This window comes from Oncorhynchus nerka, linkage group LG2 (assembly GCF_034236695.1).
Source record: "Oncorhynchus nerka isolate Pitt River linkage group LG2, Oner_Uvic_2.0, whole genome shotgun sequence".
NCBI classification, from domain to species: Eukaryota; Metazoa; Chordata; class Actinopteri; order Salmoniformes; family Salmonidae; genus Oncorhynchus; species Oncorhynchus nerka.
Genome location: NC_088397.1, coordinates 61,448,054 through 61,591,590, shown reverse-complemented (window position 1 = coordinate 61,591,590; position 143,537 = coordinate 61,448,054). Strand labels below are relative to the sequence as shown.

The following is a 143,537-nucleotide window of genomic DNA, read 5'->3' as shown; positions in this document are numbered from 1 at the left end:
GTGTGTTGTGTCAGTGTTGCCAGTGTGTTGTGTCTTTGTTGCCAGTGTGTTGTGTCAGTGTTGCCAGTGTGTTGTGTCTTTGTTGCCAGTGTGTTGTGTCTTTGTTGGCAATGTGCCAGTGTTGCCAGTGTGTTGTGTCTTTGTTGCCAGTGTGTTGTGTCAGTGTTGCCAGTGTGTTGTGTCTTTGTTGCCAGTGTGTTGTGTCTTTGTTGGCAATGTGTTGTGTCAGTGTTGCCAGTGTGTTGTGTCATTGTTGGCAGTGTGTTGTGTCAGTGTTGCCAGTGTGTTGTGTCTTTGTTGCCAGTGTGTTGTGTCTTTGTTGGCAGTGTGTTGTATCAGTGTTGCCAGTGTGTTGTGTCTTTGTTGCCAGTGTGTTGTGTCTTTGTTGGCAATGTGTTGTGTCAGTGTTGCCAGTGTGGCTTGTCTTTGTTGCCAGTGTGTTGTCTTTGTTGCCAGTGTGTTGTATTAGTGTTGGCAGTGTGTTGCCAGTGTGTTGTATTAGTGTCAGTGTTGCCAGTGTCTTGTGTCAGTGTTGCCAGTGTTTGTATAAGTGTTGGCAATGTGTCTTCAGTGTTGTCAGTGTGTTGTGTCAGTGTTGGCAATGTGTTGTGTCAGTGTTGCCAGTGTGTTGTGTCAGTTTTGGCAATGTGTTGTGTCAGTGTTGCCAGTGTGTTGTGTCAGTGTTGGCAATGTTTTGTGTCAGTGTTGCCAGTGTGTTATGTCATTGTTGGCAATGTGTTGTCAGTGTTGGCAGTGTCTTGTGTTTTTTGTTGCCAGTGTCTTGTGTCAGTGTTGCCAGTGTGTTTGTGTCTTTGTTGCCAGTGTCTTGTGTCAGTGTTGCCAGTGTGTTGTATTAGTGTTGCCAATGTGTTGTATTAGTGTTGCCAGTGTGTTGTGTCAGTGTTGGCAATGTGTTGTGTCAGTGTTGCCAGTGTGTTGTGTCAGTGTTGGCAATGTGTTGTGTCAGTGTTGCCAGTGTGTTGTGTCATTGTTGGCAGTGTGTTGTGTCAGTGTTGGCAATGTGTTGTGTCAGTGTTGGCAGTGTGTTGTGTTTTTGTTGCCAGTGTCTTGTGTCAGTGTTGCCTGTGTGTTGTGTCTTTGTTGCCAGTGTGTTGTATTAGTGTTGGCAGTGTCTTTGTTGGCAGTATGTTGTATTAGTGTTGCCAGTGTGTTGTCTTTGTTGGCAGTGTGTTGTGTCAGTGTTGCCAGTGTGTTGTGTCAGTGTTGCCAGTGTGTTGTGTCTTTGTTGGCAATGTGTTGGCAGTGTTTTGTGTTGTATTAGTGTTGCCAGTGTGTTGTGTCAGTGTTGGCAATGTGTTATGTCAGTGTTGCCAGTGTGTTGTGTCAGTGTTGCCAGTGTGTTGTGTCAGTGTTGGCAGTGTTTGTGTTTTTGTTGCCAGTGTCTTGTGTCAGTTTTTGGCAATGTGTTGTGTCAGTGTTGCCAGTGTGTTGTGTCTTTGTTGCCAGTGTGTTGTATTAGTGTTGGCAGTGTGTTGTGTCAGTGTGTTGTATTAGTGTTGGCAGTGTCTTTGTTGGCAGTATGTTGTATTAGTGTTGCCAGTGTGTTGTCTTTGTTGGCAGTGTGTTGTGTCAGTGTTGGCAATGTGTTGTGTCTTTTTTGCCCGTGTGTTGTGTCAGTGTTGCCAGTGTGTTGTGTCTTTGTTGCCAGTGTGTTGTGTCTTTGTTGGCAATGTGTTGTGTCAGTGTTGCCAGTGAGTTGTGTCATTGTTGGCAGTGTGTTGTGTCAGTGTTGCCAGTGTGTTGTGTCTTTGTTGGCAGTGTGTTGTATTGTTGCCAGTGTGTTGTGTCTTTGTTGCCAGTGTGTTGTGTCTTTGTTGGAGATGTGTTGTGTCAGTGTTGCCAGTGTGGCTTGTCTTTGTTGCAAGTGTGTTGTCTTTTTTGCCAGTGTGTTGTATTAGTGTTGGCAGTGTGTTGCCAGTGTGTTGTATTAGTGTCAGTGTTGCCAGTGTGTTGTGTTGCCAGTGTTTGTATAAGTGTTGGCAATGTGTTGTGTCAGTGTTGCCAGTGTGTTGTGTCAGTGTTGGCAATGTGTTGTGTCAGTGTTGCCAGTGTGTTGTCAGTGTTGGCAATGTGTTGTGTCAGTGTTGCCAGTGTGGCTTGTCTTTGTTGCCAGTGTGTTGTCTTTGTTGCCAGTGTTTGTATTAGTGTTGGCAGTGTGTTGCCAGTGTGTTGTATTAGTGTCAGTGTTGCCAGTGTCTTGTGTCAGTGTTGGCAATGTGTTGTGTCAGTGTTGCCAGTGTGTTGTATTAGTGTTGCCAGTGTGTTGTATTAGTGTTGGCAATGTGTTGTGTCAGTGTTGCCAGTGTGTTGTGTCAGTGTTGGCAATGTGTTGTGTCAGTGTTGCCAAGTGTTGTGTCAGTGTTGGCAATGTGTTGTGTCAGTGTTGCCAGTGTGTTATGTCATTGTTGGCAATGTGTTGTGTCAGTGTTGGCAGTGTGTTTGTGTTTTTGTTGCCAGTGTCTTGTGTCAGTGTTGCCAGTGTGTTGTATTAGTGTTGCCAGTGTGTTTGTATTAGTGTTGCCAGTGTGTTGTCAGTGTTGGCAATGTGTTGTGTCAGTGTTGCCAGTGTGTTGTGTCAGTGTTGGCAATGTGTTGTGTCAGTGTTGCCAGTGTGTTGTGTCATTGTTGGCAGTGTGTTGTGTCAGTGTTGGCAATGTGTTGTGTCAGTGTTGGCAGTGTGTTGTGTTTTTGTTGCCAGTGTCTTGTGTCAGTGTTGCCTGTGTGTTGTGTCTTTGTTGCCAGTGTGTTGTGTCTTTGTTGGCAATGTGTTGTGTCAGTGTTGCCAGTGTGGCTTGTCTTTTTGTTGCCAGTGTGTTGTCTTTGTTGGCAGTGTGTTGTGTCAGTGTTGGCAATGTGTTTGTGTCTTTTTGCCAGTGTGTTGTGTCAGTGTTGCCAGTGTGTTGTCTTTGTTGCCAGTGTGTTGTGTCAGTGTTGCCAGTGTGTTGTGTCTTTGTTGCCAGTGTGTTGTGTCTTTGTTGGCAATGTGTTGTGTCAGTGTTGCCAGTGTGTTGTGTCTTTGTTGCCAGTGTGTTGTGTCAGTGTTGCCAGTGTGTTGTGTCTTTGTTGCCAGTGTGTTGTGTCTTTGTTGGCAATGTGTTGTGTCAGTGTTGCCAGTGTGTTGTGTCATTGTTGGCAGTGTGTTGTGTCAGTGTTGCCAGTGTGTTGTGTCTTTGTTGCCAGTGTGTTGTATTAGTGTTGCCAGTGTGTTGTCAGTGTTGGCAATGTGTTGTGTCAGTGTTGCCAGTGTGTTGTGTCAGTGTTGCCAGTGTGTTGTGTCAGTGTTGGCAGTGTGTTGTGTTTTTTGTTGCCAGTGTCTTGTGTCAGTGTTGTGTGTTGTGTCAGTGTTGCCAGTGTGTTGTGTCTTTGTTGCCAGTGTCTTGTGTCAGTGTTGCCTGTGTGTTGTGTCTTTGTTGCCAGTGTGTTGTATTAGTGTTGCCAGTGTGTTGTGTCTTTGTTGGCAGTGTGTTGTGTCAGTGTTGGCAATGTGTTGTGTCTTTTTGCCAGTGTGTTGTGTCAGTGTTGCCAGTGTGTTGTGTCTTTGTTGCCAGTGTTGTGTCAGTGTTGCCAGTGTGTTGTGTCTTTGTTGCTGTGTGTTGTGTCTTTGTTGGTTGTGTTGTGTCAGTGTTGCCAGTGTGTTGTGTCTTTGTTGCCAGTGTGTTGTGTCAAGTGTGTTGTGTCTTTGTTGCCAGTGTGTTGTGTTTTGTTGGCAATGTGTTGTGTCAGTGTTGCCAGTGTGTTGTGTCATTGTTTGGCAGTGTGTTGTGTCAGTGTTGCCAGTGTGTTGTGTCTTTGTTGCCAGTGTGTTGTGTCTTTGTTGGCAGTGTGTTGTATCAGTGTTGCCAGTGTGTTGTGTCTTTGTTGCCAGTGTGTTGTGTTTTGTTGGCAGTGTTGTGTCAGTGTTGCCAGTGTGGCTTGTCTTTGTTGCCAGTGTGTTGTCTTTGTTGCCAGTGTGTTGTATTAGTGTTGGCAGTGTGTTGTCAGTGTGTTGTATTAGTGTCAGTGTTGCCAGTGTCTTGTGTCAGTGTTGCCAGTGTGTTGTATAAGTGTTGGCAATGTGTTGTGTCAGTGTTGTCAGTGTGTTGTATCAGTGTTGGCAATGTGTTGTGTCAGTGTTGCCAGTGTGTTGTGTCAGTTTTGGCAATGTGTTTGTGTCAGTGTTGCCAGTGTGTTGTGTCAGTGTTGGCAATGTTTTGTGTCAGTGTTGCCAGTGTGTTTATGTCATTGTTGGCAATGTGTTGTGTCAGTGTTGGCAGTGTCTTGTGTTTTTGTTGCCAGTGTCTTGTGTCAGTGTTGCCAGTGTGTTGTGTCTTTGTTGCCAGTGTCTTGTGTCAGTGTTGCCAGTGTGTTGTATTAGTGTTGCCAATGTGTTGTATTAGTGTTGCCAGTGTGTTGTGTCAGTGTTGGCAATGTGTTGTTCAGTGTTGCCAGTGTGTTGTGTCAGTGTTGGCAATGTGTTGTGTCAGTGTTGCCAGTGTGTTGTGTCATTGTTGGCAGTGTGTTGTGTCAGTGTTGGCAATGTGTTGTGTCAGTGTTGGCAGTGTGTTGTGTTTTTGTTGCCAGTGTCTTGTGTCAGTGTTGCCTGTGTGTTGTGTCTTTGTTGCCAGTGTGTTGTATTAGTGTTGGCAGTGTCTTTGTTGGCAGTATGTTGTATTAGTGTTGCCAGTGTGTTGTCTTTGTTGGCAGTGTGTTGTCAGTGTTGCCAGTGTGTTGTGTCAGTGTTGCCAGTGTGTTGTGTCTTTGTTGGCAATGTGTTGTGTCAGTGTTGCCAGTGTGTTGTATTAGTGTTGCCAGTGTGTTGTGTCAGTGTTGGCAATGTGTTGCGTCAGTGTTGCCAGTGTGTTGTGTCAGTGTTGCCAGTGTGTTGTGTCAGTGTTGGCAGTGTGTTGTGTTTTGTTGCCAGTGTCTTGTGTCAGTGTTGGCAATGTGTTGTGTCAGTGTTGCCAGTGTGTTGTGTCTTTGTTGCCAGTGTCTTGTGTCAGTGTTGCCTGTGTGTTGTGTCTTTGTTGCCAGTGTGTTGTATTAGTGTTGGCAGTGTGTTGCCAGTGTGTTGTATTAGTGTTGGCAGTGTCTTTGTTGGCAGTATGTTGTATTAGTGTTGCCAGTGTGTTGTCTTTGTTGGCAGTGTGTTGTGTCAGTGTTGGCAATGTGTTGTGTCTTTTTTGCCAGTGTGTTGTGTCAGTGTTGCCAGTGTGTTGTGTCTTTGTTGCCAGTGTGTTGTGTCTTTGTTGGCAATGTGTTGTGTCAGTGTTGCCAGTGAGTTGTGTCATTGTTGGCAGTGTGTTGTGTCAGTGTTGCCAGTGTGTTGTGTCTTTGTTGGCAGTGTGTTGTATCAGTGTTGCAGTGTTTGTGTCTTTGTTGCCAGTGTGTTGTGTCTTTGTTGGAGATGTGTTGTGTCAGTGTTGCCAGTGTGGCTTGTCTTTGTTGCCAGTGTGTTGTCTTTTTTGCCAGTGTGTTGTATTAGTGTTGGCAGTGTGTTGCCAGTGTGTTGTATTAGTGTCAGTGTTGCCAGTGTCTTGTGTCAGTGTTGCCAGTGTGTTGTATAAGTGTTGGCAATGTGTTGTGTCAGTGTTGCCAGTGTGTTGTGTCAGTGTTGGCAATGTGTTGTGTCAGTGTTGCCAGTGTGTTGTGTCAGTGTTGGCAATGTGTTGTGTCAGTGTTGCCAGTGTGGCTTGTCTTTGTTGCCAGTGTGTTGTCTTTGTTGCCAGTGTGTTGTATTAGTGTTGGCAGTGTGTTGCCAGTGTGTTGTATTAGTGTCAGTGTTGCCAGTGTCTTGTGTCAGTGTTGGCAATGTGTTGTGTCAGTGTTGCCAGTGTGTTGTATTAGTGTTGCCAGTGTGTTGTATTAGTGTTGGCAATGTGTTGTGTCAGTGTTGCCAGTGTGTTGTGTCAGTGTTGGCAATGTTTGTGTCAGTGTTGCCAGTGTGTTGTGTCAGTGTTGGCAATGTGTTTGTGTCAGTGTTGCCAGTGTGTTATGTCATTGTTGGCAATGTGTTGTGTCAGTGTTGGCAGTGTGTTGTGTTTTTTGTTGCCAATGTCTTGTGTCAGTGTTGCCAGTGTGTTGTATTAGTGTTGCCAGTGTGTTGTATTAGTGTTGCCAGTGTGTTGTGTCAGTGTTGGCAATGTGTTATGTCAGTGTTGCCAGTGTGTTGTGTCAGTGTTGCCAGTGTGTTGTGTCAGTGTTGGCAGTGTGTTGTGTTTTTTTTTGTTGCCAGTGTCTTGTGTCAGTGTTGGCAATGTGTTGTGTCAGTGTTGCCAGTGTGTTGTGTCTTTGTTGCCAGTGTCTTGTGTCAGTGTTGCCTGTGTGTTGTGTCTTTGTTGCCAGTGTGTTGTATTAGTGTTGGCAGTGTGTTGCCAGTGTGTTGTATTAGTGTTGGCAGTGTCTTTTTTTGGCAGTATGTTGTATTAGTGTTGCCAGTGTGTTGTCTTTGTTGGCAGTGTGTTGTGTCAGTGTTGGTAATGTGTTGTGTCTTTTTTGCCAGTGTGTTGTGTCAGTGTTGCCAGTGTGTTGTGTCAGTGTTTGTGTCAGTGTTGCCAGTGTGTTGTGTCAGTGTTGCCAGTGTGTTGTGTCTTTGTTGCCAGTGTGTTGTGTCTTTGTTGGCAATGTGTTTGTCAGTGTTGCCAGTGTGTTGTGTCATTGTTGGCAGTGTGTTGTGTCAGTGTTGCCAGTGTGTTGTGTCTTTGTTGCCAGTGTGTTGTGTCTTTGTTGGCAGTGTGTTGTATCAGTGTTGCCAGTGTGTTGTGTCTTTGTTGCCAGTGTGTTGTGTCTTTGTTGGCAATGTGTTGTGTCAGTGTTGCCAGTGTGGCTTGTCTTTGTTGCCAGTGTGTTGTCTTTGTTGCCAGTGTGTTGTATTAGTGTTGGCAGTGTGTTGCCAGTGTGTTTTATTAGTGTCAGTGTTGCCAGTGTCTTGTGTCAGTGTTGCCAGTGTGTTGTATAAGTGTTGGCAATGTGTTGTGTCAGTGTTGCCAGTGTGTTGTGTCAGTGTTGGCAATGTGTTGTGTCAGTGTTGCCAGTGTGTTGTGTCAGTTTTGGCAATGTGTTGTGTCAGTGTTGCCAGTGAGTTGTGTCAGTGTTGGCAATGTTTTGTGTCAGTGTTGCCAGTGTGTTATGTCATTGTTGGCAATGTGTTGTGTCAGTGTTGCCAGTGTGTTGTGTCTTTGTTGCCAGTGTCTTGTGTCAGTGTTGCCAGTGTGTTGTATTAGTGTTGCCAGTGTGTTGTATTAGTGTTGCCAGTGTGTTGTGTGGAGTGTTGGCAATGTGTTGTGTCAGTGTTGCCAGTGTGTTGTGTCAGTGTTGGCAATGTCAGTGTTGCCAGTGTGTTGTGTCATTGTTGGCAGTGTGTTGTGTCAGTGTTGGCAATGTGTTGTGTCAGTGTTGGCAGTGTTTGTGTTTTGTTGCCAGTGTCTTGTGTCAGTGTTGCCTGTGTGTTGTGTCTTTGTTGCCAGTGTGTTGTATTAGTGTTGGCAGTGTGTTGCCAGTGTGTTGTATAAGTGTTGGCAGTGTCTTTGTTGGCAGTATGTTGTTTAGTGTTGCCAGTGTGTTGTCTTTGTTGGCAGTGTGTTGTGTCAGTGTTGCCAGTGTGTTGTGTCAGTGTTGCCAGTGTGTTGTGTCTTTGTTGGCAATGTGTTGTGTCAGTGTTGCCAGTGTGTTGTATTAGTGTTGCCAGTGTGTTGTGTCAGTGTTGGCAATGTGTTGTGTCAGTGTTGCCAGTGTGTTGTGTCAGTGTTGCCAGTGTGTTGTAAGTGTTGGCAGTGTGTTGTGTTTTGTTGCCAGTGTCTTGTGTCAGTGTTGGCAATGTGTTGTGTCAGTGTTGCCAGTGTGTTGTGTCTTTGTTGCCAGTGTGTTGTGTCAGTGTTGCCTGTGTGTTGTGTCTTTGTTGCCAGTGTGTTGTATTAGTGTTGGCAGTGTGTTGCCAGTGTGTTGTATTAGTGTTGGCAGTGTCTTTGTTGGCAGTATGTTGTATTAGTGTCCAGTGTGTTGTCTTTTGTTGGCAGTGTGTTGTGTCAGTGTTGGCAATGTGTTGTGTCTTTTTGCCAGTGTGTTGTGTCAGTGTTGCCAGTGTGTTGTGTCTTTTTTGTTGCCAGTGTGTTGTTCAGTGTTGCCAATGTGTTGTTGTGTTGCCCAGTCTTTGTTGCCAGTGTGTTTTTGTCTTGTTGGCAACGTGTTGTGTCAGTGTTGCCAGTGTTGTGTCATTGTTGGCAGTGTGTTGTGTCAGTGTTGCCAGTGTGTTGTGTCTTGTTGGCAGTGTGTTGTATCAGTGTTGCCAGTGTGTTGTGTCTTTGTTGCCAGTGTGTTGTGTCTTGTTGGCAATGTGTTGTGTCAGTGTTGCCAGTGTGGCTTGTCTTTGTTGCCAGTGTGTTGTGTCTTTGTTGCCAGTGTCTTGTGTCAGTGTTGCCAGTGTGTTGTATTAGTGTTGCCAGTGTGTTGTATTAGTGTTGCCAGTGTGTTGTGTCAGTGTTGGCAATTAGTCAGTGTTGCCAGTGTGTTGTCAGTGTTGGCAATGTGTTGTGTCAGTGTTGCCAGTGTGTTGTGTCATTGTTGGCAGTGTGTTGTGTCAGTGTTGGCAATGTGTTGTGTCAGTGTTGGCAGTGTGTTGTGTTTTGTTGCCAGTGTCTCTCAGTGTTGTCTGTGTTGTGTCTTGTTGCCAGTGTGTTGTATTAGTGTTGGCAGTGTGTTGCCAGTGTGTGCTAAATTGGCAGTGTCTTTGTTGGTATGTTGTATTAGTGTTGCCAGTGTGTTGTCTTTGTTGGCAGTGTAACCTTCAGTGTTGCCAGTGTGTTGTGTCAGTGTTGCCAGTGTGTTGTGTCTTTGTTGGCAGTGTCTTGTGTCAGTGTTGCCAGTGTGTTGTATTAGTGTTGCCAGTGTGTTGTGTCAGTGTTGGCAATGTGTTATGTCAGTGTTGCCAGTGTGTTGTGTCAGTGTTGGCCAGTATGTTGTGTCAGTGTTGGCAGTGTGTTGTGTTTTGTTGCCAGTGTCTTTGTTCAGGCAGTTAATGTGTTGTGTCAGTGTTGCCAGTGTGTTGTGTCTTTGTTGCCGTGTCTTGTGTCAGTGTTGCCTGTGTGTTGTGTCTTTGTTGCCAGTGTGTTGTATTAGTGTTGGCAGTGTGTTGTCTTTGTTGGCAGTGTGTTGTCTGTTGGCAGTGTTTTCTTTTTGCCAGTGTGTTGTGTCAGTGTTGCCAGTGTGTTGTGTCTTTGTCTTGTTGTGTCAGTGTGTGTGTCAGTGTTTCAGTGTTCCAGTGTGTTGTGTCTTTGTTGGTGTGTCAATGTGTTGTGTGTCAGTCAGTGTTGCCAGTGAGTTGTGTCATTGTTGGCAGTGTGTTGTGTCAGTGTTGCAGTGTGTTGTGTCTTTGTTGGCAGTGTGTTGTATCAGTGTTGCCAGTGTGTTGTCTCTTTGTTGCCAGTGTTTGTTTTGTTGGCAATGTGTTGTGTCAGTGTTGCCAGTGTGTTTTCTCTTTGTTGCCAGTGTGTTGTGTCTTGTTGCCAGTGTCTTGTGTCAGTGTTGCCAGTGTGTTGTATTAGTGTTGCCAGTGTGTTGTATTAGTGTTGCCAGTGTGTTGTGTCAGTGTTGGTGTTGTGTCAATGTGTTGTGTCAGTGTTGCCAGTGTGTTGTGTCAGTGTTGGCAATGTGTTGTGTCAGTGTTGCCAGTGTGTTGTGTCTTTGTTGCCAGTGTTTGTTGCCAGTGTGTTGTCTTTGTTGCCAGTGTGTTGTATTAGTGTTGGCAGTGTGTTGCCAGTGTGTTGTATTAGTGTTGGCAGTGTCTTTGTTGGCAGTATGTTGTATTAGTGTTGCCAGTGTTTTGTTGGCAGTGTGTTGTGTCAGTGTTGGCAATGTGTTGTGTCAGTGTGTTGCAGTGTTGCCCAGTGTGTTGTGTCTTTGTTGCCAGTGTGTTGTGTCAGTGTTGCCAATGTGTTGTGTCAGTGTTGGCAGTGTGTTGTGTCTTTGTTGCCAGTGTGTTGGTCAATGTGTTGTGTCAGTGTTGCCAGTGAGTTGTGTCATTGTTGGCAATGTGTTGTGTCAGTGTTGCCAGTGTGTTGTGTCTTTGTTGGCAGTGTGTTGTATCAGTGTTGCCAGTGTGTTGTGTCTTGTTGCCAGTGTGTTGGTCAATGTGTTGTGTCAGTGTTGCCAGTGTGGCTTGTCTCTTGTTGCCAGTGTGTTGTGTCTTTGTTGCCAGTGTCTTGTGTCAGTGTTGCCAGTGTGTTGTATTAGTGTTGCCAGTGTGTTGTATCTTTGTTGCCAGTGTGTTTGTGTCAGTGTTGGCAATGTGTTGTGTCAGTGTTGCCAGTGTGTTGTGTCAGTGTTGGCAATGTGTTGTGTCAGTGTTGCCAGTTGTTGTCCAGTGTGTTGTGTCAGTGTTGGCAATGTGTTGTGTCAGTGTTGGCAGTGTGTTGTGTCTTTGTTGCCAGTGTCTTGTGTCAGTGTTGCCTGTGTGTTGTGTCTTTGTTGCCAGTGTGTTGTGTCATTGCCAGTGTTTGGCAGTGTCTTTGTTGCCTGTGTTGTGTTGCCAGTGTGTTGTCTTTGTTGGCAGTGTGTTGTGTCAGTGTTGCCAGTGTGTTGTGTCAGTGTTGCTGTGTTGTGTCTTTGTTGGCAATGTTTGCCCAGTGTGTTGTATTAGTGTTGCCAGTGTGTTGTGTCAGTTGGCAGTGTGTTTTCAGTGTTGCCAGTGTGTTGTGTCAGTGTTGCAGTGTGTTGTGTTGTTGGCAGTGTTGTTTTGTTGCCAGTGTGTTGTCTTTGTGTGTTGTGTCAGTGTTGCCAGTTGTTTAGTGTTGGCAGTGTGTTGTGTTGTGTCTTTGTTGCCAGTGTGTTGTATTAGTGTTGGCAGTGTGTTGCTTTGTTGGCAGTGTGTTGTGTGTCAGTGTTGTCAGTGTCAGTGTTGCCAGTGTGTTGTGTCTTTGTTGCCAGTGTGTTGTGTCAGTGTTGCCAGTGTTGTTCAGTGTTGGCAAAGTGTTGTGTCTTGTTGCCAGTGTGTTGTGTCTTTGTTGGCAATGTGTTGTCAGTGTTGCCAGTGAGTTGTGTCATTTTGGCAATGTGTTGTGTCCCAGTGTGTTGTGTCAGTGTTTGTGTCAGTGTTGCAGTGTGTTGTGTCTTTGTTGCCAGTGTGTTGTGTCTTTGTTGGCAATGTGTTGTGTCAGTGTTGCCAGTGTGTTGTATTAGTGTTGCCAGTGTGTTGTGTCAGTTAGTGTTGCCAGTGTGTTGTGTGTTGCCAGTGTTGTCAGTGTTGGCAATGTGTTGTGTCAGTGTTGCCAGTGTGTTGTGTCAGTGTTGGCAATGTGTTGTGTCAGTGTTGCCAGTGTGTTGTGTCATTGTTGGCAGTGTGTTGTGTCAGTGTTGGCAATGTGTTGTGTCAGTGTTGGCAGTGTGTTGTGTTTTTGTTGCCAGTGCCTTGTATCAGTGTTGCCTGTGTGTTGTGTCTTTGTTGCCAGTGTGTTGTATTAGTGTTGGCAGTGTCTTTGTTGGCAGTATGTTGTATTAGTGTTGCCAGTGTGTTGTCTTTGTTGGCAGTGTGTTGTGTCAGTGTTGCCAGTGTGTTGTGTCAGTGTTGCCAGTGTGTTGTGTCTTTGTTGGCAATGTGTTGTGTCAGTGTTGCCAGTGTGTTGTATTAGTGTTGCCAGTGTGTTGTGTCAGTGTTGGCAATGTGTTATGTCAGTGTTGCCAGTGTGTTGTGTCAGTGTTGCCAGTGTGTTGTGTCAGTGTTGGCAGTGTGTTGTGTCTTTGTTGCCAGTGTCTTGTGTCAGTGTTGGCAATGTGTTGTGTCAGTGTTGCCAGTGTGTTGTGTCTTTGTTGCCAGTGTCTTGTGTCAGTGTTGCCTGTGTGTTGTGTCTTTGTTGCCAGTGTGTTGTATTAGTGTTGGCAGTGTGTTTGCCAGTGTGTTGTATTAGTGTTGGCAGTGTCTTTGTTGGCAGTATGTTGTATTAGTGTTGCCAGTGTGTTGTCTTTGTTGGCTTTGTTGTGTTGGCAATGTGTTGTGTCTTTGTTGTGTTGCCAATGTGTTGTGTCTTTGTTGCCAGTCTTTGTTGGCAATGTGTTGTGTCAGTGTTGCCAGTGTGTTGTCTTTGTTGCCAGTGTGTTGTGTCTTTGTTGGCAGTGTGTTGTAGTGTTGCCCAGTGTGTTGTGTCTTTGTTGCCAGTGTGTTGTGTCTTTGTTGGAGTGTGTGTTGTCTTTTTCACAGTGTGTTTGTATTAGTGTTGCCCAGTGTGTTGTAGTTGTTGCAGTCAGTGTTGGCAGTGTTGTGTTGTGTCAGTGTTTAGCCAGTGTGTTGTGTCAGTGTTGCCAGTGTGTTGTGTCTTTGTTGGCAATGTTGTTGTGTCAGTGTTGCCAGTGTGTTGTTCTTTGTTGCCAGTGTGTTGTGTCTTTGTTGGCATGTTGCCGGTGTGTTATTGTCAGTTGCCAGTTGTTGTGTCTTTGTTGTTGTCTTTGTTGCCAGTGTGTGTTGCTTTGTTGTGTTGGCAATGTGTTATCTTTGTGTCAGTGTTGTGTTGTATAAGTGTTGGCAGTGTTGTCAGTGTTGCAGTGTGTTGTGTCAGTGTTGCCAGTGTGTTGTTGCCAGTGTGTTGTGTCAGTTTTGGCAATGTTTTGTGTCAGTGTTGCCAGTGTGTTGTGTCAGTGTTTGTTGTGTTGCCAGTGTGTTGTGTCATTGTTGGCAATGTGTCAGTGTGTGTTGCCTGTGTGTTGTGTCTTTGTGTCTTGTGTCAGTGTTGCCAGTGTTTGTATTAGTGTTGCAGTGTGTTGTATCTAGTGTTGCCAGTGTGTTGTGTCAGTGTTGGCAATGTGTTGTGTCATTAGTGTTGCCAGTGTGTTGTGTCAGTGTTGGCAGTGTGTTGTGTCAGTGTTGCCAGTGTGTTGTGTCATTGTTGGCAGTGTGTTGTGTCAGTGTTGGCAATGTGTTGTGTCAGTGTTGCCAGTGTGTTGTGTCAGTGTTGCCAGTGTTTGTGTCAGTGTTGCCAGTGTGTTGTGTCAGTGTTGCCAGTGTGTTGTGTCAGTGTTGCCAGTGTGTTGTGTCAGTGTTTTGTTGGCAATGTTGTTTAGTGTTGCCAGTGTTTGTCTTTGTTGGCAGTGTGTTGTCAGTGTTGCCAGTGTTGGTCAGTGTTGCCATGTGTTTCTTTGTTGTCAGTGTTGCCAGTGTGTTGCCATGTCAGTGTGTTGGTCAGTGTTGGCAATGTGTTGTCAGTGTTGCCAGTGTGTTGTGTCAGTGTTGCCAGTGTGTTGTGTCAGTGTTGCCAGTGTGTTGTGTTTTGTTGCAGTGTTGTCATGTCAGTGTTGTTAAGTGTGTTGTGTCAGTGTTGCAGTGTGTTGTGTCAGTGTTGCCAGTGTTGCCAGTGTGTTGTGTCTTTGTTGCCAGTGTGTTGTATTAGTGTTGCCAGTGTGTTGTGTGTTGTAGTGTTGCCAGTGTGTTGTCTTTGTTGGCAGTGTTGCCAGTGTGTTGTGTCTTTTTGCCAGTGTCAGTGTTGGCAGTGTGTTGTGTTGTGTCAGTGTTGTTGTGTCAGTGTGTTGTGTCAGTGTTGCCAGTGTGTTGTTGTCAGTGTTGCCAGTGTGTTGTGTCTTTGTTGGCAGTGTGTTGTGTCAGTGTTGCCAGTGTGTTGTGTCTTTGTTGCCAGTGTGTTGTGTCTTTGTTGGCAATGTGTTGTGTCAGTGTTGCCAGTGTGCTTTGTTGCCAGTGTGTTTGTGTCTTTGTTGCCAGTGTTTGTGTCAGTGTTGCCCCAGTGTGTTGTATTAGTGTTGCCAGTGTGTTGTATTAGTGTTGCCAGTGTGTTGTGTCAGTGTTGGCAATGTGTTGTGTCAGTGTTGCCAGTGTGTTGTGTCAGTGTTGGCAATGTGTTGTGTCAGTGTTGCCAGTGTGTTGTGTCATTGTTGGCAGTGTGTTGTGTCAGTGTTGGCAATGTGTTGTGTCAGTGTTGGCAGTGTTGCCAGTGCCTTGTTCAGTGTTGCCTGTGTGTTGTGTCTTTGTTGCCAGTGTGTTGTATTAGTGTTGGCAGTGTCTTTGTTGGCAGTATGTTGTATTAGTGTTGCCAGTGTGTTGTCTTTGTTGGCAGTGTGTTGTGTCAGTGTTGCCAGTGTGTTGTGTCAGTGTTGCCAGTGTGTTGTGTCTTTGTTGGCAATGTGTTGTGTCAGTGTTGCAGTGTGTTGTCTTTTTGTTGCCAGTGTGTTGTGTCAGTGTTGCCATGTGTTGTGTCAGTGTTGCCAGTGTGTTGTGTCAGTGTTGCCAGTGTGTTGTGTCAGTGTTGTTTGTGTCTTTGTTGCCAGTGTCTTGTGTCAGTGTTGGCAATGTGTTGTGTCAGTGTTGCCAGTGTGTTGTGTCTTTGTTGCCAGTGTCTTGTGTCAGTGTTGCCTGTGTGTTGTGTCTTTGTTGCCAGTGTGTTGTATTAGTGTTGGCAGTGTGTTGCCAGTGTGTTGTATTAGTGTTGGCAGTGTCTTTGTTGGCAGTATGTTGTATTAGTGTTGGCAGTGTCTTTGTTGGCAGTATGTTGTGTCAGTGTTGGCAATGTGTTGTGTCTTTTTTGCCAGTGTGTTGTGTCAGTGTTGCCAGTGTGTTGTGTCTTTGTTGCCAGTGTGTTGTGTCTTTGTTGGCAATGTGTTGTGTCAGTGTTGCCAGTGAGTTGTGTCATTGTTGGCAGTGTGTTGTGTCAGTGTTGCCAGTGTGTTGTGTCTTTGTTGGCAGTGTGTTGTATCAGTGTTGCCAGTGTGTTGTGTCTTTGTTGCCAGTGTGTTGTGTCTTTGTTGGAGATGTGTTGTGTCAGTGTTGCCAGTGTGGCTTGTCTTTGTTGCCAGTGTGTTGTCTTTTTTGCCAGTGTGTTGTATTAGTGTTGGCAGTGTGTTGCCAGTGTGTTGTATTAGTGTCAGTGTTGCCAGTGTCTTGTGTCAGTGTTGCCAGTGTGTTGTATAAGTGTTGGCAATGTGTTGTGTCAGTGTTGCCAGTGTGTTGTGTCAGTGTTGGCAATGTGTTGTGTCAGTGTTGCCAGTGTGTTGTGTCAGTGTTGGCAATGTGTTGTGTCAGTGTTGCCAGTGTGGCTTGTCTTTGTTGCCAGTGTGTTGTCTTTGTTGCCAGTGTGTTGTATTAGTGTTGGCAGTGTGTTGCCAGTGTGTTGTATTAGTGTCAGTGTTGCCAGTGTCTTGTGTCAGTGTTGGCAATGTGTTGTGTCAGTGTTGCCAGTGTGTTGTATTAGTGTTGCCAGTGTGTTGTATTAGTGTTGGCAATGTGTTGTGTCAGTGTTGCCAGTGTGTTGTGTCAGTGTTGGCAATGTGTTGTGTCAGTGTTGCCAGTGTGTTGTGTCAGTGTTGGCAATGTGTTGTGTCAGTGTTGCCAGTGTGTTGTGTCATTGTTGGCAATGTGTTGTGTCAGTGTTGGCAGTGTGTTGTGTTTTTGTTGCCAATGTCTTGTGTCAGTGTTGCCAGTGTGTTGTATTAGTGTTGCCAGTGTGTTGTATTAGTGTTGCCAGTGTGTTGTGTCAGTGTTGGCAATGTGTTATGTCAGTGTTGCCAGTGTGTTGTGTCAGTGTTGCCAGTGTGTTGTGTCAGTGTTGGCAGTGTGTTGTGTTTTTGTTGCCAGTGTCTTGTGTCAGTGTTGGCAATGTGTTGTGTCAGTGTTGCCAGTGTGTTGTGTCTTTGTTGCCAGTGTCTTGTGTCAGTGTTGCCTGTGTGTTGTGTCTTTGTTGCCAGTGTGTTGTATTAGTGTTGGCAGTGTGTTGCCAGTGTGTTGTATTAGTGTTGGCAGTGTCTTTGTTGGCAGTATGTTGTATTAGTGTTGCCAGTGTGTTGTCTTTGTTGGCAGTGTGTTGTGTCAGTGTTGCCAGTGTGTTGTGTCTTTGTTGCCAGTGTGTTGTGTCAGTGTTGCCAGTGTGTTGTGTCAGTGTTGCCAGTGTGTTGTGTCTTTGTTGCCAGTGTGTTGTGTCTTTGTTGGCAATGTGTTGTGTCAGTGTTGCCAGTGTGTTGTGTCATTGTTGGCAGTGTGTTGTGTTTGTTGCCAGTGTGTTGTGTCTTTGTTGCCAGTGTGTTGTGTCTTTGTTGGCAGTGTGTTGTATCAGTGTTGCCAGTGTGTTGTGTCTTTGTTGCCAGTGTGTTGTGTCTTTGTTGGCAATGTGTTGTGTCAGTGTTGCCAGTGTGGCTTGTCTTTGTTGCTGTGTTGTCTTTGTTGCCAGTGTGTTGTATTAGTGTTGTGTGTTGCCAGTGTGTTTTATTAGTGTCAGTGTTGCAGTGTCTTGTGTCAGTGTTGCCAGTGTGTTGTATAAGTGTTGGCAATGTGTGTTGTGTTGCCAGTGTGTTGTGTCAGTGTTGGCAGTGTTGTGTCAGTGTTGCCAGTGTGTTGTGTCTGTGTGTTGTGTCAGTGTTGCCAGTGTGTTGTGGTGTTGGCAATGTTTTGTGTCAGTGTTGCCAGTGTGTTTGGCAATGTGTTGTTGTCTGTTGCCAGTGTGTTGTGTCAGTGTTGGCAATGTGTTGTGTCATTGTTGCCTGTGTTGCCAGTGTGTTGTGTCAGTGTTGTTGCATTAGTGTTTTGTCAGTGTTGCCAGTGTGTTGTGTCATGTTGCCAGTGTGTTGTGTCAGTGTGTGCCAGTGTCTTGTTCAGTGTTGGCAGTGTTGTGTGTTGTGTCTTTGTTGCCAGTGTCTTGTGTCAGTGTTGCCAGTGTGTTGTAGTGTGTTGTATTAGTGTTGCAGTGTGTTGCCAGTGTGTTGTATTAGTGTTGGCAGTGTTGCCAGTGTTCTTGTGTCAGTGTTGGCAATGTGTTGTGTCAGTGTTGCCAGTGCCAGTTGTTGTGTTGCCAGTGTGTTGTGTTTTTGTTTGCCAGTGTGTTGTGTCTTTTGTTGGCAATGTGTTGTGTCAGTGTTGCCAGTGTGTTGTGTCTTTGTTGCCAGTGTCTTGTGTCAGTGTTGCCAGTGTGTTGTTGTGTGTTGCCAGTGTGTTGTATCAGTGTTGGCAGTGTGTTGTGTCCCAGTGTGTTGTGTCAGTGTTGGCAATGTGTTGTGTCAGTGTTGCCAGTGTGTTGTATTGCCAGTGTTGCCAGTGTGTTGTCTTTGTTGGCAGTGTGTTTTATTAGTGTCAGTGTTGTTGCCAGTGTTGTGTGTTGTATGTTGGCAATGTTTGTGTGTCAGTTGTTGCCAGTGTTTTTGTTGTTGTGTCAGTGTTGGCATGTGTTGTGTCAGTGTTGACATGTGTTGTGTCTTTGTTGCCAGTGTGTTGTGTTTTTGTTGGCAAGTGTCTTGTGTCAGTGTTGCCAGTGTGTTGTATCAGTGTTGCAGTGTATTTGTATTGCTGGCAGTGTCTTTGTGTTTGGCAGTGTTGCCAGTTGGCAGCAGTGTCAGGTTTCTTGTCTTTGTTGCCAGTGTGTTGTGTCTTTGTTGGCAGTGTGTTGTATCAGTGTTGCCAGTGTGTTGTGTCTTTGTTGCCAGTGTGTTTGTGTCTTTGTTGGCAAGTGTGCTGTGTCAGTGTTGCCAGTGTGTTTGTCAGTGTTGCCAGTGTGTTGTGTCTTTGTTGGCAATGTGTTGTGTCTTGTTGCCAGTGTTGCATTAGTGTTGGCGGTTGCCAGTGTTGCCAGTGTGTTTATTAGTGTCAGTGTTGCCAGTGTGTTGTGTCAGTGTTGGCAGTGTGTTATGTTGTGTCAGTGTTGCCAGTGTGTTGTGTCAGTGTTGGCAATGTGTTGTGTCAGTGTTGCCAGTGTGTTGTGTCAGTGTTGGCAGTGTGTTGTGTTTTTTGTTGCCAGTGTCTTGTGTCAGTGTTGGCATGTGTTGTCATTGTTGGCAGTGTTGCAGTGTTTGCCAGTGTGTTTGTCTTTGTTGCCAGTGTGTTGTCTTTGTGTGTTGTGTCAGTGTTGCCAGTGTGTTGTTCTTGTTGGCAAGTGTGTTGTGTCATGTTGCCAGTGTGTTGTCATTGTTGGCAGTGTGTTGTGTCAGTGTTGGCAATGTGTTGTGTCAGTGTTGGCAGTGTGTTTGTTTTGTTGCCAGTGTCTTGTGTCAGTGTTGCTTTGTTGTGTCTTTGTTGCCAGTGTGTTGTGGCTCAGTGTTGGCAGTGTATTAGTTGCCAGTGTGTTGTATTGTTGCCAGTGTGTTGTCTTTGTTGGCAGTGTGTTGTGTTTTTGTTGCCAGTGTGTTGTCTTTGTTGGCAGTGTGTTGTGTCTTTTTGCCAGTGTGTTGTGTCAGTGTTGCCAGTGTGTTGTGTCTTTGTTGCCAGTGTGTTGTGTCAGTGTTGCCAGTGTGTTGTGTCAGTGTTGCCAGTGTGTTGTGTCTTTGTTGCCAGTGTGTTGTGTCTTTGTTGGCAATGTGTTGTGTCAGTGTTGCCAGTGTGTTGTGTCATTGTTGGCAGTGTGTTGTGTCAGTGTTGCCAGTGTGTTGTGTCTTTGTTGGGTCAGTGTTGGCAATGTGTTGTGTCAGTGTGTTGTGTTTTTGTTGGCCAGTGTTTGTGTGCCTGTTGTTGCCAGTGTGTTGTGTCTTTTGTTGGCAATGTTGCCAGTGTGTTGTCTTTGTCAGTGTTGCAGTGTTGTGTCTTTGTTGCCAGTGTGTGGCTTGTTGGCAATTGTACAGTCAGTGTTGCCAGTGTGTTGCGTCATTGTTGGCAGTGTCTTGTGTCAGTGTTGTCCAGTGTGTTGTTGCCAGTGTGTTGTGTCTTTGTTGGCAATGTGTTGTGTCAGTGTTGCCAGTTGTGTTGTTGGCAGTGTTGTGTCAATTGTGTTGTATTCATTAGTGTTGGCAGTGTGTTGTGTTGCCAGTGTGTTGTGTCTTTGTTGCCATGTGTTGTGTCTTGTTGGCAGTGTTGTATTAGTGTGTTTGTGTCTTGTTGCCAGTGTGTTGGCAGTGTTGTTGTGTCAGTGTTGGCAATGTGTTGTATTAGTGTGTGGCAGTGTGTTGTGTTTTGTTGCCAGTGTGTTGTGTCTTTGTCCAGTCAGTTGCCTTGTTGCCAGTGTGTTGTGTCTTGTTGCCAGTGTGTTGTGTCAGTGCGTTGCTTGACAGTGTGTTGTAGTGTGTTGTGGTCTTGTTGGCAGTGTGTTGCGTAGTGTTGCCAGTGTGTTGTGTCAGTGTTGGCAGTGTCTTTGTCAGTGCTGGTAGTATGTTGTGTTGGCAATTGTTTGCCAGTTGGCAGTGTGTCTTTGTTGCCAGTGTGTTGTGGTCAGTGTTGCCAGTGTGTTATGGGCTTTGTTGCGAGTGTGTTGTGTCAGTGTTGTGTCCCAGTGTGTTGTGTCTTTGTGCTGGCAATGTGTTGTGGGTCAGTGTTGGCAGTGTGTTGTATTAGGTTTTTGCCAGTGTGTTGTGTCTTTGCTGGCAGTGTGTTGTGTCTTGTTGGCAGTGTGTTGTATCCGTGTTGCCAGTGTTTGTGGGTCAGTGTGTGTGTGTCAGTGTTGCCAGTGTGTTGTGTCAGTGTTGGCAGTGTACAGTTTGTCTTTGTTGCCAGTGTCTTGTGTCAGTGTTTTGTTTATGCTTGCCAGGGTGTTAAAATCAGTGTTGCCAATGTGTTGTGTCTTTGTTGCAGTGTCTTGTGTGTTGTGTTGCCTGTGTGTTGTGTCTTTGTTGCAGTGTGTTGTATTAGTGTTGGCAGTGTGTTTGTCAGTGCTGGCTGTTGTTGTGTTGGTCAGTGTGTTGTGTCAGTGTTGGCAATGTGTTGTGTCAGTGTTGGCAATGTGTTGTATTAGTGCTGGCAGTGTGTTGTGTCTTTGTTGCCAGTGTGTTGTCTTTGTTGCCAGTGTGTGTTAAATAAGTGTTGCCAGTGTGTTGTGTCAGTGTTGCCAGTGTGTTGTGTCTTTGTTGCCAGTGTGTTGTGTCTTTGTTGGCAATGTGTTGTTCAGTGTTGCGTGTGTTGTGTCATTATTGGCAGTGTTCAGTCAGTGTTGGCAGGTTTGGGTCAATGTTGGCAATGTGTTGTGCAGTGTGTTTGTGTGTTGGCAGTGTGTTGTGTTTTGTTGCCAGTGTGTTGTGTCTTTGTTGCCAGTGTGTTGTGTCTTTGTTGCGAGTGTGTTGTGTCAGTGTTGCCAGTGTGTTGTGTCAGTGTTGCAGTGTGTTGTGTCTTTGTTGCCAGTGTGTTGTGTCTTTGTTGGCAATGTGTTGTGTCAGTGTTGCCAGTGTGTTGTGTCATTTGTTGCCAGTGTGTTGTGTTTTGTTGCCAGTGTCTTTGTGCCAGTGTTGTGTGTGTTTTTTTGTTGCCAGTGTGTTGCCAGTGTGTTGTATCTTTGTTGCCAGTGTGTTTGTGTCTTTGTTGGCAATGTGTTGTGTCAGTGTTGCCCAGTGTGTTGTGTCAGTGTTGCCAGTGTGTTGTATTCCAGTGTTGTGCAGTGTGTTGTGTTTTGTTGCTAGTGTAGTGTTTTGTTGCAGTGTCTTGTGTTTGGCAATGTAAGTCAGTGTGTTGCCAGTGTGTGTTAATGTGTGTTTGTGTTAGTGTTGCCAGTGTGTTTGTGTCTTTGTTGCCAGTGTCTTGTGTTGCCAGTGTGTTGTGTCTTGTTTGCCAGTGTGTTGTTCTTGTTGCTTTTTGTTGCCTGTGTTGTTGTCTTAGTGTTGGCAGTGTGTTGCCAGTGTGTTGTATTAGTGTTGGCAGTGTCTTTGTTGGCAGTATGTTGTATTAGTGTTGCCAGTGTGTTGTCTTTGTTGGCAGTGTGTTGTGTCAGTGTTGGCAAGTGTGTTGTGTCTTTGTTGGCAAATGTGTTATGTCAGTGTTGCCAGTGTGTTGTGTTGCAGTGTGTTGTGTCAGTGTTGGCAGTGTGTTGTGTCAGTGTTGCCAATGTCAGTGTTGCCAGTGTGTTGTGTCTTTGTTGCCAGTGTGTTGTGTCAGTGTTGCCAGTGTGTTGTGTCTTTGTTGCCAGTGTGTTGTATTAGTGTTGGCAGTGTTTGCCAGTGTGTTGTATTAGTGTTGGCAGTGTGTTGGCAGTATGTCATTAGTGTTGCCAGTGTGTTGTCTTTGTTGGCAGTGTGTTGTAGTCAGTGTTGGCAATGTGTGTTCTTTTGTGTCTTTGTTGCCAGTGTGTTGTGTCTTTGTGCCAGTGTGGCAATGTGTTGTGTCAGTGTTGCCAGTGTGGCTTGTCTTTGTTGCCAGTGTGTTGTGTCTTTGTTGGCAATGTGTTGTGTCAGTGTTGCCAGTGTTGTTCAGTGTTGGCAATGTGTTGTGTCAGTGTTGCCAGTGTGTTGTGTCAGTGTTGGCAGTGTTGTAATGTGTTGTGTCAGTGTTGGCAATGTGTTGTGTCAGTGTTGGCAGTGTTTGTGTTGCCAGTGTCTTGTGTCAGTGTTCCAGTGTGTTGTGTCTTGTTGCCAGTGTCTTGTGTCAGTGTTGCCAGTGTGTTGTGTTGCCAGTGTGTTGTATTAGTGTTGCCAGTGTGTTGTGTCAGTGTTGGCAATGTGTTCAGTGTTGCCAGTGTGTTGTGCAGTGTGGCAATGTGTTTTCAGTGTTGCCAGTGTGTTGTGTCAGTGTTGGCAATGTTTTGCCAGTGTTGCCAGTGTGTTATGTCATTGTTGGCAGTGTGTTGTCAGTGTTGGCAATGTGTTGGTGTTGGCAGTGTGTTGTGTTTTTGTTGCCAGTGTTTGTTGTCAGTGTTGTTGTGTCTTTGTTGCCAGTGTGTTTTGTTGCCAGTGTTGCCAGTGTGTTGTCTTTGTTGCCAGTGTGTTGTATTAGTGTTGGCAGTGTGTTGTGTTGTAGTGTTGGCAGCCAGTGTGTTGTGTCAGTGTTGGCAATGTGTTGTGTCAGTGTTGCCAGTGTGTTGTGTCAGTGTTGCCAGTGTGTTGTGTCAGTGTTGGCAATGTGTTATGTCAGTGTTGCCAGTGTGTTGTGTCAGTGTTGCCAGTGTGTTGTGTCAGTGTTGGCAGTGTGTTGTGTTTTGTTGCCAGTGTCTTGTGTCAGTGTTGGTAGTGTTGTGTCAGTGTTGCCAGTGTGTTGTGTCTTTGTTGCCAGTGTCTTGTGTCAGTGTTGCCTGTGTGTTGTGTCTTTGTTGCCAGTGTGTTGTATTAGTGTTGGCAGTGTTGTTGTGTTGTATTAGTGTTGTGTCTTTGTTGGCAGTATGTTGTATTAGTGTTGCCAGTGTGTTGTCTTTGTTGCCAGTGTGTTGTGTCAGTGTTGGCAATGTGTTGTGTCTTTTGCCAGTGTGTTGTGTCAGTGTTGCCAGTGTGTTGTGTCTTTGTTGCCAGTGTGTTGTGTCAGTGTTGCCAGTGTGTTGTGTCAGTGTTGCCAGTGTGTTGTGTCTTTGTTGCCAGTGTGTTGTGTCTTTGTTGGCAATGTGTTGTGTCAGTGTTGCCAGTGTGTTGTGTCAGTGTTGGCAATGTGTTGTGTCAGTGTTGCCAGTGTGTTGTGTCAGTGTTGGCAGTATGTTGTATTAGTGTTGCCAGTGTGTTATGTCATTGTTGGCAATGTGTTGTGTCAGTGTTGGCAGTGTCTTGTGTTTTTGTTGCCAGTGTCTTGTGTCAGTGTTCCCAGTGTGTTGTGTCTTTGTTGCCAGTGTCTTGTGTCAGTGTTGCCAGTGTGTTGTATTAGTGTTGCCAGTGTGTTGTATTAGTGTTGCCAGTGTGTTGTGTCAGTGTTGGCAATGTGTTGTGTCAGTGTTGCCAGTGTGTTGTGTCAGTGTTGGCAATGTGTTGTGTCAGTGTTGCCAGTGTGTTGTGTCAGTGTTGGCAATGTTTTGTGTCAGTGTTGCCAGTGTGTTGTCATTGTTGGCAGTGTGTTGTGTCAGTGTTGGCAATGTGTTGTGTCAGTGTTGGCAGTGTGTTGTGTTTTTGTTGCCAGTGTCTTGTGTCAGTGTTGCCTGTGTGTTGTGTCTTTGTTGCCATTGTGTTGTATTAGTGTTGGCAGTGTCTTTGCCAGTATGTTGTATTAGTGTTGCCAGTGTGTTGTCTTTGTTGGTAGTGTGTTGTGTCAGTGTTGCCAGTGTGTTGTGTCAGTGTTGCCAGTGTGTTGTGTCTTTGTTGGCAATGTGTTGTGTCAGTGTTGCCAGTGTGTTGTGTCATTGTTGCCAGTGTGTTGTGTCAGTGTTGGCAGTGTGTTGTGTCTTTGTTGCCAGTGTGTTGTGTCTTTGTTGGCAATGTGTTGTGTCAGTGTTGCCAGTGTGTTGTGTCATTGTTGGCAGTGTGTTGTGTCAGTGTTGGCAGTGTGTTGTGTCAGTGTTGGCAATGTGTTGTGTCAGTGTTGGCAATGTGTTGTATTAGTGTTGGCAGTGTGTTGTGTGTTGCAGTGTGTTGTGTCTTTTTGCCAGTGTGTTGTGTCTTTGTTGCGAGTGTGTTGTGTCAGTGTTGCCAGTGTGTTGTGTCAGTGTTGCCAGTGTGTTGTGTCTTTGTTGCCAGTGTGTTGTGTCTTTGTTGGCAATGTGTTGTGTCAGTGTTGCCAGTGTGTTGTGTCATTGTTGGCAGTGTGTTGTGTCAGTGTTGGCCGTGTGTTGTGTTTTTGTTGCCAGTGTGTTGTGTCTTTGTTGCCAGTGTGTTGTGTCAGTGTTGCCAGTGTGTTGTGTCTTTGTTGCCAGTGTGTTGTGTCTTTGTTGGCAGTGTGTTGTATCTCAGGTTGCCAGTGTGTTGTGTCTTTGTTGGCAATGTGTTGTGTCAGTGTTGCCAGTGTGTTGTGTCAGTGTTGCCAGTGTGTTGTGTCTTTGTTGCCAGTGTGTTGTGTCTTTGTTGGCAGTGTGTTGTGTCTTTGTTGGCAGTGTGTTGTATTAGTGTTGCCAGGGTGTTGTGTCAGTGTTGGCAGTGTGTTGTGTCAGTGTTGGCAATGTGTTGTGTCAGTGTTGGCAATGTGTTGTATTAGTGTTGGCAGTGTGTTGTGTTTTGTTGCCAGTGTGTTGTGTCTTTGTTGCCAGTGTGTGTTGTGTCAGTGTTGCCAGTGTGTTGTGTCAGTGTTGCCAGTGTGTTGTGTCAGTGTTGCCAGTGTGTTGTGTCTTGTTGCCAGTGTTTGTGTGTTGGCAGTGTGTTGTGTCTTTGCCAGTGTTTGCCAGTGTGTTGTAGTGTGTTGTGTCAGTGTGGCAATGCCAGTGTGTTGTATTAGTGTTGCCAGTGTTGCTTTGTTGCCAGTGTGTTGTGTCAGTGTTGGCAGTGTGTTGTGTTGTGTCAGTGTTGTTTTTTGTTGCCAGTGTGTTGTGTCTTTGTTGCCAGTGTGTTGTGTCTTTGTTGGCAATGTGTTGTTGTTGCCAGTGTGTTGTGTCAGTGTTGCCAGTGTGTTGTGTCAGTGTTGGCAATGTGTTGTGTCTTTGTTGCCAGTGTGTTGTGTCAGTGTTGGCAGTGTGTTGTGTCAGTGTTGCCAGTGTGTTGTGTCTTTGTTGCCAGTGTGTTGTGTCAGTGTTGCCAGTGTGTTGTGTCAGTGTTGCCAGTGTGTTGTGTCAGTGTTGGCAATGTGCAGTGTGTTGTGTCTTTGTTGCCAGGTGTGTTGTGTCTTTGTTGTGCAGTGTTGCCAGTGTGTTGTGTCAGTGTTGCCAGTGTGTTGTGTCCAGTGTTGTTGCCAGTGTGTTGTGTTGTGTCAGTGTGTTGTGTCTTGTGTCAGTGTTGCCAGTGTGTTGTGTTTGTTGCCAGTGTTGCCAGTGTTGCCAGTGTGTTGTGTCTTTGTGTCAGTGTTGGTCAGTGTAAGTGTGTTGTGTCAGTGTTGCCAGTGTGTTGTTCAGTGTTGGCAGTTTGTTGCCAGTGTGTTGTATTAGTGTTGGCAGTGTGTTGTGTGTTGGCAATGTGTTGTGTCAGTGTTGCCAGTGTGTTGTGTCAGTGTTGGCAGTGTGTTGTGTCAGTGTTGCCAGTGTGTTGTTGTCAGTGTTGCCAGTGTGTTGTGTCAGTGTTGCCAGTGTGTTGTCAGTGTCATTGTTGGCAGTGTGTTGTGTCAGTGTTGGCAATGTGTTGTGTCAGTGTTGCCAGTGTGTTGTGTCAGTGTTGGCAGTGTGTTGTGTCAGTGTTGCCAGTGTGTTGTGTCTTTGTTGCCAGTGTTGTATTAGTGTTGCCAGTGTGTTGTGGCAGTGTGTATTAGTGTTGCTGTGTTGTCTGTTGGTAGTGTGTTGTGTCTTTGTTGCCAGTGTGTTGTCTTTGTTGGCAATGTGTTGTGTCAGTGTTGCCAGTGTGTTGTGTTGGCAGTTTGTTGCCAGTGTGTTGTGTCAGTGTTGGCAGTGTGTTGTGTCTTGTTGCCAGTGTGTTGTGTCAGTGTTGCCAGTGTGTTGTGTCATTGTTGGCAGTGTGTTGTGTCAGTGTTGGCAGTGTGTTGTGTCAGTGTTGGCAATGTGTTGTGTCAGTGTTGGCAATGTGTTGTTTAGTGTTGGCAGTGTGTTGTTTTTGTTGCCAGTGTGTTGTGTCTTGTTGCCAGTGTGTTGTGTCTTTGTTGCGAGTGTGTTGTGTCAGTGTTGCCAGTGTGTTGTGTCAGTGTTGCCAGTGTGTTGTGTCTTTGTTGCCAGTGTGTTGTGTCTTTGTTGGCAATGTGTTGTGTCAGTGTTGCCAGTGTGTTGTGTCATTGTTGGCAGTGTGTTGTGTCAGTGTTGGCCAGTGTGTTGTGTTTTTGTTGCCAGTGTGTTGTGTCTTTGTTGCAAGTGTGTTGTGTCAGTGTTGCCAGTGTGTTGTGTCTTTGTTGCCAGTGTGTTGTGTCTTTGTTGCCAGTGTGTTGTATTAGTGTTGCCAGTGTGTTGTGTCTTTGTTGGCAATGTGTTGTGTCAGTGTTGCCAGTGTGTTGTGTCAGTGTTGCCAGTGTGTTAGTCTTTGTTGCCAGTGTGTTGTGTTGGCAGTGTGTTGTGTCTTTGTTGGCAGTGTGTTGTATTAGTGTTGCCAGGTGTTGTGTCAGTGTTGTTGGTCAGTGTTGGCAATGTGTTGTCAGTGTTGGCAAACGTCAGTGTTGGCAGTGTGTTGTGTTTTGTCCCAGTGTCTTGTGTCTTGTTGCCAGTGTGTTGTTCTTTGTGTTGTCTGTGTCAGTGTTGCCAGTGTGTTGTGTCAGTGTTGCTGTTTGTGTCTTGTTGCCAGTGTGTTGTCTTGGCAATGTCAGTGTTGCCAGTGTGTTGTGTCATTGTTGGCAATGTCTTTGTTGGCAATGTGTTGTGTCACTTTGTTGCCAGTGTTTGTGTCTTGTTGTCCAGTGTGGTTGCAGTGTCTTTGTTGCCAGTGTTGTCTTTGTTGGCAGTGTCTTATGTGTTGCATGTGTTGTGTCAGTGTTGCATGTCATGTTGCAGTGTGTTGTGTCAGTGTTGTTGCCAGTGTTGTGTCTTTGTTGGCAGTGTGTTGTGTCTTTGTTGGCAGTGTGTTGTATCAGTGTTGCTAGCTTGTGTTGGCAGTGTTTTGTATTAGTGTTGGCCAGTGTGTTGTGTCAGTGTTGGCAATGTGTTGTGTCTTTGTTGCCAGTGTGTTGTTGGCAGTGTGTTGTATTAGTGTTGCCAGTTGTGTCAGCATGCCAGTGTGTTGTGTCAGTGTTGCAGTGTGTTGTTGTCATTGTTGCCAGTGTGTTGTGTCAGTGTTGGCAATGTGTTGTCAGTGTTGGCAATGTGTTGTATTAGTGTTGGCAGTGTGTTGGCCTTTGTTGCCAGTGTGTTGTGTCTTTGCTGCACAGTGTGTGTGTTGCCAGTGTGTTGTGTTCTTTGTTGGCTTTGTTGCCAGTGTGTTGTGTCTTTGTTGGCAATGTGTTGCCAACAGTGTTGCCAGTGTGTTGTGTCATTGTTGGCAGTGTGTTGTGTTGTTGTTGGCAGTGTGTTGTGTTGTGTCTTGTTGCCAGTGTTCTTTGTTGCCAGTGTGTTGTGTCAGTGTTGGCAATGTGTTGTGTCAGTGTTGCCAGTGTGTTGTGTCATTGTTGGCAGTGTTTGCCAGTGTTGGCAGTTGTCCAGTGTGTTGGTCAGTGTTGGCAGTGTGTTGTAGTCAGTGTTGCCAGTGTGTTGCTTCAGTGTTGTCTTGTTGTTGTTGTGTCAGTGTTGCCAGTGTGTTGTGTCATTGTTGCCAGTGTGTTGTGTCAGTGTTGCCAGTGTGTTGTGTCAGTGTTGCCAGTGTGTTGTGTTTTTGTTGCCAGTGTGTTGTGTCAGTGTTGCCAGTGTGTGTGTCATGTTGCCAGTGTGTTGTGTCAGTTGTCAGGTCTCTGTGGCCTGTTCCGCAGTGTTGCACTGTGTCAGTGTTGGCCAGTGTTCCGAGTGTTGGCAATGTGTACCAGTGTTGTTGTTCTTGTTGGCAGTGTTGTGTCATTGTTGGCAGTGTGTTGTGTTAGTGTTGGCAGTGTGTTGTGTCTTTTTTGTTGCCAGTGTGTTGTGTCTTTGTTGCCAGTGTGTTGTGTCAGTGTTGCCAGTGTGTTGTGTAGCTTTGTGTCATCAGTGTTGCCAGTGTGTTGTGTCTTTGTTGCCAGTGTGTTGTGTCTTTGTTGGCAATGTGTTGTGTCAGTGTTGCCAGTGTGTTGTGTCAGTGTTGCCAGTGTGTTTTGTGTCAGTGTTGCCAGTGTGTTGTGTCTTTGTTGGCAATGTGTTTTGTTGGCAGTGTTGGCAGTGTGTTGTCAGTGTTGGCAGGGTGTTGTGTCAGTGTTGGCAGTGTTTTGTATTAGTGTTGGCAGTGTGTTGTGTCAGTGTTGTTGCCAGTGTGTCTTTGTCAGTGTGTTGCCAGTGTTGCCAGGGTGTTGTGTCATTTGGCAATGTGTTGTGTCTTTGTTGCCAGTGTGTTGTGTCAGTGTTGCCAGTGTGTTGTGTCAGTGTTGCCAGTGTGTTGTGTCTTGTTGCCAGTGTGTTGTGTCAGTGTTGCCAGTGTGTTGTGTCATTGTTGGCAGTGTGTTGTGTCAGTGTTGGCAGTGTGTTGTGTCAGTGTTGGCAATGTGTTGTTCAGTGTTGGCAATGTGTTGTATTAGTGTTGGCAGTGTGTTGTGTCAGTGTTGCCAGTGTGTTGTGTCTTTGTTGCCAGTGTGTTGTGTCAGTGTTGCCAGTGTGTTGTGTCAGTGTTGTTGCCAGTGTGTTGTGTCTTTGTTGGCAATGTGTTGTCAGTGTTGCCAGTGTGTTGTGTCATTGTTGGCAGTGTGTTGTGTCAGTGTTGGCAGTGTTGTGTTGGCAATGTGTTGTCTCAGTGTTGGCAGTGTTGTTGTGTCAGTGTTGCCAGTGTGTTGTGTCTTTGTTGCCAGTGTGTTGTGTCTTTGTTGGAGTGTGTTGTGTCAGTGTTGCCAGTGTGTTGTGTCAGTGTTGCCAGTGTGTTGTGTCTTTGTTGCCAGTGTGTTGTGTCTTTGTTGGCAATGTGTTGTGTCAGTGTTGCCAGTGTGTTGTGTCATTGTTGGCAGTGTGTTGTGTCAGTGTTGGCCTCTGTGTTTTTTCCAGTGTGTTGTTCTTTGTTGCCAGTGTGTTGTTCAGTGTTGCCAGTGTGTTGTGTCTTTGTTGCCAGTGTGTTGTGTCTTTGTTGGCAGTGTGTTGTATCCTGTTGCCAGTGTGTTGTGTCTTTGTTGGCAGTGTGTTGTGTCAGTGTTGCCAGTGTGTTGTGTCAGTGTTGCCAGTGTGTTGTGTCAGTGTTGCCAGTGTGTTGTGTCTTTTGTTGGCAGTGTGTTGTGTCTTTGTTGGCAGTGTGTTGTGTCAGTGTTGCCAGTGTGTTGTGTCAGTGTTGCCAGTGTGTTGTGTCTTGTTGCCAGTGTGTTGTGTCTTGTCTTTGTGTTGCCAGTGTGTTGTGTCAGTGTTGGCAATGTGTTGTGTCAGTGTTGGCAATGTGTTGTATTAGTCAGTGTTGCCAGTGTGTTGTGTCTTTGTTGCCAGTGTGTTGTGTCTTTGTTGCCAGTGTGTTGTGTCAGTGTTGCCAGTGTGTTGTGTCAGTGTTGGGCAGTGTGTTGTGTCAGTGTTGCCAGTTGTTGTGTCAGTGTTGGCAATGTGTTGGTGTGTTGTGTTTGTGTCTTTGTTGCCAGTGTGTTGTGTCTTTGTTGGCAATGTGTTGTGTCAGTGTTGCCAGTGTGTTGTGTCAGTGTTGCCAGTGTGTTGTGTCAATGTGTTGTGTCAGTGTTGCCAGTGTGTTGTGTCTTTGTTGCCAGTGTTGTGTCAGTGTTGCTGTTTGCCAGTGTGTTGTGTCAGTTCAGTTTGTTGCCAGTGTGTTGTGTCTTTGTTGCCAGTGTGTTGTGTCAGTGTTGCCAGTGTGTTGTGTCTTTGTTGCCAGTGTGTTGTGTCTTTGCTGGCAGTGTGTTGTATTCGTGTTGCCAGTGTGTTGTGTCTTTGTTGGCAATGTGTTGTGTCAGTGTTGCCAGTGTGTTGTGTCAGTGTTGCCAGTGTGTTGTGTCTTTGTTGCCAGTGTGTTGTGTCTTTGTTGGCAATGTGTTGTGTCAGTGTTGCCAGTGTGTTGTGTCATTGTTGGCAATGTGTTGTGTCAGTGTTGCCAGTGTGTTGTGTCATTGTTGGCAGTGTGTTGTGTCAGTGTTGGCAGTGTGTTGTGTCAGTGTTGGCAATGTGTTGTGTCAGTGTTGGCAATGTGTTGTATTAGTGTTGGCAGTGTGTTGTGTTTTTGTTGCCAGTGTGTTGTGTCTTTGTTGCCAGTGTGTTGTGTCTTTGTTGCCAGTGTGTTGTGTCAGTGTTGCCAGTGTGTTGTGTCAGTGTTGCCAGTGTGTTGTGTCTTTGTTGCCAGTGTGTTGTGTCTTTGTTGGCAATGTGTTGTGTCAGTGTTGCCAGTGTGTTGTGTCATTGTTGGCAGTGTGTTGCCAGTGTGTTGTGTCTTTGTTGCCAGTGTGTTGTGTCAGTGTTGCCAGTGTGTTGTGTCTTTGTTGCCAGTGTGTTGTGTCTTTGTTGCCAGTGTGTTGTGTCAGTGTTGCCAGTGTGTTGTGTCTTTGTTGGCAATGTGTTGTGTCAGTGTTGCCAGTGTGTTGTGTCAGTGTTGCCAGTGTGTTGTGTCTTTGTTGCCAGTGTGTTGTGTCTTTGTTGGCAGTGTGTTGTGTTGGCAGTGTTTGTATTAGTGTTGCCAGGGTGTTGTGTCAGTGTTGGCAGTGTGTTGTGTTAGTGTTGCCAGTGTGTTGTGTCAGTGTTGGCAATGTGTTGTATCTTGTTGCCAGTGTGTTGTGTCTTGTTGGCAGTGTGTTGTATTAGTGTTGCCAGGGTGTTGTGTCAGTGTTGGCAATGTGTTGTGTCAGTGTTGCCAGTGTTATGTATATGTTGGCAGTGTGTTGTGTCAGTGTTGGCAATGTGTTGTGTCAGTGTTGCCAGTGTGTTGTGTCTTGTTGCCAGTGTGTTGTGTCAGTGTTGCCAGTGTGTTGTATTAGTGTTGCCAGTGTGTTGTATTAGTGTTGCCAGTGTGTTGTGTCAGTGTTGGCAATGTGTTGTGTCAGTGTTGCCAGTGTGTTGTGTCAGTGTTGGCAATGTGTTGTGTCAGTGTTGCCAGTGTGTTGTGTCATTGTTGGCAGTGTGTTGTGTCAGTGTTGGCAATGTGTTGTGTCAGTGTTGGCAGTGTGTTGTGTTTTTGTTGCCAGTGTCTTGTGTCAGTGTTGCCTGTGTGTTGTGTCTTTGTTGCCAGTGTGTTGTATTAGTGTTGGCAGTGTGTTGCCAGTGTGTTGTATAAGTGTTGGCAGTGTCTTTGTTGGCAGTATGTTGTATTAGTGTTGCCAGTGTGTTGTCTTTGTTGGCAGTGTGTTGTGTCAGTGTTGCCAGTGTGTTGTGTCAGTGTTGCCAGTGTGTTGTGTCTTTGTTGGCAATGTGTTGTGTCAGTGTTGCCAGTGTGTTGTATTAGTGTTGCCAGTGTGTTGTGTCAGTGTTGGCAATGTGTTATGTCAGTGTTGCCAGTGTGTTGTGTCAGTGTTGCCAGTGTGTTGTGTCAGTGTTGGCAGTGTGTTGTGTTTTTGTTGCCAGTGTCTTGTGTCAGTGTTGTTAATGTGTTGTGTCAGTGTTGCCAGTGTGTTGTGTCTTTGTTGCCAGTGTCTTGTGTCAGTGTTGCCTGTGTGTTGTGTCTTTGTTGCCAGTGTGTTGTATTAGTGTTGGCAGTGTGTTGCCAGTGTGTTGTATTAGTGTTGGCAGTGTCTTTGTTGGCAGTATGTTGTATTAGTGTTGCCAGTGTGTTGTCTTTGTTGGCAGTGTGTTGTGTCAGTGTTGGCAATGTGTTGTGTCTTTTTTGCCAGTGTGTTGTGTCAGTGTTGCCAGTGTGTTGTGTCTTTGTTGCCAGTGTGTTGTGTCAGTGTTGCCAATGTGTTGTGTCAGTGTTGCCAGTGTGTTGTGTCTTTGTTGCCAGTGTGTTGTGTCTTTGTTGGCAATGTGTTGTGTCAGTGTTGCCAGTGAGTTGTGTCATTGTTGGCAGTGTGTTGTGTCAGTGTTGCCAGTGTGTTGTGTCTTTGTTGGCAGTGTGTTGTATCAGTGTTGCCAGTGTGTTGTGTCTTTGTTGCCAGTGTGTTGTGTCTTTGTTGGCAATGTGTTGTGTCAGTGTTGCCAGTGTGGCTTGTCTTTGTTGCCAGTGTGTTGTGTCTTTGTTGCCAGTGTCTTGTGTCAGTGTTGCCAGTGTGTTGTATTAGTGTTGCCAGTGTGTTGTATTAGTGTTGCCAGTGTGTTGTGTCAGTGTTGGCAATGTGTTGTGTCAGTGTTGCCAGTGTGTTGTGTCAGTGTTGGCAATGTGTTGTGTCAGTGTTGCCAGTGTGTTGTGTCATTGTTGGCAGTGTGTTGTGTCAGTGTTGGCAATGTGTTGTGTCAGTGTTGGCAGTGTGTTGTGTTTTTGTTGCCAGTGCCTTGTATCAGTGTTGCCTGTGTGTTGTGTCTTTGTTGCCAGTGTGTTGTATTAGTGTTGGCAGTGTCTTTGTTGGCAGTATGTTGTATTAGTGTTGCCAGTGTGTTGTCTTTGTTGGCAGTGTGTTGTGTCAGTGTTGCCAGTGTGTTGTGTCAGTGTTGCCAGTGTGTTGTGTCTTTGTTGCCAGTGTGTTGTGTCTTTGTTGGCAATGTGTTGTGTCAGTGTTGCCAGTGAGTTGTGTCATTGTTGGCATTGTGTTGTGTCAGTGTTGCCAGTGAGTTGTGTCTTTGTTGGCAGTGTGTTGTATCAGTGTTGCCAGTGTGTTTGTGTCTTTGTTGCAGTGTGTTGTGTCTTTGTTGGCAATGTGTTCAGTGTTGCAGTGTGTTTGTCTTTGTTGCCAGTGTGTTGTGTCTTTGTTGCCAGTGTCTTGTGTCAGTGTTGCCAGTGTGTTGTATTAGTGTTGCCAGTGTGTTGTATTAGTGTTGCCAGTGTGTTGTGTCAGTGTTGGCAATGTGTTGTGTCAGTGTTGCCAGTGTGTTGTGTCAGTGTTGGCAATGTGTTGTGTCAGTGTTGCCAGTGTGTTGTGTCATTGTTGGCAGTGTGTTGTGTCAGTGTTGGCAATGTGTTGTGTCAGTGTTGGCAGTGTGTTGTGTTTTGTTGCCAGTGTGTTGTGTCAGTGTTGCCAGTGTGTTGTGTCAGTGTTGCCAGTGTGTTGTGTCTTTGTTGCCAGTGTGTTGTGTTTGTTGGCAATGTGTTGTGTCAGTGTTGCCAGTGTGTTGTGTCATTGTTGGCAGTGTGTTGTGTCAGTTGTTGGCCAGTGTGTTGTGTCTTTGTTGGCAGTGTGTTGTGTCAGTGTTGTTGCCAGTGTGTTGTGTCTTTGTTGCCAGTGTGTTGTGTCTTTGTTGGCAATGTGTTGTGTCAGTGTTGCCAGTGTGTTGTGTCAGTGTTGCCAGTGTGTTGTGTCTTTGTTGCCAGTGTGTTGTGTCAGTGTTGCCAGTGTGTTGTGTCATTGTTGGCAATGTGTGTCAGTGTTGCCAGTGTGTTGTGTCATTGTTGGCAGTGTGTTGTGTCAGTGTTGGCAGTGTGTTGTGTCAGTGTTGGCAATGTTTGTGTCAGTGTTGGCAATGTGTTGTATTAGTGTTGGCAGTGTGTTGTGTTTTGTTGCCAGTGTGTTGTGTCTTTGTTGCCAGTGTGTTGTGTCTTTGTTGCCAGTGTGTTGTGTCAGTGTTGCCAGTGTGTTGTGTCAGTGTGTGTGTTGTGTCTTTGTTGCCAGTGTGTTGTGTCTTTGTTGGCAGTGTGTTGTGTCAGTGTTGCCAGTGTGTTGTGTCATTGTTGCCAGTGTGTTGTGTCAGTGTTGGCAATGTGTTGTGTTTTTGTTGCCAGTGTGTTGGTCTTTGTTGCCAGTGTGTTGTGTCAGTGTTGCCAGTGTGTTGTGTCAGTGTTGCCAGTGTGTTGTGTCTTTGTTGGCAATGTGTGTCTTTGTTGCCAGTGTGTTGTGTCTTTGTTGGCAATGTGTTGTGTCAGTGTTGCCAGTATGTTGTGTCAGTGTTGCCAGTGTGTTGTGTCAGTGTCCAGTGTGTTGTGTCTTTGTTGGCAGTGTGTTGTGTCTTTGTTGGCAGTGTGTTGGCAGGGTGTTGTGTCAGTGTTGGCAGTGTGTTGTATCAGTGTTGCCAGTGTGTTTGTCAGTGTTGCCAATGTGTTGTCTCTTGTTGCCAGTGTGTTGTGTCTAGTGTTGGCAGTGTGTTGCCAGTGTGTTGCCAGTGTGTTGTGTCAGTGTTGGCAATGTCTTGTGTCAGTGTTGCCAGTGTGTTATGTCATTGTTGGCAGTGTGTTGTGTCAGTGTTGGCAATGTGTTGTGTCAGTGTTGCCAGTGTGTTGTGTCTTTGTTGCCAGTGTCTTGTGTCAGTGTTGCCAGTGTGTTGTATTAGTGTTGCCAGTGTGTTGTATTAGTGTTGCCAGTGTGTTGTGTCAGTGTTGGCAATGTGTTGTGTCAGTGTTGCCAGTGTGTTGTGTCAGTGTTGGCAATGTGTTGTGTCAGTGTTGCCAGTGTGTTGTGTCATTGTTGGCAGTGTGTTGTGTCAGTGTTGGCAATGTGTTGTGTCAGTGTTGGCAGTGTGTTGTGTTTTTGTTGCCAGTGTCTTGTGTCAGTGTTGCCTGTGTGTTGTGTCTTTGTTGCCAGTGTGTTGTATTAGTGTTGGCAGTGTGTTGCCAGTGTGTTGTATAAGTGTTGGCAGTGTCTTTGTTGGCAGTATGTTGTATTAGTGTTGCCAGTGTGTTGTCTTTGTTGGCAGTGTGTTGTGTCAGTGTTGCCAGTGTGTTGTGTCAGTGTTGCCAGTGTGTTGTGTCAGTTGGCAATGTGTTGTGTCAGTGTTGCCAGTGTGTTGTATTAGTGTTGCCAGTGTGTTGTGTCAGTGTTGGCAATGTGTTGTGTCAGTGTTGCCAGTGTGTTGTGTCAGTGTTGCCAGTGTGTTGTGTCAGTGTTGGCAGTGTGTTGTGTTTTTGTTGCCAGTGTCTTGTGTCAGTGTTGCCAATGTGTTGTGTCAGTGTTGCCAGTGTGTTGTGTCTTTGTTGCCAGTGTCTTGTGTCAGTGTTGCCTGTGTGTTGTGTCTTTGTTGCCAGTGTGTTGTATTAGTGTTGGCAGTGTGTTGCCAGTGTGTTGTATTAGTGTTGGCAGTGTCTTTGTTGGCAGTATGTTGTATTAGTGTTGCCAGTGTGTTGTCTTTGTTGGCAGTGTGTTGTGTCAGTGTTGGCAATGTGTTGTGTCTTTTTGCCAGTGTGTTGTGTCAGTGTTGCCAGTGTGTTGTGTCTTGTTGCCAGTGTGTTGTGTCAGTGTTGCCAATGTGTTGTGTCAGTGTTGCCAGTGTGTTGTGTCTTTGTTGCCAGTGTGTTGTGTCTTTGTTGGCAATGTGTTGTGTCAGTGTTGCCAGTGAGTTGTGTCATTGTTGGCAGTGTGTTGTGTCAGTGTTGCCAGTGTGTTGTGTCTTTGTTGGCAGTGTGTTGTATCAGTGTTGCCAGTGTGTTGTGTCTTTGTTGCCAGTGTGTTGTGTCTTTGTTGGCAATGTGTTGTGTCAGTGTTGCCAGTGTGGCTTGTCTTTGTCCAGTGTGTTGTCTTTGTTGCCAGTGTCTTGTGTCAGTGTTGCCAGTGTGTTGTAGTAGTGTTGTAGTGTGTTGTATTAGTGTTGCCAGTGTGTTGTGTCAGTGTTGGCAATGTGTTGTGTCAGTGTTGCCAGTGTGTTGTGTCAGTGTTGGCAATGTGTTGTGTCAGTGTTGCCAGTGTGTTGTGTCATTGTTGGCAGTGTGTTGTGTCAGTGTTGGCAATGTGTTGTGTCAGTGTTGTGTGTTGTGTTTTGTTGCCAGTGCCTTGTATCAGTGTTGCCTGTGTGTTGTGTCTTTGTTGCCAGTGTGTTGTGTTAGTGTTGGCAGTGTCTTTGTTGGCAGTGTTGTATTAGTGTTGCCAGTGTGTTGTCTTTGTTGGCAGTGTGTTGTGTCAGTGTTGCCAGTGTGTTGTGTCAGTGTTGCCAGTGTGTTGTGTCTTTGTTGCCAGTGTGTTGTGTCTTTGTTGGCAATGTGTTGTGTCAGTGTTGCCAGTGTGTTGTGTCAGTGTTGGCAGTGTGTTGTGTCAGTGTTGCAGTGTGTTGTGTCTTTGTTGGCCAGTGTGTTGTGTCAGTGTTGCCAGTGTGTTGTGTCTTTGTTGCCAGTGTGTTGTGTCTTTGTTGGCAATGTGTTGTGTCAGTGTTGCCAGTGTGGCTTGTCTTTGTTGCCAGTGTGTTGTGTCTTTGTTGCCAGTGTCTTGTGTCAGTGTTGCCAGTGTGTTGTATTAGTGTTGCCAGTGTGTTGTATTAGTGTTGCCAGTGTGTTGTGTCAGTGTTGGCAATGTGTTGTGTCAGTGTTGCCAGTGTGTTGTGTCAGTGTTGGCAATGTGTTGTGTCAGTGTTGCCAGTGTGTTGTGTCATTGTTGGCAGTGTGTTGTGTCAGTGTTGGCAATGTGTTGTGTCAGTGTTGGCAGTGTGTTGTGTTTTGTTGCCAGTGTTGTATCAGTGTTGCCAGTGTGTTGTGTCTTTGTTGCCAGTGTGTTTATTGCCAGTGTTGGCAGTGTCTTTGTTGGCAGTATGTTGTATTAGTGTTGCCAGTGTGTTGTCTTTGTTGGCAGTGTGTTGTGTCAGTGTTGCCAGTGTGTTGTGTCAGTGTTGCCAGTGTGTTGTGTCTTTGTTGGCAATGTGTTGTGTCAGTGTTGCCAGTGTGTTGTATTAGTGTTGCCAGTGTGTTGTGTCAGTGTTGGCAATGTGTTATGTCAGTGTTGCCAGTGTGTTGTGTCAGTGTTGCCAGTGTGTTGTGTCAGTGTTGGCAGTGAGTTGTGTCTTTGTTGCCAGTGTCTTGTGTCAGTGTTGGCAATGTGTTGTGTCAGTGTTGCCAGTGTGTTGTGTCTTTGTTGCCAGTGTCTTGTGTCAGTGTTGCCTGTGTGTTGTGTCTTTGTTGCCAGTGTGTTGTGTGTTGGCAGTGTGTTGCCAGTGTGTTGTATTAGTGTTGGCAGTGTCTTTGTTGGCAGTGTTGTATTAGTGTTGCCAGTGTGTTGTCTTTGTTGGCAGTGTGTTGTGTCAGTGTTGGCAATGTGTTGTGTCTTTTTTGCCAGTGTGTTGTGTCAGTGTTGCCAGTGTGTTGTGTCTTTGTTGCCAGTGTGTTGTGTCTTTGTTGGCAATGTGTTGTGTCAGTGTTGCCAGTGAGTTGTGTCATTGTTGGCAGTGTGTTGTGTCAGTGTTGCCAGTGTGTTGTGTCTTTGTTGGCAGTGTGTTGTATCAGTGTTGCCAGTGTGTTGTGTCTTTGTTGCCAGTGTGTTGTGTCTTTGTTGGAGATGTGTTGTGTCAGTGTTGCCAGTGTGGCTTGTCTTTGTTGCCAGTGTGTTGTCTTTTTTGCCAGTGTGTTGTATTAGTGTTGGCAGTGTGTTGCCAGTGTGTTGTATTAGTGTCAGTGTTGCCAGTGTCTTGTGTCAGTGTTGCCAGTGTGTTGTATAAGTGTTGGCAATGTGTTGTGTCAGTGTTGCCAGTGTGTTGTGTCAGTGTTGGCAATGTGTTGTGTCAGTGTTGCCAGTGTGTTGTGTCAGTGTTGGCAATGTGTTGTGTCAGTGTTGCCAGTGTGGCTTGTCTTTGTTGCCAGTGTGTTGTCTTTGTTGCCAGTGTGTTGTATTAGTGTTGGCAGTGTGTTGCCAGTGTGTTGTATTAGTGTCAGTGTTGCCAGTGTCTTGTGTCAGTGTTGGCAATGTGTTGTGTCAGTGTTGCCAGTGTGTTGTATTAGTGTTGCCAGTGTGTTGTATTAGTGTTGGCAATGTGTTGTGTCAGTGTTGCCAGTGTGTTGTGTCAGTGTTGGCAATGTGTTGTGTCAGTGTTGCCAGTGTGTTGTGTCAGTGTTGGCAATGTGTTGTGTCAGTGTTGCCAGTGTGTTGTGTCATTGTTGGCAATGTGTTGTGTCAGTGTTGGCAGTGTGTTGTGTTTTGTTGCCAATGTCTTGTGTCAGTGTTGCCAGTGTGTTGTATTAGTGTTGCCAGTGTGTTGTATTAGTGTTGCCAGTGTGTTGTGTCAGTGTTGGCAATGTGTTATGTCAGTGTTGCCAGTGTGTTGTGTCAGTGTTGCCAGTGTGTTGTGTCAGTGTTGGCAGTGTGTTGTGTTTTGTTGCCAGTGTCTTGTGTCAGTGTTGGCAATGTGTTGTGTCAGTGTTGCCAGTGTGTTGTGTCTTTGTTGCCAGTGTCTTGTGTCAGTGTTGCCTGTGTGTTGTGTCTTTGTTGCCAGTGTGTTGTATTAGTGTTGGCAGTGTGTTGCCAGTGTGTTGTATTAGTGTTGGCAGTGTCTTTGTTGGCAGTATGTTGTATTAGTGTTGCCAGTGTGTTGTCTTTGTTGGCAGTGTGTTGTGTCAGTGTTGCCAGTGTGTTGTGTCTTTGTTGCCAGTGTGTTGTGTCAGTGTTGCCAGTGTGTTGTGTCAGTGTTGCCAGTGTGTTGTGTCTTTGTTGCCAGTGTGTTGTGTCTTTGTTGGCAATGTGTTGTGTCAGTGTTGCCAGTGTGTTGTGTCATTGTTGGCAGTGTGTTGTGTCAGTGTTGCCAGTGTGTTGTGTCTTTGTTGCCAGTGTGTTGTGTCTTTGTTGGCAGTGTGTTGTATCAGTGTTGCCAGTGTGTTGTGTCTTTGTTGCCAGTGTGTTGTGTCTTTGTTGGCAATGTGCTGTGTCAGTGTTGCCAGTGTGGCTTGTCTTTGTTGCCAGTGTGTTGTCTTTGTTGCCAGTGTGTTGTATTAGTGTTGGCAGTGTGTTGCCAGTGTGTTTTATTAGTGTCAGTGTTGCCAGTGTCTTGTGTCAGTGTTGCCAGTGTGTTGTATAAGTGTTGGCAATGTGTTGTGTCAGTGTTGCCAGTGTGTTGTGTCAGTGTTGGCAATGTGTTGTGTCAGTGTTGCCAGTGTGTTGTGTCAGTTTTGGCAATGTGTTGTGTCAGTGTTGCCAGTGAGTTGTGTCAGTGTTGGCAATGTTTTGTGTCAGTGTTGCCAGTGTGTTGTATTAGTGTTGCCAGTGTGTTGTATTAGTGTTGCCAGTGTGTTGTGTCAGTGTTGGCAATGTGTTGTGTCAGTGTTGCCAGTGTGTTGTGTCAGTGTTGGCAATGTGTTGTGTCAGTGTTGCCAGTGTGTTGTGTCATTGTTGGCAGTGTGTTGTGTCAGTGTTGGCAATGTGTTGTGTCAGTGTTGGCAGTGTGTTGTGTTTTTGTTGCCAGTGTCTTGTGTCAGTGTTGCCTGTGTGTTGTGTCTTTGTTGCCAGTGTGTTGTATTAGTGTTGGCAGTGTGTTGCCAGTGTGTTGTATTAGTGTTGGCAGTGTCTTTGTTGGCAGTATGTTGTATTAGTGTTGCCAGTGTGTTGTCTTTGTTGGCAGTGTGTTGTGTCAGTGTTGCCAGTGTGTTGTGTCAGTGTTGCCAGTGTGTTGTGTCTTTGTTGGCAATGTGTTGTGTCAGTGTTGCCAGTGTGTTGTTTAGTGTTGCCAGTGTGTTGTGTCAGTGTTGGCAATTGTTGTGTCAGTGTTGCCAGTGTGTTGTGTTTGTTGCCAGTGTGTTGTGTCAGTGTTGGCAGTGTGTTGTGTTTTTGTTGCCAGTGTCTTGTGTCAGTGTTGGCAATGTGTTGTGTCAGTGTTGCCAGTGTGTTGTGTCTTTGTTGCCAGTGTCTTGTGTCAGTGTTGCCTGTGTGTTGTGTCTTTGTTGCCAGTGTGTTGTATTAGTGTTGGCAGTGTGTTGCCAGTGTGTTGTATTAGTGTTGGCAGTGTCTTTGTTGGCAGTATGTTGTATTAGTGTTGCCAGTGTGTTGTCTTTGTTGGCAGTGTGTTGTGTCAGTGTTGGCAATGTGTTGTGTCTTTTTTGCCAGTGTGTTGTGTCAGTGTTGCCAGTGTGTTGTGTCTTTGTTGCCAGTGTGTTGTGTCAGTGTTGCCAGTGTGTTGTGTCAGTGTTGCCAGTGTGTTGTGTCTTTGTTGCCAGTGTGTTGTGTCTTTGTTGGCAATGTGTTGTGTCAGTGTTGCCAGTGTGTTGTGTCAGTGTTGGCAATGTGTTGTGTCAGTGTTGCCAGTGTGTTGTGTCAGTGTTGGCAGTATGTTGTATTAGTGTTGCCAGTGTGTTATGTCATTGTTGGCAATGTGTTGTGTCAGTGTTGGCAGTGTCTTGTGTTTTTGTTGCCAGTGTCTTGTGTCAGTGTTCCCAGTGTGTTGTGTCTTTGTTGCCAGTGTCTTGTGTCAGTGTTGCCAGTGTGTTGTATTAGTGTTGCCAGTGTGTTGTATTAGTGTTGCCAGTGTGTTTGTCAGTGTTGGCAATGTGTTGTGTCAGTGTTGCCAGTGTGTTGTGTCAGTGTTGGCAATGTGTTGTGTCAGTGTTGCCAGTGTGTTGTGTCAGTGTTGGCAAGTGTTTTGTGTCAGTGTTGCCAGTGTGTTGTGTCATTGTTGGCAGTGTGTTGTGTCAGTGTTGGCAATGTGTTGTGTCAGTGTTGGCAGTGTGTTGTGTCCCAGTGTGTGTGTGTTGCCAGTGTGTTGTGTCTTTGTTGCCATTGTGTGTTTAGTGTTGGCAGTGTCTTTGTTGCAGTATGTGTTTAGTGTTGCCAGTGTGTTGTCTTGTTGGCAGTGTGTTGTGTCAGTGTTGCCAGTGTGTTGTGTCTTTGTTGCCAGTGTGTTGTGTCAGTGTTGCCAGTGTGTTGTGTCAGTGTTGCCAGTGTGTTGTGTCTTTGTTGCCAGTGTGTTGTGTCTTTGTTGGCAATGTGTTGTGTCAGTGTTGCCAGTGTGTTGTGTCATTGTTGGCAGTGTGTTGTGTCAGTGTTGCCAGTGTGTTGTGTCTTTTGTTGCAGTGTGTTGTGTCTTTGTTGGCAGTGTGTTGTGTCAGTGTTGCCAGTGTGTTGTGTCTTTGTTGCCAGTGTGTTGTGTCTTGTTGGCAATGTTGTGTCAGTGTTGCCAGTGTGGCTTGTCTTTGTTGCCAGTGTGTTGTCTTTGTTGCCAGTGTGTTGTATTAGTGTTGGCAGTGTGTTGTGTTTTTTTAGTGTCAGTGTTGCCAGTGTCTTGTGTCAGTGTTGCCAGTGTGTTGTATAAGTGTTGGCAATGTGTTGTGTCAGTGTTGCCAGTGTGTTGTGTCAGTGTTGGCAATGTGTTGTGTCAGTGTTGCCAGTGTGTTGTGTCAGTTTTGGCAATGTGTTGTGTCAGTGTTGCCAGTGAGTTGTGTCAGTGTTGGCAATGTGTTGTGTCAGTGTTGCCAGTGTGTTGTATTAGTGTTGCCAGTGTTGTATTAGTGTTGCCAGTGTGTTGTGTCAGTGTTGGCAATGTGTTGTGTGTCAGTGTTGCCAGTGTGTTGTGTCAGTGTTGGCAATGTGTTGTGTCAGTGTTTCCAGTGTGTTGTGTTGTTGGCAGTGTGTTGTGTCAGTGTTGGCAATGTGTTGTGTCAGTGTTGGCAGTGTGTTGTGTTTTGTTGCCAGTGTCTTGTGTCAGTGTTGCCTGTGTGTTGTGTCTTTGTTGCCAGTGTGTTGTATTAGTGTTGGCAGTGTGTTGCCAGTGTGTTGTATTAGTGTTGGCAGTGTCTTTGTTGGCAGTATGTTGTATTAGTGTTGCCAGTGTGTTGTCTTTGTTGGCAGTGTGTTGTGTCAGTGTTGCCAGTGTGTTGTGTCAGTGTTGCCAGTGTGTTGTGTCTTTGTTGGCAATGTGTTGTGTCAGTGTTGCCAGTGTGTTGTATTTGTTGCCAGTGTGTTGTGTCAGTGTTGGCAATGTGTTATGTCAGTGTTGCCAGTGTGTTGTGTCAGTGTTGCCAGTGTGTTGTGTCAGTGTTGCCAGTGTGTTGTGTTTTTGTTGCCAGTGTCTTTGTCAGTGTTGGCAATGTGTTGTGTCAGTGTTGCCAGTGTGTTGTGTCTTTGTTGCCAGTGTGTTGTGTCAGTGTTGCCTGTGTGTTGTGTCTTTGTTGCCAGTGTGTTGTATTAGTGTTGGCAGTGTCTTTGTTGGCAGTATGTTGTATTAGTGTTGCCAGTGTGTTGTCTTGTTGGCAGTGTGTTGTGTCAGTGTTGCCAGTGTGTTGTGTCTTTTTGCCAGTGTGTTGTGTCAGTGTTGCCAGTGTGTTGTGTCTTTGTTGCCAGTGTGTTGTGTCAGTGTTGCCAGTGTGTTGTGTCAGTGTTGCCAGTGTGTTGTGTCTTTGTTGCCAGTGTGTTGTGTCTTGTTGGCAATGTGTTGTGTCAGTGTTGCCAGTGTGTTGTGTCAGTGTTGGCAATGTGTTGTGTCAGTGTTGCCAGTGTGTTGTGTCAGTGTTGGCAGTATGTTGTGTCAGTGTTGCCAGTGTGTTGTGTCATTGTTGGCAATGTGTTGTGTCAGTGTTGGCAGTGTCTTGTGTTTTTGTTGCCAGTGTCTTGTGTCAGTGTTCCAGTGTGTTGTGTCTTTGTTGCCAGTGTGTTGTGTCAGTGTTGCCAGTGTGTTGTTGTCTTTGTTGCCAGTGTGTTGTATTAGTGTTGCCAGTGTGTTGTGTCAGTGTTGGCAATGTGTTGTTCAGTGTTGCCAGTGTGTTGTGTCAGTGTTGGCAATGTTTTGTTCAGTGTTGCCAGTGTGTTATGTCATTGTTGGCAGTGTGTTGTGTCAGTGTTGGCAATGTGTTGTGTCAGTGTTGGCAGTGTGTTGTGTTTTGTTGCCAGTGTCTTGTGTCAGTGTTGCCTGTGTGTTGTGTCTTTGTTGCCATTGTGTTGTATTAGTGTTGGCAGTGTCTTTGTTGGCAGTGTGTTGTATTAGTGTTGCCAGTGTGTTGTCTTTGTTGGCAGTGTGTTGTGTCAGTGTTGCCAGTGTGTTGTGTCAGTGTTGCCAGTGTGTTGTGTCTTTGTTGGCAATGTGTTGTGTCAGTGTTGCCAGTGTGTTGTGTCATTGTTGGCAGTGTGTTGTGTCAGTGTTGGCAGTGTGTTGTGTCAGTGTTGGCAGTGTGTTGTGTCTTTGTTGCCAGTGTGTTGTGTCTTGTTGGCAATGTCAGTGTTGGCAGTGTGTTGTGTCAGTGTTGCCAGTGTGTTGTGTCAGTGTTGGCAGTGTGTTGTGTCAGTGTTGGCAATGTGTTGTGTCAGTGTTGGCAATGTGTTGTATTAGTGTTGGCAGTGTGTTGTGTTTTTGTTGCCAGTGTGTTGTGTCTTTGTTGCCAGTGTGTTGTGTCTTTGTTGCGAGTGTGTTGTGTCAGTGTTGCCAGTGTGTTGTGTCAGTGTTGCCAGTGTGTTGTGTCTTTGTTGCCAGTGTGTTGTGTCTTGTTGGCAATGTGTTGTGTCAGTGTTGCCAGTGTGTTGTGTCATTGTTGGCAGTGTGTTGTGTCAGTGTTGGCCAGTGTGTTGTGTTTTGTTGCCAGTGTGTTGTGTCTTTGTTGCCAGTGTGTTGTGTCAGTGTTGCCAGTGTGTTGTGTCTTTGTTGCCAGTGTGTTGTGTCTTTGTTGGCAGTGTGTTGTATTCGTGTTGCCAGTGTGTTGTGTCTTTGTTGGCAATGTGTTGTGTCAGTGTTGCCAGTGTGTTGTGTCAGTGTTGCCAGTGTGTTGTGTCAGTGTTGGCAATGTTTTGTGTCAGTGTTGCCAGTGTGTTATGTCATTGTTGGCAGTGTGTTGTGTCAGTGTTGGCAATGTGTTGTGTCAGTGTTGGCAGTGTGTTGTGTTTTTGTTGCCAGTGTCTTGTGTCAGTGTTGCCTGTGTGTTGTGTCTTTGTTGCCATTGTGTTGTATTAGTGTTGGCAGTGTCTTTGTTGGCAGTATGTTGTATTAGTGTTGCCAGTGTGTTGTCTTTGTTGGCAGTGTGTTGTGTCAGTGTTGCCAGTGTGTTGTGTCAGTGTTGCCAGTGTGTTGTGTCTTTGTTGGCAATGTGTTGTGTCAGTGTTGCCAGTGTGTTGTGTCATTGTTGGCAGTGTGTTGTGTCAGTGTTGGCAGTGTGTTGTGTCAGTGTTGGCAGTGTGTTGTGTCTTTGTTGCCAGTGTGTTGTGTCTTTGTTGGCAATGTGTTGTGTCAGTGTTGCCAGTGTGTTGTGTCATTGTTGGCAGTGTGTTGTGTCAGTGTTGGCAGTGTGTTGTGTCAGTGTTGGCAATGTGTTGTGTCAGTGTTGCCAATTGTTGTATTTTGTTGGCAGTGTGTTGTGTTTTTGTTGCCAGTGTGTTGTGTCTTTGTTGCCAGTGTGTTGTGTCTTTGTTGCGAGTGTGTTGTGTCAGTGTTGCCAGTGTGTTGTGTCAGTGTTGCCAGTGTGTTGTGTCTTTGTTGCCAGTGTGTTGTGTCTTTGTTGGCAATGTGTTGTGTCAGTGTTGCCAGTGTGTTGTGTCATTGTTGGCAGTGTGTTGTGTCAGTGTTGGCCGTGTGTTGTGTTTTTGTTGCCAGTGTGTTGTGTCTTTGTTGCCAGTGTGTTGTGTCAGTGTTGCCAGTGTGTTGTGTCTTTGTTGCCAGTGTGTTGTGTCTTTGTTGGCAGTGTGTTGTATTCGTGTTGCCAGTGTGTTGTGTCTTTGTTGGCAATGTGTTGTGTCAGTGTTGCCAGTGTGTTGTGTCAGTGTTGCCAGTGTGTTGTGTCTTTGTTGCCAGTGTGTTGTGTCTTTGTTGGCAGTGTGTTGTGTCTTTGTTGGCAGTGTGTTGTATTAGTGTTGCCAGGGTGTTGTGTCAGTGTTGGCAGTGTTTTGTATTAGTGTTGCCAGTGTGTTGTGTCAGTGTTGGCAATGTGTTGTGTCTTTGTTGCCAGTGCGTTGTGTCTTTGTTGGCAGTGTGTTGTATTAGTGTTGCCAGGGTGTTGTGTCAGTGTTGGCAATGTGTTGTGTCTTTGTTGCCAGTGTGTTGTGTCAGTGTTGCCAGTGTGTTGTGTCAGTGTTGCCAGTGTGTTGTGTCTTTGTTGCCAGTGTGTTGTGTCAGTGTTGCCAGTGTGTTGTGTCATTGTTGGCAGTGTGTTGTGTCAGTGTTGGCAGTGTGTTGTGTCAGTGTTGGCAATGTGTTGTGTCAGTGTTGGCAATGTGTTGTATTAGTGTTGGCAGTGTGTTGTGTCTTTGTTGCCAGTGTGTTGTGTCTTTGTTGCCAGTGTGTTGTGTCAGTGTTGCCAGTGTGTTGTGTCAGTGTTGCCAGTGTGTTGTGTCTTTGTTGCCAGTGTGTTGTGTCTTTGTTGGCAATGTGTTGTGTCAGTGTTGCCAGTGTGTTGTGTCATTGTTGGCAGTGTGTTGTGTCAGTGTTGGCAGTGTGTTGTGTCAATGTTGGCAATGTGTTGTGTCAGTGTTGGCAATGTGTTGTATTAGTGTTGGCAGTGTGTTGTGTTTTTGTTGCCAGTGTGTTGTGTCTTTGTTGCCAGTGTGTTGTGTCTTTGTTGCGAGTGTGTTGTGTCAGTGTTGCCAGTGTGTTGTGTCAGTGTTGCCAGTGTGTTGTGTCTTTGTTGCCAGTGTGTTGTGTCTTTGTTGGCAATGTGTTGTGTCAGTGTTGCCAGTGTGTTGTGTCATTGTTGGCAGTGTGTTGTGTCAGTGTTGGCCGTGTGTTGTGTTTTTGTTGCCAGTGTGTTGTGTCTTTGTTGCCAGTGTGTTGTGTCAGTGTTGCCAGTGTGTTGTGTCTTTGTTGCCAGTGTGTTGTGTCTTTGTTGGCAGTGTGTTGTATTCGTGTTGCCAGTGTGTTGTGTCTTTGTTGGCAATGTGTTGTGTCAGTGTTGCCAGTGTGTTGTGTCAGTGTTGCCAGTGTGTTGTGTCTTTGTTGCCAGTGTGTTGTGTCTTTGTTGGCAGTGTGTTGTGTCTTTGTTGGCAGTGTGTTGTGTCAGTGTTGCCAGTGTGTTGTGTCAGTGTTGCCAGTGTGTTGTGTCTTTGTTGCCAGTGTGTTGTGTCTTTGTTGGCAATGTGTTGTGTCAGTGTTGCCAGTGTGTTGTGTCATTGTTGGCAATGTGTTGTGTCAGTGTTGGCAATGTGTTGTATTAGTGTTGGCAGTGTGTTGTGTTTTTGTTGCCAGTGTGTTGTGTCTTTGTTGCCAGTGTGTTGTGTCTTTGTTGCCAGTGTGTTGTGTCAGTGTTGCCAGTGTGTTGTGTCAGTGTTGCAGTGTGTTGTATCTTTGTTGCCAGTGTGTTGTGTCTTGTTGGCAATGTGTTGTGTCAGTGTTGCCAGTGTGTTGTATCATTGTTGGCAGTGTGTTGTGTCAGTGTTGGCCCCCTTTGTTGCCAGTGTGTTGTGTCTTTGTTGCCAGTGTGTTGTGTCAGTGTTGCCAGTGTGTTGTGTCTTTGTTGCCAGTGTGTTGTGTCTTTGCTGGCAGTGTGTTGTTGCACTCCCTACACACAGTGTTGTGTCATTTACCCTTGGCAATGTGTTATGTCAGTGTTGCCAGTGTGTTGTGTCAGTGTTGCCAGTGTGTTGTGTCTTTGTTGCCAGTGTGTTGTGTCTTTGTTGGCAATGTGTTGTGTCAGTGTTGCCAGTGTGTTGTGTCATTGTTGGCAATGTGTTGTGTCAGTGTTGCCAGTGTGTTGTGTCATTGTTGGCAGTGTGTTGTGTCAGTGTTGGCAGTGTGTTGTGTCAGTGTTGGCAATGTGTTGTGTCAGTGTTGGCAATGTGTTGTATTAGTGTTGGCAGTGTGTTGTGTTTTTGTTGCCAGTGTGTTGTGTCTTTGTTGCCAGTGTGTTCTTTGTTGCCAGTGTGTTGTGTCAGTGTTGCCAGTGTGTTGTGTCAGTGTTGCAGTGTGTTGTGTACTTTGTTGCCAGTGTGTTGTGTCTTTGTTGGCAATGTGTTGTGTCAGTGTTGCCAGTGTGTTGTGTCATTGTTGGCAGTGTGTTGTGTCAGTGTTACAAACCCTGTGTTGTGTTTTTGTTGCCAGTGTGTTGTGTCTTTGTTGCACACTGTGTTGTGTCAGTGTTGCCAGTGTGTTGTGTCTTTGGTGCACACTGTGTTGTGTCTTTGTTGGCAGTGTGTTGTATTCGTGTTGCCAGTGTGTTGTGTCTTTGTTGGCAATGTGTTGTGTCAGTGTTGCACAGTATGTTGTGTCAGTGTTGCCAGTGTGTTCCCTCTTTGTTGCCAGTGTTTGTGTCTTTGTTGGCAGTGTGTTGTGTCAGTGTTGTATTAGTGTTGCACAGGTGTTGTGTCACTGTTGGCAGTGTTTTGTATTAGTGTTGCCAGTGTGTTGTGTCAGTGTTGGCAATGTGTTGTGTCTTTGTTGCCAGTGTGTTGTGTCTTTGTTGGCAGTGTGTTGTATTAGTGTTGCCAGGGTGTTGTGTCAGTGTTGGCAATGTGTTGTGTCAGTGTTGCCAGTGTGTTATGTCATTGTTGGCAGTGTGTTGTGTCAGTGTTGGCAATGTGTTGTGTCTTTGTTGCCAGTGTGTTGTGTCAGTGTTGCCAGTGTGTTGTGTCAGTGTTGCCAGTGTGTTGTGTCAGTGTTGCCAGTGTGTTGTGTCTTTGTTGCCAGTGTGTTGCGTCTTTGTTGGCAGTGTGTTGTATTAGTGTTGCCAGTGTGTTGTGTCAGTGTTGGCAGTGTGTTGTGTCAGTGTTGGCAGTGTGTTGTATTAGTGTTGGCAGTGTGTTGTGTCTTTGTTGGCAGTGTGTTGTATTAGTGTTGCCAGTGTGTTGTGTCAGTGTTGGCAATGTGTTGTGTCTTTGTTGTCAGTGTATTGTGTCAGTGTTGCCAGTGTGTTGTCTCTTTGTTGGAACACACGCTCACACTTTAGCTGCCTGCTCTGTAATCAAGCAATGATGATGATCCTCTGTTCCGCTGTTTTGACTTCCTGTATCTGATTCATCCCCCTAACTCTTTGAAAACACACACATGAGCGCACAACCTACTCTTAGCCACTACTCTGTCATTTACCCCCTTTCATATCTGAGCATGGTTATTTTGGGCTCCCGGGTGGTACAGCACCTCTAAGTCACTGCATCTCAGTGCTAGAGGTGTCATTACAGACACCCTGGTTCAAATCCAGGCTGTATCACAACCGGCCGTGATTGGGTGTCCCATATTGGCGGCACACAATTGGCCCAGCAGCTTCTGGGTTTGGCTTGTGTAGGCCGTCATTGTAAAGAAGAATTTGTTCTTAACTGACTTGCCTAGTTAAATAAATGTTGCATAAAAATGTTGCATCAAAATCTCTCACCTATTTCAGAGAGTTCACTTTCTCTCTCATCTACTGCTGCTAGACCCCTTACACTACCATCGATCTGCACACATCCACTGCCCAACACCCGACACTACCCCTACACACTCCCTACACACGGCAATCACCTACACACTACACTTCCCTACACACTCCTCTACACACTACACTCCCCCTACACACTCCCCTACACACTACACACTCCACCCTAAACACACTCCTCTACACACTACACTCCCCACACACACACCCCTACACACTCCACTCCCCTACACTACTCACTCCTCTACACACTCCACTCCCCTACACACTACACTACCCCTACACACCCCTACACACTAAACTCCCCTACACAGTCCTCTACACACTACACTCCCCTACACACTCCTCTACACACTACACTACCCCTACCACTACACACACTACACCCCCTACACACTACACTTCCCCTACACACTCCTCTACACACTACACTACCCCCCTACACACTACACCCCCTACACACTCCCCTACACACTACACTCCCCTACACACACTCCCTACACACTACACTCCCCTACACACAGCACTCCCCCTACACACTCCCCTACACACTACACTCCCTACACACTACACTCCCCTACACACTCCCCTACACACTACACTCCCCACTACACTCCCTACACACTACACTCCCCTACACACTCCTCTACACACTCACTCCCCTACACACTCCACTCCCCCTACACACTACAACACTACACCCCCTACACACTCCTCTACACACTACACTCCCTACACACACTCCCCCTACACTCCCCTACACACTAAACTCCCCTACACAGTCCTCTACACACTACACTCCCCCACACTCCTCTACACAAACCCCTACACACTACACTCCCTACACACTCCCTACACACTACACACTACACACTACACACTCCCTACACACTACACTACCCCTACACACCTCTACACTACACACGATACTCCCCTACACACAACACCCCTACACACTCCTCTACACACTACACTCCCCCTACACACTACACTACCCCTACACACTCCACACTCCCTACTACCACTACACACTACACTCCCTACAAACTACACTCCCCTACACACTAACTACCCACTACACTACACACTCCTCTACACACTACACTCCCCCCACTCCCCCTACACACTCTACACACTACACTCCCCTACACACTACACTACTCCCCTACACATTCACTCTACACACTACACTCCCCTACACACTACCCCTACACACTACACTATCCCCTACACACTCACTCCCCTACACTCCCCCTACACACTACACACACACTCCCCTACACACTACACTCCCCTACACACTCCTCTACACACTACACTACACTCCCCTACACACTACACTCCCCTACACACTCCCTACACACTACACTACCCCTCCACCTCTACACACTACACTACCCCTACACACTACCTCCTACACACTACACTACCCCTACACACTCCTCTACACACTACACTCCACCCTACACACTCCTACACACTACACTACCCCTACACACTACACTCCCCTACACACTACACTACCCCTACACACTCCTCTACACACTACACTCCCCTACACACTACACTCCCTACACACTCCTCCCTACACACTACACTCCCCCTACACACTCCTCTACACACTACACTCCCCTACACACTACACTCCCCTACACACTACACTCCCCTACACACTACACTCACACTCCTCTACACACCCCTCCTCCCCTACACACTACACTCCCCTACACACTCCTCTACCCCTACACTCCCCTACACACTACACTCCCCTACACACTACACTCCCCCTACACACTCCTCTACACACTACACCCCTACACACTCCCCTACACACTACACTACCCCTACACACTCCCCACACACACTCCCCTACACACTCAACACTACCCCTACACACACTCACCTCTACACACTACACTACCCCTACACACTCCCATACACACTACACTCCCCCTACACACAACACTCCACCCTACACACTACACTTCCCCTACACACTCCCTACACACTACACTCCCCTACACACTACACTCCCCTACACACTACACTCCCCTACACACTACACTCCCTACACACTACACTACCCCCCTACACACAACACTACCCCTACACACTCTACTCTACACACTACACTCCCTACACACTACACTCCCCCACAGTACACACTATACACTCCCCCTACACACTCCTCTACACACTACACTCCCCTACACACTACACTCCCTACACATTACACACTACCCTACACACACCCCCTACACACTACACTTCCCTACACACTCCCCTACACACTACACTCCCCTACACACCACACTCCCCTACACACTCCTCTACACACTACCCCCTAAACACTCCTCTACACACTACACTACACACTACCCCTACATACTCCCTACACACTCCCACTACACTACCTCCCCTACACACTCCTCTACACACTACACTCCCCTACACACTACACACTACACCCCTCCTACACACTACACTCCCCCTACACACTACACTACACACTACACACTACACACTCCTCTACACACTACACTCCCCTACACACGATACTTCCCTACACACTACACTACCCCTACACACTCCTCTACACACTACACTCCCCTACACACTCCTCTACACACTACACTACCCCTACACACTCCTCTACACACACACTCCCCTACACACTCCTCTACACACTACACTACCCCCCTACACACTCCTCTACACACTACACTACCCCTACACACACCCTACACACTACACTCCCTACACACTACACTCCCCTACACACTCCTCTACACACTACACTACCCCTACACACTCCTCTACACACTACACTCCCCTACACACTACACTTCCCCCACACTCCTCTACACACACTACACACTACACACTCCCCTACACACTACACCCCCCTACACACTACACTCCCCTACACACTCCCCCTACACACTCCCCTCCACTACACACCCCTACACACTACACTACCCTACACTCCCCTACACACTCCTCTACACACTACACTACACTCCCCTACACACTACACTCCCCCTACACACTAAACTACCCCTACACACACTCCTCTACACACTACACTACCCCTACACACTACACTCCCCTACACACTACACTCCCTACACACACTACCCCTACTACACTACACACTCCACCTACACTACCCCTACACACTACACTCCCCCTACACACTCCTCTACACACTACACTCCCCCCTACACACTACACTCCCCTACACACTACACTCCCCCTACACACACTCCCCTACACACTACACTCCCCCCTACACACTACCCTCCCCTACACTACCCTACACACTCCCTACACACTACACTCCCCCTACACACTCCCCTACACACTACACTACCCCTACACACTCCCCTACACACTCCACTCCCCTACACACTACACTCCCCTACACACTAAACTCCCCCTACACACTCCTCTACACACTACACTCCCCTACACACTCCTCTACACACTACACTACCCCTACACACTACACTCCCCACACACTACACTCCCCTACACACTCCTCTACACACTACACTACCCCTACACACTCCCCTACACACTACACTACCCCTACACACTCCTCTACACACTACACTCCCTACACACTACACTCCCTACACACTCCTCTACACACTACACTACCCCTACACACTCCACTCTACACACTACACCCCCCTACACACTACTTCCCTACACACTACACTACCCCTACACACTCCTCTACACACTACATTCCACTACACACTACACTACTCCCTACACACACTACACTACACTACCCCTACACACTCCCCCCTACACACTACACTACCCCCACTCCCCTACACACAACACTCCCCCTACACACTCCTCTACACACTACACTACCCCTACACACTCCCATACACACTACACTCCCCTACACACTACACTCCACCCTACACACTATACTACCCCTACACACTACACTACCCCTACACACTGCACTACCCCTACACATTCCCCTACACACTACACTCCCCTCCCCCTACACACTACACTCCCCTACACACTATACTACTCCCCTACACACTCCCCTACACACTACACTCCCCCTACACACTCCACTACACATTATCCTACCCCTACACACTCCTCTACACACTCCACTCCCCTACACACTACACTCCCCTACACACTAAACTCCCCCTACACAGTCCTCTACACACTACACTCCCCTACACACTCCTCTACACACTACACTACCCCTACACACTACACTCCCCTACACACTACACTCCCCTACACACTCACTCCCCTACACACTCCTCCTACACTACCACTACACACTACACCCCCTACACACTACACTTCCCCTACACACTCCTCTACACACTACACTCCCCTACACACTACACTCCCCTACACACTACACTCCCCTACACACTCCTCCCCTACACACTTCCACACACACTACACTCCCTACACACTATACTCCCCTACACACTCCCCTACACACTACACTCCCCCTACACACTCCGCTACACATTACACTACCCCTACACACTCCTCTACACACTCCACTCCCCTACACACTACACTCCCCCACACACTAAACTCCCCCCTACACAGTCCTCTACACACTACACTCCCTACACACTCCTCTACACACTACACTACCCCTACACACTACACTCCCCTACACACTAAACTCCCCCCTACACACTCCTCTACACACTACACTACCCCTACACACTCCTCTACACACTACACTACCCCTACACACTCCTCTACACACTACACTCCCCCTACACACTACACTCCCCCTACACACTCCCCACACTACACTACCCCTACACACTCCTCTACACACTCCACTCCCCTACACACTACACTCCCTACACACTAAACTCCCCTACACACTCCTCTACACACTACACTCCCCTACCTACACACTCCTCTACACACTACACTACCCCTACACACTACACTCCCTACACACTAAACTACCCCTACACACTCCTCTACACACTACACTACCCCTACACACTACACCCACACTACACACTCCCTACACACTACACTACCCCTACACACTCCTCTACACACTACACTCCCCTACACACTACACTACACTCCCCTACACACTACACTACCCCTACACACTCCTCTACACACTACACTACCCCTACACACTCCCTACACACTACACTCCCCCTACACACTACACCCTCCACCACTACCCCTACACACTCCTCTACACACAACATTCCCCTACACACAACACTCCCCTACACACTACACTACCCCTACACACTCCCCTACACACAACACTACCCCTACACACTCCTCCCTACATACAACACTACCCCTACACACTCCCCTACACACTACACTCCCCTCATACACACTACACTACCCCCTACACACTACACTCCACCCTACACACTACTACCCCCACTACACACTCCCTACACACTACACTCCCCTACTACACACTCCCCTACACACTACACTCCCCTACACACTACACTCCCCTACACACTACTCCCCTACACACTACACTCCTCCTACACACTACACTACCCCTACACACTACACTCCCCTACACACTACACACATCCCTACACACTACACTCCCCTACACACCCTACACACTACACTCCCCTACACACTCCCCTACACTACACACTCCACTACACACTACACTCCCCTACACACTCCTCCCTACACACTACACTCCCCACTACACACTACACTCCTCCCCTACACACTCCACTACACACTACACTCCCCCTACACACTCCCCTACACATTACACTACCCCTACACACTGCACTACCCCTACACACTCCCTGCACACTACACTACCCCTACACACTACACTCCCCTACATACAACACTACCCCTACACACTCCCCCTACACACTACACTCCCCTACACACAACACTACCCCTTACACACTCCTCTACACACTACCCTCCCTACACACTACACTCCCCCTACACACTATACCCCCCTACACACTCCTCTACACATTACCCTCCCCTACACACTACACTCATACACATTACACTCCCCCTACACACACCCCTACACACTACAACCCCCTACACACTCCCCTACACACTACACTCCCCCACCACCTCCTCTACACACTACACTCCCCCTAAACACTCCTCTACACACTACACTACACTACCCCTACATACTCCCCTACACACTACACTCCCCTACAACCTCCTCTACACACTACACTACCCCTACACACTCCTCTACACACTACACTCCCTACACACTACACTCCCCCTACACACTCCTCTACACACTACACTACCCCTACACACGATACTTCCCTGCACACTACACTACCCCTACACACTCCTCTACACACAACATTCCCCTACACACAATACTCCCCTGACACACTACACTACCCCTATACACTCCCCTACACACTACACTACCCCTATACACTCCCTACACACAACACTACCCCTACACACTCCTCTACACACTACACTACCCCTACACACTCCCATACACACTACACTCCCCTACACACAACACTCCACCCTACACACTATACTACCCCTACACATTACACTACCCCTACATACTGCACTACCCCTACACACTCCCTTACACACTACACTACCCCTACACACTACACTCCCCTACATACAACACTACCCCTACACACTCCCCTACACACTACACTCCCCCTACACACAACACTACCCCTTACACACTCCTCTACACACTACCCTCCCCTACACACTACGCTCCCCCTACACACTATACCCCCTACACACTCCTCTACACATTACCCTCCCTACACACTACACTCATACACACTACACTCCCCTACACACACCCCTACACACTACAACCCCCCTACACACTCCCTACACACTACACTCCCCCACCACACTCCTCTACACACTACACTCCCCTAAACACTCCTCTACACACTACACTACACTACCCCTACATACTCCCCTACACACTACACTCCCCCTACAACCTCCTCTACACACTACACTACCCCTACACACTCCTCTACACACTACACTCCCCTACGCACTACAGTCCCCCTACACACTCCTCTACACACTACACTACCACTACACACTCCTCTACACACTACACTACCCCTACACACGATACTTCCCTGCACACTACACTCCCCTACACACTACACTTCCCCTACACATTCCTCTACACACTACACTACATTCCCCTACACACTACACTATCCCTACACACTCCTCTACACACTACACTCCCCTACACACTCCCCTACACACTACACTCCCCTACACACTACACTCCCCCTACACACTCCACTACACACTACACTCCCCTACACACTCAGCTACACACTACACTCCCCTACACACAACACTACCCCCTACACACTCCTCTACACACTACACTACCCCTACACACTCCCATACACACTACACTCCCCTACACACAACACTCCACCCTACACACTACACTACCCCGACACATTACACTACCCCTACACACTGCACTACCCCTACACACTCCCTTACACACTACACTACCCCTACACACTACACTCCCCTACATACAACACTACCCCTACACACTCCCCTACACACTACACTCCCCTACACACAACACTACCCCCTTACACACTCCTCTACACACTACCCTCCCCTACACACTACACTCCCCTACACGCTATACCCCCCTACACACACTCCTCTACACATTACCCTCCCCTACACACTACACTCATACACATTACACTCCCCCCACACACCCCTACACACTACAACCCCCTACACACTCCCCTACACACTACACTCCCCCACCACCTCCTCTACACACTACACTCCCCCTACACACTCCCCTACACACTACACTCCCCTACACACTACACTCCCCCTATACACTCCTCTACACACTACACTCCCCTACACACTACACTCCCCTACACACTCCACTACACACTCCCCCTACACACTCCCCTACACACTCCTCTACACACTACACTCCCCCCTACACACACTACTACCCCACACTACACACGCCCTACACACTACACTCCCCTACACACAACACTCCACCCTACACACCTCTACACACTCCTCCCCTACACACTACACTACCCCGACACACTACACTCCCCCTACATACAACACTACCCCTACACACTCCCTACACACTACACTCCCCTACACACAACACTACCCCTTACACACTCCTCTACACACTACACTCCCCTACACACTACACCCCCTACACACTCCTCTACACATTACCCTCCCCTACACACTACACTCCCCTACACACTCCCCTACACACTACACTCCCCCTACACACACCACTACACACTACAACCCCCTACACACTCCCCTACACACTACACTCCCCTACAACCTCCTCTACACACTACACTCCCCCTAAACACTCCTCTACACACTACACTACACTACCCCTACATACTCCCCTACACACTACACTCCCCCTACAACCTCCTCTACACACTACACTACCCCTACACACTCCTCTACACACTACACTCCCCTACACACTACACTCCCCTACACACTCCTCTACACACTACACTACCCCTACACACGATACTTCCCTACACACTACACTCCCCCTACACACTACACTTCCCCTACACACTACACTACATTCCCCTACACACTACACTATCCCTACACACTCCTCTACACACTACACTCCCCCTACACACTCCCCTACACACTACACTCCCCTACACACTACACTCCCCCTACACACTCCTCTACACACTACACTCCCCCTACACACTCCACTACACACTACACTCCCTACACACTCCGCTACACTACACTACACTCTCCCTACACACAGCACTCCCCTGCACACGCCCCTACACACTACAGTACCCCTACAAACTACAGTACCCCTACACACTCCTCTACACACTACACTCCCCTACACACAACACTCCACCCTACACACTCCCCTACACACTACCCCTACACACTCCTCTACACACTACACTCCCCTACACACAACACTCCTCCCTATACACTCCCCTACACACTACTCTTCCCCCATACACTCCTCTACACACTACACTCCCCCTACACACTCTTTCACACACTACACTCCCCCTACACACTCCTTTTACACACTACACTCCCCTACACACTACACTACCCCTACACACTCCTCTACACACAACATTCCCCTACACACAACACTCCCCTCGACACACTACACTACCCCTATACACTCCCCTACACACTACACTACCCCTATACACTCCTCTACACACAACATTCCCCTACACACAACACTCCCCTCGACACACTACACTACCCCTATACACTCCCCTACACACTACACTACCCCTACACACTCCCATACACACTACACTCCCCTACACACAACACTCCACCCTACACACTACACTACCCCTACACACTACACTACCCCTACACACTACATAACCCCTACACACTCCCCTACACACTACACTCCCCTACACACTACACTACCCCTACACACTACACTCCCCTACACACTACATAACCCCTACACACTACACTCCCCTACACACTACACTACCCCAACACACTACACTCCCCTACATACAACACTACCCCTACACACTCCCCTACACACTACACTCCCCCTACACACAACACTACCCCCTACACACTCCTCTACACACTACCCTCCCCTACACACTACACTCCCCTACACACAACACTCCCCCTACACACTCCTCTACACACTACACCCCCCTACACAACCTTTTACACACTACACTCCCCTACACACTCCCCTACACACTACACTCCCCCTACACAACCTTTTACACACTACACTCCCCTACACACTCCCCTACACACTCCCCTACACACTACACTCCCCGTACACACTCCTCTACACACTACACTCCCCTACACAACCTTTTACACACTACACTCCCCTACACACAACACTCCCCCTACACACTACACTACCCCTACACACTCCCCTACACATTACACTCCCCTACACACAACACTCCCCCTACACACTACACTACCCCTACACACACCCCCTACACACTCCTCTACATACTACACTACCCCTACAATCTCCTCTACACACTACACTCCCCTACACACAACACTACCCCCTACACACTCCTCTACACACTATACTACCCCTACACCCTCCTCTATACACTACACTCCCCTACACACTACACTACCCCTACACACTCCCTTACATACTACACTACCCCTACACACTCCCCTACACACTACACTCCCCGTACACACAACACTCCTCTACACACTACACTCTCCCTACACACTCCCCTCTAGGCCCAAAACACACCTGGAACACATGGCAATCAGAGACGCAATTGTTTAGGACTCTCAGAAATGCATGTATCTCTGACAGTATGACACAATATTTTCTTTCCTAAAATACTGCCAAATGGTTGTATCAGAGTAACAGTGGCTTGATGTGTACAGGTCTTTGGACACACAAATACATCTGGGCTCAACTTACTATTAAATGAACCGTCCACACAAAGTTACAATTGTGATTGGAAGGGTTTAAAAAAGCAGGATAGTAGCTCTGTAAAAACGAGGGAGCGCTTTAGTCTAAACGGATTGTCTCCATCTTTAGGTTTGCTCTCTCTCTCTTTCTCCAGAAAGGTTAATGGTCAGAGGCCCTGCTGGAGACGCACAAGACATCTCTCCTTTAATTGCCTTTCTCATCCTTTCCTTTCTCCACTGGGGTCAGCGAGACAGAGGGATCGCTCTGTAATACACACATGCACACACACGCACGCACGCACGCACACATGCACACACGCACGCATGCACACACACACACACACACACACACACACACACACACACACACACACACACACACACACACACACACACACACACACACACACACACACACACACACACACACACCATGTCACTGAGGCACTCAGGCTGAACTGAGGACTGGAGGCAAGGGTGGTGGGGGCATGGTAGGGGGCAGGGGAGATGTAGGCCTGTGTGTGTGTGGTACTTCAAGTGTCTGCGCTTACACACACACACACTCTCTCATTAGAAGCAGAGGGGTACTGTAGTGTACCTGTGTTGAGCTGCAGTGGTCACCAGGCCTCAGTGATGCCCCCATCCCTGAAACAGCTAGCTGACACCAACACTGTTATACTCACTGTCTCTTTAGGATATTACTATTTTAGCTGGGAGAACTAGCCAGAACATGTAGCTTCTGAAATCATATAGAACATTTGACCATAGGACCTGTACTAAAGTTCTCCACCATTGCCAGTCTTGGGCTGCTTTCTTTGCCTCAGGCCATGACAATCAGAGTGTGAATAGTAGAACATCATTAGAAGTTCTGCAATTGGATTTGTTGAAAGCTGTAACTTTTAACGTTGACCTTGGAACATGCAATTCTATGAACTGATGAAAGGAAATGGTTTCATGCTTTTCATTTGAAGGGGTTTCCTTTATAGGCTACTCTGTTCTGTCATGAGACTAATAATGAATACACTGAATATAGAATAAAAATGAAATAGTGAATAAAATGTAACATCTTTCCAGAGAATAATCCAAGATATGTCAATTTCTAAATCTATAATCATGCTTCCTTTAATCTCTTAGAAATTGTAAAGACAGTTTGAAAAATAGCCATTCTAAACTTCTGAAAGTGACATAAAAGCCTCTTAATGATCTCTTCACCGGTCAAATGATTCTCTGGTGTAGATTGGCAGCAGAAGACTGTGTGATATGGGCTCCTCACTGTGCTAGCATTAGTCTGGCTGTGTGGGTGAAGCATAGAATCAAAACGAGTAGAATCAACATACCCATTCAAAGCAACTCTCTGTAGACTGATGGACTCTCTGTTCTACTCATTCTATCTCTGAGGCCATTTGAGTCAGAGCTCTGGGTGTGAGAGGAGATCATTAGGAACTGTCGGCAGAGCAGACGAGTTGTGTGTTATCTCACTCTCACATCTAAAACACTACGGCTGAGAGAGAGATGGAGAAAATTGAGAGAGAGTAAAAGTGTATGTGTGTATGCACGAGAGAGATTGAGAGAGAGGGAGAAAGAGAGGGAGATAATGGAGAAAGAGATGAGGGGGAGACAGACAAGAGATTTGAGAAAAGGCACATTCCCATCTGACAGGTAAAGATTGGTCATAAAGATGTCTCCAGTCTATCTCATTCTGATTGTGGAGGACACGTCTGGCTTCATAGAGCCAATGGAAAAGTACCACTTTCTTACAGTAACTTCCAAATAGCAAGCCAAAAGAAAATATTTCTATTCAAAACCATCCGAATATATTTTATGAAGATGCTTCCTGGCTGGATATTTGCAGTAATTCACAAAATGGCGGTGTTGTGCTATGGGGTTGTGCCCTTGGGTTGTGCCGTGGCGGAGATCTTTGTGGGCTATACTCGGCCTTGTCTCAGGATGGTAAGTTGGTGGTTGAAGATATCCCTCTAGTGGTGTGGGGGCTGTGCTTTGGCATAGTGGGTGGGGTTATATCCTTTCTGTTTGGCCCTGTCTGGGGGTATCATCGGATGGGGCCAGTGTCTCCTGACCCCCCTTCTCTCAGCCTCCAGTATTTATGCTGCAGTAGTTTATGTGTCGGGGGGCTAGGGTCAGTTTGTTATATCTGGAGTACTTCTCCTGTCTTATCCGGTGTCCTGTGTGAATTTAAGTAAGCTCTCTCTCATTCTCTCTTTCTCTCTTTCTTTCTCTCTCTCGGAGGACCTGAGCCCTAGGACCATGCCTCAGGACTACCTGGCATGATGACTCCCTGCTGTCCCCAGTCCACCTGGCCATGCTGCTGCTCCAGTTTCAACTGTTCTGCCTGCGGCTATGGAACCCTGACCTGTTCACCGGACGTGCTACCTGTCCCAGACCTATTATTTGACCATGCTGGTCATTTATGAGCATTTGAACATCTTGGCCATGTTCTGTTATAAATCTCCACCCGGCACAGCCAGAAGAGGACTGGCCACCCCTCATAGCCTGGTTCCTCTCTAGGTTTCTTCCTAGGTTTTGGCCTTTCTATGGAGTTTTTCCTAGCTACCGTGCTTCAACACCTGCATTGCTTGCTGTTTGGGGTTTTAGGCTAGGTTTCTGTACAGCACTTTGAGATATCAGCTGATGTACGAAGGGCTATATAAATAAATTTGATTTGATTTGATATAGAGGACGGCCACACAGAAATATGGCTGACCTTCTTAAGCAGGAGTGGCCAGTATTAGTCCGTGTGTCCCTAAGCAGAGGCTTCCCTAACCACCCATGCTGGCTGCACACCCGCAAACCTTCTTACCCAGACCCTGTCACTGAGGGGACTTTTCCTCCACTTTACAATGTGATGGGTTTCACTGGCGCCCTATATAACTGAATATCATGTATAATACAGTGTAATAGTGTAATGATATTCTGCTCTGGAGCACAGCTCTGGCCAGTCAGCCATTTCCTCCTCCTCCGCCCACTGGCTAGGCAGTACAGAGGAAAGGGAGCTGTGGAACAGATATGAAGACAGGTGGCACAACCAGGTGTTGATGTTCTGTATGCGAGTCTTAACATAATCACAGACAGTAAGCACCTCCATTGGCCCAAAATATACACATTTAGTGTGCCATCTTTGCCATTCAGCTGAAAAGCTACAAGGAACCATAGGTAGGCAATCCAATAGAGGATATTCATGTTAAGTTCAATGTTTAGAAATCACTACATTGGCATGGATTTCGAAGTATGCACACTTTGCAATAAAATCTAACCTCGTTTTAGTTCTAGTCACATACACAGGTGTGAGGAGAACAGGATTAGGGAAAATCCCAGTTCTCAGGGACATGTGTAGCCATGCACCACCATTTTGTTCCCTTCTCTGTTCTGTTACACAGGACTGTAAACATACCACAATCTAGATTTATGGAACATTTAAGTCCTTCTTTAATATAAAGTACATGTAGTCTGGAACATTTAAGTCCTCCTTTAATATAAAGTACATGTAGTCTGGAACATTTAAGTCCTTCTTTATTATAAAGTACATGTAGTCTGGAACATTTAAGTCCTCCTTTAATATAAAGTACATGTAGTCTGGAACATTTAAGTCCTCCTTTAATATAAAGTACATGTAGTCTGGAACATTTAAGTCCTCCTTTAATATAAAGTACATGTAGTCTGGAACATTTAAGTCCTCCTTTAATATAAAGTACATGTAGTCTGGAACATTTAAGTCCTCCTTTAATATAAAGTACATGTAGTCTGGAACATTTGTCGTCATGTAGTCTCCTTTAATATAAAGTACATGTAGTCTGGAACATTTAAGTCCTCCTTTAATATAAAGTACATGTAGTCTGGAACATTTAAGTCCTCCTTTAATATAATGTACATGTAGTCTGGAACATTTAAGTCCTCCTTTAATATAAAGTACATGTAGTCTGGAACATTTAAGTCCTCCTTTAAGATAAAGTACATGTAGTCTGTGTTACTGTAATTTAATTATGCCAATGTGCTTTCATTAATTGAAAACCCTTAATCTATTTTATGAGAATTTGTATGATTCTTGTTTGCATAAAATAGACGCAGACCAGTCTTTCAATAATAGGTAACAAAATGTATTCTCGGAGCGCGCTGCCATTTAACCACGAACAACAGTTTATATACAGATCATGACGTCATTTCATTGCTTTAACAGAATCCCCTCCTCTCGACCGGGACAAAGTGAGGTGAAAAGTTCATTCTAACTTACTGACACACTCCCAGGTAACTTTTGAACCCTCAACATTATCGATCACCACTGAGCTGACAGTTCTAATTAACAGAAAACTTAGGAATGCACTCACTGTCTTATCTAAAAACCCCAGAGCTAAGTTTCTGTAGGTTCAACGCTAGGTTAACGACCTTATGTGTTTACACAGTCCCCAACCCATTCGTTTCTTCCTAGTTGGAATGGTGTTCATTAACTTTAATTACTCCTTGTCCGTGTCACACAATTCCATCGTATGAACTCATATTGTTAATCAGATATAATAAAACAGAGTATAAGTTTACTTAGTTACAGTTCCATTTAAAATGATTTGTTCAGTCATTTAATCATAATTTTACCAACAGTCTGGAACATTTAAGTCATTCTTTAATATAAAGTACATGTAGTCTGGAACATTTAAGTCCTCCTTTAATATAAAGTACATGTAGTCTGGAACATTTAAGTCCTCCTTTAATATAAAGTACATGTAGTCTGGAACATTTAAGTCCTCCTTTAATATAAAGTACATGTAGTCTGGAACATTTAAGTCCTCCTTTAATATAATGTACATGTAGTCTGGAACATTTAAGTCCTCCTTTAATATAAAGTACATGTAGTCTGGAACATTTAAGTCCTCCTTTAATATAAAGTACATGTAGTCTGGAACATTTAAGTCCTCCTTTAAGATAAAGTACATGTAGTCTGGAACATTTAAGTCCTCCTTTAAGATAAAGTACATGTAGTCTGGAACATTTAAGTCCTCCTTTAATATAAAGTACATGTAGTCTGGAACATTTAAGTCCTCCTTTAAGATAAAGTACATGTAGTCTGGAACATTTAAGTCCTCCTTTAAGATAAAGTACATGTAGTCTGGAACATTTAAGTCCTCCTTTAATATAATGTACATGTAGTCTGGAACATTTAAGTCCTCCTTTAATATAAAGTACATGTAGTCTGGAACGTTTAAGTCCTCCTTTAATATAATGTACATGTAGTCTGGAACATTTAAGTCCTCCTTTAATATAATGTACATGTAGTCTGGAACATTTAAGTCCTCCTTTAATATAAAGTACATGTAGTCTGGAACATTTAATATAATGTCCTGGAACATTTAAGTTTTAATATAAAGTACATGTAGTCTGGAACGTTTAAGTCCTCCTTTAATATAATGTACATGTAGTCTGGAACATTTAAGTCCTCCTTTAATATAATGTACATGTAGTCTGGAACATTTAAGTCCTCCTTTAATATAAAGTACATGTAGTCTGGAACATTTAAGTCCTCCTTTAATATAAAGTACATGTAGTCTGGAACATTTAAGTCCTCCTTTAATATAAAGTACATGTAGTGTGGAACTGTTGGACAGCAAGCTACAGTAGGCTTTATGTTTCAGGACTGTTATTTTCCCTTCTTTTACAGTAAGGAGCGAAGCGTGAATTAAATAAATGATTAAAGTTCTGAGCTTTACAGAAAGCTATGAATATAAACTTTCAACAAGAAGAGATGAAATGGATGTTTCTCTTTCATTGTGGTTTAAAAATGAGAGACAGAAATGATGAAAACAGTGTCGTGATTTTGGCCTTTTAGACGTGATGTTTGAAATATTTATGCTTTGCTGAACTGGACGTGTGACAGCAGGTGAGCAACAGTCGCTACGGAACAGGGTTCTGACGTTAACACGGTGATCAGTGTGTTATGACCCAAACAGGACAGGGCTCACTTCTCTCCCTCCCCCATCCTCACTGCCCCCTTTCTCCCCATCTTCTCCTCACCTCTTTTACACCCCCTCTACTCCCCCTCTCTCCCCCTGGGGTGTATGTTGTGTGTCCAGGTCAAATGGACTGGATCCGTTTGAGCGGCTGCCATCACACGCTCACACACTTGGCCAGAGATCACACATACACACACACATGCTCATACACTAATGGCAGGAAATGTTGGTTTGTACGGACGAGGTGCCTCTTCCTGTGCACTCCCTAAGGGCTCCCTCTGGTCTGGGTTCTCATTGTGTGCTCTTGCTTTTGCCTTCCACACTCCTCAACTTGTTATTCTCTCTCTATCCTTTGGTCCCCGTCTCATCTCTCTGCTCCCTTTCTCTTCTCTGGTCTATGTCTACGAATTCCAAGTGGCTAATGCTAACGTTAGCTTGGTGGCTAACATTAGCTAGGCGGCTAACATTAGCTAAGCTAGGAGTTTGATTTAGGGTTTAAGGTTAGAGTTAAGGTTAGAGTTAGGAGTTAGGTTAAAGGGTTAAGGTTAGGGAAAGGGTTAGCTAGCATGCTTTTCATATGAGGGGTTTTCATTTATAGGCTACTCTGTTCTGTCATGTGACTAATAATGATTACATGGAATAGTGAAAATAAAATGGAATAGCAAATAAATGTAACATCTTTCCAGAGAATAATCCAAGATATGTAAATGTCTCAATCTATAATCATATTTCCTTTAATCTCTTCGCAATTGTAAAGGAAGTTTGAAAAATACCATTCTAAACTTCTGAAAGTGGTATAAAAGCCTCTTAATGATCTCTTCACCAGTAAAATTATTATCTGGTATAGATTGGCAGCAGAAGACTGTGTGATATGAGCTCCTCACTGTGCTAGCATTAGTCTGGCTGTGTGGGTGAAGCTAAAAAGTAGTAAGTAGTCACAAGTTGCTAATGAGCTAAAATGCTAAAGTTGTCCGTGATGAGATTCAAACACGTTCTTGTTATACGCCTACCCATTCACCTCAACCAACCACCCTCCTTTGTTTTTAAGTAACATTCTGTCCTATGTAACTATACCAAACGCAACATACTGTATTATAGTAATTTGATTAACTACGTTCATCTCATCTATGAGACCAGGCTGCTCATCCCCTAACCCCCTCCTCTCTCGTTTTTTTTCTCTCTACAAAGGATAGGGGATGGAGCTGTTGTTTTTCTAGAGGATCTTTTTCACTCACAGACCAGGAGCTGTTTTCAGCTTGTCTTGGTCTCTGTGATCTCTTTCAATGCTAAATGTCTCATTTAACCTTCATGTTAATTTGTCATTTATGATGCGTTTCCTCACCAAGTGGCCAAACTCAAGTATTTATATTGACGATTATAAATGGCAGTATATATCTCTAAATCAGGATCAAATGAACTGTGAAATGGACAGGATTCTGTGTGTGAGACCCAACTGGAGGACTGGCAGAAACCAGAGAGGCTGTTTAGACCAGAGATGCTTTTTGTGTGTGTGTGTGTGTGTGTGTGTGTGTGTGTGTGTGTGTGTGTGTGTGTGTGTGTGTGTGTGTGTGTGTGTGTGTGTGTGTGTGTGTGTGTGTGTGTGTGTGTGTGTGTGTGTGTGTGTGTGTGTGTGTGTGTGTGTGTGTGTGTGTGTGTGTGTGTGTGTGTGTGTGTGTGTGTGTGTGTGTGTGTGTGTGTGTGTGTGTGTGTGTGTGTGTGTGTGTGTGCGCGTGTGCGTGTGCGCGTGCGCGTGTGTGTATATATAAATATCTATATATATACATACAAGGCCCTGGTCTATGCTGGCTGTTTACTTAAAATGGCATGAGTCAGCAAGACTCGAACAGGAGCCTGTTATTGCACAGCCTGCCAACTGCCTGTCTGACATTAAGCTCACACACACAGAAACACACACATGCCGCAAGTCAACATCACTCCGCACTAGTAGTCTTTTTACTTTCTGTTCTCTTAGCGTTTTCAGTTTCCTACAGGGCACTAAATACCTATAACCATTTTTAGGTATCTGAACAAAATGAAGCAGCTACAGTAGCACTATGAGTTCCATCAGGGGAGGGGTAAGAGAATAGACCAAGCTACAGACATAGTGAAGCAGTTGAGTGGTTGTATGTGATGATGATGCACTGCAAACCCCAATGCGCTGCAATTATCCAAAACTTTTGAGGAAACCCGTTATACTATAGTGCATTCAGGAAAGTATTCAGACCCATTGGTTTTTTCCACATTTTGTAACATTTCAGCCTTATTCTAAAATTTATTTAATTGTTTTTTTCCCTCATCAATCTACACACAATACCCCATAACGACAAAGCAAAAACAGCAAAAACAACTGAAATATCACATCTATGTAAGTATTCAGACCCTTACTGAATACACCTTTGGCAGCGATTACAGCCTCAAGTCTTCTTGGGTATGAAACTACAAGCTTCGCATACCTGTATTTGGGGAGTTTCTCCCATTCTTCTCTGCAGATCTTCTCAAACTCTGCACAGCTGCACAGCTATTTTCAGGTCTCTCCAGAGATGTTCGATGGGTTCAAGTCCGAGCTCTGGCTGGGCCACTCAAGGACATTCAGAGACTTGTCCCGAATCTACTCCTGCGTTGTCTTGGCTGAGGCCCTGAGGGCTCTGGAGCAGGTTTTCATCCAGGATCTCTCTGTACTTTGCTCTGTTCATCTTTCCCTCGATCATGACTAGTCTCCCAGTCCCTGCCGCAAAAAAAAAACATCTCCACAGCATGATGCTGCCCCCACTATGCTTCACCGCAGGGAGGGTGCTGGGTTTCCTCCAGACGTGACGCTTGGCATTCGGGCCAAAGTGTTCAATCTTGGTTTCATCAGACCAGAGAATCTTTTTTCTCATGGTCTAAGAATCCTTTAGGTGCTTTTTGGCAAACTCCAAGCGGGCTGTCATGTGCCTTTTACTGAGGAGTGGCTTCCGTTTGGACACTCTACCATAAAGGCCTGATTGGTGGAGTGCTGCAGAGACCCATTTCAGGAAACTAGGCATATGTCGCAGGTCACTACTTAACATGAGAAAATCCAAATGTATTTTTGGCAGAAATGCCAATAAGAAACTTTTATGCCATCGGTAAATATGGATAAAATTGTTAAATTACGAGCCTAGTTGGTTTAGCCACAGAAAAAGGGGCAACCTTCCCGCTACCCATGATTGGCTGAGATAATGAGTGGGCTGGACATGCCGAGAGATGCGTTCAGATTGGTCTGCCATATAGCACGCTTCTGTCTATTTGAGCTGGTGAGTATGTGTAGGTAAAACTTTTAATTGCGGCTTTAAAAAAATATATATTGTGTGTTGTTCTCCACTTTCTGGAGGGCCGAGTTTTGAAATCAGTGGAATTAGAGTGTGATAGCTAAGGAGATAGAGAAAACACCTGTCTCCGGATCAAATAAAGGTCAACCATAGCATCTGTGCCAGGGAGAAATGTCCAAACATGCTGCACACGGGTAAGATAGTCTAGCTAGCTACAGTTTCAGATATTACACATTTCTAATTTTGACAAAGTCATTTTCATTTCAAGTTAATGTGTACTGTTAGCTAGCTAGCTAACATTAGCTGGCTTGCTCGCTAGCTAACGTTACGTGTATGATCTTATTATTCGTATCTCAGAGCCATCTGCTTGGCTAGTTATAGCCTAATGTTAGCTAGCTAACATTGAACCTGGTTGGTTAGCTACCTGTAGATTCATGCAGGGTAGTAATGTAATGAGTTGGGATTATGGTTCATTGTTTACCTAGCTAGCTAGCTACATGTCTTAACAAAAGACTCCACTACGCAAGTAACCATTTTGGGTGTGTTCATAAATTCAGTCTGGCCATCTACTCCAATTTCTGAGCACTCTCGTCTGAGTGTGCCAGAGTGCAGTATAGCTGATTAATTTACGAACGCTCAACACCCGTTTGAATATGGCCGGTGTCAGTAACGTCAGCATCACAGCATCACAGTTATAGTCACCAATGCTCTGGATAACATGAAAACAGCCTAACCAGCTCTGCTAGGGCGAGTAAAATAGTCAGAGTGGGGTGTTCTCTCATTTGTATTTGGAAGTAGCTAGCAAGCTAGCTAATTTTAGCCAATTAGCTTGGGTGCTTGACTGCCGTTGTGAGGTCAGAACGCTCGTTGCGAGGTCAGAACGGATCGGCCAGAGCGTCCAGTGTGTGCTGGGTCGTCAAAAGCTTCAGCGGGTGTGAACGATGCTGAATGGGTGTAGACAAAGAAGAGCTCTCCAGTTGGTACCAAAACATTCCAAGGCCATTTTCTCAAAAGTGAGGTTACAAGTTGATCAACTTTCAAAGCAGAATGACTTTCCCATTGTTCCTCAAATGCAGTGTATGATATACCATTTTGTAGCTCTGTGTCTCTGCTTTTATCCAATGTAAAAACCACAATTTCAAATTGTTCCACATAAGACTGAATCAAGGCAGTCGGTCACAGTTACTTAACGTGATTAAGTTGTCATTACTCAAACCGATAGTCACTGTGACTTTTTTCGAGTGAATTTCCGAGTACCACCCATGACTTTATTTATTAGTGACAGAGACATGGTTGATGAATTAATTCATTTTCAGTCCTGTGGCCTTCACCAACTGAGTTCCTAGGCGAACGTTATCATTATAATTAAACTCTTTATGACAATACATTACATATCCCATAAGGCCTTATTTTGAAGCCTAGCTTTACAGAGGCCTAAAACACATGGTTTAGAGCCACATCAGGCTTGCAAGTAGAGTTGCAAAAGAATATCCAACATTTGACACTTTCATTCCCCCGCAACCTGCATTCATAATGACTGCCAGGATAAGGAATAGTGTGAGGAGACTACTTAAGCCATTTAAAGTGGAACATCCATTTCAGTAACGGATGCAGAAAATCAAAATGATATGGATTAGTTTAGAAAAATGTATGCCATTTATCTTTGTGTAGCATAAGATGAATCAATCAATCACTCAATGTACAAGCAAAAAACCACATTTATAAAAAATAATTCTAAAACATCTACCTACAGTAGAGCATGCTGGGAGTTGATATCACAACTTTAAAATTGCTTTGGGAGGGCCTCCCGAGTGGTGCAGCAGTCTAAGGCACTGCATCGCAGTGCTAGCTGTATCACTCCAGATCCTGGTTATGTCGAAGCCGACTGGGAGTCCCATGAGGCATGTCCTTGTCCCATCGCGACTCCTATGGTGGGCACGGTCGGCAGGTGTTTCCTACAACACATTGGTGCAGCTGGCTTCCGGGTTAAGCGAGCATTGTGTCAAGAAGCAGTGCGGGGTCGTGTTTCGGAGGATGCACGGCTCTTGACCTTCGCCTCTATCGAGTCCATTGGATATCATGAAAAAAATCTAAAAATATTAATTAAAAAGTAAGTAAATGTTAAGAAATACATTAAAAAAACATACTTTGGGGTTTACAGTGCGGTTGTGGGATGGACGCTAGCTGAAGGTTTGAAGGCTTTGGGGTTTACAGTGAAGGTTTGAAGGCTTTGGGGTTTACAGTGCGGTTGGGATGTGGGATGGACGCTAGCTGAAGGTTTGAAGGCTTTGGGGTTTACAGTGCGGTTGTGGGATGGACGCTAGCTGAAGGTTTGAAGGCTTTGGGGTTTACAGTGCGGTTGTGGGATGGACGCTAAGGTTTGAAGGCTGAAGGTTTTTGAAGGCTTTGGGGTTTACAGTGCGGTTGTGGGATGGACGCTAGCTGAAGGTTTGAAGGCTTTGGGGTTTACAGTGCGGTTGTGGGATGGACGCTAGCTGAAGGTTTGAAGGCTTTGGGGTTTACAGTGCGGTTGTGGGATGGACGCTAGCTGAAGGTTTGAAGGCTTTGGGGTTTACAGTGCGGTTGGTTGTGGGATGGACGCTATGCTGAAGGTTTGAAGGCTTTGGGGTTTACAGTGCGGTTTGAAGGCTTTGGGGTTTATGGATGGACGCTAGCTGAAGGTTTGAAGGCTTTGGGGTTTACAGTGCGGTTGTGGGATGGACGCTAGCTGAAGGTTTGAAGGCTTTGGGGTTTACAGTGCGGGTGTGGGATGGACGCTAGCTGAAGGTTTGAAGGCTTTGGGGTTTACAGTGCGGTTGTGGGATGGACGCTAGCTGAAGGTTTGAAGGCTTTGGGGTTTACAGTGCGGTTGTGGGATGGACGCTAGCTGAAGGTTTGGGGTTTAAGGCTTTGGGGGACGCTTTTTGACAGTGCGGTTGTGGGATGGACGGGGTTTACAGTGCGGTTGTGGGATGGACGCTGAAGGTTTGAAGGCTTTGGGGTTTACAGTGCGGGTTTGAAGGCTTTGGGGTTTACAGGGGTTGTGGGATGGACGCTAGCTGAAGGTTTGAAGGCTTTGGGGCTTTTGACAGTGCGGTTGTGTGGGATGGACGCTAGCTGAAGGTTTGAAGGCTTTGGGGTTTACAGTGCGGTTGTTGTGGGATGGGGTTTACAGTGCTTGTGGGATGGACGCTAGCTGAAGGTTTGAAGGCTTTGGGGTTTACAGTGCGGTTGTGGGATGGACGCTAGCTGAAGGTTTGAAGGCTTTACAGTGGGGTTGTGGGATGGACGCTAGCTGAAGGTTTGAAGGCTTTGGGGTTTACAGTGTGGGTGTGGGATGGACGCTAGCTGAAGGTTTGAAGGCTTTGGGGTTTACAGTGTGTGGGATGGACGCTGCTGGGATGGGCTTTGGGGTTTACAGTGCGGGTATGCTGAAGGTTTGAAGGCTTTGGGGTTTACAGTGCGGTTGTGGGATGGACGCTAGCTGAAGGTTTGAAGGCTTTGGGGTTTACAGTGCGGTTGTGGGATGGACGCTAGCTGAAGGTTTGAAGGCTTTGGGGTTTACAGTGTGGGTGTGGGATGGACGCTAGCTGAAGGTTTGAAGGCTTTGGGGTTTACAGTGTGGTTGTGGGATGGACGCTAGCTGAAGGTTTGAAGGCTTTGGGGTTTACAGTGTGGGTGTGTGTGTGTGTGTGTGTGTGTGTGTGTGAATGTATGCATGGCAGTTTCATTACCATAAATAAGGACTGGGTTATCTCCTCCATCCAATTTTTCATCTTTTAATTATTTGCTCTCCATCTCATGTTTGATGAAGTAAAAGCAGATGGGATGGATAGGGCATTTAATTACCCTGCACTGATACTGCCTCACAACCAACAGACAGGTGAGGACCCCCCTTCTCTCACTCACAGACACACGCACACACAAACAATATAGAGTAAGAGTTGAGGTTCGGTTGTGTGGTAGAATTGTCTAATATGGTGATGGCTCATGCAGTGTCTCTTCTTCCTCGGGAGGCTGAAACAATTTGACATGGCTCCTCAGATCCTCAGGAACTTTTACAGCTGCACCAACGAGAGCATTTTGACTGGTTGCAGCACCGTCTGGTATGGCAACTGTCCCGCCCTCGACCAGAAGGCTCTAGAGTATATAGGTACGGACGGCCAAGCGCATCACTAGGGGTGAACTCCCAGCCATCCAGGAAGTACATGCCAGGCGATGTCTGAGACAGGCCAGAAAAATGACCAAAGACTCCAGCCTCCAGAGACATGGACTGTTCTCCATGCTCTCATCTGGCAGACGTAACCGGTGCGTCAAGGCACAGACCAACATGCTCCTAAACATCTTCAAATTAATCCAATCAAATGTATTTGTCACACCGTGAAATGCTTACTTACTAAATGGCTAACAACTACTGGAAACACATTAGGAACACCTGCTATTTTCATAACAGGTGAATCCAGGTGAAAGCTATAGTCCCTTATCGATGTCACCTGTTAAATCCACTTCAATCAGCGTAGATGAAGGTGAGGAGACAGGTTAAATAAGGATTTTTAAGGCTTGAGACAATTGAGACATGGATTGTGTATGTGTGCCATTCAAAGGGTGAATGGACATGACAAAATATTTAAGTGCCCTTGAATGGGGTATGTTAGTAGGTTCCAGGCGCACCAGTTTGAGTATGTCAAGAACTGCAACGTTGCTGGGTTTTTCAAGCTCAACAGTTTCCCGTGTGTGTCAAGGATGGTCCACCACCCAAAGGACATCCAGCCAACTTGACACAAATGTGAGAAGCATTGGAGTCAACATGGGCCAGCATCCCTGTGGGACGCTTTCAACAACCTTGTAGAGTCCATTCCCTGATAAATTGAGACTGTTCTGAGGGCAAAAGGGGTGCAATTCAATAGTAGGAAGGTGTTCCTAATGTTTTGTACACTCAGTGTATATACATTACCATTAGTAATGTTTATATAGTTCTGCTACCAGTCACTTTGAAGGTTCAGCCTTCTAGTGTGTCGGCCTATTAAAATCTCTCAGATATTTTCCTTAAAGTTGCAGATATATTCTCTGTAATATTCTCATTTACCACTCACAGAATTGTAAATAATAATGTTGAAATGTATTAATAATGATGACACCTAATAAAAATGTTAAATATGTGTTTTGGTTGTTTGCCTTTGACTTGTGTACAGAATCCACTCAACACCTTAAACCTATTATTTTGAATTGGGCAAATGTATTTATTTAGTTAAACTTATTATTTTACATTTGTTTAGCCTGTTTGGTTAGCTCTTTTTTTTCAGTCAGGCAAAATTTGGTTAAAAGCTGAGGCATGGGCCTAGAGAAAAGTAACCAAGTGAAGTAAACTATTTTTTTGTTTAAAGGTACAGTATGTAACAATTGTTATTTGAAACAGCTTTAAAAAGCCATAATAAAGTGGCAAGGATCACAGAATATAATGCTTTCAAGATTGGAATTACAGTCGTATGGTACAATTGTCCGGGAAAACGTGGCCTGCACACTCTCACATAAGACACGCGCTTCTCCCAGGACAGAGAGGAAGAGGCGAAACGAGAGGGTTTACTCTGCCCAAAATCTGTCCACATTAAGAAGATACTTCATTATTAAGCAAGTGTGAAGTTTTTGTATGGGGGACAATGAGAAAGTGTCAAATTTAGTCAAGATAAAAATGTATTATTATTTTGATACATGGGGCTTATTTGATCTAATTGAAGTTTTTGTATGGGGGACAATGAGAAAGTGTCAAATTTAGTCAAGATAAAAATGTATTATTATTTTGATACATGGGGCTTATTTGATCTAATTGAAGTTTTTGTATGGGGGACAATGAGAAAGTGTCAAATTTAGTCAAGATAAAAATGTATTATTATTTTGATACATGGGGCTTATTTGATCTAATTGAAGTTTTTTGTAATGCCCACACATTTTCTATAGGATTGAGGTCAGGGCTTTGTGATGGCCACTCCAATACCTTGACTTTGTTGTCCTTAAGCCATTTTGCCACATTTTGGAAGTATGCTTGGGGTCGTTGTCCATTTGGAAGACCCATTTGCAACCAAGCTTTAACTTCCTGACTGATGTCTTGAGATGTTGCTTCAATATACCCACATAATAATCCATCCTCATGATGCCATCTATTTTGTGAAGTGCACCAGTGCCTCCTGCAGCAAAGCACCCCCACAACATGATGCTGCCACCCCCGTGCTTCACGGTTGGGATGGTGTTCTTCGGCTTGCAAGCATCCCCCTTTTTCCTCCAAACATAACGATGGTCATTATGGCCAAACATTTCTATTTTTGTTTCATCAGACCAGAGGACATTCCTCCCAAAAGTAAGATCTTTGTCCCCATGTGCAGTTGCAAACCGTAGTCTGGCATTTTAATGGCGGTTTTGGAGCAGTAGCTTCTTCCTTGGTGTTTATACTTGCGTACTATTGTTTGTACAGATGAACGTGGTACCTTCAGGCGTTTAGAAATTGCTTCCAATGATGAACCAGACTTGTGGAGGTCTACAATTTTTTTACTGAGGTTTTGGCTGATTTATTTTGATTTTCCCATGATGTCAAGCAAAGAGGCACTGAATTTGAAGGTAGGCCTTGAAATACATCCACAGGTACACCTCCAATTGACTCTAATTATGTCAATTAGCCTATCAGAAGCTTCTAAAGCCATGACATAATTTTCTGGAATTGTCAAAGCTGTTTAAAGGCACAGTCAACTTAGTGTATGTAAACTTCTGACCCACTGGAATATTGATACAGTGAATTATAAGTGAAATAATCTGTCTGTAAACAAATGTTGGAAAAATGACTAGATGTAGTAGTAGATGTCCTAACTGACTTGCCAAACCTATAGTTTGTTAACAAGAAATGTGTTGAGTGGTTGAAAAACTATTTCTAATGACTCCAACCTAAGTGTATGTAAACTTCCCACCTCAACTGTATATGGCAAGGTAAGCATTCCCAGATAAAAATGCCAAAATTACAATGAGGGAAAGACGTAGGAGGACTAGCCGTACTAAACTTTAAATTGTATTTCCAGGCACTAGTGCTGCATCCCATCCTAAATTGGTTTACACATGATTCTTCCGTCCCCTGGCTGAGTATATACATACATCATTTGTCTCCTATTGATCTGGAAGAGGTGGTCTTCAATGATATATCCCTTAAACAATGTAAACTAATTTACTTGAAACGAAAGTCTGCTGAAGTGAGACTTTGTCCTTATGTTTCTTGGCTATTTACATTATTTTGTTCAAAAGCTAGTTTGTTTTTCAATATTTGAGTTTCAACTGCTAGGGAAGAGAAGACAACGCTTCTATTAGCCAGACTCAATATCACAGGCACCAAACATGACTGGAGTCGCGTTACGACGGCAACGTCCCGCACTTAAAGGGGCAGGTGACATTTTTTGTCTCATCTGAGATATTTTGGTTCAAAATGAATTAAACAATATACCAATTCTTCTTACTAGTAATACATTTATAGTTTTATAAACATTACAAAGCATGCTCATCTCTTTTTCTTGTGTTTTGTTGGTGTAATTTTAGCAAAAAAAATGTAGAATTACATGGTATACCAAAATTGTGTAGATGTTGTGAAATGGTTAGATATTACTTGTTAGATATTACTGCACTGTCAGAGCTAGAAACACAAGCATTTCACTACACCCACAATAACATCTGTTAAACACGTATGTGACCAATAAAATGTATTTGATTTGGAGAAAACATGGTTCCACAGCGGACATGGTTCCACAGCAGACATGGTTCCACAGCAGACATGGTTCCACAGCAGACATTGTTCCTGTTGTTTGCATCAAACTTTCAACAACCATCTGTGCTCAGTCAACATATATATGCCAACATATACTGTACCATCTGGAATGCATTGAAGCACATAACTCTCTTTCTTGCTTTGTGCGCATGTGTGAGTGTTTGTGTGCGTGTGCATGTGTGAGTGTTTGTGTGCGTGTGCATGTGTGAGTGTTTGTGTGCGTGTGCATGAGTGAGTGTTTGTGTGCATGAGCATGTGTGTGTTCTGTAATACTGGTGTATTTTGGAGACAAGGTTTAGTGGGAGAGCAGCAAGGCAACATCTTGCTCGCTCTCTCTCTCTCTCGCTTTCTCTCATGTGGCTACAAAAAAATATATTTGTGGGGACAGTCTGGCACAAGTCCCACAACTCACTGACTCATCCAGCCACTAAGAAACAGATCTGCCTGCATCACAACAATCAGTCTGTGTGTGCATGCTTGAGTGTGTGTGTGTGTGTGTGTGTGTGTGTGTGTGTGTGTGTGTGCGTGTCTTCTGCCCACAATCAATTAGTTCCACATAGTGGGGATTTTAAAGTCTCTGTGCCTCAGATAGAGATCCAATAGTTATAGAGAATATTTAGTTCCATATGAAAAGAACAGCAACATCTGCCCACAAATTTAAAAACAGAAAAGCACTTTAATAGTTTCTAGAAAGTGAAATAAATAGTTTAATATTCTACCATCAGTTTTAGCCAGTGTTTGAAGTGGAATGAAAAAGGTACAGTGTCTACTCTAGAAAAGGTGCTGACTCAAGCGGTCTCTTCCCTCTGACTTTTCGACAACTCTTCACTGTGAAGAATACAGTATGATTCGCACACACACGGATAAATATAATCTGCTGGCTCTGATGCTCTCCACTTTATAAGTATATACAGCAGACAGAGAAATGCTCGTAAAAAGAGCTTTGTCAGATGAAAGTATAGATTTCAATACATCAATCCCATTCCACGTCTGATGCGAACCAGATTACAATGCCTCTGTACTGAGAGCACTTCACGCTAAGCCCTCTACATGCACACCACGCTGAAGATTATATGATGTGTTGTTTTTCAAAGCACAGCGTCACTACAGTGTTTAACCGTATTGCATGTAGAGGGCTTAGCTTGAAGTGCTCTCTGGCCATTGTTGCATTCCATTGACCCGCACATTAATAAAACACAGAGTAGATCATTTGCTCTGCATCTCCCTGACTCCTGGAGAAAAAGGGAAAGCTGAATTTACAGAAGCCAAAAACGAATCACTCTTCATGTCAGGGGTATTCATTTATGATTTTCATCACAGCTTGTGACCCTGTCACCTCTGTTAGAATGCAGCCTTTGTAATTTCATGGTTAATATTCAATAGCCACTTGTCCCCTGCGCTTGCTGTGTGCATGGGAAATCTCTAGAGGGGGTGTATGTAATGTGTGTGTATGTGCGTGTCTTTGTGTGTGCGTGTGTACTAGGAAAGGGAAATGGGGTTCGTCACCAGAAAGGCTTCCTCCAAAACAGTTGCAGATGTCCAGAGATCCTCCCTCCCTCCCTCCCTCCTCCTCCTCCTCACTGAGTGTCTGAGGCCGAGTACTGAAGGGTCTCTCTGTGTGACCTGTAGGGGTGGCCTCCAGTGCTGCCTGTGGCCCGAGGCCACATCTACACACTGTGGGATGGACAGGCTGGGGAACTGACCTCTACACACTGTGGGATGGACAGGCTGGGGAACTGACCTCTACACACTGTGGGATGGACAGGCTGGGGAACTGACCTCTACACACTGTGGGATGGATAGGCTGGGGAACTGACCTCTACACACTGTGGGATGGATAGGCTGGGGAACTGACCTCTACACACTGTGGGATGGACAGGCTGGGGAACTGACCTCTACACACTGTGGGATGGACAGGCTGGGGAACTGACCTCTACACACTGTGGGATGGACAGGCTGGGGAACTGACCTCTACACACTGTGGGATGGACAGGCTGGGGAACTGGGACCTCTCACACACTGTGGGATGGATAGGCTGGGGAACTGACCTCTACACACTGTGGGATGGACAGGCTGGGGAACTGACCTCTACACACTGTGGGATGGACAGGCTGGGGAACTGATCTCTACACACTGTGGGATGGACAGGCTGGGGAACTGACCTCTACCACACTGTGGGATGGACAGGCTGGGGAACTGACCTCTACACACTGTGGGATGGACAGGCTGGGGAACTGACCTCTACACACTGTGGGATGGACAGGCTGGGGAACTGACCTCTACACACTGTGGGATGGACAGGCTGGGGAACTGACCTCTACACACTGTGGGATGGACAGGATGGGGAACTGACCTCTACACACTGTGGGATGGACAGGCTGGGAACTGACCTCTACACACTGTGGGATGGACAGGCTGGGGAACTGACCTCTACACACTGTGGGATGGACAGGATGGGGAACTGACCTCTACACACTGTGGGATGGACAGGCTGGGGAACTGATCTCTACACACTGTGGGATGGACAGGCTGGGGAACTGACCTCTACACACTGTGGGATGGACAGGCTGGGGAACTGATCTCTACACACTGTGGGATGGACAGGCTGGGGAACTGACCTCTACACACTGTGGGATGGACAGGATGGGGAACTGACCTCTACACACTGTGGGATGGACAGGCTGGGGAACTGACCTCTACACACTGTGGGATGGACAGGATGGGGAACTGACCTCTACACACTGTGGGATGGACAGGCTGGGGAACTGACCTCTACACACTGTGGGATGGACAGGCTGGGGAACTGACCTCTACACACTGTGGGATGGACAGGCTCGGGAACTGACCTCTACACACTGTGGGATGGACAGGCTCGGGAACTGTACACACCACTCATAACATCTATTCACATCTGTGATTATCTATGTGGGTATAGTATACAGAGGGGGAGAGAGTAGGTGGGAGAGAAGCATGAGAGGGGGACAGAACGAGTGGAGAAACAGAGAGAAAGCGAGGGGGGAGATCTCAAACAGTAAAAAGTCCCAGTGTTTCTACACACATTGATGCATTGGCACAAACAGGCATTCCTGCTCAACGACTTTGGCAGACCTTTAAAAAGCATATTAAAGCACTCTGTTCTGCATGAGGCCAGTTGTTGCTCTGTTCTCTCTACTAAGACAAGGAATGGAGGAGGTGTACAGAACTGTGCAAAGACATGGTTATGGGGAAAACAGGGAGAATGGATACAATATGAGGACATAATGTATCTGGACCATCAAAGTGCTACCCAATATTGTAGCGCATGTACAGCTATAGATACTCAACAAACTGGTACAAATCTGAAGATTTACTTGCCTATTAAAATGACTCAATACCTTTTGTCATACACAGTATATTCCTGATTGGTTTCATTATTCCTGTGTGTGTTTTAAGGAGACTTCAGTCTGTTCAGAGCAGAGCTATTTAAGCACTGAGAGCCTTCACTGCCCATCAACAACATCAAAGAGTCCATCTAGGCCGTATGCTCTGTGTACACCTCACAATGTCAATCAGAGATAAACAGATACAAGTAGTCTTTGTTACTTTGGATGAGCTTGTTGGACATAATAGTAGCTACATAGAGGGCAGCCATACCTGATAAAAGGAATAGGCACCACGGGTCACTTCTTACACAGTCATTTTATTACACACAGCACTGGGTAAACACTACACACATGTATTGGACATAATGCTTGAATTGACTGCTTTCACCAGAGCAGGCTAACATTACAGTTTATTTCCATGAGATGTTTGAAGGCACATTTGATAAAATGTAAAAAAAAAAATATATATATATTATAATAATAATTAAAAACTCAAATGAGAGATTGCACTGGAAAGGTACCTTGCACTGTTAGGGAACGCAGAAAGTCATCGTTCATCTGGGCATTATCAAGTTGATTTATTTTCCAGTTGTCTCCTAACTATTTGAGTATAAACACTACGACTTGACTAGATTAGCTAGTGTTCCTGTTTGATTCAGAGTGCATCCAAGACAACGAATATCATTATGGCTTCATCTATCTCTCAAATTCACACTTCTGATTTTAAAAAGATTCCATGAAAACTCCCTACATAGTTAGGGCTAGGCATATTTCCAGGGCTTTACCAAACATTGATTGGATGTACAATATCACAACACATCTCTCTCTACATAATTCATAATCAGGGATAAAATCTTAATGCAACTATTCAATTTGACCTCAGGCCCCGTGTAGAGGTACAGTACAGATAGATATCCCTCTTATGAGAGATTGCTAGTATTCCAAGTAAGGAATATCTTTCATTAGCAGGTGCACCCAGTAAAACACGTCTGCAAGCCCTTGGAATCAATAAAGGCAAGAGGCTGGTTTGATAAGCCAAATTATACCCTAAAACCAAGCTGAAAACCTTGTACAGAATATAGGATCCATAGATAAAGATGTATCACAAAACAAACCTGACGTAGCAGGAGTAAAATATACGCCTGAAACTAGATCCCCTACATATTGGTCTTGATGAGAAGAAAAAAAGTTGATCTTCTGCAATGTTCAACCAATCCAGTAAATGTGGAGGAGGAGTTAAGATGGAAAGTCGTCTTGTTAACGTCCAAAAATGGAATAGCATCAGAGGCTCTATTTCCATTTTCCCTGAAAACCAGAACATCCGGATGTTGGAGACTTGGCAGAGGCTAAGCTACAAAAACTATTTTCTTTGGTATGAGAAAACTCACACAGTCATGCGAGGATCCACACAGTGCCAGATCAGAGCAATCAGGAGCCACAGGATATTCAATATAAACACATGATTTAGTCCAAATTGCATATGAGTTGCTGGGCAGAAAGGGGTGTGTGTTGTAGTGTTTGCAGAACCTATTCTATACAACTAATCTACGTACCATTCAAATTAGTTAGCAAAATATCCCCAGATATCTTATGTCTGGGAATAAAATAACATTTTGAAGAACTACTGCTTTACAGGGAGAGAGGTTGGAACTGATAACATAGAAATGTCATTTTCATACTGGAAGAGAAAAAAAAATTGACATAAAATAAGATGGATTAATATCATTTTTGTAGTGAGGAGAGACAATCCAGGCCTGGAGTAAAGTGGAGGCCTTCCGTTCAAATACAGTACAGTACATGAGAATGACAGATATCAGGTAAAGGCATTGAGAGTTTGAATGATCTCTTCCAGTCTACCTGTTAGGTCTGAAATCTGTTTACAACATGGAAATCATTCAAAATATCCAGACAGTATGGTTAAGATTCAAAATAAAATCGCAGAAAGAGGAAAGCCCTAAGAGAAAGAGCTCTCCTTTCACATGTTTGAGTAAGATGGAGGATGTGTCCTTTGCTAGGTCTGTCTACAACACGCATACGGGTCATGGACAAACACGGGACTCTACTGTAGTGACCAGTTTTCTTCACTCCTGATCTTCGAGAGTCAAAGGGTGTGCAGACTTTCATTCAGCCCAGCACCAACCCACCTGATTCAAATCATCAACTAAAAATCTATATGTTGATTAGCTGAATTAGATGTGCTAATAATGGGCTATGGAACAAAATGTCTGTAGCATTGTTGGCCCATTTCCATTGGTTTGTAGCTGAGCCCCCTACTCCCAGTCCCAGCAACTCTGACAGGACAACCGCGGTAGACAGACCCTCCACATGGACTGTGCACGTCGAGAAAGAAACGGTTAGCACTAAAACTGGAAGACTTTAACCTTGCCAAGGACAAACTAGAGTGCTGCTCAGATTTGAGCGACCATTTTCCCATTACTCTGCAGTCTTATCTACTGAAACACAAAAATCCTGTTAAATGGGGCCATTTTCTCATTTGCCTTCAAGGTCATTCTCATGCATGGAGAGCCAGTCATTGTGCTGCTGAGCCTTTGGAGACACAGGGTGTTCTGCTGTAATAAGAGATGGCTCACAGAGTCCAAAGGAACAGTCCAGAGAGAGAAGCTGTCCAGAACCATCGCTGGAGCACAGCGACCGTTCAGTAGAAAGACTAGAGCCCGACTGATAAATCAGTTGACCGATATTAGCCTTTAGCAGAAAGATTTGTACCGGTATTTATTCTACAGATAAAGCATAGATATTATTGTAACGATCCTGGGTTTATAAGCGCGGAAATCGACTCTGCCGCTTGAGCATGCTTTTGCGGCACAGTCGAGGGTCGTGGGTTCGAGACCTGCTCCCTCGTTACATTATATACATAGAATAAACAAATACGTCTGCTCATTTATGGTCACTTTTTTAATGGTCAATGGTTGCCTGAAGAGGGCGCTCTATGAGCTGCTCATTGAACATCATTCAGGCCTAGGTCACAACGTGAGAGTAGGCATGGTGGTTAGACTGTGAGTAGCTTGCCACAGCCAACGTATTTGAATAAGTATATAATCAAAAGTACACTTCACCAAGCAAGCAGCCCTGTCCTCATCACATTCTCACTTAGTTAACGTAAGCTCAGCTATCTAGCCAGCAACGTAGCTCACTTTGCTAGCTAGCAATCTATGCTACTTATGTGCAACACTGAACGGGCGCCAAAGTGAACAATCGTTCTTGATTCAAAAAGAACACTGTTACTGTCTGGGCCTATTATATTAGCCAGTGGGCTTATTTAGTTTGTTTTCCGAAATATGCAATCTGCAAAAAGCAGGTCATGTGCTTGCGTTCATGATGAGATAACTCTAGCTAGCTAGCTAAATGAGAACGTGTGACTTAAAACAAGTGCGGCAATCATTTGCCTGCATAAATGTTTTTAGTTATCAGCGCAAGCCATTTGCAGTTGAAAATTACAGCCAATATATTCGTATTGAATAACAGTGATGTAGATATGGTTTCTGTAAGAAAACATTGTCGTAATGAACAGCTAGCTTGTGCTTGTCATATCCTACTCTCATTGCAAGGTTGCCATAAAGTGTTTGTTTACATGACCTCTGACTGTTGTAGACGCTGGTAAATCTACTCAAGACAAATGCTGACGCTGACACCTAGCGGTGAGATTAGGAACAGCATGTTACTGCATTTCAATGCTTATTTGTGAACAATGCCGTTTCAGATTTACTTTGAGACTAAGTTTAATTCATTCAACCTTGTGGTGGTTTAACACAAGCACTTTTGCATCCTTCTTATCCACTGCCATAGATAGGGACAACTTAAAAGATTTGTCTATGAAGGGACACTAAACAAGTTTTACTGTTGTATTTATAGAGGATATAGTTGCTTTTTCGTGGATATCTTAAATATTGTTTATTTTAATATTTTGTTAAGAAATTATAATTTAGAGTATCCGTTAATCCTTTGGAGTACAATTTGTGTAAAAAAAAGTATGTTATTCACCTCTAAAAACAATATATTGGGTGATATATCAGTAAATCAGTGACTTTGCCTCCCTCCTATCGTTATCAGACCCAAAAATCCCATATTGGTCTAAGCAAAACATCTGCATAACAATGAGAGATATAGTAAACCGACAAGCAACACAGAGGAGGTGAGCAGGAGAAGCCAAAGAGTAGTCCCTGTCCTTTGATTGTCAATTCCAACGGATTGTCCACAACATTGAACAATGTCAGCGCTCTACCTTGGTCAAAGCCAATGATATGTCCTTACATTGACCAATGATCCGCCCCTCCACTGCCCTCTCTACTGAGCCAGAGAGAAAGAGGTGAAGCGATAAGCAGACCGATAAGCAGACTGCCTGCCTTTGGGACAATGACTCCCATTGTTAGGTTGGAGACAAGACCATCTTGTCATTATATACAGTATCTCTGACTGAGCCTGAGCTGTGTCAGTGTGTGAGATATATATATATATATATATATATATATGTATATATATATTTATCACCCTGTGTAGTTTGAAAGGCTCAGGAGGAGAAACAGAGGCCACAGCACTCCATACAGATCTCCAGGCAGTCTGCAGACTCGCAGCACGCGTCGATGATCCCACAGTCCATGTCACACGGCAGCTCACAGTCGCCGCACTCCTCGGAGGCACAGCAGCAGCAGAAACACGCCGAGTCGTCCCCCGCACACGAACCACAGGTGGCACAGTCCAACACGATGTTACACAGAGTCAGGAACTCACAGAACAGACAGGCCAGGATACAGTGAACACAACAGTCTGGGGGAGACAAGGAGAGTTATTCATCTTTATTTGACCTGCTACTTGATTACAATGCATAGTGTTTTGAGAAGAGGGAGAGATGGAAGAGAGAGAGGAGGGGTACTACAGTGAGATGGACAGAAGTAGGTAGCTTCTCACCATCCTGTGCCTCTATAGGTATCTGGGAGCTGTTGCTCTTGGAGGAGCTCTTGCTCCTCTTGCTGCTCTGAGAGGTGATGGAGGGGTTGGACTGGAGCTTCTTAGGGTTCTTCATCCCAGATGAGGAACACGAGGAGGAGGAAGAGGCCACCCTGGGTAGGGAGTTGGGGGCCGGCCGATCATGAGGCCCTCCGTTCCTCACTCCATTGGGGTGAGACGCATGTGTGTTGGCCATGTGTATGCAGTGCGGGGTGTGTGTGTGGGGCTTGGCTCCGTTGCGTAGCTGGCTGGTGGGCTGGGTTAGGCAAGGCTGGGTGGGATGTATGGGGGTAGATCGTGTCTGGGGTTGACCTGAGGACAGGAACAAAGAAAAATAAGAAAAATAATTACAATAGTTGCTTTCATTGTAACTGTGGGACACATGGGAAACGTAGTCATTGATACAGCATGCCCCAACGCTTCCTGGGAAGGGCCATGTGTACTGTGCTGACTTCTGACCCTGCTCATCTAGACGCTTACACAACAAACCCCAGACACTCTACGCTCCTCCTCGCCTCTTTTTCTCCTCTCTTCTCCTCCCCTCCTCTCCGCCCTGTCCTTCCCTCTCACTGCCAGGGCTGAAACACAAGTTGGTGGGAGAAACTTTCAGATAATCCCCTTAAGAAATAGGCCTAAACTTGGGCCAACTCAATCCAGTTTGACAAACTCAAGAATCTATTAAAATAATTTACCAAGGACAATTGGTGCTTCATGGTCTACTAACGCCAGCTGCACATTGCTAGGTGCACCATACATTGATATGTAACTCGTGACTATGATGCGTATCTGGTTGCTAGTTTTAAGTCTTTGATTTATGTGGACAGAGGCTGAAATGGCCTGGTTCTCTCTCTTCACAGTATGAAATGTAGGCTACACACATTTACGCATATATATACGCACGCACACGCACACACACTCAGACAGCCTCAGCCCAGGACCAGGGTGTTTACAGCCTACAAACCCTGTACTGTTCCTCCTCTAAGTCAGACCAGGGTTGATCTTGGCTGGCCAACATATTTTACTCTGAGCACCACAAAATACTAATTACACTGAGAGAAAGAACAACGTGGTGAAAAGCAGACCTCCTCTGCCAAACCAAACAGAGGCCCTGAAAAAGAGAGAGGGCTAAAATGGAACCATGGTTTTGATATATTATGATAATATTTAATACCATCCTATCGAGGCCCTAAATATTTTCTAGACCTGAACACACAGATGGAGAGAGGTGTAACATCCCAGGGTAGAATACCACTACAGGATGTCCTGAGAGAAACACTCACAGACACACACATACCGGGGGCTGAGATGCAGTGAAACAACATTAGATAATCGTTCAGAGACAGATAACCATGCTATGACTGATGTGATTGGCCTGGCCGGGTTCACACCACCAATCGAGTGTGATTCAGCATTTTTTAACCACACTCCAGATGTCTGGCAGTGAGGAGGGGGGCAGCAGTCACAGGGAAACATATCTTTCTCTTCTAAAGAATGGCAAAAGTCAATACCTGCTCGGCTGCATTATCTCCTTTCTTACCCTTTTCCCTCTCTTTTTGTCTCAGCCTCTCTCTTTCCCCCGGTCTCTCAATTTAACCACTCATATTTCCAAAATTGCAGTACAATACAGTATAAGGGTTTGGTTTTGTCGAGAGAAGAGAGAGAACGCACACGCACAATTACAGAGCCACAATTGCAACCACCAACCCTAATCATAGTCAGTTTTAGTGAAACCACACAGAGCGATGCCAGGCTTTTACCCCACATCTCTCTGCTACTGTAGTCATTCTCTATGTGGTACATGTCTGGTTAACAGTGCATTCCTTTGGTTGGTAAAGACAACATCAGCAGGAACACAATATTGTTTGTTTTTCTGAATTCCATTGGATTTAAAAAATATATATTGTTGGAAATGGAGAGAGGAGTAACATCACAGTGAACAGAGTCAAATATCTGGATATTATTTAGAGTGGTATGAGAGTTCATTCACCCTTCTCCCTTTGCATGTGTGTGTCAGTCGGTTTGGAGTGTGTGTGTGTGTGTGTGTGTGTGTGTGTGTGTGTGTGTGTGTGTGTGTGTGTGTGTGTGTGTGTGTGTGTGTGCAAAAAGGCTGGTTGCATGGGCATCTGGCAGACAGAAAGACAGACAAACTGAGTTTCAGAGAAGTCATGACTGCGTACACATACGAACGCACAAATGCGCACACACACACACACACACACACACACACACACACACACACTGAGAGAGTGAGAGAGTGAGAGAGGGGGTGTTTGTGAGATAGAGATGCAGAGGAGAGTGTGTGTGAGGGAGGGTGAGAGAGATCTGCTCTACGGATATACACTCCTTAGCTTTGGCTCTCGTCTATTTTGGGTCAGGAGTGATGTAAGGGCGTGCCACAGAAACACAATGATTCAGCAGTTCATAGTTAAAAATAAGAACAAATAAACAGCTAAATGACTGTGGCTTAATATGATGAGACTAGCACACCACAGACTGAAGGAGAAGAGAGGGGAAGGAAGAGCAGAGAGAGGGAGAAGGGGGGGTGAGAGTGAGGAGAGGAGATATTTTACTGTGCAAAAGTGTTGGACCAGCCTAGGCCTGAAAGTGTAGGACCAGCATAGGACTGAAAGTGTAGGACCAGCATAGGCCTGAAAGTGGACCAGCCTAGACCTGAAAGTGTAGGACCAGCCTAGGCCTGAAAGTGTAGGACCAGCCTAGGCCTGAAAGTGTAGGACCAGCCTAGGCCTGAAAGTGTAGGACCAGCCTAGACCTGAAAGTGTAGCACCAGCCTAGGCCTGAAAGTGTAGGACCAGCATAGGCCTGAAAGTGTAGGACCAGCATAGGCCTGAAAGTGTAGGACCAGCATGGGCCTGAAAGTGTAGGACCAGCATGGGCCTGAAAGTGTAGGACCAGCATAGGACTGAAAGTGTAGGAGCAGCATAGGACTGAATGTGTAGGAACAGCCTAGACCTGAAAATGTAGGAGAGAGAGAGACAGCTGACAGCGAGAGCTGAGAGAGAGCTGAGAGAGAGCTGAGAGAGAGAGACAGCTGACAGACAGCTGACAGCGAGAGCTGAGAGAGAGCTGAGAGACAGCTGAGAGAGAGAGACAGCTGACAGACAGCTGACAGCGAGAGCTGAGAGAGAGCTGAGAGACAGCTGAGAGAGAGAGACAGTTGAGTTATTATTATTATTTATTATTGTTGAATGTATGGTTATTTTGACACTTGGTTATTGTTGTTACTGTTGTTCCGTTGACAATTTTGATTCTCATTTTTATAAGCTTTGGCAATATGTACAGTGGGGCAAAAAAGTATTTAGTCAGCCACCAATTGTGCAAGTTCTCCCACTTAAAAAGATGAGAGAGGCCTGTAATTTTCATCATATGGACACTTCCACTATGACAGACAAAATGAGGGGGAAAAAATCCAGAAAATCACATTGTAGAATTTTTAAATGAAACAAAAGTTTCTCAATAGTTTGTTATATACCCTTTGTTGGCAATGACAGAGGTCAAAAGTTTTCTGTAAGTCTTCACACGGTTTTCACACACTGTTGCTGGTATTTTGGCCCATTCCTCCATGCAGATCTCCTCTAGAGCAGTGATGTTTTGGGGCTGTTGCTGGACAACACAGACTTTCAACTCCCTCCAAAGATTTTCTATGGGGTTGAGATCTGGAGACTGGCTAGGCCACTCCAGGACCTTGAAATGCTTCTTACGAAGCCACTCCTTCGTTGCCCGGGCGGTGTGTTTGGGATCATTGTCATGCTGAAAGACCCAGCCACGTTTCATCTTCAATGCCCTTGCTGATGGGAAGGAGGTTTTCACTCAAAATCTCACGATGGCCCCATTCATTCTTTCCTTTACACGGATCAGTCGTCCTGGTCCCTTTGCAGAAAAACAGCCCCAAAGCATGATGTTTCCACCCCCATGCTTCACAGTAGGCATGGTGTTCTTTGGATGCAACTCAGCATTCTTTGTCCTCCAAACACGACGAGTTGAGTTTTTACAAAAAAGTTATATTTTGGTTTCATCTGACCATATGACATTCTCTCAATCTTCTTCTGGATCATCCAAATGCTCTCTAGCAATTGCAGATTCAGTCTTCCCAGCCTGGTGCAGGTCTACAATTTTGTTTCTGGTGTCCTTTGACAGCTCTTTGGTCTTAGCCATAGTGGAGTTTGGAGTGTGACTGTTTGAGGTTGTGGACAGGTGTCTTTTATACTGATAACAAGTTCAAACAGGTGCCATTAATACAGGTAATGAGTGGAGGACAGAGGAGCCTCTTAAAGAAGAAGTTACAGGTCTGTGAGAGCCAGAAATCTTGCTTGTTTGTAAGTGACCAAATACTTATTTTCCACCATAATTTGCAAATAAATTCATTAAAAATCCTACAATGTGATTTTCTGGATTTCTTTCTTCTCATTTTGTCTGTCATAGTTGAAGTGTACCTATGATGACAATTACAGGCCTCTAATATTTGTAAGTGGGAGAACTTGCACAATTGGTGGCTGACTAAATACTTTTTTGCCCCACTGTACATGGTTATGTCATGCCAATAAAGCAAATTGAATTGAATTGAGAGCTGAGAGAGCTGAGGGAGACAACTGAGAGTCAGCTGAGAGAGAGAGAGAGAGAGAGAGAGCTGAGAGCGAGAGATAGTTGAAAGAGAGCTGAGAGACAGCTGAGAGAGAGAGACAGCTGAGAGAGAGAGCTGAGAGACAGCTGAGAGAAAGAGACAGCTGAGAGAGAGAGAGAGCTGAGAGACAGCTGAGAGAGAGAGAGCTGAGAGAGTGAAAGGCCCAGTGTAGGCCCAGCCTGTTGCCTGTAGCGATGGGAGTGTGGTATGTCTGGCTTGAGAGAGTGTGACTCACAGTCTGCTGACAGCTCACCCCCCCCTACCTTCTCTCTCTCTAAATTCCTCCATCCGCTCACCTCCCATTACCCTACAGACAGCCAACCTCTCTTCTCACCTCCTCCCCCTCTCTCTAAATCGCTCTCCTCCCACTCCCTCCCCATCATCTCTCCTTCCGTCAGCCTCCTCCCAAGACACTGGCCTCTAGCGAAAGGCTATGATTACTGCTGATCACTGCACCCCTCTATCTTTCCAACCTCCCTCCTCCCCTCTTCCTCTCCTACCTCTCTCTTTCCTCCCTTTTCCTCTCCTTCCCCTTGCCCTCGCTCCCTCCCTCCGTCAGTGACTCAGCAGTCTGAGCAGTAGACAGTAAACAGAGTGCTGTTTGTGCCAGCTAAGCTGCTCAGACCAGGCCATCTGAACTAGATCAGCGCTGTGAGGTTCAAATCAAATCACATTTTTATTTGTCACATACACATGGTTAGCAGATGTTAATGCGAGTGTTGCGAAATGCTTGTGCTTCTGGTTCCGACAATGCAGTAATATCCAACGAGTAATCTAACCTAACAATTTCACAACAACTACCTTATACACACAAGTATAAAGGAGTGAATAAGAATATGTACATAAAAAAATATATGAATGAGTGATGGTATAGAACGGCATAGGCAAGATGCAGTAGATGGTATAGAGTACAGTATATACATATGAGATGAGTAATGTAGGGTATGTAAACATTATATGAAGTGGCATTGTTTAAAGTGGCTAGTGATACATTTATTACATCAATTTTACCATTATTAAAGTGGCTGGAGTTGAGTCAGTATGTTGGCAGCAGCCACTCAATGTTAGTGATGGCTGTTTAACAGTCTGATGGCCTTGAGATAGAAGCTGTTTTTCAGTCTCTCTGTCCCTGCTTTGATGCACCTGTACTGACCTCGCCTTCTGGATGATAGCGGGGAGAACAGGCAGTGGCTCGGGTGGTTGTTGTCCTTGATGATCTTTTTGGCCTTCCTGTGACATCGGGTGGTGTAGGTGTCCTGGAGGGCAGGTAGTTTTCCCCCGGTGGTGCGTTGTGCAGACCTCACTACCCGCTGGAGAGCCTTATGGTTATGAGCAGAGTAGTTGCCGTACCAGGCGGTGATACAGCCCGACAGGATGCTCTTTGATTGTGCATCTGTAAAAGTGTGTGAGTTCTTTTGGTGACAAGCCAAATTTCTTCAGCCTCCTGAGGTTGAAGAGGTGCTGCTGCGCCTTCTTCACCACACTATCTGTGTGGGTGGACCATTTCAGTTTGTCCATGATGTGTACGCCAAGGAACTTAAAACTTTCTACCCTCTCCACTGCTGTCCTGTCGATGTGGATAGGGGGGTGCTCCCTCTGCTGTTTCCTGAAGTCCACGATTATCTGAATATGTCTGTAAACACACCAGCCAGCTGGTCTGCGCATGCTCTGAGGACGTGGCTGGGATGCCGTCTGGGCCTGCAGCCTTCCGAGGGTTGACACATTTAAATGTTTTACTCACGTCGGCTGCAGTGAAGGAGAGCCCTCAGGTTTTGGTAGTGTGCCGTGTCATTGGCACTGTATTGTTCTCAAAGCGAGCAAAGAAGTTGTTTAGTCTGTCTGGGAGCAAGACATCCTGGTCTGCGACGGGGCTGGTTTTCCTTTTATAGTCCGTGATTGACTGTAGACCCTGCCACATACCTCTCGTGTCTGAGTCGTTGAATTGCGTCTCTACTTTTTCTCTATACTGACGCTTAGCTTGTTTGATTGCCTTGCGGAGGGAATAGCTACACTGTTTGTACTCGGTCATGTTTCCGGTCACCTTTCCCTGATTAAAAGCAGTGGTTCGCATTTTCAGTTTTGCGCGAATGCTGCCATCAATCCACGGTTTCTGGTTGGGGAATGTTTTAATAGACACTGTGGGTATGACATCGCTGATGCACTTGCTAATAAACCTGCTCACCGAATCAGCATATTCATCAATGTTGTTGTTCGACGCAATGCGGAACATATCCCAGTACACGTGATCGGAGCAATCTTGAAGCGTGGAATCCGATTGGTCGGACCAGCGTTGGACAGACCTGAGCGCAGGAGCTTCCTGTTTTAGTTTCTGTCTATCGGCTGGGAGCAACAAAATGGAGTCATGGTCAGCTTTTCCGGGCCATTGTGCTCCCTTCCTACATTTAAAACGGCAACACCTGAGTGACACCTAGCACCTTGACCAGGGATCACAGCTAATGACAATTTAGGGCTTTACAATGGTAGGTACTGTCACCTTGTCCTTCCACTGTCACCTTATTCACCTCTGTCACCAAAAACAATGTGACCCCATAAACCAATGTCTGATTCAGCTCATTTCAATCACAATCCATAGGGATGGGCAATCTAATCTTGGAATAGCAAAGTGTGGTATTCCTAAAGGGTGGAATTCTGAAAGAAGTGCAGCCTATTTCCCTAAGTAGAGTGTTGTGAGTGGGAAACGAAGGCTGATGGAGGCAGGATGAACAGTGATTTAGGATAAAAGCTCTACTTAACTGGGAGATTGTGGTAAAAACAGGGAATTAAGGAAGTGGGAGAGAGGAGAGAAGGAAAGGGAAACATGAAAGTTAACACAGAGGAGAGAAGGAAAGGGAAACCATGAAAGTTAACACAGAGGAGAGTGGGAAGGGGAACATGAAAGTTAACACAGAGGAGAGTGGGAAGGGAAAACATGAAAGTTAACACAGAGGAGAGTGGGAAGGGGAACATGAAAGTTAACACAGAGGAGAGTGGGAAGGGGAAACATGAAAGTTAACACAGAGGAGAGTGGGAAGGGGAACATGAAAGTTAACACAGAGGAGAGTGGGAAGGGGAAACATGAAAGTTAACACAGAGGAGAGAAGGAAGGAGAAAGAATGGGTCAGAGGTTAAGTTGGGGTTCACTGTCGGTGACAAATGGTCTCCTTCAACAGAAATGATGTACTCTTTCCAGGCCCTTTGTGTGTGTGTGTCTGTGTGTGTGTGTGTGTGCGCGCGCGCGCGCGCGTGTGTGTGTGTATCACCTTCAGGTCCGACGCCTCCAGGAGAAAGAGGAGGATGAGGAAGAGGAGAGATTCCTCACAGACTGGTGTGTAATTAAAGGCACTGTGTCACGATCTTGTTACATTTCACACCGGCAACACGCTAACCCAGTTCACATCCCCTTTAATGATCCCAGCAACATACGTACCTCACCAAGCTGCCAACTCAGCCTTTCCATGGCAGTATTGTGTGTGCGGGATTGTACGCCTTACAAAGCTAAAAACAAAATAGTTCACAAAATATTGCTATTGTCTGTATGGAGTGTTTTCTGACTGAAGTTGTACAAATTGAGTCATGAATCCCATCTCCGTGTTTCATTGTGTTGCCAGAGAAAGTGAGTGAGGGAGTGTGACTGAGGGGTCTGACAGAGCACTGGACTCTGACTAACAGTGAGAGTGGTGGTGATGGGGGACAGTGTAACAGCGTTGTCACTAGTTACCACAGCCACAAAGTCTAAATTGTCTATATCGTAAATATTCGTGAAAAAAAATGGTTACTTTTTATTATTCTTTTATTCGAATTAGTCATATGGTTAGCAGTGTAGTTAAGGTTAGGGTTAAAGTTAAAATCCGATTTTAAGAAGAGAAACTATAAATAGGCAGGGTTTTTTACTTTGTGGCTGTGGTAACTAGTGACGACCACCTGTAGGAGCAGAAGAAGAACTGAGGTTTGGATGGAAACAGAAGGTCCCAAAGTAAAGATCAGTCAAGAGTCAGACAGCCTTTCACCCAGTTACCAACCCCCAAACACACACCGCTCCTCCCTCATCTCTCTCTAGCATCCTTCTCTTACTCAGAACTGACAAAAAAATGACTAACAGAGCTTATTATAAGACTCCCATAAAAACAGGAGAACCCAAAGGAGGATTTATCATGAGTTAGAATAGTGTAACCAACACTCACTTATTCAGAGCTTTTTACTGGCAGTCTGTATAGGACTGTGACGTAGGCTTAAGCCACTGACCGTGTCAATGACGTGTATCAACGATGAGGCTGCTTTATTGAATCAATGTGCTAGAGAAACAGAAACACACTACCCAACTACCAAAGAGAATAGCATACACACATGTGGCACCACACACACAACAGCACGCACACACACTCTAACAGCTCACTCTGCACATTGTTCTCAGACAGCTTGTCAGAGGCCCAGCGCCACACACATGCTACAAGCATGATGTCATCACTGCGAGACAGAGCATCTGGGCTGCAGAATGCAATCTCGTTTCTGTTTTCATCTACACATGTCCTTTACATCATGACATCATCGCGCACACACAAACCATAGTCATCTAGTAGCAGCAAGAGCCACTATTTCCTATTTCATAATCAGTGTACCGGCCATAGACAAACTCTCTCTCTCTCTTTATTGATGTGGTTGAGGCAGAGTGAGGGGGTCTATAAAGTTAGTCACAGTGTTCCTGTAGGGTGCTGATGATACAACTGTACAACTTCCAAATGTATGCACACACTCACACACAAACATGCACACGCAGCACGAGCCCCATACACACACACAACCCATCTGCATCAACAGAGAAAACCAGACGTAACAGCGGGAGGATGGGAGGGGGAGGGAAGGATGAAGGGAGGATGAGAGGGAGGGAGGAAGGTAGAGTTGGATTCAGTTGCTTGCAGATGCTGATCTTAGGTCAGTTTTACATTGTCTCTCTAATGAGTAAGGTTGGGATTGGGGGAGGGAACGCTGTACCTACGGCCAACATTTAACTGGAGCGGGAGGAGGGTTGGAAGGAGAGAGGTATAGGGGTATGGAAGAAGGGAGGTACAGGGGGATGAGGAAGGTATAGGGGGTGGAGGGAGGTACAGGGGGATGAGGAAGGTATAGGGGATAAGGGAGGTATAGGGGATAAGGAAGGTATAGGGGGTGGAGGGAGGTACAGGGGGATAAGGAAGGTATAGGGGGTGGAGGGAGGTATAGGGGATAAGGAAGGTATAGGGGGTGGAGGGAGGTATAGGGGATGAGGAAGGTATAGGGGGTGGAGGGAGGTATAGGGGGATAAGGAAGGTATAGGGGGTGGAGGGAGGTATAGGGGATGAGGAAGGTATAGGGGGTGGAGGGAGGTATAGGGGATAAGGAAGGTATAGGGGTGGAGGGAGGTACAGGGGATGAGGAAGGTATAGGGGGATGAGGGAGGTATAGGGGGATGAGGAAGGTATAGGGGATGGGGAAGGTATAGGGGGATGGGGAAGGTATAGGGGGTGGAGGAAGGTATAGGGGGTGGAGGGAGGTATAGGGGGATGGGGAAGGTATAGGGGGATGGGGAAGGTATAGGGGTGGAGGGAGGTATAGGGGGTGGAGGGAGGTATAGGGGGATGGGGAAGGTATAGGGGGATGAGGAAGGTATAGGGGGTGGAGGGAGGTATAGGGGGTGGAGGGAGGTATAGGGGGTGGAGGAAGGTATAGGGGGATAAGGGAGGTATAGGGGGATAAGGAAGGTATAGGGGGTGGAGGGAGGTACAGGGGGATGAGGAAGGTACAGGGGGATAAGGAAGGTATAGGGGGATGGGGAAGGTATAGGGGGATGGGGAAGGTATAGGGGGTGGAGGAAGGTATATGGGGATAAGGGAGGTATAGGGGGATAAGGAAGGTATAGGGGGTGGAGGGAGGTACAGGGGATGAGGAAGGTATAGGGGGATAAGGGAGGTATAGGGGGATGAGGAAGGTATAGGGAGATGGGGAAGGTATAGGAGATGGGGAAGGTATAGGGGGATGGGGAAGGTATAGGGGGTGGAGGGAGGTATAGGGGGATGGGGAAGGTATAGGGGGTGGAGGGAGGTATAGGGGGATGGGGAAGGTATAGGGGTGGAGGGAGGTACAGGGGATAAGGAAGGTATAGGGGGTGGAGGGAGGTATAGGGGGATGGGGAGGTATAGGGGGATGGGGAAGGTATAGGGGGATGAGGAAGGTATAGGGGGATGGGGAAGGTATAGGGGATGGGGAAGGTATAGGGGTGGAGGGAGGTATAGGGGGTGGAGGAAGGGATAGGGGGATAAGGGAGGTATAGGGGGATAAGGAAGGTATAGGGGGATGAGGAAGGTATAGGGGGATAAGGAAGGTATAGGGGGTGGAGGAAGGTACAGGGGGATGAGGGAGGTATAGGGGGATAAGGGAGGTATAGGGGGGGAGGGAGGTATAGGGGATGAGGAAGGTATAGGGGGATGGGGAAGGTATAGGGGTGGAGGGAGGTATAGGGGATGAGGAAGGGATAGGGGTGGAGGGAGGTACAGGGGATGAGAAAGGTATAGGGGGATAAGGGGGTATAGGGGGATAAGGGAGGTATAGGGGTGGAGGGAGGTATAGGGGGATGAGGAAGGTATAGGGGTGGAGGGAGGTATAGGGGATAAGGAAGGTATAGGGGGATGGAGGGAGGTACGGGGGGATGAGGAAGGTATAGGGGGATGAGGGAGGTATAGGGGGATGGGGAAGGTATAGGGGGATGGGGAAGGTATAGGGGTGGAGGAAGGTATATGGGGATAAGGGAGGTATAGGGGGATAAGGAAGGTATAGGGGTGGAGGGAGGTACAGGGGGATAAGGGAGGTATAGGGGGATAAGGAAGGTATAGGGGGATGAGGAAGGTATAGGGGGATAAGGAAGGTATAGGGGGTGGAGGAAGGTACAGGGGGATGAGGGAGGTATAGGGGGATAAGGGAGGTATAGGGGGAGGGAGGTATAGGGGGATGAGGAAGGTATAGGGGGTGGAGGGAGGTATAGGGGGATGGGGAAGGTATAGGGGGTGGAGGGAGGTATAGGGGGATGAGGAAGGGATAGGGGGTGGAGGGAGGTACAGGGGATGAGGAAGGTATAGGGGGATAAGGGAGGTATAGGGGGATAAGGGAGGTATAGGGGTGGAGGGAGGTATAGGGGGGATGGGGAAGGTATAGGGGGTGGAGGGAGGTATAGGGGATGAGGAAGGGATAGGGGGTGGAGGGAGGTACAGGGGGATAAGGGAGGTATAGGGGTGGAGGGAGGTATAGGGGGATGGGGAAGGTATAGGGGTGGAGGGAGGTACAGGGGGATGGAGGAAGGGATAGGGGGATAAGGGAGGTATAGGGGGATAAGGGAGGTATAGGGGTGGAGGGAGGTATAGGGGGATGAGGAAGGTATAGGGGTGGAGGGAGGTATAGGGGTGGAGGAAGGGATAGGGGGATAAGGGAGGTATAGGGGGATAAAGGGAGGTATAGGGGTGGAGGGAGGTATATGGGTGGAGGGAGGTATAGGGGTGGAGGGAGAAAGAGCTAGGGGAATGGAAGAAGGGGAATGGAAGAAGGGAGGTACAGGGGATGGAAGGAGGGAGATATAGGGGAATGGAAGGAAGAAGGTATGGGGGAATGGAAGGAAGGAGGAATAGAGGATGGAGGGAGGTATAGGGGGATGGAAGGAGGGAGGTATAGAGGAATGGAAGAAAGGAGGTACAGGGGATGGAGGGAGGTATAGGGGGATGGAAGGAGGGAGATATAGGGGGATGGAGGGAGGTACAGGGGGATGAGGAAGGTATAGGGGGATGGAGGGAGGGAGGTATAGGGTGATGGATGGAGGTGCAGGGGGATGGAGGGAGGGAGGTATAGGGGGATGGAGCGAGGTATAGGGGGATGGAGGGAGGGAGGTATAGGGGGATGGAGCGAGGTATAGGGGATGGAGCGAGGTGTAGGGGGATGGAGCGAGGTGCAGGGGGATGGAGATGGAAGGAGGGAAATGGAGATGAAGGAGGGAGTTATAGGGGATAGAGGGAGGTATAGGGAGGTATAGGGAGATGGAAGGAGGGAGGGAGGTATAGGGGGATGGTGGGAGGTATAGAGGGATGGAGGGAGGTATAGGGAAATGGAGTGAGATATGGGGAGATGGAGGGTGGTATAGGGGATTAATGGAGGGAGGTATAGGGGATTAATGGAGGGAGGTATAGGGAGATGGAAGGAGGGAGGTATAGAGGGATGGAGGGATGTATTGGGGAATGGTGGGAGGTATAGGGAGATGGGGGAGGTATAGGGCAATGGTGTGAGGTATGGGGAGATGGAAGGAGGTATAGGGGAATGGTGGGAGGTATAGGGAGATGGAAGGAGGTATAGGGGAATGGTGGGAGGTATATGGAGATGGAAGGAGGTATAGGGGAATGGTGGGAGGTATAGGGAGATGGAAGGAGGGAGGTATAGGGGATGGAGGGATGTATTGGGGAATGGTGGGAGGTATGGGGAGATGGGGAGGTATAGGGCAATGGTGGAGGTATGGGGAGATGGAAGGAGGTATAGGGGAATGGAGGGAGGTATAGGGATGATGGAAGGAGGTATAGGGAATGGTGGGAGGGATAGGGAGATGGAAGGAGGTATAGGGGAATGGTGGGAGATGGGGCTTGAATGTTGTCTGTAGTTGGTTAACTCTTGGGAGGTAGCAGGGGACATGGGGGAGGTATGGAGATGGAAGGAGCACAGGGAATGGTGGGAGGTATAGGGAGATGGAGCTGAGGTATAGGGCAATGGTGGGAGGTATGGGGAGATGGAAGGGTATGGGAATGGTGGGAGGTATAGGGTATGGAAGGAGGTATAGGGTATGGTGGGCAGCAGCATAGGGTATGGAAGGAGGTATAGGGAAGGGGGAGGTATGGGGAGATGGGCAGGAGCACAGGGGAATGGAGGGAGCAGCACAGGGATGATGGAGCTGGGAGGTATAGGGATGATGGAGGGGCAGGGCACAGGGTATGGCAGGTGAAAGCACAGGGGTCTGGATGAGATGGGGCTTGTACATGTTGTCTGTAGTTGGTTAACTCTTGTGGTAGCAGCACAGGGTATGGAGCTGGGCAGCAGCACAGGGTATGGAGCTGGGCAGCAGCACAGGGTATGGAGCTGGGCAGAAGCACAGGGTATGGAGCTGGGTAGCAGCACAGGGTATGGAGCTGGGCAGCAGCACAGGGTATGGAGCTGGGTAGCAGCACAGGGTATGGAGCTGGGCAGCAGCACAGGGTATGGAGCTGGGCAGCAGCACAGGGTATGGAGCTGGGCAGCAGCACAGGGTATGGAGCTGGGCAGCAGCACAGGGTATGGAGCTGGGCAGCAGCACAGGGTATGGAGCTGGGCAGCAGCACAGGGTATGGAGCTGGGCAGCAGCACAGGGTATGGCGCTGGGCAGCAGCACAGGGTATGGAGCTGGGCAGCAGCACAGGGTATGGAGCTGGGCAGCAGCACAGGGTATGGAGCTGGGCAGCAGCACAGGGTATGGAGCTAGGCAGCAGCACAGGGTATGGAGCTGGGCAGCAGCACAGGGTATGGAGCTGGGCAGCAGCACAGGGTAAGGAGCTGGGCAGCAGCATAGGGTATGGAGCTGGGCAGCAGCACAGGGTATGGAGCTGGTTTTATGGAGGACATCAAATAAAAGAGAGAATAATGTTGGATCCAGACCTACACTTACACACACACCCCAGACCCAGACACCCCAGTCCCAGACACCCCAGATCCCAGACACAAACACCCCAGACACAAACACCCCAGACCCAGACACCCCAGACACACACACACCCCAGACCCAGACACACATACCAGACCCACACACACCCCAGACCCACACACACCCCAGACCTAGACACCCCAGACACACATACCCGACCCAGACACCCCAGACCCACACACACCCCAGACCCAGACAACCCAGACCCACACACACCCCAGACCCAGACACACCAGACACACCAGACCCAGACACCCAGACACACCAGACCCAGACACCCCAGACACCCCCCCAGACCCAGACACCCCAGACCCAGACACACCCCAGACCCAGACACACCCCAGACCCAGACACCCCGGGGACACACACCCCAGACCCAGACACACCCCAGACCTAGACACTCCAGACCCAGACTCTCCAGACCCAGACACCCCAGACCCAGACACTCCAGACCCAGACACCCCAGACCCACACACACCCCAGACCCAGACACCCCAGACCCACACACACCCCAGACCCAGACACCCCAGACCCACACACACCCCAGACCCAGACACCCCAGACCCAGACACCCCAGACACACCAGACTCAGACACCCCAGACCCCAGACACACACACACACACACACACACACACACACACACACACACACACACCCCAGACCCAGACACCCCAGACCCAGACACCCCAGACACACCAGACCCAGACACCCCAGACCCCAGACACACACACACACCCCAGACCCAGACCCAGACACCCCAGACACACACACACCCCAGACCCAGACACCCCAGACACACACACACCTGATCCAGACACCCCAGACCCACACATCCCACAGACCCAGACAACCCAAACACACACACAGAAACCTGTTTCATAAGGATTTCAATACTACCCGCCCCAACTCACCATAACCCTAAATCCAGTCCCTCTCTTAGGTTATTTTGCGGTAACTCAGAAACCAAGAGTTACTGTCAGGTTGCTTTCCCGCATGCACCGAGGTGGAAGAGAGGAGAGGCCCCCTGGTGTGTAGTGACCCCCAGAATCCAACACTTCTGACTATAAACTGTTAGGCCAGGTAAAGGTTTAACACTATTAGTACATCAACTATGATGATAACTCAAACATCACTCATACATGGTTAGATGCCCAAGAGAGACTGCCAAAAACTATTCTGCCAGACTCACCTCCCTACAGTAGTCATAGCGACTCCCGAACAATCACAGTTACCACCAAACAGACCAAAAATACTCAAATGTAGGAGAGTAGAGAGAGGTGTTTCATTTGGTTGTAGCATGTGGCGTGTTGCGTGTAGACACTTGTTCTGCAGCAATTCGGAACCTAGCCCACTTAACTCCCTCTGTTGACATTTCCATTCAGAGGCGTGTGTATGTGAGTGTGTATCTGACCTATTTCTTGGGGCTGTGTGTGTTCATTCAGGGTCGAGACAGTGTGACTCACAACACCAGTGCAACCCAAACATTTAGTGTGCGTGATTGTGTGTGTGTGTGTGTGGGGGGGGACCAGACAGGACAGGAAAGAGAGGACGGGTAGAGAATGGAAGGACAGCGGTTAGAATAACACTGTGTGTGTGTGTGTGTGTGTGTGTGTGTGTGTGTGTGTGTGTGTGTGTGTGTGTGTGTGTGTGTGTGTGCGCGAGAGAGTGTGAACACATGTGCATACAATATGTGCGGACATATGTGTCTCTCCCAGATAATGGTCTTGCTAGGTGTGGTCAGAGAGAGAGAGAAAGGAAGGACATACACATTCACAAAACCCTTATGAATACAACAAACAAAAAAAGCTATGTACCGTTATACTTGAATTCTTCTAAAGTTAATGAATGTGTCCTCAAGTTGCTGAATACAACTGAAACAGCAATATTTTGTTACTGACTGAAGCTATGTTGTTTGGCCTTTGGTAGAGTTGCCAATGTACAGTGCTCTTAAGCCTGGTTCACACTGGAGGCTTTAATGCTCAAATCAGTTTTCTTTTTCAAATCCGTTTTGGAATATTGACTGTCCAAACAGCAAGTTACAAATGACCAAATCGGATTTGTGCATGTTTAGACATCAGTCATTTGCTGACATGGCTACTCTAGTTGTCATAGTAACAACGGGTGTGTGCGTGTAGTCTGATTGTGGTGTAGCAGGCTAAGGTGACAACAATACCTGCCATGGATGAATTTACAAAATCATAGTATGAGAACACTTTTAAAGCCTCAAAGGATAAGATGATCCAACTTTAAAAACAAGTCCTTTTTGGCTAGCCACAGCAGACAACTAGATAGTTAGGTCGCCATTTTGCTTTCTAGCACATTCACTCATTTGTCTTTAAACAATCGACAAGTTACCACATGTTATTGTCAAACTTTCAGAGTAGCTAGCAAGCACCTAGATATGCCAAATGTACATTTAAGTCATTTAGCAGAGGCTCTTACCCAGATCGACTCATAGGAGCGATTAGAGTTAAGTGCCTTGCTCAAGGCTACATTGACAGATTTTTCCCCTAGTTGGCTCGGGGATTCGAACTAGTGACCTTTCGGTTACTGACCCAAAACTTTTAACTGTTAAGCCCTAACAGTCTAAAAACCACTTGAAAGCAAATAAATCAGATTTGACAGTTCAGACACAAGTCACATAGCCAGAAATCAGATTGGTATCTGACTTCAAACCAGCTACAAAGATGTTTTGAAATGTGGTTTGCAATATACAATCCCATGTGCTTTTTGGATGTTCAGACTCCAGGAAAAAGAACAGATTCGAATCAGATATGCATTTTTGGGGGGATTTGAGTCGCTTCAAATTGCCCATGTGAACACGGCTTAAGACTACCACATATAACAAACAAACATGGACAACTAGGCTCCACAGCTAATTGATCGGTTCAGTGAATGCCTAAATTCAACACACCTGGTTTCCCAGGTCAGTTAAATGAAGAACATAAAGTGCCTGCAGCCCTCCAGGACCAGGGTTGCCTACGCCTGATCTACTGATGTCTCCAAGCTATTCACTGGATGGAACACAGACTGTACAATTACTCATCTGGCTCAAACAGACTGAGTGAGAGCATCATTGTGTATGTGTGTGTGTATGTGTATGTGTATGTGTATGTGTGTGTGTGTGTGTGTGTGTGTGTGTGTGTGTGTGTGTGTGTGTGTGCATCTGGAGACAGTAAAATCCAACCCAGTGGGAATGTTTAAGGGTCTATGTGTATGCCTGTGAAACCTGCAGTGTTTGTGTATGTGAGGACACACACACTGCATTAAATGTATGTGAGATTACGTGTTTTATATGTCCTTACTGGAGCCAGGCGGTCTATGATGAAGCTGTAATTATGCAGGACTACACACACACACGCTTCTGAGAGGTGCAGACTCATTCCTGGGCAAATGGGAGACAGCTGGGTTTGATCTGCCATCCGAGAGACAGACACAGACACAGACACACACAGTGTTATTCTAACCGCTGTCCTTCCATTCTCTACCCGTCCTCTCTTTCCTGTCCTGTCTGCCCCCCCCCCCCCTCACCCCTCAGTTCGGTTTCTCACTTTCTCACTCTTCTCTCCCAACTCCCTCTTCCTCCTCCTCTCTCTCCCTCAGTGCCATATCGTGGGGGGGTCAGATATATACTTTTTAATTCCCTGACCAGTCAGACTCTGCCTGCTAAGTGTGACCACAGCACAGCAGCAGTTATGACCTACTGCAGCTCTATTCACCATTCCTTATCCCTTTCACTGCTCTAGTTCTCATGAGACACACAATCTACACACCCAAACTTCCATGGACCAGGTCTTGTTGCCCTCTCTCTCATCTGGACCCTAACCGTCCTATTCCGAGTTAGACAGATGCTGTTAAAACAGCTACTCGGAGTATGTGTTTGCGGGTAGAGCGAACAGAGGGCTGTATCTTTTAAACAACCCAATTCTGAGTTGTTTCTAGTACAGACTACAGTTGTTTCTCTGTGGTTTGTAAAAAACCAAGGTGTCTTGCTAGCTGTTATTTTAAACTTTTTTAACAGTATATAAAATCCCTCAAACTGCCGTTGAGAGTGCTCTATAAGCCATCTTTAAGACGACAGTAAAGTTCCGCTTTTACAGAAAAGATGGGTGCCTTTGTCCGTAACCACAGGTTGCAGTATATATATCAAAGAAAATATCAAAGCCATCCAAACAACATGCTAAGATAAATAGGAAAAGTGATCTTGCTCTGATGAAGAGGCTCTGTGTGTGTGTGTGTGTGTGTGTGTGTGTGTGTGTGTGTGTGTGTGTGTCAAATAAAATAAAATAGTATTCGTCACTTGCGCTGGTGTAGACTTTACCATGAAATACTTTTCGAACCCTTTCCCTACAATGCAGAGTTAAAAATTGTTTAAAAAAATAGTAACACAATAAAATAACAATAATGAGGCGATATACAAGGAGTACCGGTACTAAGTCAATGTGCAGGGGTACGAGGTACTGTAGTTGACATAATGAGGCGATATACAAGGAGTACCGGTACTAAGTCAATGTGCAGGGGTACGAGGTACTGTAGTTGACATAATGAGGCGATATACAAGGAGTACCGGTACTAAGTCAATGTGCAGGGGTACGAGGTACGAGTTGACATAATGAGGCGATGTAGTCAATGACATAATGAGGCGATATACAAGGAGTACCGGTACTAAGTCAATGTGCAGGGGTCGAGGTACTGTAGTTGACATAATGAGGCGATATACAAGGAGTACCGGTACTAAGTCAATGTGCAGGGGTACGAGGTACTGTAGTTGACATAATGAGGCGATATACAAGGAGTACCGGTACTAAGTCAATGTGCAGGGGTACGAGGTACTGTAGTTGACATAATGAGGCGATATATACAAAGTCAATGAGGGGTACCGACATAATGAGGCGATATACAAGGAGTAAAGTCAATGTGCAGGGGTACGGTAGTAGTACATAATGAGGCGATATAGTTGACATAATCAATGAGGGGCGAGGTACTGTAGTACATAATGAGGCGATATACAAGGAGTACCGGTACTAAGTCAATGTGCAGGGGTACGAGGTACTGTAGTTGACATAATGAGGCGATATACAAGGAGTACCGGTACTAAGTCAATGTGCAGGGGTACGAGGACATAATGAGGCTGTAGTTGACATAATGAGGCGATATACAAGGAGTACCGGTACTAAGTCAATGTGCAGGGGTACGAGGTACTGTAGTTGACATAATGAGGACATAATGATATACACTAAGTCAATGTGCAGGGGTACCGTAGTTGACTAATGAGGCGATATACAATGTCAATGCAGGGGTACGAGGTACTGTAGTTGACATAATGAGGCGATATACAAGGAGTACCGGTACTAAGTCAATGTGCAGGGGTACGAGGTACTGTAGTTGACATAATGAGGCGATATACAAGGAGTACCGGTACTAAGTCAATGTGCAGGGGTACGAGGTACTGTAGTTGACATAATGAGGCGATATACAAGGAGTACCGGTACTAAGTCAATGTGCAGGGGTACGAGGTACTGTAGTTGACATAATGAGGCGATATACAAGGAGTACCGGTACTAAGTCAATGTGCAGGGGTACGAGGTACTGTAGTTGACATAATGAGGCGATATACAAGGAGTACCGGTACTAAGTCAATGTGCAGGGGTTGACATAATGAGGCGACTGTCAATGTGCAGGGGTGAGGTACATAATAATGAGGCGATATACAAGGAGTACCGGTACTAAGTCAATGTGCAGGGGTACGAGGTACTGTAGTTGACATAATGAGGCGATATACAAGGATACTAAGGAGGGGTACCTGTAGTTGACTAATGTCAATGTCAATGCAGGGGCACGAGGTACTGTAGTTGACATAATGAGGCGATATACAAGGAGAGGTACTGTAGTTGACATAATGAGGCGATATACAAGGAGTACCGGTACTAAGTCAATGTGCAGGGGGGTACGAGGTACTGTAGTTGAGTATAAAGTGAGGCGATATACAAATGAGGCGACCGGTACTAAGTCAATGTGCAGGGGAGGTACATAATGAGGCGATACTGTAGTTGACATAATGAGGCGATATACAAGGAGTACCGGTACTAAGTCAATGTGCAGGGGTACGAGGTACTGTAGTTGACATAATGAGGCGATATACAAGGAGTACCGGTACTAAGTCAATGTGCAGGGGTACGAGGTACTGTAGTTGACATAATGAGGCGATATACAAGGAGTACCGGTACTAAGTCAATGTGCAGGGGTACGAGGTACTGTAGTTGACATAATTGAGGTAATATGTATATGTAGGTAGGGCTAAAACTGACTAGGTAATCAGGATAGATAATAAACAGAGTAGCAGCAGCATGTGTGCAGAGTGTGAAAGTGTGTATGTGCGTGAGTGTGTGTGTAGCGTCAATATGCATGTGTGTGTATTTTGTGTGTGTGAGTGAATGTAGTGTGTGTGTATGTGTTGGAGTGTCAGTGCACTATGTGTGAGTGTGTGGGTAGAGTCCAGTCAGTGTGCATAGAGTCAGTGTGAGTAGAAATGTAATGCAATAGTCCAGGTGGCCATTTGATGAACTGTTCAGGTGTCTTATGGCCTTGGGGTAGAAGCTGTTCAGGTGTCTTATGGCCTTGGGGTAGAAGCTGTTCAGGTGTCTTATGGCCTGGGGGTAGAAGCTGTTCAGGTGTCTTATGGCCTGGGGGTAGAAGCGGTTCAGGTGTCTTATGGCCTTGGGTAGAAGCTGTTCAGGTGTCTTATGGCCTGGGGGAAGAAGCTGTTCAGGTGTCCTATGGCCTGGGGGTAGAAGCTATTCAAGTGCCTTTTGGTCCCAGACTTGGCACTCCGGTACCGCCTGCCGTGTGGTAACAGAGTGAACAGTCTCTGGCTTGGGTGGCTAGGGTCTTTGACAATTTTCCAAGCTTTCCTCTGACACCACCTGGTATAGAGGTCCTGGATGGCAGGGAGCTCGGACCCAGTGATGTAGTGGGCCGTCCACACCACCCCCTGTAGCGCCATGCGATCTAGGGTGGTTCAGTTCATACCAAGCCATGCCAAATCTTTTCAATCTCCTGAGGAGGGAGAGGCTCTGTCATCCCTTACTCACCACTGTGCTGGTATGAGAGGATCATGTTAAGTCCTTGGTGATGTGGACACTGAGGAACTTGATACTCTCGACCCCCTCCGCTCCAGCCCTGTCAATGTGGATAGCGACGTGCTCGCCCTTTCATTTCCTGTAGTCCACAATCAGCTCCTTTGTCTTGTTGAGGGATAGGTTGTTGTCATGGCACCACACTGCCAGGTCTCTGACCTCCGCCCTATATGCTGTCTCATCATCGTCGGTGATCAGGCCTACCACTGTCGTGTCGTCAGCAAACTTGTTGTGCGTGGCCAAACAGTCGTGGGTGAACAGGGAGTACAGGAGGAGACTAAGCACACTCGTAAGGGCCCCCCGTGTTGACGGTCAGCATGGCAGAGATGTTGTTGCCTACCCTCACCACCTGGTGGCGGCCCGTCAGAAAGTCCAGCATCCAGTTACAGAGGAAGGTATTCAGTCCCAGGGTCCCGAGCTTGGTGATGAGCTTGGAGGGGACTATGGTTTTGTATGCTAAGCTGTAGTCAAAGAACAGCATTCTCACATAGACATTCCTCTTGCCCAGGTGGAAGAGAGCAGTGTGGATTGCAATAGAGTTGGCTTCATCTGTTGATCTGTTGGGGCAGTATTCAAATTGGATGGTGTTGAGGTGTGCCATGACCAGCCTTTCGAAGCATTTCATGGTTATAGATGTGGGTGCTACTGGACGATAGTATATTGACAGTGATAAGTGGTTGTCTCACCTAGTTATTTTAAAATGAATCCACAAAATGTAAGTCGTTCTGGATAAGAGCATCTGCTAAATGACTCAAATGTAAAAAGTAAATGTTTTACACGTGTATGATTTGTACATTTCTTGATAAAATGTTTAGTTATTTGTTCCATTTGACTGTGTAAAACCTGGCAGTACTACTTATTTCTCTGACAGTGAGGCGGATAAAGTGCCTTCAGAAAGTATTCACACCCCTTGACTTTTTCCACATTTTGTTGTGTAACAGCCTGAATTTAAAATGGATTCAATTGAGAATCACTGGCCTACACACAATACACCATAATACACCAGGCTCCTCACCAGTAGGCTACACACCGTTGTTTGAGTTGAGCGCCACAGTGGTGCACATTATAGACCGTTTCTTTAATCTGAACATCAGCGCTGTCAGCAACAATCATCCATGTCAGTTCAGTTCACAATGAAAATAATCATTTATTTGGGAATATATTTCGTAAAACAGACACGCTTCTGTATTCGGTTATGAAACGTTTGTGTGACCACTATGCTCAGAACAGGTGTGTCGACCAAAATGTAATAGAATTCCAAAATTGTGTAGCTGGTCTGCACCCAAAAAGGAGATTCAAGGTTTCGTTATAGTATTCATTTCATTCAGGGGCAGGTAGATAGACAAAGGTTTGGCCCTTCGTCAGTATTGTTAGCGTCTCCTCTGAAGGTAAGCTTCTTTATTGTGAACTCGTTAAGGGTAATGACATACAGGTGTGTTCATGTTCATCCTGGAACAGACACACATGTCAATAATGCATCCTCCACATGTACAATACATCCTCTAATATATAACAAGTCACTTCTTATAATAATGCATTGGAAAAACATACACCAATGTCTATAAATAGTTATAGGAAAATACTAATTAACAATAGTAGCTAGATTCAGGCTGGTCTCAAAAACGACCTCTCCAGTATCCATATGATGGAAATCAGTCGCAGTGACAGAGAAGTTTAACCCCTGGATCGGTCTATCATTGTATCATTCTCTCCATCTGTCTATCTTTCTATCAATTGTTTTATCTATCATTCTTTCTATTGTTCTTTCTATCTGTCCTGTAACCTGCAAACGTCTTATGGTTTCTCATGAATCTCAGACATCAGAAGGTTAAAAGTCAAACCAATAGGATTGTGCCTCCAAGCCCTTGTCTGCCCTTAGTAAACCACCACCATTGGACCAAACAAATCTGAACCGAATATCAAACGTGGATAAAGCCAATCCTATGCTGGCACTCATGCCACACCCCTCAACCACCAAACTGTGGAGCCATTTTTGAGATCTGAGAATGATGAGCCTCTAATTCAAATCTGAACATGGTAATAAAGCTATGCTTGTGCAGGCTGTGTGTACACATGTATTGGTGTGTGTGTGTGTGTGTGTGTGTGTGTGTGTGTGGCTATACTATATCTGTGTGTACTCTCCCCTAGCTTGGGTAAACAAGGGAATGTCACCTTGTCAACACAGTGCTAGTGTTGGCTAATAAAAACATGAACATATAGATGATAGTTGTATAGAAACTTACATAACAGCATACAAGCTGTTAAAATGAGCCTGTGATATGTCATGTTTGGCCGACTGGGAGAGAACCGTGATTACTCTGACACTATGAGAGATCTAGACTGATTAGGGCTGGATAGAGAGAGACTACTGTTTAATTGTAGTTTGCATTAGCATCGAGACAGGAGGGTAAAATGGAACCTTCAGAGGCAATATGGCACCCAGTTCTAAAGTCTACAGTTGGGCAAACTCTTTCACCTTGGCTGCCATCTTAGCCCTAGCCTTCCTCTCCTCACAACTCTCTCCTGTGATCTGCTGAGTGTTCTTTATTTACTGGAAGACTCTGAGAGAGCACAGCATGAAAGAGACTGGGCCTGGAGCCTGGTATTAGTACTGGAGAGGGGGGTATGGTAGGAGAAAGAGAAAAGAGTCACGGAGGCTTTACCTGGAGTCTTTGAAACTCCCTAAACTCGCTCCGTCTCGGTCTCTGTCTATACAGCCTTCACTAATGCCCCCTCTGAAGTCATTCTACACAGAGGATATCACTGCTGTCTGCATGTGTATGTGTCTGACTGACAGTAGATGTGTTCCACCCCAACAGTGTCTGGAGAAGTAGAGATGTGTAAAGACACAAAGTCGTTTGTGTAAAGACAAACTTTCATCAGAGGGGCAGAACTTTCCAGCCCACTAACTGTGTAGGGCTCTACCCCAATGTCTTTGATCAGGTCTCACCTATAGACAGAAACTTAAACAGGAAGCAGCCGTGGTAAGGACTGTTCAACAATGGTTGGACCAATCGGAATCAATGCTCCAAGATGGTTTTGATCACACGGAGTGGGAAACGTTCCGGGTCGCCTCTGAGAATAGTATCGACGTCTACACTGACTTGGTGACGGGGTTCATCAGGAAGTGCATAGAGGATGTTGTTCACACTGTGACGATTAGAACTTATCCAAACTACAAACTGTGGATAGATGGCAGCATTCGCTCAAAACTGAAAGCGCGAACCACCGCATTTAGCCATATTAAGTTGACTGGGAACATGTACAAAGAGACCAGCTATGACCTCTAAGGCAATCAAAGAGGCACAATCACCTTGCAGAGAATTCAACGGCTCAGACACGAGACGTACAGTGGGAAGAAAAAGTGTGAACCCTTCAGAATTACCTGGATTTCTGCATAAATTTGTAATAAAATGTTACCTGATCTTCATCTAAGTCACAACGATAGACATTCACAGTCTGCTTAAACTAATATCACAAAAACAATTATAATTTTTATGTCTTTATTGATCACACCATGTAAACATTCACAGTGCAGGTTGGAAAAAGTATGTGAACCCTTGGATTTAATAACAGGTTGACTCGCAGTGCTAGCTGTGCCACTAAAGATTCTGGATTCGAGTCCAGGCTCTGTCGCAGTCGACCGTGACCGGGAGACCCATGGTGCGGCGCACAATTGGCCCAGTATCGTCTGGGTTATCCCACCTGGACAAGAGACATGCCTACAGTATGTATGTTCATTGACTTCAGCTCAGACTTCCACACCATAGTGCCCTCCAAGATCATCATTAAGCTCAGTGCCCTGGGTCTAAACTCTTCCCTGTGCAACTGGGTCCTGGATTTCCTGAAGGGCCAAACCTAAGTGGTGAAGGTAGGCAACTCCTCTATTACACTGATCCTCAACATGGGGCCCCCACAGGAGTGCGTGCTCAGCCCCCTCCTGTACTCCCTGTTCATCCATGACTGTGGCCACACACGCCTCCAACTCAATCATCAAGTTTGCTGATGATACAACAGTGGTAGGCCTGATTACCAACAACGACAAGACAACCTACAGGGAGAAAATAACTTCTCCCTCAACTTCAACAAATCACCCCCATCGACGGAGTCGCAGTGGAGAGGGTAAAATGCTTTAAGTTCATTTACTACAGCTCAGCCTTCACTGACGACCTGAAATGGTCCTATCACACAGACAGTGTGGTGAAGAAGGCGAAACAACCTCAGGGGGCTGAATAAATGTGACTTGGCCCCTAAGACTCTCATGAATTTCAACAGATCCACCATTGAGAGCATCCTGGTAGGCTGTATCACCACCTGGAAAGGCATTTGCACTGTCCGAAACCGCAGGGCTCTCCAGATGGTGGTGCGGTCAGTCAAACACATCACCGGCTGAATACTGCCATCTACAGCACCCACTGTCACAGAAAGGCCAAGATGAGCCTCAAGGACAGCCACCCAGGCCACGGCCTGTTCACCCCGCTAACATCTAGAAGGCGGAGACAGTACAGGTGCATCAAAGTTGGGAAAGAGAGACTGATTAACAGCTTCTATCTCCAGGCCATCAGATTGTTAAACAGTCATCACTAGCCGGCCTTCACCCGTACCCTGCCCTGAACCTTAGTCACTGTTACTAGCCGGCTACTCTACCCTGCACCTTAGAGATTGCTGCCCTATGTACATAGAGTTATTGAACACTGGTCACTTTAATCATGTTTACACACTGTTTTACCCACTGTACATGTATATACTGCATTCTAGTCATGGCTAATCCTCTGTACATTCCTTAATTTGAGCTGGATCCTGCCGGAACAGGATCTGGCACCTCTCTGTTTTGGACTGTTTCGTTCCGGAACCCATTTGACCTTATCTGGTACCTCTAGTGGCATGAAAAATCCTTTTCACAATGTAAAAGTTCAAATAAAAGCAATCAGAGTTAATTGAAGTTGACTCATTGTTAATTCTTCTGGCTGCCGCCTAAAAACCGTAATGTGAAAACGTGCCTGATATTCTAAGAATGTATTTGTTTTGGGCCAGCCCGGATTTATAGTTTGTCCAACATTGTAGCCTATATACTGTAGACCAAAGCGTGGCCATTGCTGTGGCGTGAGAGAGAAGTACATCTGTATCTCTCACAGAACAAGAATGAGATTCACTTTCCCTCTCTCTGCTCTGATAGACATGAGCCTGCAACTCTCATCTCTGCAGCGTTGCACTTCATCATTTATTTGTTTATAGAATCCCAGCCCCGGAAGGGTGCTGAGGGGTGCCGCAGGACACCTGATAAATAAGTCATAGAATTACTGCTGTCTATTCAGAAAGAAATGAAATAATGCTGAATACTGCACCAGGAGTAGGCCTATCATTTTGACACAGAGGATCTATAGGTTATATATTTTTTAAATAGCCTAGCTGTAGATTGTGTTGCCCAATCACAAGGCATGCCTACAGTCGGGAACACACAGCAAATCTGTCAGTAAACAGCAAAAACAGCATGCAGCCAAAACAGGACTTTCGCAATAGTGGATTTGGCTATTTCAAATCAAATCAAATTGTATTTGTCACATGTGCCGAATACAACATTCACCTTACAGTGAAATGCTTACTTACAAGCCCTTTAACCATCAATGCTGTTTAAAAAATATATAAATAAATACAGGTGTATAAAAACAAACACACAGCCATTCAATCTCCATAAACAAACATTGGCAGTAGAATGGCCTTACTGAGGAGCTCAGTGACTTTCAACGTGGCACCGTCATAGGATGCCACCTTTCCAACAAGTCAGTTTGTCAAATTTCTTCCCTGCTACAGCTGCCCCGGTCAACTGTAAGTGCTGTTACTGTGAAGGTAGGCCACACAAACTCAAAGAACTGGCCCACTGAGTGCTGAAGCGTGTAGCGCATAAAAATCATCTGTCCTCTGTTGCATTACTCACTACCTAGTTCCAAACTGCCTCTGGAAGCAAAGTCAGCACAAGAACTGTTCGCCGGGAGCTTCATGAAATGAGTTTCCATGGCCGAGCAGCTGCACACAAGTTAAGATCACCATGCACAATGCCAAGCGTCGGCTGGAGTGGTGTAAAGCTCTCCGAGATTGGACTTTGGAGCTGTGGAAATGCGTTCTCTGGAGTGATTAACCACGCTTCACCATCTGGCAGTCCGAAGGTCGAATCCGGGTTTTGCGGACACCAGAAGAACGCTACTTGCCCAAATGCATAGTGCCCACTGTAAAGTGTGGTGGAGGAGGGATAATGGTCTGGGGCTGTTTTTCATGGTTCAGGCTAGGCCCCTTAGTTCCAGTAAAGGGAAATCTCAACACCACAGTACACAATGACATTCTAGACGATTCTGTGCTTCCAACTCAGTTTGGGGGAGGCCCTTTCCTGTTTCAGCATGACAATGCCCCCATGCACAAAGCGATGTCCATACAGACATTGTTTGTTGAGATCGGTGTGAGAGAACTTGACTGGCCTGCACAGAGTCCTGACCTCAACCCCATCGAACACCTTTAAGGTGAATTGGAATATTGACTACTAGCCAGGCCTAATCGTCCAACATTAGTGCCCGACCTCACTAAAGCTCTTGTGGCTGAATGGAAGCAAGTTCCCTCAGCAATGTTCCAACATCTAGTGAAAGCCTTCCCAGAAGAGTGGAGGCTGTTATAGCCGCAAAGGGGGGACCAACTCCATATGAATGCCCATGATTTTGGAATGAGATGTTAGACGAGCAGATGTCCACATACGTTTGGTCATGTAGTGTATTTCAAATACGATCTTGGGAGAAAAAAAATGTGTAAAGCAAATGGATCCTGTTGAAAAGAGAAGACTAATCTGTCTGTAGGCTACTAAATTATCAACTTCCAAATAGGCCTATTGAGTGAACAGCATTGTTTCAAAAGCTTTTGGCACGAGTGCATCGGAGGTGAGTGAGCTGAGCATCATTTGGTGAGTCAGTAAAACTGGAAATCTTTTTTTAGCACACTATAATTTCCTCCTCATATTGTACATTATGTGTGTCTCCACACACCTACGCCTAGGCTATTGATGGATTCAAGACAAGACAGGTTTGCTAACTTGCTAGCTAAGTGGCTAGATGTGAAGATCAAGCTTCTTGGTTACAGCAGAGATATTCAATCTCCTCTTGGATCAAGATCCCTGTTTAAAAAATAATCATAATAATTGCACCCCTTGTGTGCATTTCCGATAATACCGTATACCCCGGTATGGTACAGAAACGGTATGACGGTATGAAAATCTGAATACCACCCAACCCTCCGGACTCTGCTAGTTCTGATATTTCTTGATTTATTTTTATTTTAATGTTTTTGATTATGTTTTTGATTATGTGTACTGTTATGCATATCTCGGTATTACTGGGCTAGAAACACAAACATTTCACTGCACCTGCGACAACATCTGCAAATCTGTGTACATGACCAATAAACTTTAATTTGATATGACAGAAATATAACATCACACTGGCTAGATCTCAAAACACACCTTGTTCTGTATACACAGTAGTGCACTAGTTTTGACCAGATCCAGAGTGGAGCCCTATCTGGTCAAAAGTAGTGCACTCGCTGGCTGTCATTTGACATAGATCCATTCATTCACTCTCCACATTCACTCTCTCAACGGAGTATTCTCCTTTTGAGGGAAGAGACGTTTATAGGCCATTCACAAATGTCCTAGTTCCAGTGTCTGTGACAAGTCCTGGCATCATTCAAGCTCAGTCCTCAAGCATATGTATCAGTGGAGGCTGCTGAAGGCAGGATGGCAGCTGGCTCGGGAACAGACATATGTATCAGTGGAGGCTGCTGAAGGCAGGATGGCAGCTGGCTCGGGAACAGACATATGTATCAGTGGAGGCTGGTGAAGGCAGGATGGCAGCTGGCTCGGGAACAGACATATGTATCAGTGGAGGCTGCTGAAGGCAGGATGGCAGCTGGCTCGGGAACAGACATATGTATCAGTGGAGGCTGCTGAAGGCAGGATGGCAGCTGGCTCGGGAACAGACATATGTATCAGTGGAGGCTGCTGAAGGCAGGATGGCAGCTGGCTCGGGAACAGACATATGTATCAGTGGAGGCTGCTGAAGGCAGGATGGCAGCTGGCTCGGGAACAGACATATGTATCAGTGGAGGCTGCTGAAGGCAGGATGGCAGCTGGCAACAGACATATGTATCAGTGGAGGCTGCTGAAGGCAATGGCAGCAGAACATATGTATCAGTGGAGGCTGCTGAAGGCAGGACGGTTCATAATAATGGCTGGTATGGAGAGAATGGGATGGTATCAAACACATCAAAGACATGGTTTCCATGTGTGTGATGCCATTCCATTAACTCCATTCCAACCATTATTATGAGCCGTCCTCCCCTCAGAAGCCTCCACTGATCTCTATGTCTGTTCCCAAGCCAGCTGCCATCCATACCATAGACACGCAGAGCAGAGATCCGTCACCCAAATACATTTCAACTCAGTTTTTCACAATTCCTGGCATTTAATCCTTGTTAAAATTCTCTGTCATAGGTCAGTTAGGATCACCACTTTATTTTAAGAATGTGAAATGTGGGGGGATCACGTGACCCTTGAACGAGAACTAAGAGCTCCGCACAAGTAGTTTCCAATTCCTAATCTTACCTCCACTCCAAGTTCAAACTCATTTAGCTTTAGTAAAAAAAGTCATGGCGGCTACAAAAGGCGACATTACAGGTGACATTTTTACCCGGACTCGAGCATTAACGACGGAAAAAGCCTCCAAGAAGAAGCTAGCTTCAGAAAAAGCTAGCGCCATTAGCCAGGAGCAAGAGGACCCGCTCCCCCCTGAGGCCCAACGAATGCCAACCTCGCACTCTGTTGAAGACATCCTTTCTGAGTTGAGATCCCAATGTACAGAACTAAACACTAAATTAGATGCCATTCATTCTCAGCTCAGTGCGATAGGGGGCAAGGTGACAATCCTGGAAAACGCTTTGCCTGACATCAACGGGGGGCCTGGACGAGGCAGAGGGGCGAATCCTATCCATGGAAAATTTATTGACAGATTCCATGGAAACAATAGCATATGCTAGAAAGACAATAGAGCATCTGGAAGAGAAAACAGAGGACCTGGAAAACAGGGGGCGAAGGAATAATTATGTTCTATTAAATCTGGGCGAAAAAGAAGAGGGAAACATGCCACTGCCTGCAAGACAAACTTCCCGAGTGGCTCCACCTGTCCACCGACAGGCCCATAGAACTCGAGAGAGCTCACCGAGGCCCCCACCAGCAGCCAGACAACCACCGCGCCCAATCACCATACGTTTCCTGAGATTCACCGACAAGGAACGAGTCCTACAGGCGGTGAAAAACAACACCATCACAGTGGGAAACGCCAAACTCGCTTTACACCAGGACCTGTCAGCTGGAATACACCGAAAGCGCAGAGAGTTTGACGAAGTGAAGAAATACTCCATTGACCGAGGCATCTTCAGGGGATTCAAATACCCAAACGAGCTCAGGATTCTTCACCAAGGAGCCTTGCGACACTTCAAAACTCCCGAAGAGGCAAAACGTTTTTTGAAAGACAATCCTGGTCAATGAGAAACAGACCAATGACTAAATGCGATTAATGCCATTACTAAAGGAGGTAAGACAACATATAGCCGATTTCCAAAGACCCACCCCCGCTAAATGTCATTAGAGCCGTCCAATTTATATTTATTTTCCTTTAGCTGAGGCTCAATAGCCTAACCTAGGCCTACTAATGTTTCAGCCTGTTTGTTTGTTTGTTGCTATTATTACTTGGGGTTCCCTATGTCCCTTGGGGGAGGTATACTGTATGTAGGCTGGGCTATTGATTTTATTTTCTCCCTCTTTTAGTGTGGTCCGGATGGGGGCTACTGTGTCATTTACTCAACGCAGGGGTGGAGAGGATGAGGCATTTCTTTGGTGGGGAGACGTTGTGCGTTGCTAACTGTTCCCGTTTTTTTTTCTTTTCGGAACACAGAATTGAGACTGAGCGGGGGGGTAATAGATCTAACGGGATGTGTCGAGTTGTTTGGGAACTCGGCTGGGGTGTTCAGAGATTATTATTTTATGTACACCATTTATTTTCCTTTTATGTGAACGCAGCTGTAAATACTATCCACTTTTACCCAGCGATGACTTGCACTAAAGTTGGATTACTGTTCGATGACAATGACTAGTACCTTAAATCTATTGACATGGAACTGCCAAGGTCTAGGACATGCAATAAAACAGAAAAAGATACTATGTGCTCTAAAAAAGGAAAAAGCAGACATTGCGCTATTACAAGAGACACACCTCTGTGATGCCAAACATGTCAAACTCCACAGAGCTTGGGTGGGACAGGTGTATTTCTCATCTTTCAAATCAAACAGTAGAGGCACAACCATACTTATCCATAAAAATGTTCCATTCATAATAGACAAAAACATATCTGATCCGGAGGGGAGATTTATTTTGATAACTGGGTCACTGTATGGTCAACCAATTACTATATTAAACATATACGCCCCTAACACAGATACTCCTGCCTTCATGTCAAAAATTATAACCCTGTTCAATGAGCATTGTGTTTCCTTTGGTGTGGTGGCCGGAGATTTTAGTTGTACCCTTAACCCAACCCTCTCTTACTAAAGAGATGGTACTGACAGATATCTGGAGAGAGACTAATAGCTCATCTATGGACTATACATACTACTCTAATGTCCATAACACCTACTCCCGTATAGATTACATTTTTATTCCAAAGAGTTTCATAAATTCAGCCAAATGTACAATCGGACCCATAGCACTTTCAGATCACGCCTTTGTCCACCTCCGCTTTGACCTAAGAAAAAACATCCCGAGGTCAAAGAGCTGGAAATTCAACACCTCCATGCTATCAAACGAAGCGTTCCATACATTGGTAACTACATGGATAGACAACTACACACAAGACAACAAAGATTCTCCTGTTTCTCCGGCCTCAATGTGGGACGCTGCTAAATCCACACTAAGAGGTCATCTAATTGCATATCTTGAGAGGGAGCTGGAATGCTGTGAAAAATACATAAACAATCCCCAGACAGCACCTCCTGGAGTCATCTTAAAGCAGCCAAAGCCAAACTGAATGTGGACTACACTCGGGAGATAAAAAAAAGGATTCTCTATTAAACAGAAATACCATGAGTATAGCAATAGGCCCAGTAGATTGCTTGCTTACCAATTTAAAAAAGGAGCAGTCAGAGCGTACAATCATGGCTATCCGAACAGCAGAGGACGAGGTCACATATGACCCAAAAAATATCAATTTAACTTTTCATGGTTTTTACTGCAAACTATATACCTCTGAGAGAAAACACACGGAGGCAGAATTCCACTCTTTCCTAGAGGGAATCTCGCTACCTAAACTATCAGAGACCGACCAAGAAGATCTCAATTCCCCCTTCACTCCCGAGGAGATCCTGGAGGCAATTACCTCCATGCCACCTAATAAGTCCCCATGCCCAGATGGATTCCCCAGAGAGTTCTACAAAGCTTTTTGGCCCCAGCTCAGCCCTATATTCATGCCAAAGCTGGAGGATTTTTGCAAAAAACGGAGTTCTCCCAGACTCAATGCACAGAGCTCACATTACAGTGTTGCTCAAAAAGGACAAGGACCCCCTATCCTGCTCATCCTTCCGGCCCTAAGCTTGTTGGATTTCGACTATAAAATAATTACCAAATTGCTCGCCAAAAGACTAAACACTCTTCTTCCCAAAATAATAAAAGCGGACCAAACTGGATTTATTAGAGACAGATACTCTTCTGACAACATTCGCCGTCTTTTTGATATTATTGATCAAGTAAACGCACAAAGACCCCTGTCCTGCTGGCTTCACTGGATGCTGAGAAGGCATTGACAGGATGGAGTGGAGCTTTCTGTTTTCAGTCTTAGAAAATATCAATATGGGCCCAAATTGTTTTAAATGGATCAAATCACTATACTCTCATCCAAATGCCATGGTGACTACTAATGGACTGAACTCTGACAGATTCCCTCTGGAATGGGGCACAAAACAAGGGTGCTCGCTGTCCCCCCTGCTCTACTTGTTGGGGGCGGAGCCTCTGGCAGAGCTGATAAGTAGCAATCCAAGTATTATGGGTGTTTCTGCAGGCGGCCTGCAGCACAAGATTTCACTTTACGCGGATGATGTCTTGCTCTACATATCCAACCCTGAAAAATCCCTCCCTCTCATTTTAGACACAATTGCTCAGTATGGCAAGTTTTCAGGTTATAAGATCAATTTTAATAAATCCACTGTCTGCCCTCTCAATATTACACTCACCAGCTCTATGAAGACACTATGTCCTTTCCAATGGAAAACACAGGGGTTTCAATACCTCGGGATCTTCATAACACCAGATCTGAATAGCTTTTTCAAGGAAAATTATCTTCCACTCCTGGATCAAATCAAGAACGATCTCCAAACCTGGATCTCCCTCCCAATTAGCTTAGTAGGAAGAATTAATGTCATTTGTATGAACGTCCTCCCTAGACTGAAATACTTATTTCAGATGCTCCCATGCTATCTCCCAGTTTCCTTTTTCAAAACAACTAACCAAAGCATCACCAAATTTATATGGGGCAATAAAAAACCTAGGATCAAGTTTTCTACTCTATCGAAACCTGATTCTAAGGGTGGTCTTCCCCTTCCCTCCCTTCAATTGTACTACTGGTCTGCCCAAATCCGCAACATGCTAACATGGATCACAAACAGACAAGAGTCAACGTGGATTTAGATGGAAGCCCAATCCTGTGGTTCATTGCCCTTAAGCTCAATTATATTCATTAATAACTTTAGTGAAGTGGGCAACATAGCCAAAACCTTTGTGATTTACTGCACCCTACTAGCGTGGAGGGACTGTAAGAAATACCTGGCCATTTCCTCCCAAATATGTTCTCACTCGCCTATAGTAGGCAACCCAGAATTGCCAAAAGCCCTGAGGGATGCCAACTTTAATATTTGGCATACTCTACTTTGACATACTCTTTTCAGACCTATTTCATCAGAAAACCACTACACTGAAATCCTTTCAAGAGCTCTGCAGTGAATTCAATGTGCCAAGATCCCATTTAAAAAAATATATATCTTCAAATTAGACATGTAATTTCCTCATTTACCTCCAAGAGGAGGTTTAGAACTCAGTTGAATGAAGTTGAAACCCTTCTTGTCACAGCACAATCCATTAAAGGCAAAATATCTTACATCTATAGACTCCTGTCTGAGAAAGGAGGCTCCTCCTTTACTCCTTTGAAAATAATCTGGGAAAAGGACCTTGGTCTGACTATCAGTGATGAGTTATGGGCGGAGGTTTGCAACAGGGTACACTGCTCCTCTACTAATGTAAAAATGAAAGAATCTAATTACACATTTTTGTACAAATTTTATTACACTCCTTTGAGACTCCATAGAATGAAAACAGATATGTCTCCTAACTGTAAAATATGTACCTCTGAAAGTGGAACCTATATGCATGTATTTTGGAGCTGTCGAGAGATTTCCAGATTCTGGCAATCTATACATACTGCTGCACAGAAAATACTAGGTTTACAGTTTGATATGACCCCGTGTATCTATCTTCTTAATGCCCAGCAGGACTTTGTTCTTGATCCTGACAGAGAAAATTTGCTTATGACTATTACATACTTTGCTAAGAAATGTATTCTGTATTGTTGACTTTCTCCCTCTTGAAAAGCTCACTTATGACCTCCATAAGAGACAGCCCAAGTTTGATAGACTCTGGTCTCCACTATTCAACTATATTTCAAACTGGACAGAGTGAACGGGGTGACTAGGGAAATGTGCAGATACATGTTGTGTAAGGTGCTGTAAAATCTAAAAACTATTGGCTCGTCATCTCAACGAAGGCTAGAAATAGCTAATAAGAACCTTGACAGTGCTGCTGCAAGTTTTATATGTTTTTTGTGTGTTTAAAAAAAAAATCTTTGTGATTACGTGTAGGTATGTAGGATATGTGTGTGTGTATGGGTGTGAATGTATGTATGTATATGTGTATGTATGTGTATGTGTGTGTATACAGTGGGGCAAAAAAGTATTTAGTCAGCCACCAATTGTGCAAGTTCTCCCACTTAAAAAGATGAGAGGCCTGTAATTTTCATCATTAGGTACACTTCAACTATGACAGACAAAATGATAAAGAAAATCCAGAAAATCACATTGTAGGATTTTTAATGAATTTATTTGCAGATTATGGTGGAAAATAAGTATTTGGTCACCTACAAACAAGCAAGAATTCTGGCTCTGACATACCTTCTTTAAGAGGCTCCTCTGTCCTTCACTCGTTACCTGTATTAATGGCACCTGTTTGAACTTGTTATCAGTATAAAAGACACCTGTCCACAACCTCAAACAGTCACACTCCAAACTCCACTATGGCCAAGACCAAAGAGCTGTCAAAGGACACCAGAAACAAAATTGTAGACCTGCACCAGGCTGGGAAAACTGAATCTGCAATAGGTAAGCAGCTTGGTTTGAAGAAATCAACTGTGGGAGCAATTATTAGGAAATGGAAGACATACAAGACCACTGATAATCTCCCTCGATCTGGGGCTCCACGCAAGATCTCACCCCGTGGGGTCAAAATGATCACAAGAATGGTGAGCAAAAATCCCAAAACCACACGGGGGGACCTAGTGAATGACCTGCAGAGAGCTGGGACCAAAGTAACAAAGCCTACCATCAGTAACACACTACGCCGCCAGGGAATCAAATCCTGCGGTGCCAGACGTGTCTCCCTGCTTAAGCCAGTACATGTCCAGGCCCGTCTGAAGTTTGCTAGAGAGCATTTGGATGATCCAGAAGAAGATTGGGATAATGTCATATGGTCAGATGAAACCAAAATATAACTTTTTGGTAAAAACTCAAATCGTCGTGTTTGGAGGACAAAAAATGCTGAGTTGCATCCAAAGAACACCATACCTACTGTGAAGTATGGCGGTGGAAACATCATGCTTTGGGGCTGTTTTTCTGCAAAGGGACAAGGAAAGAATGAATGGGGCCATGTATCGTGGGATTCTGAGTGAAAACCTCCTTCCATCAGCAAGGGCATTAAAGATGAAACGTGGCTGGTTCTTTCAGCATGACAATGATCCTAAACACACCGCCCGGGCAACAAAGGAGTGGCTTCGTAAGAAGCATTTCAAGGTCCTGGAGTGGCCTAGCCAGTCTCCAGATCTCAACCCCATAGAAAATCTTTGGAGGGAGTTGAAAGTCCGTGTTGCCCAGCAACAGCCCCAAAACATCACTGCTCTAGAGGAGATCTTTGCAGTGTGTGAAAACCTTGTGAAGACTTACAGAAAACGTTTGACCTCTGTCATTGCCAACAAAAGGTATATAACAAAGTATTGGGATAAACTTTTGTTATTGACCAAATACTTATTTTCCACCATAACTTTCAAATAAATTAATTGGAATGTGTTTTGTTGGTTGATTGAAAAACAAGAAAACTTCATAAAACTTTAAATTGAAAAAAAATTATGTGAAATGTCAGAATAATAGCAGAGAGAATGATTTACTTCAGTTTTTATTTCATCACATTGATGTCTTGAGATGTCATTATGGCCATTGTGGTTATTATGGCCAAACAGTTCTATTTTTGTTTCATCAGACCAGAGGACATTTCTCCAAAAAGTAAGATCGTTGTCCCCATGTGCAGTTGCAAACCGTAGTCTGGCTTTTTTAATGGCGGTTGTGGAGCAGTGGCTTCTTCCTTGCTGAGCGGCCTTTCAGGTTATGTCGATATAGGACTCGTTTTACTGTGGATATAAATACTTTTGTACCGGTTTCCTCCAGCATCCTCACAAGGTCCTTTGCTGTTGTTCTGGGATTGATTTACACTTTTTGCACCAAAGTACGTTCATCTTCAGGAGAAAGAACGCGTCTCCTTCCTGAGCGGTATGACGGCTGCGTGGTCCCATGGTGTTTATACTTGCGTACTATTGTTTGTACAGATGAAATACATCCAAAAGGTACACCTCCAATTGACTCAAATGATGTCAATTAGCCAAACAGAAGCTTCTAAAGCAATGACATAATTTTCTGGAATTTTCTAAGCTGTTTAAAGGCACAGTCAACTTAGTGTATGTAAACTTCTGACCCACTGGAATTGTGATACAGTGAATTATAAGTGAAATAATCTGTGAGTAAATAATTGTCTGAAAAATGACTTGTGTCATGCACAAAGTAGATGTCCTAACCGACTTGCCAAAACGATGGTTTGTTAACAAGAAATTTGTGGAGTGGTTGAAAAACAAGTTTTAATGACTCCAACCTAAGTTTATGTAAACTTCCAACTTGAACTGTATGGCCTCTCATCCCATCCATATGTTCAATGATCACCCCAAATACCTCCAGTCAATTAAGCTTTGCTATATAGCGTTACATCCATTTCCCCCCTCTGAAAAATGTGAGTGTGTGTGTGATGGTTGGTTCAGGGGTAATTAAGACATTAATAAGACAAAAGGAAAACAATTAGTCATGGAGATATGCTCCTGTCCTCTGTGGCATATCCTCAATGCCCCCTCCCCCCCCCCCCCCCCAAACACACACATAGAGAAACAGCGCAGCCTAATCTGCCCTGAAACCCAGCCAGGAGTCAAACACACACACTTGAGAGAAAAGCGCATTCTAAGAGGAATGCTGGAATGAGTCCAGAAAGCCACATTATTGTTGCTTAGAGAGAATGAAGCAGAAGTGTAAGCTAATTAAAGACTGAAACTGTCTGCTGTTAAACAGGCCTAAGAGGAATTTAATTCTGTTACTTGGTGTCAGACTTCTTCTGGGAAATAACGTTAGAAACACACACGTTTGTGAGATCATGCATCTCTGTTTGCCACACAGAATCAACAGGAATTTTATGCTAACGAGGTTTCAAAGGTCATCATTGAGAAGACATTGAGTGTCTGTCTGTGTGTTAGGCCTCCTGGCTTTCATGCCATTTGAATTCGCTGTCCAGATATTGGACTATTGCCAGGAGACGTCGTCAACAGCCAAGTGTTTGTCTGCGTTAAAAAGAAACAAAAAGACAACAGAGAAGCATCAAGACCATTAGAAAGGCATCTAACATAGACACTACCTCCACTGCCACAGTCAACATCTACCTCCACTGCCACAGTCAACATCTACCTCCACTGCCACAGTCAACATCAACACAGCTCTAAATGGTTACCATGGTGCTGACAGATATGGCAGCTCTGCTTCTAGCTCCTGAGCAACTTTGCAGTATTTTTTTTTTTTGTGTGTGTCATTTCTTACATTATTAGGCCAGAATGTTTTTGTCTTATTACATGTGTGTGTGTGTGGGATATGTTCCCGGTAGCCTCTGAGAATAACATTGACGAATACACGGAAACGGTGACTGAGTTCATCAGGATGACTATACACATGTATATTAACATCACAGATCTGAAGTCTGAAGTCAAAAGGATGTGCAAGCTTGTGTAAGGTTGTAACACAAACTGACCACATTAGGGATATTATCCCAACATAACATGATTTAATATGCCAAAATCATTAAACAGTTTAAGATGATAGTATGTTGCTCACTCACAAACGACATCTATTTCTCTCTCATTTAACCATTTAGAGAGTTTAAAAATGCTCTCAAACTGCATTTAACTGCACGTTCTAGACCCGTCTGTGCGGCATCCTGAACGTATGACATCCCTCCTCTAAACACACTGCAGACACCCTCCGCAAAGCACTGAACATGAAGACCACCATCTGCAAAGCATCAAACCATAGAAATGGAAGTAAAGAGACAACCCTAGAGTTCCAGTAGGGGAGAACAATGTCTAGATTATCTTCACTCCAAGGACCAGCTATGGTTAAGGAGCAGTACAGACTCTGCATCCGTGCTTTCCTGCATTCTCTAGGCCAGCAGCTACAGTAGGCCAGTTCAGTGAGAGCCAAATGTGTATCAGAGTTGGAGAGGTTGGGAAAACAAATTCCCATGTTTTTTCATAGTTTGTCGTAAAAATGCCTCAAACTGCACCAACATTTTTTCCATCAGTGAAAGAAAGCAAATTACACATCACACACACGGTTTTAAGAGCTATAGAGAGGAAAAAAATACAGGTAGAGGTGGAATGGGGGAAGAGAGAGAGAGAGAGAGAGAGAGAGAGAGAGAGAGAGAGAGAGAGAGGCAGAGGCAGAGGCAGAGAGAGGCAGAGAGAGGCAGAGAGAGAGACGGGATACAGTTGGTTGTATTTAGAATGGGATAGAGAGAGAGAGAGAGGCAGAGAGAGAGAGAGAGAGAGAGAGAGACGGGATACAGTTGGTTGTATTTAGAATGAGAGAGAGAGAGAGAGGGGATACAGTTGGTTGTATTTAGAATGGGATAGAGAGACGCAGAGGCAGAGGCAGAGAGAGAGAGAGAGAGAGAGAGAGACAGAGGCAGAGGCAGAGAGGCAGAGAGAGACGGGATACAGTTGGTTGTATTTAGAATGGGATAGAGAGCGAGAGAGAGTGAGAGGCAGAGAGAGAGAGAGAGAGAGAGAGATAGAGAGAGAGAGACGGGATACAGTTGGTTGTATTTAGAATGGGATAGAGAGACGCAGAGGCAGAGAGAGAGAGAGAGAGAGAGAGAGAGAGAGAGAGACAGAGGCAGAGGCAGAGAGGCAGAGAGAGACGGGATACAGTTGGTTGTATTTAGAATGGGATAGAGAGACGCAGAGGCAGAGAGAGAGAGAGAGAGAGAGAGAGAGAGAGGCAGAGGCAGAGAGGCAGAGAGAGACGGGATACAGTTGGTTGTATTTAGAATGGGATAGAGAGAGAGAGAGAGGGAGAGGCAGAGAGAGAGAGAGAGAGAGAGACAGAGGCAGAGAGAGAGAGAGAGGCAGAGAGAGAGAGAGAGAGGCAGAGACAGAGAGAGAGAGAGAGATAGAGAGAGACGGGATACAGTTGGTTGTATTTAGAATGGGATAGAGAGAGAGAGAGAGTTCTATCAACATTCCCAGGTATGTAGTGATAGAGGGGGAGTAGCTGGGGAATAGCAGGATAGCAGGCCTTGAACTAGAAATCATGCAGTTACCTGTACAGGGCAAGCACATTACCTCCTGTGCCATCAGACCTCTGGGTAGATGCACAGAGAGAGAAAATACATTTTGGGCAGAGCACAGCACTGCTGCTGATGAAGCTAGACCAAATAAGAAGTCAGAACCACTCTCGACACACATCCCTGTGGTACCAACTCAGGTAGCAGAACTCAATGGTATGGGCCCAGTGCTGGTCTGGTATTCTGGGAGGGTGTGGGGGGCAGGTAAGTGATGAAAGCAGGTTCTTGTTACCCTCTGTGGCAGTGAAGCCAGTCCTCATTCCCCACTCTCATCCCCTCCTCTTCCTCAACCACCTAAACTCATACCCATCCTCCCAAATCAACCCACCCCCTTTTTCTGTGTAGAACAGAACATCATCATTGATGATGCTCTTTTAGCCCTCGTCTGATTTAGTGTCTGGTCCTCTCTGTTCTAATGAACTACGCAGCTTGAGGGAAACAGAAGACAGACTTTTTCTTTGTGGCCAAATTTTTATTTCGTAATTTTTTTCTCAGTTCCTGCGAGTCTTATCTTTCATTGATGGGGTCATAATATTGTGTAGCTTAACCGTTCAAAAGATAGAGCGACATTTGTAGGAAGAAAACAGAAACCACTCTGTTTATTACAACTTTTTCTAGCGGCTACCTGAGGTTTCTGACGTAACAAGGGTCTATGAACCAAGCACAACTTGTTTTCGATATTTGATTCTCACTCGTGACCCCATTTTCAAATCAGGCGACCCCACATAGGGTCCTGACCCATAGTTTGGGAAATGCTGGCCTACTTACATTTCTGATGATTAGTCACAAAGCTTCGGAGGTGTGTGGTGTGGTGTGTGCGCTTGTGCATGTGTGTGGTAGACAGACACACATGCATCCACATGTTCGTATGTTATTGTGTTCTTCTAAAATCTAGATCCTAATGTTCTGGGTCGGGACTTGCCCTGTAGAAGTCTCCTCCCACCACAGAGGATTTTTGTGGCGGGTTCCCATGGCAACAAACCACTTGACATCCCATTTCACTTCCCTAACTCCTAACCACACCTCCCTCTATCTTAAACAGCTCTGTACTCTTACCAGGACTTCCTGGAGACTTTGGATGCAAATAGAGATGAAACAAATGAAGACAATTCTAGCCAATAAAAACATAGACACACACCCGTCAATGAATCTCACCATGACCAATCAGACTCTTTGTCACGCTTCAGAAGACAACGAGAACTGCCATTCCCAAAATTCCCAGGTGACCTATTCCTGGGTTTGGAATTCCAGGCTCTCAGGCCTGTCCCTTATATCACCCATAATGCTGCAGCTCACAACACGTGTGCACAGTATTCTTACTGTTGGTTTGACTGTGAGCTTAGTTAGGTGTCCTGGAAGGTAGAGAGAATATTCACCTACTGTACAGACTGTCTCTATGTCTACTCCACTAAGACATTACTTAGGGCAACACACACAACCATCCCCCTTTCAGGGATCACATGAGTGAAGAAGCCTTCTCTCTCATTACTAAACACACATAATACATTTACACGTAATTTAGCAGTTGCCAAATTCTCTTATCCAGAGCGACTTACAGTACATGCATTTTCATACTGGTCCCCCATGGGAATCGAACCTACAACCCTGAGTGAGCCACATAGGACTGTGTAATACAGACACACACACATACAGTATACACACACCAGCCCCTCACTCTGACAGGGATTATTCTCAGTCTTCTTGTGATTGTATGTATCTCTTTCTCGCTCTCTTTTTCTCTCTCCCTCTCGCTTTTTCTCTCTCTCACGTCAATGAATACATACCATATACACACACATGCATACACGCACACAACCACACTCTCACATGCCGCTCATCTACCTGTCTTAGTTAAGCTCACACACTACCACACTCCAAACCATAGCAGAGGCCTTTCAACATCCAGACAATCACTGTTGATGATAATCACGTCCCCCCCTCCACTTAGACAGGCATGTTCCAACTCATCACACACACACAATCACAAACACACAGGCAAACATTGCATGTGCATGTAGTACTGCACAATTGACAATGCATCTCAGTTATCTGATGTGGCGTCCTCTTCTCTTTCAGACTCCAAGGAAGGATACATGTTTATAGTATTTGAATGGGGCCTCCTTATTTCCTGCTCTGTCCTTATGTACAGGATGGCAGTTTTCAAAGAAGCTTAGCATCGTGCAGTAACATTACATTCCCTTAGACCTGGAGTACTGTAAATGACACTACAGATCACTCACCTGTGGTGGGTGTGGGGGTTGGACTGGGGGTGGGGACTGGGTTGTCCGTGGGGGGACATGGGTCCCCATCATTAGGGGGCTCAGGTGAGCTGACAGGAGGGCCCCTCTCCACATCCATTGGCTCACTGGGGCTGGGGGAACAGGAGTCAAGCCTGAGACATTTAAATTGAGATATAGTCAGAAAACCTACATCCACTCTCAGATGGCATGTTTTGTCTCTAGTGTTACAAGACAAAAACAGTAGATCATGCTCAGCACACCATTCATAGATCATGCTCAGCACACCATTCATAGATCATGCTCAGCACACCATTCATAGATCATGCTCAGCACACCATTCATAGATCATGCTCAGCACACCATTCATAGATCATGCTCAGCACACCATTCATAGATCATGCTCAGCACACCATTCATAGATCATGCTCAGCACACCATTCATAGATCATGCTCAGCACACCAATCATAGATCATGCTCAGCACACCATTCATAGATCATGCTCAGCACACCATTCATAGATCATGCTCAGCACACCAATCATAGATCATGCTCAGCACACCATTCATAGATCATGCTCAGCACACCATTCATAGATCATGCTCAGCACACCATTCATAGATCATGCTCAGCACACCATTCATAGATCATGCTCAGCACACCATTCATAGATCATGCTCAGCACACCATTCATAGATCATGCTCAGCACACCAATCATAGATCATGCTCAGCACACCATTCATAGATCATGCTCAGCACACCATTCATAGATCATGCTCAGCATACCATTCATAGATCATGCTCAGCACACCATTCATAGATCATGCTCAGCACACCATTCATAGATCATGCTCAGCACACCATTCATAGATCATGCTCAGCACACCATTCATAGATCATGGAAACAGAAAAAGGAGAGAAAATCTACCAAACAAACAAAAAATCAAACTACCATGCAGTGTTTGTACTGAGTATTTACATCTCATAAATTACCCTTTCTTCAGAATGTTGAAAATGTTTCAGAATCCTAACAATGTATAAAGTTCAGAAGTTAGCCAACTTCGAGGGATTCGAGAGTGCCAGCTCAGCTGCATGTTCGTGACCACCTCTGTAGGACAGCTGTGCCTCCGCACCCTCACACTCCTCATGCAACACACACGCAAGGCCTCTGACACAGCTCAATATATAGCACAGCCTATCAGCCATTCACATAGGCTATTCATATTTCCTGTATTGTACTCTCACGTGACACAAATCTCCACTTCTCCTTTCTCATGAGTCATGAATATCTGGAATCATTCTAGAACTTTCTTGGCCATAATTGATTTCACCATGGTCAACAAAATGATCTATTCAATGGGCTTCTGCACTTTTAGTCATCTGAGATGGCTTTGCAGTTACACTAGCATATTATCTCAATTGCATCTGAAATATGTGCATCCTACAAAGGTGATATGATAATCAAATCGAAATGTTATCAAACTTTTAATGACTTAAGCTATTATAAAACATTTAAATATGTTAGAAAACTTTATGAAGTTGACAAAGTCCTCCAGTGTACACAGCTGTGTTAAACTGAGGCATCTTCACATTATGTTTACCTAACGAGTCCATGCATGCTCACCCTAAGCCAGCCCGACTCAACCCTGTGGGTCCTGTTCAAACTCGATTCATAAGAAAGCAAAAGGCAAGGAGATGGACAAGAACTCCCAAATCCACTTACTTAGTTTTGGCTGGGAGTGGGACACAGGTCACTCAGTGTTCGCTAATTCATTATCTGACCCCTTTTTCAGGTAGACTCTCCTCTCACTCTCCGATGATCTCCACTCCACTTCTGCTCTCCTCTTATCTAACTTTCGCGTCTCGAAGACACCACAACTCTTCTTCTCTTCTCCATAAAGTCCTTCATGGAATAGTTTTAGCGCATTTCTCGATGCAAAAGTGGATTTAGGACTTTATCCGATAAGTTTTTTTCTCCTTTCAAAGCGAACCCCTTCGGCGACACTAGTTCAGTCTGTGAGGTTCCTCCGCCTGTCAGTGCACCGCAGATGTAAGTTCGAGCTCTAAGGGCAGTCCCCAGAACAGTCTTTGTCTCGGGTGCAACTTTCCGAGCGCTTACAGAGGTTTGACAGTTACAGCTCGGCTCTTTACAAAGTGACCAAAGACGTTTTTAAACTTTCCAAACTCCCGATTTGTCAGCTGTTGCAGAAAATTCAGTTTAGAAACTTTGGATATCATCAGCCATGCCCATACTCAACCCTCTCTTTCTTACCTTCCCTCTCTCTCTCCTCTCAAACGCTTGTCTGGAGACAGCTCCAGTCTGTTAGACAGGAAACTTCAGTCAGCACTGAATACTGCGTTTCCTCCAGGCACAAACCCCTAACCTAGAACCAGAGACGGGATCTCAGATTATTTCAGATGCGCTACATATTATTATGCATGCCTCAATATGATAATTAGGATTACGATATCAATGTTTATTACCGAAGTATAATAATATAGGCCTACCAGCCCAATAAACAATAATCAGACATTGTAACTGTGAAATTGATGGATCACCACATTTTTAACAATAATCATAAATAATCTTAATCATTTTAAATAATTTATCCGAATAGGCTAGCCTAGGCCTACTTTATGCATGTCTGATCCTCTCATTTTAACAAATGGTTCATGTTAAAAGTGCGTTTAGGTAGGCTACACAAACAATTAATTGTGTATAGCCTCCGCAACTCGTGTCGTTATCGTATATCAAACAGTTGAAAAGCCCCATTCACGCCATTCGCGCAGCCTCATCCTAGCGCAAGGCGCACCTGGCCTGGTAGCGAAACTGATGAGAGTCGTTGGTGTGATTGACGTGTGAAGGACTGGCGGGGGCGCGAAGTCAATTGCCGCGGTAAATCATCTTTAAGCGCTTTCAAACAAAATAGTCTGCATTTTTCAGAGAGAGAGAGGCTTGAAGTTCAACAACACACGCATGCCAAATCATATTCAATTTGTCTCACAAATAAATCACCCTGATACTTGACACTAGGTCAACTGTAGCCCATCCTTTCTCTTATAAAGATGTTTAGAGTGCACAGGTGTCATTTAATCAATAAATCAGTCGGATTATATTCTTAACACATGTTACCCATTTGAAGCAGCTGAAAACAAAGCAAGCTTTGTAGGGTAAAAACACAGAGAACACTAAATATAAATGCTTTGAGGTGGCTCTTTTAAAAACAAACTCCCATGATCCTACTAAAGTTTTGTAGGCCATCCTCTGAAAGACCATGACTAACATAATGATAGGGTCTGCACAGTGCACACTTAACTGCTCTGGTACAAACTATTATTATAGTAACAATGTTTGAGACCTGACAAATGTATGTTCAGGTCCACACTACTTTACTAGCCTACAATAAGGTGTGTAGTAGAGAGCAGCAGGTTCACCAAGTCATGAACAAGACTGCTAAACAAGACTGCTAAACAAGACTGATAAACAAGATACACAATCCATGTCTCTTGGCTTAAAAATCATTCTTTAACCTGTCTCCTCCCCTTCATCTACACTGATTGGAGTGGATTTAAGAGGTGACATCAATAACAGATCATAGCTTTCACCTGGATTATCCTGGTCAGTCTATGTCATAGAAACAACTGATGTTTCTTATGGTTTGTACACTCCGTGTATGTATGTACTCAGCAAAATAAGAAACACCCTCTCACTGTCAACTGCGTTTACTTTCAGCAAACTTAACATTTGTAAATATTTGTATGAACATAACAAGATTCAACAACTGAGACATAAACTGAACAAATTCCACAGACATTTGACTAACAGAAATGGAATAATGTGTCCCTGAACAAAGGGTGGTCAAAATCAAAAGTAACCGTCAGTATCTGGTGTGGCCACCAGCTGCATTAAGTACTGCAGTGCATCTCCTCGTCATGGACTGCACCAGATTTGTCAGTTCTTGCTGTGAGATGTTACCCCATTCTTCCACCAAGGCACCTGCAAGTTCCTGGACATTTGTGAGGGAGGAGGATGTCTTCCCTGTAACGGACAGTGTTGAGATTGCCTGCAATGACAACAAGCTCAGTCCGATGATGTTGTGACACACCGCCCTAGACCATGGGACCCTCCACCTCCAAATCGATCCTGCTACAGAGTACAAGCCTCGGTGTAACGCTCAGTCCTTCGACGAAAAATGCGAATCCGACCATCACCCCTGTTGAGACAAAACTGCGATTCCTCGGTGAGGACCTGCCTTACAACAGGCCTACAAGCCCTTAGTCCAGCCTCTCTCAGCCTATTGCAGACAGTCTGAGCACTAATGGAGGGATTGTGCGTTCCTGGTGTAACTCGGGCAGTTGTTGTTGCCATCCTGTACCTGGCCCGCAGGTGTGATGTTCAGATGTACCGACCCTGTGCAGGTGTTGTTACACGTGGTCTGTCACTGCAAGGATGATCAGCTGTCCGTTCTTTCTCCCTGTAGTGCTGTCTTAGATGTCTCACTGTATGGACATGGCAATTTATTGCCCTGGCCACATCTGCAGTCCTCATGCCTCTTTGCAGCATGCCTAAGGCGCGTTCACGCAGATGAGCAGTGACCCTGGGCATCTTTCTTTTGGTGTTTTTCTGAGTCAGTAGAAAGGCCTCTTTAGTGTCCTAAGTTTTCATAACTGTGACCTTAATTGCCTACCGTCTGTAAGCTGTTAGTGTCTGTCACGTTCTGACCTTAGTTATTTTGTTATGTCTTTGTTTTAGTATGGTCAGGGCGTGAGTTGGGTGGGTAGTCTATGTTAGTTTTTCTATGTTGTGGTTTTGTGTTTGGCCTGGTATGGTTCTCAATCAGAGGCAGGTGTCGTTCATTGTCTCTGATTGAGAATCATACTTAGGTAGCCTTTTCCCACCTGTGTGGTGTGGGTGATTATTTTCTGTTCTGTGTTTTGCTTCACCGTTCAGGCTGGGGAATATCCCGCCCCAAGGCAGAGCTGGAGGCAGCGAAAGCTGAGCGGCGGTGGTATGAGGAGGCAGCACGGCAGCGCAGCTGGGACGAGAGGCAGCCCCAAACTTTTCTTGGGTGGGGGCACACAGGGAGTGTGGCTAAGTCAGGTAGGAGACCTGAGCCAACTCCCCGTGCTTACCGTGGAGAGAGGTGGACCGGGCAGGCACCGTGTTTTGCCGTGAGGCGCACGGTGTCCCCGGTGCGCATGCGTAGCCCGGTGCGTTACATCGCAGCGCCTCGTATCGGCCAGGATAGAGTGGGCATCGAGCCAGGTGCCATGAAGCCGGCTCAGCGCATCTGGTCTCCAGTGCGTCTCCTCGGGTCGGGGTACATGGCACCAGCCCTACACACGGTGTCCCCAGTTTGCCAACACATCCTAGTGCTGTCTGTTCCACCTCGCCGCACTGGCCTGGCGACGGGGAGTATCCAGACAGGTAGGGTTGTGCAGGCTCGGTGCTCAAGACCTCCAGTGCGCCTCCACGGTCCGGTCTATCCGGTGCCTCCTCCATGCACCAGGCCTTCGGTGGCAGCCCCACGCACCAGGCTGTCTCTCCGTCTCCTTCCTCCAGGTGCTCCCTCCTGTCCAGTGCTGCCAGAGTCTCCCGTCTGTCCCGAGCTGCCAGAGTCTCCCGTTCTCCCGTCTGTCCCGAGTTGCCAGAGTCGCCCGTCTGTCCCGAGCTGCCAGAGTCGCCCGTCTGTCCCGAGCTGCCAGAGTCGCCCGTCTGTCCCGAGCTGCCAGAGTCGCCCGTCTGTCCCGAGCTGCCAGAGTCGCCCGTCTGTCCCTGCCAGAGCTCTGTCCCGAGCTGCCAGTCGCCCGTCTGTCCCGAGCTGCCAGAGTCGCCCGTCTGTCCCGAGCTGCCAGAGTCGCCCGTCTGTCCCGAGCTGCCAGAGTCGCCCGTCTGTCCCGAGCTGCCAGAGTCGCCCGTCTGTCCCGAGCTGCCAGAGTCTCCCGTCTGTCCTGAGCTGCCAGAGTCTGTCCCTGAGCTGCCAGAGTCTCCCGTCTGTCCTGAGCTGCCAGCTCCGTCTGTCAGAGTCTCCCGTCTGTCCTGAGCTGAGCTGCTGTCCTGAGCTGCCAGTCTCCCGTCTGTCCTGAGCTGCCAGAGTCTCCCGTCTGTCCTGAGCTGCCAGAGTCTCCCGTCTGTCCTGAGCTGCCAGAGTCTCCCGTCTGTCCTGAGCTGCCAGAGACGCCCGTCTGTCCTGAGCTGCCAGAGCCACCCGTCTGTCCTGAGCTGCCAGAGCCACACACACACACACACACACACACACACACACACACACACACACACACTACATTCACCCATACAAACATAACACGCGCACACATGCATACTGATGCAACAGACACATTCATACTCACACACACTCACATTCACACTCACCACATACGCTGCTGCTACTGTCTATTATCTATCCTGTTGTCTATTCACTTTACCCCTACCTATATGTACATACCGTAACCACCTTAATTACCTCGTACCCCTGCACATCGATTCAGTACTGCTACTCCCTATATATAGCCATGTTATTTGTACTCATTATTCTTGTTCGTTATTTACTGTGTATTTATTCCTCGTGCATTGTTGGAAAGGACCCGTAATTAAGCATTTCACTGTTAGTCTATACCTGTCATTCATGAAGCATATGACAAATAACATTTGATTTGATTTGATTCCTCTATATTATTCCACATCTCTCTGCTCTGCACCTCATGAGTGGGAACAGGAGTTTTTCCCTAAAGCATGACCTGACCAGGTTAAACTCCTGCCCCTACATATAACTCAACCCAGACTTTTCCCTGGTCAAGTCACATGGTCAGGAAACTTTCTTGCCCTACTCCTGAGATATGATGTGTTGCCATCGGCAGCTCAATATGCCAGCACATCATCTGCCAGCCAGCCAATGGCACTGGCCCTAAACATTCCACACCTCTGTCTGCCCGCTCCTCTCAAATCACCTTCCAATGGATGAAACATGAAACACAGCCCAGAAAGCTGCTATACTGGGTCAAACAGGCACAGCACGCAAAACAGGATAGGACTACTTGTACAAATATTTTAACCCAGTATGTTCAAATTTTAGGTTGGCCCCATGTCCAGGCAGCCAATAAACTGTCTACTGTACTGTACTTCCCTTGGGAACTCTTTCCCATACAATGAAGACTGCAGAGTGATCCTAATGCGTATACAGGTAACTGAAAGAGGGGTCTTAGGAGCATAGGGGGTTTAAAGTGTGTGTGTGTGTCAGTCACCAGATTCCGGCCCAGTTGAACACTTATGGGAGATTCTGGAGCGACGTCTGAGACAGTGTTTTCCACCACCATCAACAAAACACCAAATTATGGAATTTCTTGTGGAAGAATGGTGTCCCATCCCTCCATTAGAGATCTAGACACTTGTAGAATCAATGCCAAGGCACACTGAAGCTGTTCTGGCTGCTCGTGGTGGTCCAAATCCTTATTAAGACAATTTATGTTGGTGTTTCCTTTATTTTGGCAGTTACCTGTAGTTGGGTCTACACAACATATGGTGGGTACTGTTTACTCAGCTCTACTTTAGACAACATATGGTTGGTACTGTTTACTCAGCTCTACTTTAGACAACATATGGTGGGGTGGGTACTGTTTACTCAGCTCTACTTTACACAACATATGGTGGGTACTGTTTACTCAGCTCTACTTTAGACAACATATGGTGGGGTGGGTACTGTTTACTCAGCTCTACTTTACACAACATATGGTGGGTACTGTTTACTCAGCTCTACTTTACACAACATATGGTGGGTACTGTTTACTCAGCTCTACTTTACACAGCATATGGTGGGTACTGTTTACTCAGCTCTACTTTACACAACATATGGTGGGTACTGTTTACTCAGCTCTACTTTACACAACATGTGGTGGGTACTGTTTACTCAGCTCTACTTTAGACAACATATGGTGGGGTGGGTACTGTTTACTCAGCTCTACTTTACACAGCATATGGTGGGTACTGTTTACTCAGCTCTACTTTACACAACATATGGTGGGTACTGTTTACTCAGCTCTACTTTAGACAACATATGGTGGGGTGGGTACTGTTTACTCAGCTCTACTTTACACAACATATGGTGGGTACTGTTTACTCAGCTCTACTTTAGACAACATATGGTGGGTACTGTTTACTCAGCTCTACTTTACACAACATATGGTGGGTACTGTTTACTCAGCTCTACTTTACACAACATATGGTGGGTACTGTTTACTCAGCTCTACTTTACACAACATATGGTGGGTACTGTTTACTCAGCTCTACTTTACACAACATATGGTGGGTACTGTTTACTCAGCTCTACTTTAGACAACATATGGTGGGGTGGGTACTGTTTACTCAGCTCTACTTTAGACAACATATGGTGGGTACTGTTTACTCAGCTCTACTTTAGACAACATATGGTGGGTACTGTTTACTCAGCTCTACTTTACACAACATATGGTGGGTACTGTTTACTCAGCTCTACTTTACACAACATATGGTGGGTACTGTTTACTCAGCTCTACTTTACACAACATATGGTGGGTACTGTTTACTCAGCTCTACTTTAGACAACATATGGTGGGTACTGTTTACTCAGCTCTACTTTACACAACATATGGTGGGTACTGTTTACTCAGCTCTACTTTACACAACATATGGTGGGTACTGTTTACTCAGCTCTACTTTACACAACATATGGTGGGTACTGTTTACTTTAGCTCTAGCTCTACAAACATATGTTTAAATGGCAAACATATGTTTAGGGTGTTTACTCAGCTCTACTTTAGACAACATATGGTGGGTACTGTTTACTCAAACAACATATGGTGGGGTGGGTACTGTTTAGGTATTGCTCTAAAGACTGAGGATTTCCACCGTGAAAGCCAGTTTGTCTCATCTAGTGGCCGATGCCTGGATTAGGGCTTATTTTTTCAGTACCACAGACAATGTAGGAAAATACAACACAACACAACATACACAGAACAACACAACACAGTACAACACACTGACACTAGCAAGAAGAGAAAGAAAAGAGAGAGAAGGAAAGAGGGGAATGGAGAAGGGGGAATTATGGGAGGAGAGGGAGGGAATGAAGGGAAAGGGACAAGGGAGGGAGAGAGAAAGAGAGTGTGAGAGTGTGAGAGAGAGAGAGAGAGAGAGAGAGAGAGAGAGAGAGAGCGAGAGAGAAAGAAAGAGGTCAGGTTGAAAGTGAGAGAGCTAGACGAAGTGTTGGCAATGACTGTGTGTGTGTATGTGAGACGTAGACCACCGCTATGTGCTCATGATATCGGCAGGGAGGTTTTTCTGGGAATTATTTTAAACTTTTGACGTTGATTGTTTTCAGTGGGTTCGAATGGTCTGGCGTAGCTGGGAAGAGGGAGGAGAGGAGAGGGAGGAGAAAATGTGGTTTCAATCACTCACAAAGATGCTTTTGTTCTGCAGCTGGGGCCCTCTCTCTCAGTGAGCCCTCAGGAGCCTGCAGACTGCAGACGGGGACAGTTACAGTATGGCTCTGGACGGGGACAGTTACAGTATGGCTCTGGACGGGGACAGTTACAGTATGGCTCTGGACGGGGACAGTTACAGTATGGCTCTGGACGGGGACAGTTACAGTTACGGGGACAGTTATGGCTCTGGACGGGGACAGTTACAGTATGGCTCTGGACGGGGACAGTTACAGTTGGCTCTGGACGGGGACAGTTACAGTATGGCTCTGGTATGGCTCTGGACGGGGACAGTTACAGTATGGCTCTGGGCGGGGACAGTTGGGCTCTGGACGGGGACAGTTCTGGACGGTATGGCTCTGGACGGGGACAGTTACAGTATGGCTCTGGGGGACAGGGGACAGTTACGTTATGGCTCTGGCTCGGGGACAGTTACAGTATGGCTCTGGACGGGGACAGTTACAGTATGGCTCTGGACGGGGACAGTTACAGTATGGCTCTGGGGGACAGGGGACAGTTACGGGCTATGGCTCTGGACGGGGACAGTATGGCTCTGGACGGTTATGGCTCTGGACGGGGACAGTTACAGTATGGCTCTGGACGGGGACAGTTACAGTATGGCTCTGGACGGGGACAGTTACAGTATGGCTCTGGACGGGGACAGTTACAGTATGGCTCTGGACGGGGACAGTTACAGTATGGCTCTGGACGGGGACAGTTACAGTATGGCTCTGGACGGGGACAGTTACGGTATGGCTCTGGACGGGGACAGTTACGGTATGGCTCTGGACGGGGACAGTTACAGTATGGCTCTGGGGGACGGGGACAGTTACAGTATGGCTCTGGCTCTGGACGGGGACAGTTACAGTATGGCTCTGGACGGGGACAGTTACGGTATGGCTCTGGACGGGGACAGTTACGGTATCTGGACGCTCTGGCTCTGGACGGGGACAGTTACAGTATGGCTCTGGACGGGGACAGTTACAGTTACAGTATGGCTCTGGACGGGGACAGTTACGGTATGGCTCTGGACAGGGACAGTTACAGTATGGCTTTGGACGGGGACAGTTACAGTATGGCTCTGGACGGGGACAGTTACAGTATGGCTCTGGACGGGGACAGTTACAGTATGGCTCTGGACGGGGACAGTTACAGTATGGCTCTGGACGGGGACAGTTACAGTATGGCTCTGGACGGGGACAGTTACAGTATGGCTCTGGACGGGGACAGTTACAGTATGGCTCTGGACGGGGACAGTTACAGTATGGCTCTGGACGGGGACAGTTACAGTATGGCTCTGGACGGGGACAGTTACAGTATGGCTCTGGACGGGGACAGTTACAGTATGGCTCTGGACGGGGAGTTACAGACAGTTACAGTATGGCTCTGGACGAGGACAGTTACAGTATGGCTCTGGACGGGGACAGTTACAGTATGGCTTTGGACGGGGACAGTTACAGTATGGCTCTGGACGGGGACAGTTACAGTATGGCTCTGGACGGGGACAGTTACGTTATGGCTTTGGACGGGGACAGTTACAGTATGGCTCTGGACGGGGACAGTTACAACTATTGGCAAACTGTGTGACATTTGGGTGACAGAGTGACATTTTGATTGCACAAAAATGCTCTTTAAATGATCTTAATACCAATTGTACGTGGATGGAACACAGACCTGTGTGTGTATTAGTATGCACATAAATGTATTGTGATCCTGTATTGTTGTAGAGTGAGTCAACATACAGGACAGCAAAAACATTCTCTAGTACACTCACAAACACACATGCAAACACACAAGCATGCAAACACACACATATACACATATACACACACACACATACCACACATACACAGAGAGAGGCAGAGAGAGGTCTCTGTACAGGATGAGCATGACACAGAGGGTCTGTCTGGATCTCAGTGTTTCAGCGTTCCCATCAGAGCTACAGCTAACAGCTAGCCACGGCTCAGAGCTGCCTGGGAGGCTTTAGCCTCTTCCTCAAGCACGCCTGCATACACTCACATATACACCTACCACACACACCACACACAAGCCAATACGATTGCATAAGTACATGCACAAATGTGGATGTCGATGATCATATACACATGCACACCAGTGACACACATACGCACAAATTCACAAACGTAGAGTATGCACACAGACACACAAACTCTCTGACACGAAAGAACCCGGGTTGAGCTTGTACAGTATTTCTCTCCAGATGAGTAAGACAGACAGTAGTTTAATATAAATGAGTAAGACGTATACGCTAAACTCTAGTGTAGCAAGCCAAGAATAACGTCTCTGTGTGTTGCACCTGGGTCGTTCCATGTCCTTTCAGCAAGCCATGACATCCACCATCTCAGGTTGTTCTGAAATGGTTTCTGCAGTTAGAAACGTATAAGATCAGCATTCCTGCAACATTATTTTGTTGAAATATGATTTGATCTCTGAGATATTAAGCTAATTGATTGCACCCAAATTGGGCATTTTACTTTACAAGATTCATATAATATTCAATAAATATAGTACCCAACATCTGATTTGGACTAAACTTGTTTGTACCAATGGGAAAGACATGAAGAATCCCTTGACAATAGTCAAAAGCCACCCACAGACCCATGTTCTATTTTTTTTTATAAATATCTTGTATTTATCCTTTATTTAACTAGGCAAGTCAGTTGAGAACAAATTATTGTTTACAATGACGGCCTACCCCGGACAATTGTGCTCCTTGATTCAGCCTGGATTCGAACCAGGGACGGTAGTGACGCCTCTTGCACGGAGATGCAGTGCCTTTGACCGCTGCATACCTCGGAAGCATGTGATGTATGTACAGTATGTAATGTATTTCCAGTGAATTTGGTGATGGTTATTTTCCCCCCTTCAGAGAAATGAGTAATTGAAGTTGTTAGGTTTATGTCCCATTATACATCCTGATATTACCAAGTTCTGACCACTAGACGGTGCTGTTCCTGCTATTTGGTGTCTTACTCATTGGTGGAAAACATTTGATGCAGATGTTGAGTACTATATACAGTACCTTCGGAAAGTATTCCACATTTTGTTACATTACAGCCTTATTCTTAAATGGATGAAATTGTTTTGTTCCTCATCAATCTACAGAGAATAGCCCATAATGACAAAGCAAAAACAGGTTTAAAAAAACAACAGAAATATGACATTTACTTAAGTATTCAGACCCTATACTTAGTACTTTGTTGAAGCACTGAGTAGACATTTCAGAACAATCAGAGATTGTTGTGCTTTTTAAGGTGGAACGACCCACCTGCACCTTGGCTCACGTTGTGTACTGTAAAGAGGTTCTGTTTAGTATGCATATGGTGGTAAAGTGTGTGTGTGTTTTGTATGTGTGTGTGTGTGTGCGCGTTTTTAGTATGCGTATGGCGGGGTCTCTTCCTAACCAATTGTCACAGGGATTTAAGCGTCAAGAATAAATTTCCCTTGTGACTGACAGAGCAGTTCACAAAAAGCACCAGATTAAATAGTTTAAACTTTCCAAAAACACTCAACAGTTTTAAATCTTTTCCCTGTGGCAACAGATCCACAGTGGAATGCTGAGGTTTAAAGATACGCTTTAGGGCATGTTTCAAACCCTGTGGAGAGGGAGAGGGGGAGAGAGATGGAGAAACAGAAAGAGGGAGAAGGTAGTGGAAGAAGGATGGAGAGAGGTAGGGAAGAAGAAAGTAAGAAAAGAGTAGAGAGAGAGAGCGAGAGAGAGAGAGAGAGAGAGAGAGACGCAGAGACGCAGAGAGAGAGAGAGAGTGAGGCAGAGAGAGAGCGAGGCAGAGAGAGAGAGAGAGAGAGAGAGAGAGAGACGCAGAGAGAGAGAGAGAGTGAGGCAGAGAGAGAGCGAGGCAGAGAGAGAGAGAGAGAGAGAGAGAGAGAGAGAGAGAGACAGAGAGAGAGCAGGGCAGAGAGAGAGACGCAGAGAGAGAGAGAGAGATGAGCGAGAGAGAGAGAAAGAAAGAAAGAAAGAAAGATGCAGAGAGAGAGAGACACAGAGAGGAGGGAGAGAGAGAGAGAGAGAGAGAGAGAGAGAGAGGCAGAGAGAGAGACGCAGAGAGAGAGATGCAGAGAGAGAGAGAGAGAGAGAGAGAGAGAGAGAGAGAGAGAGAGAGAGAGAGAGAAAGAAGAGAAAAAGAAAGAAAGAAAGAAAGAAAGAAAGAAAGAAAGAAAGAAAGAGAAAAGGGAATGGAACCTGATCTCTCTCAACTGGGCTGGAATAACACACCTCCACCCAGTGGCAATCTGAGTCTGTCAGGGGTGAGGGAGTCCTTACACACACGCAGACACACACAGATGCACACACACACGCGCACACGCATGCATGCAAGCACGCACACAGTATTTTGTCAGTGTATCTGGGGTGCGAGCAGCTTTTGACACACACATGCATGCAAGCACGTTTTAAGGTCATCACAGTATTTTGTCAGTGTATCAAATGGGTTTATTTTTTATATGGATTTGATATGTGATATTTAAAATCCAGTAGCAGACAATACAGTTAATTTGAGCTATCTCTCACACAGCTGACCTCTAATTGGGTACCAAAATGTAAATATAAAGAGGATTTATTCACCAAATTATGTCAAAAATTTCAACCACATAGAAATATGTGATGGCTATAGGGAATCTATGAACGATCACCCCTGTCACGTAGGAGAGACGGACCAAGGTCACGGATGATGAGTTCCACATGATTATAAAGTGAAACTTAGCAAAACAAAACAATAAATCAAATAAACTAACCATGAGACTTGAAAAACAAAAATAATATCCCACAAACACAAGGCTCCTACCTAAATGTGATCCCCAATCAGAGGCAACGATAAACAGCTGCCTCTAATGACAACACCCACATAGAAATATCTATACTAGATCACCCCCTAGTCACGCCCTGACCTACTACACCATAGAGAAACAATGGCTCTCTATGGTCAGGGCGTGACAGTGTGAATTGTGAATACCCAGACAGTTCCTTAATCCTGAATTGGTGAACTTGCTAGCCAGCTAATGACTAATGTAGCAAATTTGCACATTAACAAAGGTAGTTGTGGTTCTCAGTAACTTGAACCAGCACTGAAATGTAAACGGTGGTTCATTTCTCCCCCCCTTTATGTTTCTGCTCTATTCGCCTCAGGTAGAAGTACATCCCATCACCCAAACAGATGTAAAAAACATGCAGTGCATTCAGAAAGTATTCAGACCACTTGGTTTTTTGAAATTTTGTTACGTTACAGCATTATGCTAAAATGGATTAAATTGTTTCCCCCCTCATCAATCTACACACAATACCCCATAATGACAAAGCAAAAAAACTTTTGGAAACCCCCCCAGAAATACAACATTTACATAAGTATTCAGACCCTTTACTCAGTACTTTGTTGAAGCACCTTTGGCAGCGATTACAGCCTGGCGTCTTGTTGGGTATGACACACCTCTATTCTGCTCTGACGGGGGCGTCGCTGCACAGCTATTTACAGGTCTCTCCAGAGATGTTTGATTGGGTTCAAGTCCAGGCTCTGCCTCAAGGACATTCAGAGACTTGTCTCGTAGCCACTCCTGTGTTGTCTTGGCTGTGTGCTTAGGGTCATTGTCCTGTTGGAAGGAGAACTTTTGTCCCAGTCTGAGGTCCTGAGCTCTCAGGAGCAGATTTTCATCAAGAATCTCTCTGTACTTTGCTCCTTTCATCATTCCCTCGATCCTGACTAGTCTCCTAGTCCCTGCCACTGAAAAACATCCCCACAGCATGATGCTGCCACCATGCTTCACCATAGGGATGGTGTCAGGTGTCCGCCAAATATGATGCTTGGCATTCAGGCCAAAGACTTCAATCTTGGTTTCATCAGAGCAGAGAATTTTGTTTCTCATGGTCTGAGTCCTTTAGGTGCCTTCTGACAAATTCCAAGTGGGCTGTCATGTGGCTTTTACTGAGGAGTGGCTTCCATCTGGCCACTCTACCATAAAGGCCTGATTGGTGGAGTGCTGCAGAGATGGTTGTCCTTCTGGAAGTTTCTCCCATCTCCACAGAGGAACTCTGGAGCTCTGTCAGAGTGACCATCAGGTTCTTGGTCACATCCCTGACCAAGGCCCTTCTCCCCCGATTGCTCAGTGTGGCCAGGTGGCCAGCTCTAGGAAGAGTCTTGATTGTTCCAAACTTCTTCAATTTGAGAATGGAGGCCACTGTGTTCTTGGGGACCTTCAACGCTGCAGAAATGTTTTGGTACCCTTCTGCAGATCTGTGCCTCGACACAATCCTGTCTCGGAGCTCTACAAACAATTCCTTCGGGCCTCATGGCTTAGTTTTTGCTGTGACATGCACTGCCAACTGTGGGACCTTATATAGAGAGCTGTGTGCCTTTCCAAATCATGTCCAATCAATTGAATTTATCACAGGTGGACTCCAATCAAGTTGTAGAAACATCTCAAGGAAAATCATTTGAAAAAAGATGCACCTGAGCTCAGTTGAGTCTCATATCAAAGGTTCTGAATACTTATGTAAATAAGGTATTTCTGTTTTTTATTTTTAATACATTTGCAAACATTTCTCAAAACCTGTTTCGCTTTGTCATTATGGGGTATTGTGTGTAGATTTATGAATACTACATTATAGAATAAGGTTGCAACGTAACAAAAAGTGGAAAAAGTCAATGTGTCTGAATACTTTCCAAATGCACTGTATGTTATTCTCTACCATGCAGAATTGACTGCTCATTGTAACATATGAAACTCATTCTAAAATACAGACATGAGGGATTTCTGCCCTAGGGTACTGCACTGTGTGCACATTTTTATACCTGCCCAGCACAAACACTGTGTTCAACTATTCACGGTCTACAATTTAGACCACAGTTAGTTGAATGAGGTGTTAGTGAAGGGCTGGAACAAAAACCTGTAAACTCCTGTCCTGTGTATAAAAACATGTAAACTCCTGTCCTGTGTATAAAAACATGTAAACTCCTGTCCTGTGTATAAAAACATGTAAACTCCTGTCCTGTGTATAAAAACCTGTAAACTCCTGTCCTGTGTATAAAAACCTGTAAACTCCTGTCCTGTGTATAAAAAGCCTGTGGCTGTCATGACAATTTCCCTCATGTACTGAACAAGCTTTTGAATGTTTGTTTCCTTGATGGCCCTCACTTGGGGATGCTAAAATGTTTATTCTATTCTACTGCGCCATTTACTTGTTCGTAGTCTTATCTTTTATTATTTCTTATTATTGCTGCATTGTCAAGAAGGACCATGTGTATCCTGTACATACGACTAATAAAACTTGACTTATTTTGTACAATAGACTGTGTTCTAAGCATTGGCTATAAATAGAAGTATCTAGCTAGGAGAACAGCTAGCTTTGTTGACGCAGGCTGGGTGATGATGCAAAAAAGTGCATCATCACGGTATCAAAATTAGTGATGGTCATTCGTCATTCCGGCTCTTTTCAGTGAGCAGGCTCGTTCGGCTCAGCTCAACAAAAAGAGCCGGCTCTTTTGGCTCCCAAACGGCTATTTAAAAAAATATGTTTTGCATTTTTTCAAGTCAAACAGTTTGCAATAGTTTGACTGTCATTGGTGTTAAAACAATTCTAATTAAATTATTAAATTAAATCATACTCTACATTAACCACAATGTATGTAAAAATGCATAGTTTTTTAATGAAAAAGAATACTATTAAACATTTGCATTAAAAATATAACTTTTTAATGTACAGTTGAAGTCGGAAGTTTACATACACTTAGGTTGGAGTCATTAAAACTTGTTTTTCAACCAGTCCACAAATTTCTTGTTAACAAACCATAGTTTTGGCAAGTCAGTTAGGACATCTACTTTGTGCATGACACAAGTCATTTTTCAACAATTTATTTACTCACAGATTATTTCACTTATAATTCACTGTATCACAATTCCAGTGGGTCAGAAGTTTACATACACTAAGTTGACTGTGCCTTTAAACAGCTTGGAATATTTCAGAAAAAGATGGCTTTAGAAGCTTCTGATAGGCTAATTGACATAATTTGAGTCAATTGGAGGTGTACCTGTGGATGTATTTCAAGGCCTACCATCAAACTCAGTGCCTCTTTGCTTGTCATCATGGGAAAATCAAAAGAAATCAGCCAATACCTCAGAAAAAAAAATTGTTGACCTCCACAAGTCTGGTTCATCCTTGGGAGCAATTTCCAAACGCCTGAAGGTACCACATTCATCTGTAAAAACAATAGTACGCAA

General features: G+C 45.7%; 1 protein-coding gene across 3 annotated transcripts; it reads right to left on the bottom strand.

Moving 5' to 3' along the window:
- Positions 1 to 78,322: 78,322 nt before the first annotated feature.
- mdfi (MyoD family inhibitor) lies at positions 78,323 to 128,258 on the bottom strand. Of its 3 annotated transcripts, XM_065000795.1 has the most exons (5): positions 127,564 to 128,258; positions 126,834 to 126,867; positions 125,842 to 125,993; positions 82,952 to 83,302; positions 78,323 to 82,810 (listed from the first exon to the last, which is right to left on the bottom strand). In XM_065000795.1, the coding sequence occupies exons 3-5, from the start codon at positions 125,957 to 125,959 to the stop codon at positions 82,554 to 82,556; spliced, it is 726 nt and encodes a 241-aa protein (XP_064856867.1). In that variant the 5' UTR covers positions 125,960 to 125,993; positions 126,834 to 126,867; positions 127,564 to 128,258; the 3' UTR covers positions 78,323 to 82,553. The 3 variants fall into 3 exon arrangements, with proteins under 3 accessions (XP_064856867.1, XP_064856866.1, XP_064856861.1); XM_065000794.1 differs by lacking the exon at positions 126,834 to 126,867 and having other exon boundaries at positions 125,842 to 125,972; positions 127,564 to 128,253; XM_065000789.1 differs by lacking the exon at positions 126,834 to 126,867 and having other exon boundaries at positions 127,564 to 128,252.
- Between the last annotated feature and the right edge of the window lie 15,279 nt (positions 128,259 to 143,537).

What these genes read in the sequence shown, in the direction of transcription:
- mdfi (XM_065000795.1), bottom strand. Translation starts at nt 125,959, where the DNA reads ATGGATGTGGAGAGGGGCCCTCCTGTCAGCTCACCTGAGCCCCCTAAT. An exon ending in AACCCCCACACCCACCACAG is followed by an intron (nt 83,303 to 125,841) that starts GTGAGTGATCTG and finishes TCCTGTCCTCAG; the next exon opens with GTCAACCCCAGACACGATCT. An exon ending in ACCTATAGAGGCACAGGATG is followed by an intron (nt 82,811 to 82,951) that starts GTGAGAAGCTAC and finishes TGTCTCCCCCAG; the next exon opens with ACTGTTGTGTTCACTGTATC.